General features: G+C 38.4%; 14 protein-coding genes and 1 non-coding gene across 34 annotated transcripts; 8 read left to right on the forward strand and 7 right to left on the reverse strand.

Annotated features, from left to right (window-relative positions):
* Positions 1-4,118: 4,118 nt before the first annotated feature.
* On the forward strand, positions 4,119-6,042 carry LOC116252888 (geranylgeranyl pyrophosphate synthase 7, chloroplastic-like). 3 transcript variants are annotated; one of them, XM_031627496.2, is made up of 2 exons: positions 4,119-4,302; positions 4,439-6,042. In XM_031627496.2, exons 1-2 carry the CDS (start codon positions 4,231-4,233, stop codon positions 5,645-5,647), a joined length of 1,281 nt encoding a protein of 426 aa, XP_031483356.1. In that variant the 5' UTR covers positions 4,119-4,230; the 3' UTR covers positions 5,648-6,042. The 3 variants fall into 3 exon arrangements, with proteins under 3 accessions (XP_031483356.1, XP_031483357.1, XP_031483359.1); XM_031627497.2 differs by having other exon boundaries at positions 4,121-4,302; positions 4,442-6,042; XM_031627499.2 differs by having other exon boundaries at positions 4,152-4,302; positions 4,391-6,042.
* A 249-nt stretch (positions 6,043-6,291) lies between these two features.
* Positions 6,292-8,593, reverse strand: LOC116252887 (pentatricopeptide repeat-containing protein At1g08070, chloroplastic-like). The gene has a single exon (XM_031627495.2). The coding sequence runs from the start codon at positions 8,442-8,444 to the stop codon at positions 6,669-6,671; it is 1,776 nt and encodes a 591-aa protein (XP_031483355.1). The 5' UTR covers positions 8,445-8,593; the 3' UTR covers positions 6,292-6,668.
* Positions 8,594-8,622: 29 nt separating this feature from the next.
* Positions 8,623-8,694, reverse strand: TRNAD-GUC (transfer RNA aspartic acid (anticodon GUC)). Its single transcript has one exon. It is a non-coding gene; the product is annotated as a tRNA-Asp (tRNA).
* Positions 8,695-11,931: 3,237 nt separating this feature from the next.
* LOC116252173 (uncharacterized) lies at positions 11,932-15,834 on the forward strand. Its single transcript, XM_031626277.2, has 6 exons — positions 11,932-12,476; positions 14,180-14,306; positions 14,919-15,058; positions 15,137-15,199; positions 15,319-15,387; positions 15,543-15,834. Exons 1-6 carry the CDS (start codon positions 12,198-12,200, stop codon positions 15,612-15,614), a joined length of 750 nt encoding a protein of 249 aa, XP_031482137.1. The 5' UTR covers positions 11,932-12,197; the 3' UTR covers positions 15,615-15,834.
* Positions 15,835-37,976: 22,142 nt separating this feature from the next.
* LOC116252190 (calcium uniporter protein 2, mitochondrial-like) lies at positions 37,977-40,087 on the forward strand. Its single transcript, XM_031626301.2, has 2 exons — positions 37,977-38,578; positions 39,268-40,087. Exons 1-2 carry the CDS (start codon positions 38,045-38,047, stop codon positions 39,754-39,756), a joined length of 1,023 nt encoding a protein of 340 aa, XP_031482161.1. The 5' UTR covers positions 37,977-38,044; the 3' UTR covers positions 39,757-40,087.
* Positions 40,088-44,209: 4,122 nt separating this feature from the next.
* Positions 44,210-51,749, forward strand: LOC116253375 (protein TRAUCO). 2 transcript variants are annotated; one of them, XM_031628166.2, is made up of 3 exons: positions 44,210-45,442; positions 50,958-51,256; positions 51,372-51,749. In XM_031628166.2, the coding sequence occupies exons 1-2, from the start codon at positions 44,329-44,331 to the stop codon at positions 51,242-51,244; spliced, it is 1,401 nt and encodes a 466-aa protein (XP_031484026.1). In that variant the 5' UTR covers positions 44,210-44,328; the 3' UTR covers positions 51,245-51,256; positions 51,372-51,749. The 2 variants fall into 2 exon arrangements, with proteins under 2 accessions (XP_031484026.1, XP_031484025.1); XM_031628165.2 differs by having other exon boundaries at positions 50,958-51,749.
* A 454-nt stretch (positions 51,750-52,203) lies between these two features.
* On the reverse strand, positions 52,204-53,417 carry LOC116253628 (pathogenesis-related thaumatin-like protein 3.5). Its single transcript, XM_031628555.2, has 2 exons — positions 53,292-53,417; positions 52,204-53,148 (listed from the first exon to the last, which is right to left on the reverse strand). Exons 1-2 carry the CDS (start codon positions 53,338-53,340, stop codon positions 52,484-52,486), a joined length of 714 nt encoding a protein of 237 aa, XP_031484415.1. The 5' UTR covers positions 53,341-53,417; the 3' UTR covers positions 52,204-52,483.
* A 5,134-nt stretch (positions 53,418-58,551) lies between these two features.
* Positions 58,552-62,535, reverse strand: LOC116253627 (probable 1-acyl-sn-glycerol-3-phosphate acyltransferase 5). Its single transcript, XM_031628554.2, has 4 exons — positions 62,381-62,535; positions 60,252-61,252; positions 59,535-59,665; positions 58,552-59,060 (listed from the first exon to the last, which is right to left on the reverse strand). Exons 2-4 carry the CDS (start codon positions 60,986-60,988, stop codon positions 58,633-58,635), a joined length of 1,296 nt encoding a protein of 431 aa, XP_031484414.1. The 5' UTR covers positions 60,989-61,252; positions 62,381-62,535; the 3' UTR covers positions 58,552-58,632.
* A 943-nt stretch (positions 62,536-63,478) lies between these two features.
* Positions 63,479-88,748, forward strand: LOC116252608 (uncharacterized). 2 transcript variants are annotated; one of them, XM_031626986.2, is made up of 23 exons: positions 63,479-63,678; positions 66,296-66,621; positions 67,996-68,099; positions 69,367-69,435; positions 70,954-71,014; positions 71,584-71,723; positions 72,567-72,756; positions 76,776-76,837; positions 78,627-78,715; positions 79,067-79,139; positions 79,224-79,283; positions 79,903-80,049; positions 80,161-80,199; positions 80,899-80,936; positions 83,431-83,517; positions 84,627-84,792; positions 85,396-85,473; positions 85,744-85,880; positions 86,819-86,895; positions 87,191-87,260; positions 87,503-87,565; positions 88,313-88,457; positions 88,579-88,748. In XM_031626986.2, exons 1-22 carry the CDS (start codon positions 63,619-63,621, stop codon positions 88,445-88,447), a joined length of 2,271 nt encoding a protein of 756 aa, XP_031482846.1. In that variant the 5' UTR covers positions 63,479-63,618; the 3' UTR covers positions 88,448-88,457; positions 88,579-88,748. The 2 variants fall into 2 exon arrangements, with proteins under 2 accessions (XP_031482846.1, XP_031482845.1); XM_031626985.2 differs by having other exon boundaries at positions 88,313-88,748.
* A 275-nt stretch (positions 88,749-89,023) lies between these two features.
* On the reverse strand, positions 89,024-91,485 carry LOC116252610 (elongation of fatty acids protein 3-like). Its single transcript, XM_031626987.2, has one exon. It carries the CDS (start codon positions 89,955-89,957, stop codon positions 89,046-89,048), a length of 912 nt encoding a protein of 303 aa, XP_031482847.1. The 5' UTR covers positions 89,958-91,485; the 3' UTR covers positions 89,024-89,045.
* A 3,243-nt stretch (positions 91,486-94,728) lies between these two features.
* Positions 94,729-97,662, forward strand: LOC116252211 (dihydroneopterin aldolase 1-like). Of its 3 annotated transcripts, none has more exons than XM_031626333.2 (3): positions 94,729-95,081; positions 95,745-95,969; positions 97,219-97,662. In XM_031626333.2, exons 2-3 carry the CDS (start codon positions 95,776-95,778, stop codon positions 97,415-97,417), a joined length of 393 nt encoding a protein of 130 aa, XP_031482193.1. In that variant the 5' UTR covers positions 94,729-95,081; positions 95,745-95,775; the 3' UTR covers positions 97,418-97,662. The 3 variants fall into 3 exon arrangements, with proteins under 3 accessions (XP_031482193.1, XP_031482192.1, XP_049933625.1); XM_031626332.2 differs by having other exon boundaries at positions 94,731-95,088; XM_050077668.1 differs by lacking the exon at positions 94,729-95,081 and adding an exon at positions 95,095-95,300.
* Positions 97,663-103,669: 6,007 nt separating this feature from the next.
* On the forward strand, positions 103,670-105,114 carry LOC116252927 (probable galacturonosyltransferase-like 1). Its single transcript, XM_031627552.2, has one exon. It carries the CDS (start codon positions 103,822-103,824, stop codon positions 104,878-104,880), a length of 1,059 nt encoding a protein of 352 aa, XP_031483412.1. The 5' UTR covers positions 103,670-103,821; the 3' UTR covers positions 104,881-105,114.
* Positions 105,115-109,496: 4,382 nt separating this feature from the next.
* LOC116253574 (4-hydroxy-3-methylbut-2-enyl diphosphate reductase, chloroplastic-like) lies at positions 109,497-118,611 on the reverse strand. The gene is made up of 10 exons (XM_031628459.2): positions 118,220-118,611; positions 117,256-117,452; positions 116,281-116,460; positions 116,063-116,194; positions 115,552-115,626; positions 115,371-115,476; positions 115,147-115,241; positions 112,970-113,155; positions 112,779-112,865; positions 109,497-110,060 (listed from the first exon to the last, which is right to left on the reverse strand). Exons 1-10 carry the CDS (start codon positions 118,461-118,463, stop codon positions 109,998-110,000), a joined length of 1,365 nt encoding a protein of 454 aa, XP_031484319.1. The 5' UTR covers positions 118,464-118,611; the 3' UTR covers positions 109,497-109,997.
* Positions 118,612-123,505: 4,894 nt separating this feature from the next.
* LOC116253187 (lysM domain receptor-like kinase 4) lies at positions 123,506-125,368 on the forward strand. Its single transcript, XM_031627957.1, has one exon. It carries the CDS (start codon positions 123,506-123,508, stop codon positions 125,366-125,368), a length of 1,863 nt encoding a protein of 620 aa, XP_031483817.1.
* A 1,108-nt stretch (positions 125,369-126,476) lies between these two features.
* On the reverse strand, positions 126,477-135,780 carry LOC116253572 (protein DA1-like). 14 transcript variants are annotated; one of them, XM_031628448.2, is made up of 14 exons: positions 135,541-135,776; positions 135,306-135,379; positions 134,450-134,516; positions 133,237-133,388; positions 133,015-133,105; positions 132,187-132,310; positions 131,066-131,186; positions 130,817-130,900; positions 130,017-130,136; positions 129,511-129,723; positions 129,348-129,407; positions 129,141-129,259; positions 127,981-128,039; positions 126,477-127,257 (listed from the first exon to the last, which is right to left on the reverse strand). In XM_031628448.2, the coding sequence occupies exons 2-14, from the start codon at positions 135,336-135,338 to the stop codon at positions 126,941-126,943; spliced, it is 1,560 nt and encodes a 519-aa protein (XP_031484308.1). In that variant the 5' UTR covers positions 135,339-135,379; positions 135,541-135,776; the 3' UTR covers positions 126,477-126,940. The 14 variants fall into 14 exon arrangements, with proteins under 14 accessions (XP_031484308.1, XP_031484305.1, XP_031484304.1 ...); XM_031628445.2 differs by having other exon boundaries at positions 133,015-133,096; positions 135,306-135,780; XM_031628444.2 differs by having other exon boundaries at positions 135,306-135,777.
* Positions 135,781-141,105: the final 5,325 nt, after the last annotated feature.

A 141,105-nucleotide genomic window follows, 5' to 3' on the forward strand; every position in this document is an offset into this window, starting at 1 on the left:
TTTTTTTTCAAAAAAACATGAAAAAACGTGATAAAAATAGCTGTTTAAAACTTTCAAAAAACACTATGTAAAAAAACGTTAACATGAAAAGAATGAGAAAGAAATGCATTTTTTCGTGTTTTACCCTTTTCCATTTTATTCATCTTTCATGTTTTTTAATATCAAATCGGTTTTTTATTTTATTTTCTAGTTTTTATTTGTTGCTAATTGACTTTTCTTTTGTGTTATCAGTTTCTCATTTATTTTATTTTTTTCTCATTTTTAATTTTTTTTTTTATTTTTGAAAATTTACCATATTTTTTTGTTTTTTTTAAGCTTGCTATATTATACCCAATAAAAACCTTGCCGTTTGAAACATGAGTAAGTTTATGTACAAATCATCAAGGCACCTGCTTTAAACCATAGAAACTTGTGAATCAAGATGGTTTTGGAAACATTACATGGATCCAAAGAAACCCTTGAAGATTGAAAATGCAAATCCCTTCAATCAGATATGTTGAATGTCTCAAAGTAGTGATGCTTCCTAGTTTTAAAGGCTACCATTTGCCTTTTTATTAATCTTATAAACCTAGTTAGAGCAAAAAAATAGGAGAGGATGGTGTAAACCTCTTGCAAAGGAGAGCATTGAGCTTGCCTTCTATAACTGTATGCCAATAATTGTCCCGAGGTGCGTCTCTAGTTTGAAACCCATGGAAGGCTACGCTCCTGTATTGTAAGGAGGATGGATCCTACGTACAAATTGAAGCATACAGAGACCGCAACACCTAAGCGGATCACCCAAAACTTTATGCAAATAATTAAGGAGTATTTTTTGGCTTGGCGAAAACAAGAATGCTCTACATATGAGGCAATTAAGTTTTGTATGCAATATAGGTCTTAGAGATTGGGAATGGGAATAAGAATGGATCTATCAACAGTAAGGTAGTATATATTGAATATGTTAAATGACCCATAAGAAGGGATAAATATTAGAGATGTCAATATATCCGATTTGGATCAAATATACATTATTCTAAAAAAATCATATATGCAAAAAAAATAAAGAATTAATATCCGATTAATAAATCATTTCAGATTTAAATTTAAGAAATGACATTCGATTGGATTCAAGTTCAGATTAAGATATACATGAATATCCAATCGGATTCATATCAGATTTAGTTTTAAATAAATATAACATATCCACTGCTCTTAAAGTTTGAAAATCAAACCAAATTCGGTTCAAAATTCAGATTCAGATATCAATGTAAAAAACAGATTCAAACTGTAAAATCAGATTTTGAATTTAGAATTAGATATGATTTTTTATTTGTTTCAAATCTGAATATATGAATATCCGAAAAACGAATAGGGTATATCCATTCCAATACGATAAATCCTATATAGGGAAAAAGTGGGTTGGTGGAAAGGGACAAAAATAGAAAAAAATGAAAGAGGAAATGAAAAGTACGACGGTAGAAAGGGAATAAAGTGGAAAGATATTGGCTTTCATAATAAATGGTTTCAAAAACGGAAGAAGCTCGACCAGTACTTGACAAAAATATTTGCAATGAGATCAGTTGGACATCACCATACTTAGCTTTCTTGCTTGCAATTCCTCTTTGGCATATTTGGGTTTGTTTTTATTCTAGTTTGTCACATTCACATTGATGTCGGTGATTTTTACAAAGTTATTTACAAACCATGTCCGAATATTTCTCATAAATAAATTTCATACGCAAAAAACATTTGAAATTACGTATATACATTTACTTCATGGGAACCGATTAGGCGGTGCTTGTGGCTAGTTTTGCTCTGGTGTTGGCCAGAAATTCATTAGTTGCATTTCGTGGGAAACAATTTGCCCTTACATGGGAGGATAGTAGATGCAAGAAAAGGAAAACTTACTTGTATCTAATATTTATACTGAAAGAAAACAAAAAAATGGCGAATTTATAATATTATTCGCAGCTTCTTCTTATGAAAAAAGTCTTCGATTATGTTAAACAATGGATGTTCTTAACTTTTTGAAAACTAATTATTTGCTTTGCATGCAACATTTGGAAATAAATATCAACTCAAATTACTCGAGTTTGAGCTCGAGTCGAGCTCCATAGAACAGGCTCGAGCTTAACTCTAGTATACAGTGCCGGGCTCGAGCTCGACTAGCTTAACTCATTTATGTTAATCTGTTTCGTTTCTTTTGATTCATTTAACTGGTCGACTCGTTTAGCTTGTTAACTCGTTTAACTAATTCAACTACGATGAATCGTTTTACGTAATCGAGATTCATTTAACTGGTCGACTCGTTTAGCTTGTTAACTCGTTTAACTAATTCGAATCGTTTTAAGTAATCCAGCCAAGCTGAGTTTAAACGAGTCCAGCAACCTTTATATATATATATATATATAATGAGTGCGAGTCTAATGTACTTATGTGAGCAGGGGGCAAGGGTGCCTTTTGCCGACAAAAGTTGATCAGTCATCTCAATAATCAGTGCCATCACAGTGACCATTGCCATCATTCTTTTATATATATTGCTGGGAGCCTAAAGCTAGTAGCACATTGGATGATGGGGTTAGGTATGAGCTGAGCTCATTGGATGCACCAATTATTGGAACACACTTCATTGTGTCCCCATCAAATTTTGCAACATGAGAAGAACCCTTTTAGGGAATCCTCTCAAATCTGTAATTCTTATTACACGTCTCATATTATGCAGTAGTTTGTCTTACCTGTGCCCCCAATTGCTAGACAATTGCAGTTTTCTCTGAGACTGATGCAGAAAGATTACTAAATACTGTAGTCTTTAGTTTATATTTTTCTTTACGACCACGTTGTTTGTAGTTCCACTTAAGAGCAGAACGCAGGTTTAGTGGAAGCCGCAAATTTTTCATGTCTCTGCATGGAGAACAGGCAGTTTTCTACTCTGTGTGCCTCCATGTATAGTGACCGCTTTTGAAACCATTTCTTAGCTCGGTTTGTGGTTTTGTAGAATGGAGAAGTGTATGTGGAAAGAGCCAAAGAAGCAGAGGGGTGGGCTCAGGCTTTCCTTTGCTTCATATTTACAGGAGGAGAGCTGCTTTGTATAGCTATTGCTCCTCTGTGGACGCTGCATCTCTCTGTTAGCTTAAGTGCCTCCTAATTCAGATATGTTCCTTAGGAACATTGTTGTAAGAATGTCTTCTGTGGATTGAATTGATTCAGTTGAATTTATTCATTGTGAATCAGCTAAAAATATTTAAAATGTTTTATAAAAAACGAATGAAAATGCCTAGAAATAATTGAAAATAAAATGTTTTAAAGAGTAACTAAAGTCGACTTGACTTAGCCGCAAAACCAAATAAGCTTGCCAACTATTCTGTTCGGATCGGCCTGCTCAGGCAGAGTCGGATAATATTTGAGTCTTTGGACAGACCTTTGTCGAGAATTAGGAAAGCTGTTCAGTGTTCAGTTTCCTAGATTCTCATTGTTTTACTGCAAGCACATTGCCCCTCTTTGTTCTACCTGAAGGATTTAAAAATTATGCTCTAACTCGTTTACGCCTGGGTATTATATATAAAACAAGAAGATACTAGACTTTATTAGAATTGTCTATGATATTGATTTTAAGAAGATCATACAATGAAGATTAACCAAAAAAGTAGAAATCTAATTGTATTTTCAAAAAGATTGAAATACCTCTCAAATAAGGTGAGAAATCTCAATTAAGGAAACCCATTTAGGACATTTGAGTCTCTTGAAAATATAACTGGATTTTTTCAAATTTTTGCAACTTAATTTCTATAGTTAGATTTCCTTAAAATCAATGACACAGACACTTCTTATCAAATCTGGCATACGAGGATTGTGTACCTGCCTGTTTTACTTTGCATATATAAGTGAATCGCATCTTCCACTTTATGACACTTTATTCATATGAAAATGATATGGAATTGTAATATTCACTTTCTCTGCTCATAAAACAAATCATTTCCATCACATTTTCTTTTCCAATAAACATGACACACCAAGTTCGGAATCTTTAAGATGCAGTGATCGATTGGTCATCACGTCCTGTACGTGAATCAAATAGGAGTCAATGACCTAACTTTCAGGCATCTTTAGGTGAACGAAATTAATTAGAGATGAAACGAACAGGAGAAATGATTTGTGCCAGAAAGGCGATAGGGGGACTAATCCAAATGGTGAGAGTGCTCGTGCCCGTCTCTCCTCCTGTCCTCGGAGCCACTATAAAAAAGGCGCATCTGGATGCCCTGTAATCCTGGCCATGGTGGTGGCGGGGACGCAGATTGCCCAAGTTGTTTCCAAGGCAGCCTCAAGGTAAAGTAGAAACACCAAAGAAGCGCTACCCACATCATTTTCTGCTTCAATCTCACCAAAATTTCTGTGTTTGTTTCAAAATGCGTAGGTGCCTCACATTTCTTGATAGAGTTCATCTTATATCTGAATCTTAAAGCAGGAAACGAGAGAAGCGGAGAGAGCTAGAGGTGCAGAGATGAGTTTTTCATGGAGTATCGGCGTTTTGGGAGCGCCGCCAGCTATGTCTTCCTCTTACCCTTCTCATCCAACTTCGTTATTTGGAAGTAATTTTTCTTTAAAACCAGAGTTGCGTCTCGGCCACAACCTTGAGAAGCAGTCCATCCCCATTTCTTCTTTACCTGTAAAGACCACGCTCATCACTTCTTCTCAGTTCCCATGGCCTATACCCAAGGCCTCTCTCTCAACCACTCACCTTACGGATGAGGTTGAGTCCAAAGACAAAGGCGTCGAGATCCCACAATTCGACTTCGGTAAGTATACGATGGCGAAGGCAAGCTCCGTTAACGAAGCGCTGGATAAGGCTGTCCCCATGAGGGAGCCGCAGAAAATCCACGAAGCCATGAGGTACTCGCTGCTGGCTGGCGGGAAGCGCGTCCGGCCCATGCTTTGTATCGCCGCCTGTGAGCTTGTTGGTGGGAAGGAAGAGACGGCAATGCCGGCCGCATGCGCCGTGGAGATGATACACACCATGTCTCTCATCCATGACGATCTTCCTTGCATGGATAATGATGACCTTCGAAGGGGAATACCCACAAACCACAAGGTTTACGGCGAAGATGTAGCTGTCCTGGCTGGGGATGCCCTCCTTTCGTTTGCCTTCGAGCACGTCGCCTCTGCAACCCGCGATGTTTCCCCTGATAGGCTTGTCAGAGTGGTCGTTGAGCTAGCAAAGGCAATTGGGTCGGAAGGGCTCGTCGCCGGCCAGGTTGTCGATCTGCATTCGGCCGGATTAACAGATGTCGGCATGAAACACCTGGAATACATACATGTTCACAAGACGGCCGTTCTGTTGGAGGCAGCAGTTGTCATGGGAGCAATTGTAGGCGGAGGAACAGACGAAGAAATTGAGAAGTTGCGAAAATTTGCCCGGTGTATCGGCCTTCTGTTTCAAGTGGTAGATGATATCCTGGATGTAACAAAATCTTCAGAGGAGCTGGGAAAGACTGCTGGAAAAGATCTGCTTGCTGATAAGATTACTTATCCAAAACTGCTGGGACTTGAGAAGTCCAGGGAGTTTGCGGCACAGTTGAACATGGAAGCCCAGGAGCAGCTTTCAGGATTTGACATCAACAAGGCAATGCCCTTGATCAGTTTGGCAAACTATATTGCCTATCGCCAGAACTAGATTCTACAGTGCTTTAGTTTTTTTCTACATTTCGGAAAGACCAGTTTGTGTCCCCCTTTTTTTCCTTTCTTAGTTCTCAGCTGCCGAGTATGGTCGATTTTACGGCTTGCCTAGTTGGAAGAGCAGTACTGATATGCCTGCTGCCTTGATGACTTCCTCAAGTGAAGAGACATGCAAGTACCTTCATCCATGTAACGTAATAGAAAGACATGATAGCTGATGTAAGAATAATTTAGGAACAGGGGTAACAATTGCGGAGAAGAGCGATGGTGCAGGCAAATATTTTATTGGTTTTGCTATGTTGTATATGAATGTAATTTTACATCTATGAATATGCATAGAAGAATCCTGTCAGCACCTCTGAATTCGATTGAAATTTTACTGCTGTTTGCTCATGCGTCTTTCTCAGGCAAAAGGTAATCTTGTGAAATTTTCGAACATTCGGATATAAATGAAGTAGATATTGCAGAAGCCGTTTTGGAATACCAGTGAGCTGATGTAAACTCAGTGGCCTGTTATTAATTGAGATGTTTACAAAATCTGCCCATTTATGTTGCAGTGCTGCAATATAACCCCATATAACTTGATCCCAGAGCATTAAAAAATTGAGCAAGCGCCTCAATCAAAGGTGGGTATTCACAAAATTGAGCACAGTTGAATGATATGCATATATTTCATCAATAGTATCTAAGCCATACGGTTTCTATAAATATGTACATTGGCGATCTGTCCTTTGTGAAATATTTTGTCTTTGGTTGGATCTACATCATTAATCGCGTCTCCGTGAATATGTGCCATGGAGGCCCTTCTTTTTTCAAAGATTTTGCGTTCGTTTAACACTACAGTCTTGATCATATTTCCCAAGATATTGAGTGCCGTAGCTACTGCAGCGTATTGGCTTCCACCCGCTTATAGAATCCTCGGCCGACTTTGGAGGAGAATCTTCACTTTACCCACTCAAGGCCTGTCATGGTCCACTAAGCTGCCTTTCATATTAACTAACTTCTTGCAAAAGATTGCTTTAGTTTGACATGTAGACCGTCAACTTTTGTTGCCGAGCTACTAGGTCCAACATTTCATATATTTCCTTCGACTGAGGATGTGAGAAATCTCCAGCTACAAACTCATAAACGCCACTGCTAGTCTCTATAGAACTGCAACCAGGGTCTCTTTTAATTCCCTTTTCTTTCATCAACTTTCTCACAGCCGCAACAGCATGCCATCTACCGGATGTTGCATATATGTTGGACAAAAGAATATAATTCCCTCCATTTTGAGGCTCCATCTTCAGTAGACGATCCAGCACACGAGTTCCCAGCTCTGAATTGCCATGCATTCTACACGCAAAAAACAGGGAACCTAGCATCACTGCATCAGGCTCGTACGGCATGCTAAACACGAGCATCTCAGCTTCACCAAGAAGGCCAGCTCGTCCAAGAAGATCAACCATGCAACTATAATGCTCAATTTTGGGTGTGATTCCGTATTCATTTCTCATAGAGGTGAAATACTGCTGGCCCTGCGTAACAAGTCCTGCGTGAGAACATGCATTTAGGACTCCTAGAAAGGTAACTGCGTCTGGCTTGAGTTTTTCATTCAGCATACGGTCGAAGAACTCCAATGCATCTTGGCTTCGACCATTCAGTGCAAAGCCGACTATCATTGCTGTCCATGCCACAACATCCTTGTTTTTAATCAAATGGAAAACAGAAAGCCCCATATCTACGCTTCCACACTTGGCATACATGTCTATTAGTGCAGTACCTACATTGTTATTAATGGCAAGCTTCTGCTTCTCTATGTAATCATGAACCCATCTTCCAACATCAAGTGCACCGAGATTAGCACAAGCAGATAGCGCGCCGACTACTGCCACTTCACTTGGCATAACATCAGCAAGCTGCATTCTGCGGAAGAGAATCAAAGCATCATTGAACCTGCCAACCTGAGTATAGCCATTGATCAGACTACTCCATGTCACCGTATCTCTTTCAGGCATAGTATCAAACAATCTACGAGCCCCTTCCACATCGCCAAGATGACAATACGCACCAATCATCGAATTCCAGGACACCACATCTCTCATAGGCATTGTTTCAAACAACTGCTCCGCCTTCTCAATCTCCCCCAGATTAGCATACCCGGAAACCATGGAGTTCCAAGACACCGAGCTTCTCTCTCCCATACGATCAAAACAATTTTGAGCTGAAATTATATCCCCATGCCTGAGGTACCCCGCAATCATACTGTTCCAAGACACAACATCTCTCTGAGGCATTTCGTCAAACACTTTCACCGCGTTTCCAATCTGCCCGCACCTGCTGTACATGTTCAACAAAGTGGTCATCACGGACAAGATCGACTGAAACCCACATCGTAAAATCACTCCGTGGACCTCCTCCCCTTGCTTGATCGCCGATACGTGTTCGCAGGCATTAAGAACAAATGGAAAGGTGAAATTGTTCGGCACCATGCCTTCGTCTCTCATGGCCCTGTACATACGGATGGCTTCATGGTGACAACCAGACGTCACCGCTCCCCTGATCATTGTATTGTAAATGAAGAGGTTAGGGTGTGTGATTCGACCGAATAGTTGGCAGGCATACTGGAAAAAGCAGCCTGAGGGGGAGAGAGCGAAGAACTCCACTAGTTCGCTCACTGCCCGTGGGTGTTGATCCATGGCGACTTTGAGCAAGTGGGCGTGCAGCTTCTGGGCTTCCTTCAGGGAAAGCGACGGCGCCATTGACAAGGAATGGCGTCTCCGTGACACTGGGATCAAAGCAGACATTGCGTGCATGCATCTTATCAGTTTGAGAAAACATGTGTTCGTGAACGAAGATCAAAAAGGTCTACACACCCGGCAGGGTTGCAGCCGAACGAAAATCAAGAGGGAGGAACCATGGGGAGAGAAAGGCGACGCCGTCCCATGAGAGTGAGAGAGGGAACAGAAAGCCTGCAAAAAATTATTTAAAAAGCGCCGTTGCCGGGGATCGAACCCGGGTCACCCGCGTGACAGGCGGGAATACTCACCACTATACTACAACGACCTGGTTGTTAGACCAACAACTAACAAAATAATCGTTCATTTTAGATAATAAAATAGTGGCCAAAGCGACAACTAAAGATGTTCATAAGAGCATGAAACGTATATAATAAAATCAGTTAGACGATACGCATTCAATCAAAGGCTATTTCATCAGATTGCTTCATGAAATAGTAGTACATTAGTTGAGTGTACTCTCATGCACAGTTTTTAATATGTGATAATATACTAAAAGAAGGGGCAAAAGATTGGAGCGTTAGAATAAACAGATTATAATTTGTGTTTAAATAGTGATTGGTAAATTCACATGTACACTATAATCTAAAGATATTACAAGAAAACGAGATGAGTTAGATCATTTGTTTTATCCCAAGAAATGGCATGACGAATTTGAGAATCCAAGAGATGAAGTGCATTTTAGAAACTTCATTTTCATTTTTCCAAAAACTCAATTAGAAAACCAAGTTTCGTTGTAACTCTGTTTAGTAAAAATCTAGTTTTAAGATGTTCCTAAAACTTTGAAAAAATGTCTTGGATGCATGCATACATTGTATCTCATTACTTTAATTAGTTGATACATGATATTTCAGCCCGTGTCAAAAGTTATAAACATTAATTCGGCTCCCCTCATGAAAAATTTCTGGTTCTGCCCCTAGCTTGAGGAGCTCAAAAAAATCGTCGAGTTGCGACGAAGTTCTGCAGCTTGAACTCGGCTCGACCAAGCTGAACTACGCAGGAGCCATGCGATCCAGCTCAGCTAAGTCATTAGGTGTGGGGACTTGAACATGCAAAGTCATTGATTCCGATCTGATCATCTTTGATTCATTGGTTGGATTCCTTTGCAGCTCCATACCTATCTAACGTGTTACATTTAAGACCTGTGGTTGAAAAAGTAAAAGAATTCAACACTTTAGATGTGTTATCGGCATCATCTGGTAGGTCCCCTTAACCCTCTGGTTCCCTATTTAAAAGGAAAAAAGAGGGTTGAAATGCACATGGGAACATGGTTTTGTTTGTCTGTCTGTTTAATAATATAGCTACAATGACGTATTCTATATATGTGTGTGTGTGTGTGAGAGAGAGGGAGAAGGTTCTTGTGTTCTTGTTTTTTGATCTATTTTATTTTTAGTGCCTAAATTGTTAACATCCACATTTGGTAGTGCAACATTTTATTAACATTTGAGACTTTGTTTTGTCCACCAAAATTCTCTTTCCTTTGTCTTGTGAAACTCCATTTTCATAAAACATTTGTGCAAATCAGTTAGATAGCATGATGCACAACCTTACTCGAGTTGAACTCATATATAGCTGTAAAAAGTCATTTGCTGACAATATATTGGATTTGAATCAAATATCCTCCTTAAATACTTTACCAAAAGTTGGTTATGAAAAAAAAAGTGGTAAAAACAAAATCAGATTCTGACATAATAAATGACATTCGATTGGATTTGGATTATGAAATTCAGACCCGAATTCGAATTTACTTTCAAATAAATATCTTATAGCTAATATATCCATACATTTGAAATATCATGCTGTGGCCCAAATACTACTGCATGAACATAACATATGATAAACTGCATATCTAATTCAAATCCAATCCCTTGACCACTCTAATGACCAATTATTCGGCTGAATGTCAAAATGAGGAAACAATTCTTGCTTGCGCTCAATCACCATTGTAAAGTTGAGGCAACAACTGATAAGTTTGCTTGTTTTGGTGGTCTTGTCAACTAAAAGAGAAGATTGGGAGGCCATTAATTCCCTCCTCACAAGTCTTGTTGCCACCTTATTTAGTTGATCTACCGGCAACTCCAAATCAAACCCAAAATTCAAGTTTGAGAAAGATCTAATCCTACAAAAACACTTCGTAACAACATCTTTGCTATTTCGGATGCCTAAAAATTCAATTTCTATCTGACTATTCACATATTTAGCTTTCCCCCGTCTCAATCTTCTACCACAACATATGTTTGTTTTGTGCACGCATCATGTAAAAAACAAAGGCTTTTTTTCACTACCCACAAATTCTTAAAATTTGAGATTTTTTACTTTCTCTCTTTTTTTTGTTCATGATATTTAAAACGACTTAAATTTTCAAAGTTTACGTCAATTTTGCATTGATATATGTTTTCGGGTTAGATTTGGTTTCAAAAGTTCTTATACAAATGGCAGAAACAATATCTCATGTTACTATATTCCCATCATATTAAAACTTATATATTCATGACTTTTTTTTTTTCAACAAACAAGATTGATGTCTTAAGGCAGATATCTCGATATCCAGAATTTACAAGTCCCAGGATAAACCAAGATCTTCGGCGCTCCGGGCGTAGCAGTTACACTTGTCCGGTGACCGGCGTCTACTCCGGTCAAAGCCAACGGCGAAGAACGAAGAGCGTGGGCCCGCGAAGCGGGGCCCCACGTGGAAGGCGTGAGCCGATCACGCCAACGACGTGAGGACTACGTGGGGCCCACCCAAAGCCTGGACGGTCTAAGTCCGTCGGCCCGACGGAGCGGCGAGCGTCGATCTCGAGGAATCGACGGTTGGAACAAAGTAACGCTCGGTATGGACGGTGGAGATCTATCAAGTGTTTGACCAAAAACCACTAGAGGAAGATTCACTGTTTAATTATCATTTTGCCCTTTTCTTTTTCTTTTTTTTTCTTACGAGGGCAAAAGGGTGGGCCCGTGCCGCATAAGACCTGACCCGATCAGGGGAGCAGCCGTCTCGGTGGGTCCGTATCGGAGATTTGGATAGCAACGGATCAGATTCATCGTTTTTTCTTGGCCTGCCTAACTCTGGCGGAGAAAAAGAGGGAGAGACTCATTTACCACCATCGCCTTGAACTCTTAGAAAATCCCCAAAATGCCCTTGCTATCTTTTCAAGACCAAAACAGCGACTCGGGTCCATTTAGGACCTTAAATTAGATTGGATTCGGAGTGATCTCCACTTCAACTACAGGACCTGAATGTCCATGGGAGCCGAACCGTTTCCAGATGAAACGATCCGAGACACGGGACGCGGAAACCGAGTCCATTTCGAGGAAGGAGGAAACCGTAATTACGAGACAAAAGAGGAGTGAAGAGTGGGCTGATCGGGCATTACGGCGAAGAAGGAGGGCCAAGGTCGTCTTTATGGACACCGGCCGGGGCTCGGAGCGCAGCGGGAGGGAACCGTCCGTGCCGACGTGTAAGAAGGCGATTGGTCCAAATCCGGTCGTCGGGATTCAGAGCAGCAAAAAGAGAGAGAAAAAACACAGTCCCTCCCACTACTCTCACTCCCGCCCTCCCCACTCTCTCTGTGTTTTCTGGCTGCCTCATTAGAGAGATGATGACGATGATGATGGTGGCGATGATGCTGATGATGATGATCATGACCATGATGATGATGATGATGTTGATGGTGAGGAAGGATTTCAGTTGCGAAGCCGATTAATCGGCGAGTCGAATCGAGCGTGTTCTCCGTTTGGATCGCGTGTGGCGATTGAGCGTCCGGGGGGGAAATGCAGGAGGAGAGGGAGAGAGAGAAGGAGGGAGGGCCTACTGCTTCTGCTCCTACTGCTGCATTGAGTGGCGGAGGAGGGGGCGGGGCGGCTGCCGCGTCGTCGCCGCCGGTGCAGCAGGGCAGCTGCTGCGGCGAGGAGGGGAGCGAGGAGGAGCTGTCCGTGCTGCCGAGGCATACCAAGGTGGTGGTTACTGGAAACAACCGCACCAAGTCGGTGCTTGTCGGCCTCCAGGGAGTCGTGAAGAAGGCCGTCGGCCTCGGCGGCTGGCATTGGCTCGTGCGGACCTGATTCCCTCTCTTTTTTTCTTGTTTCCGACTCTTCATGCATGCTTGCGTGCATGCTTGCGCTGTTCCCTTTTCTTCCTTTTTTTTTCTGCCTTCTCAATTTTTGGGTTTGGGAATTGCTTTTGTTGGAAATTATGTGGTTGTCAATTTCATTTCGTTGTTGGTGTTGTTACGAGTGGTAAGGGAGACATTGTATCCAATTGGGTTCAGATTCCATTTTTCTCAATTTTGCTTATTTCTTTTTTGTTCCTTGAATTTCTGACCGCAATTTTCAGTCATCACCTAATTCAGTAGATTGAGTTCTGTTTTTGTCTTTTCTCTTGTTATTTTACGGACTTTAGTTTGTCTTCGTTTTTGTTCCCTGTAGCAAAATAGCGAAATTTTGACAGTGTTGGCATTTTTTGTACTTTAATTCTTTTGATATGGTGGTTTGATTATCTTTTAATTGGGGAAAATGCAGTATGTTCGATTTGATCTTGTTTGGGACTTTGTTTCCTTTGTTTGGTGTTTACTTGCCGAAGCTGGTAACAGCCCAACTTATCGTTTTTATTTATCTTTAATTCGATGCTGGAATATTCTTTCTTTTTTGATATTCCTTAAATTAAGGAAAAACAAAATGCAATGGCGTAATTTAAATCCAAAATTTCAATGTAAAATGTCCCATAAAATATATTTTCCTTGGTCATTTCCGTTTTCTGGATCTATACTTTAAATGCCATCTTCATTTCAAATACTTGTATTTTGGATAAAGCTCATTCTGTCAATTTTTTTTGGGCAGCGAAAATTTTAACTTTTTTCTTTCCTCATTTCCTTGTTATTATTTGAACTGGATCTAGCACGGATCCTGAACAGCATTTTTTTCTAAAAAGACGAAATGTCATTTGGGTTTAGTTATGCACGGACTTAGCTTTCTGTTGGTTGTGTTTTAGTTCGTGATGGTTCTTTGTGCGAATCTATTTTGCCCTTAGGAGTGCTTGTTTTACCTCGGATTTTGTCACGATTTTGGTCTCTTGATGCCCGATTTTGTGGTTAAATACATGTGTTGGCTTTCCCTGCAGCATTAGTTTTGCCGGTATTATTTTCATTGGTGGCATTGTTGTTTTGCGATGGAATTTGGGCAGTTTTGTACTGAAGATGTAGGGATGACCGACTCTCGGTCCACCACGTTGGAAGGTTTTTAGGGGTTTTCACTTTTTTTTGTGTGTTTTTGATACTTCTTTTGAAATCTTCTTTTTTGCGTGATTTATGCGATAACATTGTTGTGGTTGGTTCTGTTGAACAACTTACTGAAATTTGTTGTGGTATTGTCTTTTGGTGGTCCTGACTGAAGGCAGCTTCTCATTCTCCAATCCTGGTTGGAAGTGCGATGTGTCTTGTAGAAAAAGTGTAAATTTTGGAGATTTGTTATGTTAGCTTTTACATTTCAGTCTCCCGCTGCTCAAGAATTGTGTATATTTGTCTCTCTGAAACTGATTTTTTTATATGTTGAAGTTTCTTTCTTTTGTTTCTTTCCCATGATGAATCTGATGGTAGTAGGTGTTAATTCTTCTCTCCTTTCCTCTTTTTTAATTTCTTATGTTTAACTTGTGCTGATTTTGTCTGAATTTAGTAGGTTCCTTTTCTTTTATGTCAGAACTGCAATGTGGATAACAGTATTTGACTCACTTCTGGGCTAATTTCGTTTTGTTCTTGCAGGTTCTTACGAATGGGATAGAGGTGAAACTGCAGAGAAATGCTCTTAGCGTGATTGAAGCCCCCACAGGTCATGAAGATGATGATGACATTGAGTGCGATAATGGTCAATGGCATTGCTCTGATATAGGTGCAGTTTCGTTCTTCATTATTCAGGGAAACTATTTCCTAGCTTTCTATGATCTTCTTGATACGTAATCTCATATTAATTGAGATGCTTTTATGTATAAGCTGCCTCCGGTGTCCAGTTATCATGTTTCTCTTTTCTGCTCTCCTACCGATGGTTGTTCCATGAATGGCTCCAAATACCGTGTAAGCAGCGTTAGGTATAGGGGCTGCTATACAGGTGTTCCTTTTCCTGTGTTTGGTAATGACCTCTAGCTAGTTTTGTTTTTTTGTACACTGTCGATCCATCTCCCGTCACTGTTTATAGAACTCTGGTTTAGTGCCTTAACAAAGGGCCAATCTTTTTTGGAGGTACAAGAAAAATTAGGCAATGATATCACTTTTAAAACTGTGTAAGGGTATGGATAAAAAGAAATGTACTCGAGGTATCTGTCTTCCAATGTCAGTTGTGTTTTTTCCCATCCATATATCTTGCAGTAATGTTCTGTATGTTGGCAGATTCTGACTTGCTTGTACTTATTCTACTGGATTTGAACATTTTGCTCGAAACATGGCTAACTAGCTTTGTTTTTCTAAATAATAATTGCTCTTTGTTGATACAATTCAACTCTTACAGCATCTGATGACAATCAAAAGTCTCATAGGCCGAAGCAGAGACACCACAAGTCTGTAGGATCTGCACATAAGACTATTATCAAATCCAATTCCCTTGATTCTCATTCAAAGGTTTCTGTTTCGCCCTCACGAGGAGGAACGGTAAATCTTCTCGCACTGTCCTCACAAAAAATAATAGTTGCATTTCACATATTTCTGATTTGTCTGAAAAAACTGCAGAATGTTGACCTAAGCAAGCTAGAAACAACCGCTCTGTGGAGATATTGGAGGCATTTCAATCTCGTGAGTCCCCCGTCCTTTCTTTACCGTGCATCTTCGTACCTGATGCGTAAATTTTTTCCGCTTCACGTGTTTTCACGTGATGTGAAGTTGAACTCTGTCCATTGCTGCTTTGACACCAGGTGGATTCAATACCTAATCCCTCGAAGGAACAGCTGATCGATGCTGTACAGAGGCATTTTATGTCTCAGGTACGTGTTTTCTCTGCTGATGGAATCTGATTCTTGCTTCTTTATCATTCTTCTTCAGAACTGAAGTTTTCACCTTTGTATGAGTAATAGCGAGCAGTAAAACCGCCCTCATTAACTTTCTTCTTGGAACCAATTGCTTGTCTCCATCCTAAAAGCAATTGGACGAGTTGCAGGTCATTGTTGGGTTCGCGCAGGCGGCGAAGAGGTTGAAGACTGTCTGCAATTAATCGCTCATTCTAGTAGAGGGCTTCAGTTTTTTCATCAAGTAACGCAAGACTACCGTTCTTTAATTGGGTATGTGTGGGTTACCTTTGTATCATATAAAAATGTATCTCCCTTTCCCTTCCTTGGTGCCTCTCTTTCCGCTCAGGTGTTTGCAGATGTGGTGGTAGTGTTGTCCATGCCTGTAATATATCTTATTATATATAAGATCGATATGTTCTCGTAGACTTTCAACTTCAATGATGGTGGTGTTTGAAGATTGAATCAAACCGATTCCTCGGCCATTCAATCCTGTGACCGCAATCTGTTCTGAATTTGACGTCACCATCTGAATTGTTCAAATGTGTATACGTTGTTGCAGTGCAAGAGCTGAACACCAGAGGAGATGGCCGTTTCTACTTTCTACTCTCCTTTGTCTTTTTCACCTTTTCGACGAAAGGGAAAGGGAGATTTATTTACCTTCGTCTCAGTACTTTTCATTTTTCACCTGTGAAGGCTCTCTTCTTTCGACCTTTTGTTGCTATCTTAAAGGTGGCACGTGAAAGAATGTGGTAATTCATAAATGCATGACCGTGCATAGACACGTCTCCATGCTGACACAGACCCCTCTCCCATTAAATAAATAGAATGTGGCCATTGAATCCTGCGTGGTTGCTTTCAATGTGAAACAGAAAATTATGGTGACAGTGCCGCAACCGCAGCAGCTTCTGTCTTTAATTAATTCGCTTGCTGCTGTTGCTGCACCTCTTCTTCTGAATTTTTGATTCTTGCGTACATGGATGTCCATGGGATTTGCTTCACTTTCAGTTTTACGTCTAAGTGGGAGGAAGAAAAAACAAGGAAAAAGTTGCTTCCCCTTTGTCTGATGCCAGTGCACTTTTTTGGGACCTGAATTATCGAGATGCCTTTGTTTTGCTTTCTTCCCCCAATATTCTTCTTGTACCTTGTGCACCATTCACAGGTTCTTCGCTGTTTCTATTCAAATCGCTTCTAGTCAGTCCTGCTAATTTTGTCGTTGAAAATGGCAACAGTTCAAATCCTTGTGCTAATTTTGTCATTCAATATGGTTATAGTTCAAAGAATATAAATATAGAACTCAAAGGCATATTGTGGCTGGTTTAGAGTGGTGTTTTAGAAGGTGCTTGGTTGATTTGATTCCTATATATGCTATTCTGCTGAACTGTAAACGATGAAATTACAAAGGGTGTTTTACACTTCACCCAGGTACCGATGCAGCTAATTGGCATCTAATATGAAAAAATGAGGGACCTTCTTGCGTTTTTTTTTTGTTTTTGAGCGGTGGGTGGGACTGAAAGTATCTAAAAAGAAAGAGGTAAATAGTTTTCGCTGATGATAAGTATCCTTTCACAAGCAGACAACATGGCTATTAAGCTAGCCATGACTTATCAATGCCATAAAATTAGAACAGATCAGTAAAAAAAAGAAAATAATGAACAACGTGTGAAAGCATGGCGTCGTGAACCAAATCGATGAATGTATTTGTCTTAAAAAAGTACAAAATATCAGGGTACAGCTAGTCAAGATTGTTGGATTTGTGGACCACAACTAAGCAGAGGCTAGTTTATCATTTATCTACAGAGGGTGAGATAAGTTCTGGAGAGGAAGAGGACCTCTTTTTCTTACTTCCCTTTTTGATAAGAAACAAACTGTGGTTGGTATACTCTGTGTCTGCTATCAGTTTGACAATCTTGGTTGAGACCATCTTGAAGGGACTCCCCAACAAATGTAAAGGCGCAATAAATTGGGTCAGTTCCCGACCAGACCACTTTCATGATGTTGAAACCAGTTGAACAATAAGTGGTTGGCTGTCACCGAAAAAAAAAGGGAAAATTCAAGCGATTCGAAAAAGTTCAAATTGTTGAAAAATTCTATGTCTATGGCAATTGCAACAAAATCCAATAAATTTCTTGGGATTTTCTTTTCTTTCTATGTCTATTCTGGGATTTCTCAGTAAAAATGTTCCAATGCCCTTTGCTTTTGGTTCACATGGATTGGTAGGAGGTTTTATGGCACTGGTGACCCGATTCCCAGCGACAAGATATGGAGAGAAAAGGACATCGGGATGTTTGTCCTTACCATAAGGCTGAAGTTGTGGGGTGACTTTTGTCCTGTGAGAGTGGGACGATATCCAAGACAATTTAGTAGGAAAATAACTTTATTATAAGACATCGGGATGTCTTTTTTTAGAAAAATATGTGATTTCCTGTCACCAAAGAAAAAAAAAATCAATATCTACCACAAGGAGTTGAGTGGGAGCTTCGGTTGACGGGCAATGACTGAAGTCTGATGTGAAGGCCTTGCATGTCTTAGAAGATTGGGAGAAAACCTAAGAGTGGGTTTGATTCCCTTCAAGATGAGCATGAGAATTATCCCACGCTTGACGTAGAGCCTGAGCTCTCTCTTCCTTTTGTCCCACGATCCAAAGTTGTATTAGTGTTTGGCATGGTCTCAATATATGCTCTCATCCTATATGATACTGAGGTATAGCGCCCACGAGAATTAAACTGATGATGTTTGCTATCCACATTATCTATGTCTTGCCCATCAGGCAGGGTAGGCATTTTAGTACCCTGGATATGAAATTCCAAGGTCGGATCTGGCGTGAGTTTACGCTAAATGCATTGATCTCCTAAACTCTACATTTCAAAGATAATTGCCGAAATCTATCTGACAGGATCTCAAATCCCCTGTAATCGGAGGTTAAAACTGTTACCAGAACCAGGGATCTAAGTCAGGAGAGCACTCAAGCTACAGTAGGTCGAGTCTAAGAAGACGCCCATTACTTGGATTTGGCCCTTTAATATATTTTGAAGGGAAAAATGGAAAGCATGGCCTTTAATTGAAAGCACCACAAAAGCCGATCCATTTCATAGAATTGCAAGTAAAAATTAGATCGAAGAAAGAGAATTTTCCCTTGTTGGAAAGGGAATTTCGATTGAAATGCGCATCCCATTTGGATTTGGGTGTTATCTATAAAGTGCCCCTTGAACTTCATACACTGTTAAATAATGGCAAGTCCTTGTGCATAGCAGTGACCAGAAACAAAGTTGAACGGAACTTGGATTTGAAATTAAAACTGCTTAGTTGGTTTCGTCTTTCCAAATCCTCTAATGGTATCAGGCAGAATAAGATTTGTGAAATTTCAAACAATATGACTTTGCGTCTTTCTGTCTTAGATAAATTTGACAAGATAGAAAAACAGGCAAATGTCTCAGCATTAGAAGATATGATCTCGAAGGGGTTGGTCTCAACAAAATTTATCGTTGAAGAAGATGATGATAAGTTCAATGTTTTTGAATGATTTATGTTTCTTACCATGGATCAATTATGGTGCTGTTAAAAATCAAGTTTTGCATCGAATCTGTGAGGAGAAAGGTTGCGGAAATTTGCTGAATCGATGGGAATCATTCGTGGAAGGGATTGAGATGAACATTTATACTTTGAAGTAGAGAAAGAATATCCAGAAATATAAAACCATAAAATTGTCTTTGTCATTTTCGGAAGATGATTCTTCCATAAAACTGGAAAGTTCAAAGGTTAAAGCACAGTGTCAGAGTTGGGACTTGATCTACACCCTTTACAGTTCCGCTCTTATCAGACTGCTACAATGATGACTAATGACGTCCGTCATGCAGGCAAATGGCGATGTTGTTCATTATCTCGATTCATGCTTCTTGCAAGACTGACTAAAAGAGATCAGTTTCGAACTGTATTTTGTTAAATCACCTTAAGTAGTGCGTTTTTGGAGTTGGTACAAGTTGAGAATGAAGATTGTGGAAAAAGACACTTTCGCTAAGCATAAGAAATTGTTTACTGTATTTATTTAACTTTCCTGTTGTTGGTATGTTTTCATTTTTCTAGAGAAATAGTTGTAAAGGGGATGATATTGGTGACGCAGACTGGTGAAAATAATTGAGGAGAAGACCAGTAACTTCCAAGAGATAACCTGCTTGATGACACCTTGTTGTAGGTCATGACAGGGATGATGACAAACAATGTGAATAGGACATCTTCGTTGTATAGGTGTAGGAAAGAAGAATAAAGGACAAGAAAACATGGTCAGAAAATGGTGGGTCGTCAGAAGAAATGGGGTCGATCAGAAGATATTATCAGTACTATTGGAGGTCACATGGAAACTTTGATTGATTCAGACTTCAGAGATTAAAAAAAACAGGAAAAGAAAGAAAAAAGAGGAAGAAAGAAAAGAAAATAGTTGCTTAAATAAAATGGAGTTCAAGTTTACTTTCAAGACCTCAGGGGAAAAAAGTCGCAGTTTTCCCCATATATAACCCCTTTGCATGCACCTTGTTACTGGAAAAATTTTGAGGATTTATTATGCAATTGCATGATTTGTAAATAAAGAGCTTTCTTTTTCCTATAATTTTGTGATGCAATAGCATGATTTCCTAATAACAAATCCAATCACAATCTCGTTCAACTACCTGGGAGACTGCAACCAATCTAAGCCAATATGGACATCAATTTGGATCACGAATAGCATATGCAATCCAACCATGTAATCCATTTAAATATTTATAAGAGCACAATCAAGTTTGATTGAATAATTCTTTGTTCTTTCTTATTGAATGGTAGGAGGCCTCAACTCGCAGCACCGCTCCATTGGAAGTTTGGATTGAACGATAGAAACACTTGAGTTTCTCTCTTTCTTTTAACCCATTTGTTTTATATGTAATTTAGGTGATTAAATGAAAGAAATCAAAACTTAAGCATGTTTTTATTACTCTTTTTGAAACTTGAGCATGTTTTTGTAAAATTTTTTAATTGGTTTCTTAGAACTAATTCTATTCTGAACACAACTTTACACCTTCGGGAATGATCCCCATGTCCTAACCAATTTCGAATTCAGGTTGTTCCCCTATTCTAAATTTTTGCTCATTCTTTTTGTGAGCAGATCTAAGATCGAGTCCAAGTAGTTACAACTAATGCTTCAAATTTACCTTGTAAATGCAATTGCATCTATCAGGTAAACCTCTCACTGTCCAATCATTCCTTTTACTAGAGTCAAGTAGATTGCTAAAGGTGTTTTTTTGTAGTTCTGATTTCATATGGAGTTACTCAATTAGTAAGTTTGAATGGGAAAGAAAGCAGCCAAGAATGTGTAAAGTAAATTTCGGTTCAATATGTCATCATAAGGGGCTGCTTAGCATTAGAACAACATGTGGGTGTTCCATGAATCTGCCCTCAACCCTTCTCTAGTGACATGAAATAAGTTTCCTATATGCGATTCTACGTCTAAATATTGGCACTGCCATATGAACATTGCTGGAAGGAGAGAGGGCTATCTGTAAAATCGCTAAATTGTTTTCTGCTACTTTTAATTGGAGGAAAGATCAAAACTTTGATGGTTTCATCATACATGATTGAGTTGCAAAAACTTCTAGATAGTATCCTCCACCGGAACAGAATCCTTTCTGGTTAAAGAATCTCTTTCTAGTTGCTCTGAAACAATTAGGAGACTCTATGAAAGAAATATGAGTTCTACTTCTAGTGGCAACATGGTATTGAGTGGTGGTCCCACTTATGGGGGTCAAATCAATACGTTCTAAGAAGAAAGTGGCTGGTGTATTAGGCAGCTCTCTATTCAGTGCTATGCAAGGTTCCTTGGTAACCTCTAGTTTGATCAGAGAAACTAAGAGATTTAGGGTTTTAGTTCCCTCATTTTATCTAAGGATTGAAGTCTTTAGTGGTCAGATTGTCTTCTAATTTGATCTTTATAGTTTTCATTTTCTTAAGCATTTTTTAGCCCAAACTCTTAACTTTTCTGTAAATAAAATTATGGGAAACAAGCATGTCCTAATAAAATTATGGGAAACAAGCATGTCCTTGGGTTGTGCATACGCACTATCGAAATTCTTCCTTTGGTGTATCTTTACTGCCTCAGAGACTGGATTATTAATTTATGATCAGCTTCTACTTCAAGACATGGTTTTTGTCTTTGAATTTTCGCAGTTTATGCATGGCATGCTCATCGGTAAGAATCTAAGCCTGCGTTTACACTGGAATGTGTGATGCTCTGTTTAATTAAACTGTTCAATTCCAATCCCAATATTTGACTTGACTTACCCACTGCTCAGATCGACAATTGGTTAGTGCAACTGTTGCGCAAACTTTTTAAATGCTTAGTTGGAAGTGAGTGTCCATTAATGTTTTCAACAGGCTCATTTTGACAGCAATGAAATAAATATATTCATTGTTGCAGGATTTTGTACCAAGATAAGCACCTAGGAGCAATAAATATTTGTTGTTTCTTCACTTTTTCCATCCATACACATTGTAAATTCCGTTAGAGATGCACAACCTGTCTCTTCATCAGACTTAAATGTTTTATTCTTGAGAAAAGTGGCCATTATTCTCGCCTTTGATAACAAAAGTAGTTTACTGTACCAAGTAGGCGCTTGCTTCATGTTGTAAATATTCCCACCCAATATTCTCTTTCAACATGAACTTGATCTTATCAATGTTTCTCTGGCATATATATCCACAAAAAAGAGTCAAAAAGTTTAGCCATCTAAGAGAGTTAAAAACTTTTTAAAAGTTAAAACAACACATTTATGACATGGTACATATATGGAATAATTGTTCTTGTTTTGTTTTTCTTTGACGGTTGATCTCCAAACACCAAGTCTGACAAGGATAACACCACGAGAAAGCTCAGGAAACACAATGGCGGGTATAAGATTTGATCCAAAGTTGACATCCATTACATTCCCCTCGTATTACCTGCCCTACCGACACAGCTCTGGATCCTTGAGGCAAGACGAAAGGCGGTGCTTCGGACGGTGGGACAACCCTCTTGTTTACCCGAAAGTAGAATGTTTGCTTTCATAACGAAGATAAATAAGAGATGAAAGCATCTCAAGCCCATGCAAACAAAAGCAGATGTCTAACAAAACTTTATAGTCTAACCAACCAAAAAACTTTAGCATATACGTCGCTTCAGTTAGAGCACAAATTTAGTAAAGATTGGGTTGAAATGTCATTCATTTGACAAAATCCTATTCTTCCACTGGCATTGATGGTAAAAATAATCTTCTAGCATCAGATATTATTCCTTGAGGAATATGATTTTCGTTTGTGGAGCGTGGATGGTTATATTTCTTTTATCTTCTTGAGATTGAAGCTTCATGGTCGTTCTACTTTAGCTTTATACCTTTTCCCTCCTCTGAATTTCTCATCTCGAGCAATGGTTTTTTTCTTTTTTTGGTTATGATTATCTGGTTTGGGCAATGGTGGGGCTACAGGAATATGGCAACCAAGGATTTCTCTCGCTTTCATGGTGCCCATTCCATGGCCAACATCATTGGAATCTTAGTGGCGTTCTTGCATCTGATGATGCAAGCAACTTTCTCGTCTTTCAACCGACTGTGTCATTGAACTGATGTGACTGCCCACCATCCAAAGATTAAAGATTTGGATGGTGAATCTGCAACCAATAATAACGATCCGTCACTACTCACTAGCCAATAATTGTCCATTGTTAATGGCATAGTTTTTGCCATGACGCATGGTGGAGGCCCCAGCCATAGAGAATTTCTTCTCTGTTGGTGGTGGCTTTGTTTGGGAGCTTGGGACTGTGCTCTTGGTCATAAGAAGGCCCTATCAGGTCTTGCCGGTCGCGAAAAAAGTCTCGATCTAATTGCTAATCATGCTCGTAATTAGATTCGGCATGAGATGTATTTTATCCTACCTACCTTTTAAAGAAGAGCCGAAGTTTCGATCTAACCCTTTGCGAGGGTACATGGCTTACTTGTGGTATTTTGGGGTGCGGCTCTCACCATGCATCAACTTGCACATTAGTAGCTCTTCTTTTACAATACAAAAAGTAAACTTTTCGGGGATTTGAAACGGTAATTGGCCGCCTACTAACTCCTACCCCAAGTGTTGCACCAATTCCCTTAGGATTCACCAGAATTAGTTAGATTCAGCGAACTAGCATCATAATTGATGTAAGTCTAATGGGTATTTGAATCTGATTACTTTGATCACGGGCTGAGTTCAAGTCAAGTTTAGAAATTGACTGGAGTCTCAAACCTGACACTTGTTAACCACCAGGAAGCCTAATCCTTTTTTTCTATCTTTGTGTTAATATTGTGAAACAGTGGCAGAGCCACACATAGGCTGGTGTGGGCAGTTGCCCACACCAGCTTCTCAATTTTTTTTTTTTTTTACATTAAGATTGTCTAACGTTTACTTTGTTATACATATAAGTGCCTCTTCAAGTATGAAAACTTGTGAATCAGTGTTCCTCCAGAAATTTTTTTTAGCTTCGCCACTGTTTGAGTCTTCACTTGTTGTGAGCTTAGAGCCTAATGAGACATGCATAGCTTGAGTTGCACTCGTTTGCTTGAGCTATATGTTGATTTAAACTTGACTAGCTTATTAAACAAGTTGAACTCAAGTTACATTGAACAGCCCTAATTACATCACAGATGTTTGGGTTTGATTTTTTTTTCATTTTTCCCAGTCTAAACCAAATCCAACTCATGCATCATTAGCCGCTACTTCCATAATAGTCCAATCTGGTAATGTTCCATGACCAAAATCACAATCTTATCCAAGCTCGGCATTCCTGGTTGGGATCACTTCAATAGTTCACATATCATTTGACACCCCGTTTGAATTTAAATCTCATTGCTTGGAATCCAATAAACAATCGAATCCAATACAGCATCTTTATTAGACCAACATCCAATCTGGACAGCACTCCAGCTAGACTATTGTTGCATCTAAAAATTCAAATAGATCCATTTTACTTCATACATTTCAATTCAAATTCAATTGTGAACCTAATTAGGAAATGTATGATGGGTCGGATTCAGTATTTAATGTAACGACTCGACTCACTATCATACCGAACTCGGATCCCTGGTCCAATGGATCCTAACTCACTCTTTTAACTGTTTTGGTTTGAACAAAAAAAGGACTAAGAACTAGGACAACCAACTGTTTAACAACGTCTTTACAAGTCTTTCAAGATTCCTCACAATTTTAGATACAGGACCAAACTTTTAAGGTGTTATAATCTACCCTCCTTAAGGCATATAGGCTATTGCATGTGAAACCCTAAATCTGAGTAGTGAACTGGTTTTGATACCATTGTAACGACCCGACTCACTTCCATATTGGGTTCGAACCTCTTATTTGACAGATCTCAACCCACTACCTAACAGTTTGGTTTTTAGTTCAAAAAAAAGTTAACAACTAAGACCACCAACTATTTAACAACCTCTTTTTATAAATCCAGCAAGATTTCTCACAATCTTAGATATAAGAATCTTTTGAGGTATTACATTTAACATCCGTTTGAAATCTGATTCACTTATGTTCCCCACCAAAAGGGCCCCTACTAGTTTGGAGGGTTCTGAATGGATTTTCCATTAGCAAATACGTGTTGTACACAAAGCAATAAGCCCCATTCTTCTTGGTTTTTTATGTTGCTTGCTCCTTTACGTAAAGGAAAAGCATAGTGGTTGTGATATGAACCAAATAATTGGTACTTTACTACAAAATGTGCATTTGATGCTAAACGTCAAAGCTGATGGACGGTGCTGAATGGACTAAATTGGTTTATTTGGAAAGATTGGTTTCGTGTTCAATGTGCGAGTCTCAATCAGTAGCTTTCGTCTTCGTCACTTCCTCCTTAAAATAAGTACATTTGGGTGCAGGAACTAAACAACAATCTGCTTCAAAAGCAGAAGGTTTGAACTGCATTTTTTTGTGATATTATATGTTTAGACCAGCTTAGGCTAATGCCATTAAATACGCATGGAAACATGTACATGATATCCCATAAATGTGATTTCTAGGGTTCATTCAGAAGGAACTCAGACTTTTATTTCCCTAAATTATAACAATGTGTTTCGTATTAAAAGGAAAAACTTTCACAAAGCAGCCCCTGGACCCTAGGAGATGAGAGAAATGGAGGTACGGTGCTTCGCCATTCACTTGGGCAGTGGAATTAATCTCACCTAGAAAAAAAAAATGAATGACGTAAAATGAATTGCACCAACAGCACTCCTGAGATTGAACTGATTAGTAATGAACAACCAAAAAACTCGAATTTCACAGCTTCTTAATTTTAAAATAAAAAATTTATGTGATTCCTAACAGGAAATAAGGTATTTATGATGTGCTATATGAGGGGGCTAGTAGTGATAGTTAGTTCAACTTATACATCTTATTGCTAGTGAATGATAGGCTCCACACTGACTTTTATTTCCATTTGGAAACTCTAATTTAAAAGTTTGTGGGAAAGTCGTTTTGGGTGCTTGTCATTTTCTCTCTTTGCTTTTTATGTGCTTAGGTTGTCCTTAATTCGTTACTTATAAAAGAAGGATTAGTAAAATATCCAAGATTAACGGGAATCCAATAAGATGTATGTGTGAACACTTGAGAGAGAGAGAGAGACGCACACCATGTCCCTTAAACCGCATTAACAACCTGTTTGATTGGAGGGAGAGAGAGAGGGAGAGGGAGAGGGAGAGGGAGAGAAATAAATTGAAACAAAGGTCTTTCTTGTGTTTGGATGACTAATTAATAAGAAGGAAAAAGAAAGGAGAGTTAATAACTGTGCTTGATGGAAACAAGCATTTTGACAAGAAAAAAACATGAAAGGATGCTTAAAATGAAAAAAAAGGAAAAATTGCATTTTAAATACATTTTTTAATTTGGTGTTGAAAAAAAAATGACATTTGTTACTGTTTTATTCTGCTGACTTATTTTTCACATTATATATTTTTTTTAAAAAAAAAAACCACGTGTTTGCGACTATGGTACTCAAGATACAACTTTTTCCTCTTAGACAAAATTCAAGAAAGGCAGGGAGTGACCAGTGCCGTGGTGTGATGCAACAAGCAAGGTTGCAGTTGGATACCATTCAAAGGATCGAGGAGATCGGTGGAAAAGGAGGAAGATGGAGTGATCGGAGAAAACTTTCCAACAATGGTGGCGACTGAATCCGAACGCTCATATTCCGGTATATGGAAAGCTTGTGGACATTCCACTAACCCTCTGGAATCTTTTTTCCAACGAAAGAATGTTGGAAGAAGGAACAAATATGTACAGGAAAAAAAAAAAAAAACAATGTACAGTATTCGCGCCTAATTGCTTGCTTGGCTCTTTTTATGATTCCATTCATTCCAATCAGGATCCTTGCATGCCCGCATATTGGTGTTTGTTTTTAGGGACGTTTTCCTAAGATTCCTTTTCCCCTGTGATTCCGTAAGAAAGATTCAGTGAACCTCATGGTGGTCATGGGTGAGAAATGGACGTGACCTTGAACATGGTTGACACGCAACTGGGTGACGTTTGTGTTTGTGGGAATCTCGAACTCTCGGAAGTCCAAGGGGATGATGACATGAGGGACACTGATTGGGTGGGAATCTGAATCTTGTTGAAAGTCCACAACAAGTATGGCGTAAGAACAAATGCTTCCATTCTACTGCTTAAGAACAAATGCTTCCTCGCCTTTCCAAATTACAGTTTTCTCTGAGGTCCCGCGCTTTCGTTTCAGTCTAGTTCTGCTTACTGAAATCCCTTTCTTGCCCTCCCCTCTTTCCTAAGAGAATCTACAAATGAGGGGTAATTTGGTCATTTTCACAAAGAAATTGAGACTCAAATAATTGTTAAGATTTTTTTTTTTTTGTTGGGCAGTGGGGGAATCCTTTTTATTTGTTCCATACAAGGCATTTAGCTTCAAATTCAATTGCATCAAATTGTGAAAGCATAATTTCAAATTTTGAGGGTGAGTGACTATTTTTTTGCGACCTTGAAGAGAGGCAGTAGCCCTTTGTATTCCTTACCTTTTGGGATTCACAAAACATTGTGTACTGAGTCGTGATAGTGATAATGGGTTTCGACTCTTTGTAAAGTAGACCGCCTTGCAGGTCAATGCACTACCCCTCACATGACTCAATTAATAAAATAAAATTTGAATTTTTTTTTCTTTTTTCTTTTTTCTTTTTTTTAAAACCCAAATGATGGGGGTGGACAGAATCATTTTGCGAGAATGGCGTTGTAAATGGGGAGGGGCTTTTTGGTAATTGGGGTGGATGATGGTTGACGTGATCATTTTAGGTGTCTTTGGAATGTCGACGTTGATTCCAACAAATTAAGTAAATTTTCTTCACAAGCACGCTAGTTTAGACTTTAGAGAACAAAGGCGATCTACCTCAATTTCCACTGTTCCAAAGATCCACAAGTGGCGGCTACTGTATCTGCGAGCCAAATTGCATGAAGCATTTGTTCTTTTGCGTTACACAAGTCTAATTCAGCCAACTATTGATTCAGATACGTTTTCTAATGGTGGAGCTAAAAAATTTTCATACAGAGGGTCAAATTAAAGTTTTATAAATTTTAACTAAAGCTGAAATATCATTTTTCAAAATTTTTATATAGAACAAGTAAATTTTTTTAAAATTTACATGTACATTTAAAAGAAAATCGATGTGAGCACAGGGCCCATGCTGGCCCTACCTTGACTCCTGTACATGGCACTTAGTTGAGGTTTATTTCGCTCTCTAATGGGTCTGAATAGCCCTTGATCACAGGAACAAAAGGAAAAAGAAAGGGACTTCAGCTTCAATAAATGAACTTCGAAGTCTAATTTGCCCACTTAAAAGATCCATGGATTTCCCTTCAACTTGGTTGCACTTGCAAGTATTTGAATTAGTTTATTTCATCCTTTAAATTTGGTGATCAATAACTGACAAAAAAAATTTGTTTGATTACCATTTTACCAACCAACAATTTTTTTGGGAGGGAAGGATTAATGATCGTTGCATCTTTGTCTCTTAGTTGCTTTTTAAATTGCTGAGATTATTAAAAGTTTCTTCATGAAAATGATTTCTTAGACATCTCTTGCTTTTACACGCCAGCTCTATTTGTATATATATTTGGGGGAGGACTTTTGCCATAGCTTCATACATTCGAAATACATAGACCCTCTTGGATTTATGAGTTTTATGCAAAACATATACACAAGTTTACACAAGTTACTATATATATATATATATATAGCCTACCTGGCTAGGTTTCGATCCTGTTCGGAGGCTAGTTTCTCCATTTTGGGAAAGAAAATATACATATATACACACACATATATATAACTGCTACCTGGCTAGGTTTCGATCTCGTTTGGAGGCTAGTTTCTCCATTTTGAAAAAGAAAATATACATATATATATATACACACACACACACACACACACACATATATATATATATATATAGCCACTACACACACACACACATATATATATATATACAGTGGCGGAGCCAGAAATTTTTGGCTATGGGGCACTAGTACATAGTTTGTGAAAAAAATTTCTGTTATTTTAAAAATAAAGCAAATATTGGCGTGGGCAACACAGGGGTGAAGCTGGGTTGAGACTCCATTTCATATGGAGTTTTCTTGAGCTGGCGTGGGCAGGCGCCCACACCTGCCCCACGCTGGCTCCGCCACTGTATATATATATATAGCCACTACCTGGCTAGGTTTCGATCCCGTGCGGATGCTAGTTTCTCCATTTTGGAAAAGCAAATATACATATATACACACACACATAGATATATAGCCACTACCTGGCTAGGTTTCGATCCCGTTCGGACGCTAGTTTATCCATTTTGGAAAAGAAAATATGCATATGAAAACTTTTTCATTATATGGTCCGCGAAGGAAAGACCATCTGACTCATAAAACAATGTTGTGTTGAAGAAAACATGAGCTCCACTTTCTTTGTTTCCTTCAACTCAACTCAACTCCACTCTTAATTTGTTTCCTTGTCCACAGACTTTTTGGCGACTGTAGAACTACCCAGACAGTGAAAGATGAAAGAGAAATATCAACATCCTTTTGTGAATCCGCATTAAAAATGATAAATTAGTAATGCCGTAGTTGATGTCATGAGTTCAGTTGTCCAGAGAGCCAAAGTTGACAGTTCCAGTATAGTTTCCCACTGTAAGATGGGCCCACTAAGTGTTCAATCTTGATGAGTTCATTCCAGATGACAAAAGGAAAAAGAATAGCTGCATTTACTTGGAATTGGGATTTGAGAAATGCTTGATTTATTTAAACATGAACAATTAGCTCTAATGGTTTGCATTGGAACAGAACTGTATATGTCTGTGATCGTGCCACGATGTACGTAGATATGTTCATACTCTTTCGCTACAGAAAAATATGTTTCAGTCGGAATTGAAGTCAAAGCACGTAGCATTGCATGTGCCTCTATCACCAGCATCGCACGTGCCCTCGACGTTTTTCGGCCAATGAAAGACCCACCGGAAAAGTCTTTTCTTCCGGCGTGGCAAAGCTGGTTATATGTCTGGAGAAGAAACACATGATTGTTGTAAATGGTAGTAAGCACGACATTCTAGTTGGTGGGTGTACTTTAAGAAAATCTAAACCTAAAAGCCAATAGGAAAGAAGGGTTTCGGCTTTTTTTTCAGGAAGATCATGATCCTTATCTGAAGAAGCATGCTTTCGTGTAAATGAAAATAAGATCACTACCTAACATAATAGAAGTTTGCATCATCCAAATTGCTCCTTCTAACTGTGGGCTCACAACTTGGCAGATCTGAAATCCGTGAGCCAGTGGGAATCTTCACTTACACTGTAAAGGACCAGTGCATCTTGGATAACATAATATGCACATCAAGTGAAACGTGTGGTTGTTCACATGGCCCCTCTTACTTTCAACTATCATTGAGGGAATCTGGATTCCTAAAGCCGCATATTTTGGATCTAATATTCAAACTTCACAAACTGCCGACAGATTCGAGTTCTCAATTATTTGCACTAGATGCACCTTTCTGGGAAGACATATTCCTCCCCTAGTGACTCTGCCAAAGATGCCTAGCTAGCTATGTTTAGGGATGGAAATAATTCTGATTCGGATCGCTAGATCTATAAGAAATCGATTAGATTCTCATCAAACTTGGTACATCTAGAGAAAAAGCCAAAGCTCAAAACCATATGCACGTCATTTAGTGCCCTAGCTATGCTTTCTTTGCCCTGAGGGGTGTAGCTTTTGGTTAGCCAGTGAAGTTCTGATCCTCAGTTTGATTCCTGTGGGCGCCTTAAAACCATATGCAGACCATTTAGCTATGTTTTCTTTGCCCTAAGGGGTGTAGCATAGTTGGTTAGACTAACGAGTCAGTGAAAATTTGATCATCAGTTCGATTACTATGGACACTACTACTCTACTAGACTGTAAACAGCGGATGCACAATATAGTTGACAGGTGTACCACTCCCTACCCATTTCTTGAAGTTGCCATGGATACTAAGGGCAAGGAAAAAGAGAGAGAGAGAGGCCGCCCTCTTGAGGGTATCTTTCCCCTTGCTATGCTTCCCTTGGGAAAGAGAAACTGTGTGCATGAGCTTGTTTTTTCCTCAATGGCCTGTAGGACAATTGTTTTATCATTATAATATGAAGTACCACACAAGAACTCGAGTGCAAATTTTGGCATCATTGGGCCACTAGCTAGAGAAGCTTTTGATATATATAACTGCACACGGTCTTTTGTTTAATTATCTTCTTTTGCTTGCAAATTGATGACCATAACTTGATATTAAAGAGAGAAGGCATTAATCCCATTTGCTGTTTCATGATTTTTCTTTGGAGCCGAAAAGAGGTTTCTCCACTTGGTCTAGTGGTTGGCTTTAGGACCATTAATTAAATTGAGGAAGTTCCGAACTTTAGTGGGCAATGCCCACCTGACCTAGACGTGTGCCCACCCTTGACCCTGTGGCTCGCTTTGTAGTAGAAAGAGAGAGAGAGAGAGCTGATAAAATAGGGATGCATAACAAAATTTGAGGACAAAAAGTCTCTTAAATACAAAAACAAACTGCAAAAACAAAATGAAAATAACGAATTATACAAGACTGCAACACAATAAAACAAAATAAGAGGGGTGGGAAGAAAGAGAGAGAGAGATATGATCTCTTATCACTTTTTTTCTTACAATTGTTGGTGTGTTCCCTCGTTTACACTTCTGGCTTCCTCACTGCAACTGGTGTTTTTATTGACATAGACTGGTAAAATTTTAGCTTGCTTAAATATTTCCTTTCATTCTTTCTATATTTATATTACTCTGTATGCTATATCGATGCACTCTACCAACCTTCTGGCTATGAATAAATGCATCCCCTGTATTTATTTCAGAAAAAAAAAAATTGGTTCCCAATTTTGATCCGGATGAGATAAATGCAACTTGGATTACTCTGATTTTCTTCTTTGAGCACCAATTAAGTTTCAAAAATCCGAACACTAAATAATCAATAAAGATCTACAATTTCAAAGTGAGTAAGTGAAGTATTTCATCTTTATACTTAATAAAAGAGTCAAAACCGCCAATTTTCCCTCATTCTTAAAGGATATCAAGTATACTTTTAGTATCTTGATGCACTTCGACTGACATATCAGTAGCCCCTCTTTTGACAACATAAGAGCTTGATACTTGAAGAACTGGGTATTGCCACACATCAAGCCGTGGCCCATTATCAATAGGGTTTGATTTGTTGATAGAAACCATTATCTTGTAAAACAGTGCAAATAGTTTTAAAATAAGAAAAGCGGAAGAAGTTAAATTAAATCTGATGCCTTTTTCAAGTAAGCTGTTATCCATGGTTAAAGTAAGAGAGGGAGATTACGATTGACGGCCTAAGAACATGTTGAAAATATAATGTATAAAGTTTTCGGATGATGAATAAAGTTTGGCTATTACACTAGTTCTATACTAGATTCAAAAATTTAAAAGATATAATTTCATCCCAAAAGCATAGGATATTTCTTATTGACATGAAGTAAATTGCAGATGTCTAGTGAATGTGTCTATGGTTTTAGATAGAGCTAAAAGGAAATGACCTTATGGTACATTGAAGCACATTCAACGTGGCGCCAAGACCAGCTGGGGAGGACCGATGTACAAACACCATCAAAGATCACGAACTGCTAGTCTCCTTTTTCTTTTTCTGTTTTTGCCCAACACAAAATATGTCCTTCATGGCATTCACCTCCATGAAGTTGGAGGCCTCTATAACTTTATAGGTATGTGTATTTATTATTTAATGGTATTAAGATAATAATGGTATTAAGTAATAATGGTATTAAGTATTTGAGTGAAGAAGAAAAATATTTCATCTTTTACTTAATGTAGGAGACAAAGTCTCCCAAGGTTGCCTGTTTAGTGTTTACCCTGCACTTCAACTTGTGATGTGTCTGATAGGTCGGCCCGGCGGCGGCCCGGCCCGATAGGTCGGCTCGGCGGTGGCCCGGCCCGGCCCGTTTACATTAAAATTTTATTTTTTTTGTTTTAAAATATATATTTAGTATTATTAAATATAGTTTATATTTTAAAAATTATTTTATAATTAAAAAAATTAATTTTTAATTTCAAATGGGCCAGGCCGATACCCGGGCTATCGGGCCGGGCTAGGGCCGAGACCCGAGCTATCAGCCCGGGTATCGGCCTGGCCCATTTGAAAAAAATTGGTATTTTCAAATATATATATATATATGGTAGTCATTTAAATGCTAGATTGATAAAAAAAAAGCAATCTCAACTCTTGATATTTTTCTATGAACAGTTGAGAGATAAATTAAAAGAACAAAGTAACAAGCTAGTATTGGTGTTTATTTTCTTATTTTTATTTTTTTTTCAACGGTTGATCTGAAAAAATCGATCAATGCCGTCTAGTATCTACATTTCTCAAATATAGTTGGAAAAAAACCTGAACACCAAAAAAGGGCGACGCGTCAAGAATGATGAAATGCCGTCACTGTTTTGATGGTTGAAAATTTCGGCTGGATGCATGCTGACGCAGATTGGGTGGGAAGCGTGTGTGCTCGCCATGAAAGCGACAAAAAATATACTGAAAATCGTCAGGAATGGCACATGCCCTCTCGTTAATGTAAGTTTAATAATGCTGAAGAAAAAAAAGTAGATGATATGATAAAGCAGATTGAGCCTACTCTAATTAATAGCAACCAATTTGGTTTCTAAATTTTTGGTAGTTTGATATTGATTATACTTGAATTCATTATTTAATTTGTTTTGTATTTGATGTGTTGATGTCTTCTTGAGAAAAAAAAAATAATGCAGGAGTTGTCCCTCTTCAAAGTAGGGATTTCATTGGATTCAATTTGGATCTGGCATCCAATGGAAATGCTTAAAAAAAGTCAGACATGAAAAAAAAAAAATTGACATCTGATCTAGAAATCAAATAAGATTCTATTATAAGAAACGACATCTGACCTGATTTTTACTATATAATTTATGGCATTTTCAGATTTAGTTTCAAATAAATGTCTTATATCCAATATCAATTCATTATGAGAGCCGTTTCTTGCAACCATGGGCATATTCCTTTCAGAATTCAGAAGCATCCTTCATCTTTCAATTCTTTGTGTTGAAATAGTGTTTATTTTAAACGTGTTTACAAATGGTTTATAGTTTTATTCAACCACACGACATAAACAATGTGTTCTTATTTATTGATGGAGAAATAACTTGTGACTCGTACTCGTATTACAATTAGAGAAAGTGGATCATGACAGTTCTTGATGGGATTGATGCAACAATTTACGGTGGGGGCTGGTAGGCAGTGAATATTAAAGGCATCAACCTTATGTGCTGCAAAAGTAGGTCACCAATGTACAAGTTGAAACATAGTAGGGGTAGAACTCGAAGGCACCAAAAACAGACCTTCTATCTTATGATGACAAGAGGTTGGGTGAGAGCTTCGGCACTCAACCAGGCAATGGGTCTGCACCGGTCACCTGAAACACAGATCATGACACCTACTTGTTTACATTCCATTATAACTCACTCTTTCTTTCTTCCTCTACTCCTTTTGATGAAGATAATACTAAGCAACTAGAGGTAGGAAACTTGTCAAGATCAACTTTCGTGATGGTGTCTACCTTTAGATCGTTCCGTCAAATGCTAAGTTTTCCAATCATGAATTTATGCTCCCTATTATCCCTCAAATCGAGGGATTTATGGTCAAGGACATGTCAGTTTACTTTTTGATCTGTTGATTAAGGATGCACTCATTACAATTCATGCATCATTTAAATGAAATCATTTTTTTATCCCTGCATAAAACTATGAATATGAGATGTGGAACCTTCAATGCTTTAAATAAGCACTCATGCTTAGATTTAGAGGCAGTCAAACAACCCCATGGAGTTTGAAATGAGACTATATAAGTTCCCAGCGACAGAGCTAGAAATTTTTTATGAGGGGAGCCGATTTAAAGTTTCTAAATTTTGATAAGAGCTGAAATATCATTTTTCAAAATTTTTATATAAGACAAGTAAAATTTTCTAAAATGTACATGTAATTTTTTTTATAAAAAAAAATGGGGGAGGACCACGGCCCCTGCGGGCCCCTGCAGCCCCCCTAGGCTCCGCCCCTATGAGTTCCCACGTACTTATTAATATGAATCATGATGCTTTTAGAGAGGAAATTTTACATACATCCAAAACCAGTTATTAAGATTAGCTTGTAAGATTTGATAGTAAGTAATTGTTTCCATTTAAATGCTAAAACATCTCTCCATCAGATTAGTTTTGTATTGACTACAACAATCCAATAAACCCAAGTTTAAATCATTGATATCCCCGAAAGTTTTGCTATTCAATGTGGAGTATGGATTGTTGCTCCAAATCATAGTAAAAATTTTGTGATTATCGCTTGATTTATGCCACATTATCGAATCTCTGATGCCGTCACAGGTTACACATATTAATAAAAATGTCAATATATCATATTCAAATCAGATATCCAACTGAATTGTTCCTAACTCTTCTATTTTCTCCGATACCAAATTGTTACCTTCTGCTCCAAAGGTTTGGAATGAGCAAAATCTGTAACTTGCTTATAGATTTCAACATGTAACGGTCACTAAAATAAAATTTCAATTTAAAGTTGAAGCATGGTCTTATAACTTAAAACATAATGCCTACTTTTTCATTTCCAAATCAAAATACATGTATTTTGTTCTCTACATGAAAGTACATCCGTGCTCTTTCTACATGCCATGCAAATAGATAACTACGCAAAAGACAAATCTACACACTTTAATTGACCTCTTGCTTAACCTTGATTTGTTTATTTATATGCTATGCATATTCGACTTCAGATTCTTATAGCAAATCGAAGTTGTTAAATAATCTTTTATGACTACTTTATTACATGATTATTGATTGAGTTGCTTGAAGAAAGGATCAAATTAAGAATACAAGCTAGGGTGGGTGGAGACATAAATAAAAACGACAGTTTATGTTATAATGCAGAGGGACAGTTTATGGACAAGCAAGAAATTGTAATGAAGGATTCAAATTTAACAAATATTCATTCGAATTTGCATCTAAATTCACCTTGAAATGATTATCCTATATCCAATATATCCAATATCAATGCATTTTGAAAGCCATGTCTTAATATATCATAATGTAGTTCAAATTCCTATTGTATATTTAAATGTCATATTTGTATGAGAAAATAAAAGTCAAATTTGAATTGTGAATTTAAATATCCAATTCGGATGTGACATAAACTCTTCTTTGTTTCTATTCGAGTTCGAGTATGCGAACATAGCCTCAAGGGGCATAGCGTAGTGGTTGGGTTAGGGGTTTGTATAAGGCACTTATCTAGTTTAATTCCTGTGGGTGCTATACTTTGTACCTTAAGGTGGTACGGCGCGACATCCAAGTTGAAATGTGCACCATTCTATCACTGACATCGACGCAGCTTAGGACCCCGAAGGCAAGGGGAATTAGGGGCCTTCGGACCTCGCTTCGAGCGGTGAGTACGCAAACATATAATAAATATTTAGGACATGATATCCTCAACAATGGATTTGTGGGCTTTTCTGTTCAGATTTGGATGGAGAAACCCTCTTACCTCTCGTAACATATCACCCAATACATTGCATCGAACAGCCGTAATTAGATCACTGAAAGACTTCACCTCCTCCCTCTCTAAGAACCATAAGCTTTTGACGTCGTTTGGTGAGGTACGGTCCCTGTGTTTGAGTGAGTGGTCATGATGTACATTTAAGACAGAACATGTTGTCTCATATGTTATGCGCATCGTCATACCCAAATGAGACGATAGAAATCACATGTGCCATATGTCTAGAGCTTTCCGGTCTCTTTTAGAAAAATTTTTCAGTGCACCTGATTCTCCAAACCAAGAACAAGGAAACCTTGCCCTTAAAAAGGAACATTTTACATCAACTTTTTCATTAGTTGGGAAGAAATATAGAATAAAATCAAAATCCCAAAAAATGAGATTGGATTTGATTTTTTAAAGCCTCTTGTATGGCATAGAGAGAGAAAATAGAAAAATATGCAAGGGAGTTAGAAAGAAAAATGAAGTTAGCAAAACGCAGTACAAAAATGAGATTGATTTAACTCATTAGATATATATATATAATGGTGACTATGGTTTTTAGATTCACCCAACTATATCTTGTCTGAACAATTCAATTCAACATTATGGATGGTATTTTTGTCATCAAACATTCCTTTTTTTCTTTGTTTTTCTTTCAACCATCCATACGACCTCAGACACAAAGAGAACAGGAAGATCTTCGAATCTTCTTCAAATGGTCGATTCCTAAAGATTAACATATATTATCAAGAAAATTAAGCTAATATTTAACATTATAATGACAAGGTGGTGTATAGCGTGTAAAACGGGTATAGAATTGGAGTTCCTATTCCTTATATCGAATTCATATGAGATTCGACATCTGATTTTTATATGTTTCCCTTATTCATTTACACCTACGGTTATTATGAATTATTTCCTCGTTGCAAGTGGCGTCTAAATTTGACAAAATTATATTTTAAATTTCATTAAATACATTGGAAAAAGCGTACACCGACCAACTTTAGTTTCCATTGTTTTTTATATAATTTTGGAAATAAAACGGTGAGAGACGATTCTTGCTCCACCAACGTGAAGGGATCAGCAACTTGCTTTTCCTAACCCTGGAGTTAACGACGTTAATTTTTCGTCCGTCAATATGAAAAGAAACAGGGGTTATATCGTCATTTTGCATGATGAACGAATATGAAGATGACGGAGTTGGACGGAAAACCGGAAATGTGACCTGTTTTCTTCCGCAACGGACAAGAGTATTCCCTTTCACGCGATACGCCGTTATGGAGTGAGAAATATTTGCTGACCCTTCTTCCGTTTCCTGCCTGAGAATTCCCGTCAAGGAGAGAGAAAACTTCCGCCTCCTTGCTTTTTCTCGTGTGCATGGAAAGCTATAAAAGGGAGAAGGAAACACATTTCTTCTGCAATTCAAATCGAATTCGCCCTCCACCTCAGGAGCATTTCCAAAAACCCTCTCTCTCTCTTTCTCTCTTCAGGATGGCGACTGCTCGGAGAGTGCTCCGCCACCTTCTGGACGGAGCCAACCGAGCAGCGGCCCCCCGCCTCCATCCCCGTTTCGGCATTCCGGCGACGTGCTCGTCTGACATCGCCGGCGGTTGTTCTGGGAATAGGTCGGCAGGCTCGACGAATTCCGCCGGTAAAATCAATTGCCGGCGGTTTTGCCAGTCTGCCACCTTGCCGGAAACTTTCCTCTTCGGCGACCGGTTGATCCCTAATTTCGGGGTTCTCTCGATCAAGAACCGGCTCCATTTCGAGGGCCTGGCACCGCCATTGCCGCGTGTCACCGTCGAGGACGCAAGGAAGCTGCTGCAGGTGGCGCAGATGGAAGCCCTGAAGTCGAGGGTGAGGAGCATGCCGGAGGACCGGATCTCGTACGACGAGTTCCTTCGCCTGTGCGAGGAATGCGTCGGGGGATCGAATCTGGAGCGCGCCAGGGACCTCGCCAAGGCCATGGATAACTCAGGGTCCGTCATCGTTCTGGGCGAAACCGTGTTTCTTCGCCCGGATCAGGTATCCATAGTCTCTGTTTTCTCCTTTTCGTTTTCCCATACCTAACTCAACGAATTTTCCGACGTTGATTCGTTTTCTAATACTACAAAATTTTAAATATAATTATTTTTCTCAAGTTTGTGTGTGGATGAATTCGTCGTTTGCAGTTATTATAAAAAATTTTCCAGGGATTTTTACTACGAAACTTGATTTTAGAGAGATTTTCTCCTGTTTTTTTATTTTCCTCCACTGTTTGGGAGGAAGCGAGGTTTGTCTCACGCAACAGACTTCATTTTTGAATTCACGGCGCCTCTCAATTTGAGACTTACAAGTCAACATTCCACTGTGCAGTCACATGTTCTAAAAATCCCAATTTGGCATCAAAATTTAGTTTCAAAATTTTTATGCTAAAAGTCGAGTTTCTAACTTTTTCTTTGTTAATGATGCTAAGAATTATGTCAAAAACACGATTTCAAATCAAGGTCAGTTTCATTATTTTTATGCCGAACATGATTTTACTGTCGATGAACCATTTCCAAACCTGTTTTTTTGTAGCAAAATTAGTTTCTGCTTTTTAAATCAAATTTCTGACGTACTTTTAAATATCTTAAACGAGCTTTTAGCCCAAGGTGGCAGAGCATGTTTTGATAGTTGTAGTGCGCTCTGTTTCTGACTCCGGAATCCTTCTGTTCTTTGGGTGGTGTTGGCAGGTGGCAAGGGTGCTGGAAGAGGCGGTGATGGCCGGAGAGCCGTACAGAGCGGAGGACCCACGGCGGAAGGAGCTGGAGGAACTGGAGAGGGAGAAGGCGGAGATCGACGAGAGGGCGGTGGCGGGTGTGAGGCGGGAACTGTGGTGCGGGCTGGCATACCTGGCGGTGCAGACGGCCGCCTTCGTGAGGCTGACCTTCTGGGAGCTCTCCTGGGACGTCATGGAGCCCATCTGTTTCTACGTCACCTCCTTCTACTTCATGGCGGGCTATACCTTCTTCCTCCGCACCTCTAGGGACCCGTCCTTCGAGGGCTTCTTCGCCAGCAGGTTCGAGGCCAAGCAGCGCCGCCTCATGCGGCGGCGAAACTTCGACGTCGCCCGCTTCCACCACCTCCGCCGCGCCCTCCGCTCCCCAACCTCTTCCCACCATGCGCCCCACTTCCACGACTCCCAACCCCATTCCCTCCTTGACGGCCCCATCCGCCATTGATTTAAATATGGGGAAGCCTTCCATTTCTTCGTCGTGCCTGTGTAGCTATATATCCTGGCTTCTAAGGCTTCTTTTTGTCTCAAGAGGGGAGGTGATTTTTGTCAGTGTGGAGGATGGAGAAGACTCTGTTTTGCTATGGCGGTGGCGTGATCTTTATTAAGTAAACGGTTTAAATAGTAGATGGTTGTGTATAATCGAATGAGAAATGATGGAGAACCTCACCAATATCTTCATCTCGTCTATTGCCTGTAATTAAGTTGCTTCTGTGAAGACCTGAGGTTTTTTACTGCAAGTTCTGGAGTTGGAAATTGTTTAAACAGTTTAATTAGTAGATGTTTGTGTACAATCGGATGACAAATGATGGAGAACCTCACCAATGTCTTAATATCGTCTATTGCCTGTAATTAAGTAGCTTCTGTGAAACCTGAGTTTTTTTTTTACTGCAAATTCTAGAGATGAAAATTGTTGGCAGCAATTCCCTTTGTTGATCATCCTTCACAATTTAAAGTTCACCAGGCAAGATGGTGGGTCTTGTCTATGGTAAGAGTTTGTTTCGGCTTTTACACGACAAACTGTCATGGAGTTCTTTCTACAGGGAGGAGGAGCTCGAAAGTTGGTAATGATGTCCTCGTTGATTCCCACTAACCCCACAAATCTAATACAAAGAAGTGTTTTTTCTTAAATATTATTTTCTTATCTTATATGCGTTTTGAATATTCTTTCTGACCTTGCATGCGCTTTTATGTGTTGGTCCTTATCTTACTGCTATTCACAAATTTATCCATACTTTCTACTGAGCACTTAAGCTTAGTGCGTGAGGTTAATCAATCAAAATTGATTTTCTCTAGTTGAACAAATGATTGTTCAACCTTTTAAAGTTAACAAATACGCAGTTAACTTTCGATAAATTTGTCAAAAAACTGTCGATTGACAGAAAACATTAATTTGTTTATGCGAAAAACAAAAATACTCCTCTTGAAGACAAAATATATCTGGGCGGATCCACATATTATTAAAAAAATAAGTAAAATGATAAGTAATCTTAAAATTATGCTATTATTTAATCCATGAACCACATCTAAGTTACATGAATGGAGTGATGGAGTTCCATGAACTGACGTCTACATGAACAGAAGCATTGGATTCCCATGAAAAGAAAAAGGAAATGTATCTATATAGATTTTCATGCCAAGGAAAACATACATAAATTTGGAACCACTCTTCAGCTTTTTGTTGAAGCATGCGTGTCCCTAGGGCCCGGTGTGAACTGAGGGCATGGGTCAGGGGCTCCATCAGCCCACTCACACCACTAAATCCAAGCCAAGCAGTTGGAATATTTTAATTCTAAAGGCTAAGACGTAAGCTTCCAAGGAATCACATCAACAGTAATTAATGCCCAACATGATAAGGAAAGCACGCATATAGTTAAACAATCTACAAAAATAACAAATGTTGTGCTAGAAAAATAGTTTATTAATGGTTTATTAAGAAACGGCCAAAGTAATGAGACCCCTTGAAACCAAGGGCCAATCTCCTTTACTCTGGTGTCAGGCTTCAATATCGCCCGCAGGGAGAAAAAGTTTTGTCATCTTATAACTCAAGCCAGAAGATAGTGTGGCCGATCTCTGCGCCAAAATTCTGGTTAAGGAGCACTAGTTATGGAATTTTAGATTTTTAAGAGGCACCAACATACAAATGAAGAAAAATTTCCCGATGAAAATATGAAAATTTTTATGGGTTTGTGTGGGCAATTGCCCACATAGTGGCCACACCTGTGTTTGTGTTCCAGGGTAAGCGAAAGCAGCTATAAACCCTGAGAGGTATCTTGTCTAGGAGTTTTAGACTGCTGGACATGAGGGTGCAGTTTCTGCAAGTCATAACAAAAACACACACACACACACATCATCTAATTCCACCCAGTTGAGCAAACACAAGTTGGCAACTCCACCATCTTATTACAAGGAAGCTTCAAAAGATTCCATAATGGCCGCCATTACATATGCCACGAACAGCAAAAATATTCTATATGCTCCATAACAGAGAACAAGTGGATGGTGGAGGAAACCAAGTGCCCTTGAAATCCATGCAATTCGAGTGTAATGGTGTCACTGGTGATATGGGCCTTCAAGCTAAAGGTGTTCTAAAGATCATTAGTACGTGAGGTGAGCATCCTGTGCCTCAATGCATTATGAGAATAAGTGGGCTTCAGTCTATGTCCTAAAAGAATAGACAATCAAACTTTCTTAGAGTGGGGGATGCTAGTTGTAGGCTAGTGTGGGCGGTTGCCTGCACGGACCCATGCACTTTCTTTTATTCACATGTTGCCTTGGTTCCTCCACATAATTTAGTGTGCCTTTCAAATCTAAACTTTTTTTATATATATATTAGTTCCCCCTTCACAAATTTCTTGCGCCCTCTTATATAATATGACACATAATCACAGAAAACGTGTTTTTTTTAGACGTGAAAAAACATAATAAATTAACTGGCCTTTTAAAACTAAAAAAAACACGTTTTTTTGAAAAAAAATTTAAAAAAAAAATGTGTTTTTAACGCATTTTTTCTTGTTTTTTTCAAATTTTTAAATGTCAAACACTTTTTTTATTTGTTGCAAATCTACTTATCTTTTGATGTTTGTGTTATTAGTTTCTCATTTATTTTATTTGTTTTATTTAGTCTTTTAAAATTTTAAAAAATTTACCTTTTTTTTTTTTTTTTTTGTTTTGTTCAAGCTCGTTGTACTATACTCGAAAAAACATCGCCGTTTAAAACTCTGAAACGTTATTTGTGACTATTAACATAAGAATAAAATCATCACAAAGGAAACAAACACAACAGCAATGAAGACCTAGTTTTTGAGATTTGGAAGAGAGAGAGAGTTTGTGTTAATAGTTGTGGTAATAGTAAAACTAAGTTTAGTAAGAGATATACTACCTGTACGTGCACACGGCTTCTCAATTTTCTTTCATTTTTACATTAACATTGTTTGATATTTACTTTTAAGTGCTCCTTGAACCAGTGCCCCTCTAGAATTTTTTTATGGCTCCGGCATGAATGTAGATAATACTGCTTAATTATTTTTGAAATCTCTCACTCTCTTTCCTTTTCCCCATACTGATGATGTTCATAGTGCTCCTCCATGATCAAGAAATATCAAAGAATAATAATAATAATAATAATAATGCAATGTGGCACAAGAAAAAGTAAATTGCAAGCCTACTCAACATGCTTGATATTTTCCAAGGGTTGGTGAAATATTTAAGAGTTGTTTCAAGGGGAATAGCATAACTGGTTGTACAAAATATATGGTTAGTTTGATTTTTATGGGTGTTACTCCATTCAGTTACAAATAGTAACCTTCTAATCTTCCAATTTTTGAAGCATTATCGAGAATCAAATGTTTTTTCACTGGAAAAAAAGAAAGTTAAGGGCGGTGGTTTAATTTATGTTGCGTGATCGTTGAGAAAAACTTCCAACAACCAAGTTGATGGATCAAGAAGTCCGGGTTTTTCACTGGTTGATGTTACGATTCCATCTCTATAAAAGAAAAAAGAAAGACTGTTTAAGTTTTTTAAATTATCGCCTAGTTTGTTTCTTGTGCTAGTTAACTTTATAGAAGATAACCTTAAAAGTGATTTCGTCCTAAGCATATATTGAGTCAATTATTTTTTGGGGTTTTGTGTGTATTTCTATCATAAAATAGTTGAACTTCTATTAAGACATATTTTGATCTACTAAATTAATAATCATGTATAAATAAGTTAGCGTATGATTTTTCATTTAAAAAGATTTTTTGTAAGAGGAAGAAGGTCAAGTTTTTGTTCAGTGGTTTGAAACATAGTTGGCAAACTCGTAACTCAGACTCGAATCAACTGATGAGTTAGTTTTAAAATATCCTGAATCAGACGAGTTAGGGGTGAGTCGGGCTGAGAGTTGACTCGGCGATTCCCAAACCAACTCAACCAGTCAGCCAACTGTGGTCTGAAATAGCTCTTCATAGGTACATCATCAAAACGCATCCAACCAGTCTGACTAAACTAGTTTCATACAAGTATTTTAATAATTAATCACCTTGAAATAGTTAGATTTTGTTTGATCCGATTTAGAAAAATAAGATCCAGAAAATGAACCTGCATGAGTACCCTGCGCATCTCAATGTTTGAAGTTCTTTTAATCATTATATTTTTAATTTAACAAGAATTAAAGCTTAAAAAGCTAAGTTTGTGTTTCAATGTCACTGTTTAAAAGCTAGTTTTGTGAATACCTGTTCCGGTGACCCATCAATTCAGTCACCTAAAGCATGAAGTTGTGAGTTATAATAAATTCAGTCACCTAAAGCATGAAGTTGTGAGTTCTAGATTTTCTAAAATCAGGAATATCCTGAAAAGTTGACATTCAAAGGGAACGGGTTTAACCAAAAAGGCGCGCCATGTCCGTCCATCGTTCTTCGTTTAAAATTACGAGGAATGCGAAATTGTGGGAAGTCTCTTCCTGTCTCTCCTTCCTTCTCTCTCGGTGCGACCGTCAGAGCCAAGCGACGTAAATCGCCGGATCAAGCGTCTTGTGTTCCACATGGCCGAGATTGACGACAATGGCGGCAAGACTGATCAACCCAACCGCGAGAATCATGAAGCAAACGAGACTGGACAAGGGGGTGAAAACCCTGCAGAAACCCTCGAGCCACCGAACCCCACTGATGATTCCCACCATCCTAATCCCAACGAGGAATTCGTCCCACAAGACCCCCCAGCGCCTCCGGAGATCAAGACCCAGAGGCCTTCCTACTCTGAAGATGACGAAGAAGAGGAGGAATCCGTAAATGATGACGATGGAGAAGACAAGGAAGAGGATATCGCGACGAATTCCCCTGCAATAGAGAGCGAGGAGAAAAACCCACCTCAGATTTCGCAGAATAATGACGAAGAAGCCATGGTGGTGACTCAGGAGCCGGTGGAACAAGAGACCCCCAAGCCGGAGGAGGAAGAAGACGAGGAGGAGGAAGAGGGAGGAAACAAGGAAAAGAAAAACGCCCAGAAGAGGAAATCCTTGTCCTCCTTCGGCACCAGCGGCACCGAATCTTCGGCACCCAAGAAGACTAAGAAGAAATACAACAATGTGTGGACGAAATCGGGGTCGAGGAGGTGGTGCAGGAGGCACAAGTCCAACGGGAACCCGTCGGAGGAGATGGTGTCGATCGCGCCGGTCCAGCGTTTTCCGGACGACGCCCGCAACATGAAGATCTGCCTCTCGAAGGTCGACAAGGCGGAAAAGGTCGAGCTGAGTGAGGATAGATTGAGTGCAGGGAGTTGCAAGGGTTACAGGATGGTGAGGGCAACGAGGGGAGTGGTGGAGGGAGCTTGGTACTTCGAAATCAAAGTGGTTAATCTGGGGCCTACTGGGCACACAAGGCTCGGGTGGGCAACCGAGAAGGGAGACCTGCAGGCCCCCGTTGGCTATGATGGTAATAGCTATGGATACAGAGACATTGATGGCACCAAGATTCACAAGGCTGTGAGGGAGAAGTATGGCGATGAGGGTTATGTGGAGGGTGATGTTATTGGTTGCTACATCAATCTGCCTGAAGGCTCACTCTACGCGCCGAAGCCGCCACTGTTCTTTTGGAATAAATGCCAGACGTACGTCCGTGCCTCGGATAAGAGTGAGGATCCGCCACAGGTTATACCTGGTAATGTTTCTTTGGGTGCGTCATCTTGGTGTTTTTCTTCTTAATTTTCTTCAGTGGTTCTTCATTGCTGCTGTGTTCGGACGTTTGCATGCTGTTATATGATTCGGTGAGTTTGGAACGTACTATTTACAGTAATTCTGCAGCATGTCTGCATGAATAAGGTGGTTTCGTGAGCCCTGCTTTATTGCCATTATGTAGAGCGGCTGACTGGGAAACTTAAATTTTGTTAGCTGAGGAATATAGTATGATCATGGATATCTCTTTGGCCCGAAGCATTACTAAGCAAATTTTTTATTTATGTATCGGCGAGCGACCTTCATACCATGCTGGAGAAAAGAATTACCAACATAATTTATATGCTTGCAATATGTTGGGTTCCTTGAACTTTTATCATGTCTATGTGATAGTTTATAATAGCTGGTAATGATGGCCCTTGCACAATATTTGTCTTGTATTCACGAGTTATGTTATTCAATTACAAAAAATCCTTATCAGTATTCATGGCTTTTGTATGGTATCAGTGCTGCTAAATGCTTTCTCTTTCTCATCCTATAAATAATTGTACATGATCAGCATATAAGTTTACTGTCTATAAATTGGATGCCACCTAGCAGCAGCTTGCCAGACAGAGCAGGCATGCCGTATCTTACAACGTCAAAACTCAAAAGTACCCACATGTGCCAAAGTGACTGATGTCCAACTTCCATGTAATGCTTTCTCTGCTCATCCATGATCTCCAGATCTCCTGAGCAAGCTACCTGGAAGGATAATGCTCTTTGTCTATATGTCGTTGTTCTGTTTATTATGGTCTTCATTTTTGCAAAGCAGTTTGTGCTCCCTGATTTGGGGTTGTGAAATTATTAGAAATGGTAAGAGAGAAGGTAAGAAAAATACCACACACAAATTTTTAGAGAGGTTTGGTGATATGACCTACATCCTCTTGTGTTGGTCTGTTCTCACCTACGTTGTGAGACAGAGAGTTTCCTTTATAATAATCTTCAATTACAGCATTGAATGAGAGAAATTCAAATCTTGAGTACACATTTAGAAGGAGGCAAGACATTAAGGCCATGCACTGTTTCCTTCAGTTTAGTATTGTCACGAGCTGGTATTTGATAGGTGCCTTTCTCAGCACCATTCTCTCTTTTATCAACCGTCACAGCTATATTTGATTGGATGATGCCATGCTCTAAATCTGATCTGCCATGCTATGAATCTGATCCAGTTAATTTCTGCTCGTCAGCCTTGATATTATCTTCCACAGAAATTACTATTATATTAGATTGGTAGATAAATAACTTAGTTGATTAGTTCTAATAGTGGGATCAGTTTGGCAGATTTGAATCATTTCTGTTAATTTGCTAATGCTTTCATGGATTTTTGAAATAGTCCACATCAAGAGGAATCTATGTGAATGGAAGGATAACATACATTCTGTATTTTGGAGCATGAAGTGACCATCCTTGAAGCATATATCTGAGAAATTTGGGATTCATTATACAATAATGTTGTTGATGAGTTTAACTTGATTCTACTATAGGTGGGGTTAAGCAGCTATTACCTGTTAGAAAAACAAAAAACTGCTCTCTGAAGGGAACTGGTCATATTGCTTATTCTCACACACCAAATCTCAGTACAAGTTTTTTGTATCTTTGCTGAGAATATATGCGTGCAACTACAGCTCTTGCAATCTATATGTGCTTGAACGTCTCAAATTCAAAAGGATAGTTGGAGAATATGCTTGTCAAGATATCTTTTTTCTTTTGTCTCCAAGGCATGACCAAATAGCCTGCACTTCGTTATTTTTAGGTGACACCATCACAATCTTACACAACTGCTTCTCGTTGCTCGTAATGCTCTAAGTAGGCAACCTGTTAATAGGCGCTGTCCAGGATGATTACTCCATAATTGCCACACTCTGGAATAGTTATTCTACTCCTGGAAGATGGTTGTTGGCTAGTCAACCAATTTTGGTTGGAATAAGCGCAATTCTGTCTGAAAGGATGTAAAGTACCAATTCGAGTGCGCATCAAGTGCTCTCAATTTCTAATTTCACACAGATATGTTCCTTGAACAACGTTATTAGTTGCCAAATAGTCTTCCAGTTATCTCTAATTCTTCTTTACACTATAACACTCCATAAAAGGTTGCCTGGATGAGACTTCTATCCGATCACAAATGTTTCCATCATGAGGAGCTTATCAGCCATGACATTATGGCTCTCGAATTTGCAAAATGGAGTTGCCTGGATGACTCTTCTGCCCAATCGCAAATGCTTCCATCATGAGAGGCTTATCAGTCAATGATGTTATGGTTCTCCAATTTGCAAACCTTTAGGCCGCACTAGCCTACAAAGACCACTATAATCTCCTTTCTCCCATTTGCATGCCAGGTTCATGTTAAAATGGATTACATTATGTTGCTAATGCATAGCCACCATGTTCTCTTACAGAATACACTTGTCAAATGAGCTACTTATTATTCCTCTTCACATGGCTTGTTTCTATTCTGAATATTTTTTCTAGTTTAATTAATACAATCTCTAAATACATTTCAAAGTATTAGATGCCTGCTTTGATGAGAAAGTAGCACAAAGATAACAGAGCCAAATTGGTCTTTTGCAATTTCCTGCATTTTTTTTTCTGATTGTTCTTACAACCATCATTTGGCTTTCCTACTAAATTCTTCTTTAATTTATCATTATACATTTTTATGTTTGTGCACTCCTCAGGTGGTGTTTTTTTCTATCAAGACCTTCAATTGCAAATTATTAACATGTTTGTGCACTCTCCACTGAAACAGTTACAATTTACATTGCTGATGAGTTTGTTTGCTGGTTTTGTATGCACTGAAGACTTGCTATTACCAATGTTATAAAAGGCGTAGCGTATCGCGTATCGGTCGGGCTGACCTATACGCTGTATCGTAACGTATCGTAAACGTAGCGTAGTGTATCGTAAAATTAATTTTTTAATTTTAAAAAATATTTAAAAATCTGAAAAAATAGAGAAAAATTATTAAAAATCTGAAAAAATAAACAAAAAATCAGAAATCAAGAAAAATATATTCAAATATAAAAAAGATCATCATACATAAGGAACATTCATGTGTGTCAACAACGCATTCAAAAATTAGAAATTAGATATTCAAAATAACATAATAAGCATCCATCACAATTTTAAACTTGAAAATTTTATAGAATCTTAAGACTTAGAGTCTTAGGACTTTGAGTTTTAGGACTTATATTACATCACAATTTTATAAGTTCAAAACATATAGTTATCAACTTATCATCTTTCATGATTTAACGATAATATTTTCCAAATCGATGAATCCTTGGTTATTTTTGATGAAAATGTGCAAAATCTCTCCCTCCTACGTCTCTTGGAGTCTTTAAATACAAGAAGAGAGAGAGGGAGGAGTGTTTAAACTTTAAAAAATAAAAAAAATTGTGTTTTAACCCGTATCGTACGATACGGGGATGTATCGCCCGTATCGTACGATACGGCCCCCGTATCGCATGTATCGTGCGATACGTGTACGATACAGACTCGTATCGTCTTTAAACAGCGTATCGTACGATACGCGTCCGTATCGTACGATACGCGTCCGTATCGTACGATACGGATAACATTGGCTATTAGTAATTAAAGTATTTTCTGCCTTCATTATAGTGGTCATCTTCATTCATCCATCACCTATATTTTCTTTGACTTTTTAGTCATCTACTGTTTTTGTAAAGTTTATTATGTAAGGTTATTTTATTCCTCCATCTATTTAGACTTTTTACTCCTTTTTAACGAGCGGAAAAAGGCCAAGGTGGACAATAGCCCTTTCAAAAGGCCGAGAGGGGATGTTGACCTCATTCCTTGTTGCTTATTAAGCCTGAAGGAGAGAGAATGCAAGTGACGGGGCCATGACACTATCGTAAGAATGAGAGAACGATCTCAGGTGCAAGCCAGCCGGATAAATCTGCACATTGCTAGTCGCATGGAGTGCTGCACGGTGCCATTCACATGGTGAGAGTAAGGGTGATCGCCAGAGTCCCTACCAGTAGCTGGTCAACTGCTGCTGGAGAGAGATTCAATGGGAAATGGGTTGAGACTTGAGAGAGGCAGAACAAAGAGGAAGCATAGGATTGATCAAATAGTTCAAAGTTCAAACCCTAACCCCCTTTCTATTTTTTTTAAATTTTTAACCAAAAAATTATGACTTTAACCCTTGACTGACTGCTCCCTATGTGCTGTTGATGCAAGCTGGGTGTGCATCACGTGGGGTGCCTATCTAGGCATGTCTATGTGACATAGGTCAAATCATATTATTTTTCATTTGAGTCTTGACTCTCATTGTATGAAATAATATTTATTACCTTTGATTGTACGTTTGTATTTTAGTTGAAAAACCAAAATCGAGAATCATGACCACCAGTTTTATCTCTCTCTTGAATGTAAGTTGCATGTAAATATATGATTTTAAGGAAAGAACAAAACACTCTTCCTGTTTGAACAAGTCACTCTTCTATCTCCCACAAGCTTTCTTTAACGTGAGGAATTTATTGATGGTACTCCTAAGAATGAGTAGAAAGTGAACCGAAGGCGACTTGTACATGTGTCCCTTGAAAGAAACTAAAAGGGAAATGTCTTGGAACTTTAAATGCACATTCACTGTATTTGTATTTTGTAAGATGCCCAGATATCACACTCAGTCCGTCCTCTCTTTGAGTGCCATTTGTCTGGAGATCAGGTTTTACCGTTTTAGGCATATTCATATCTATCTTCTTAACAGCTAATATGTGTATCTATATGTGTTCTCCATTATGCTGTTGTAGTACATGAGCTTCTGTCTGTTCACACACATGTTCATTATAAACAGGGTGTTCTAGTGCTATTTGTGAGTATGCTGTATATAATATGTCACATGAGTGGTGCAAGTAGGATGCCGAGTCAGAGTCGGGTGAATTGCAAATGCAGCTGTTAAAAATTGATGGTTATTATATGCTTTACACACACACACACACACACACAAGACATACACACCTTGGGCAAACCTGCACCCTCAAGCTTTTTTAGAAAAATGAATTAGATGCGCCTTTACTCACGTGACAGTATTTAGGCCTGTTTTACTCTGAATCAAATGGAAGTGCTGCATGTGGTATCCCGAGGCAAATGTTTTCTTTACTCATCTAGGTCGATGTTGACCTGTCTGCAAGGTTGGACATTGATTTGTTAAGGATTACCAAGCCTTTGACCATATAAAACTTAACCTGGGGCTTGGCCAGGTGTATCCAAGCCTTTTTAAGCCTTAGGTATGTTCTCGTTTTCATGGTAAGTAATAGTTTCCTACCCTCTTTGTTCTGTAACAACCTCTTGGACCCTTGGTGTTGATAGAGTAAGATGGAAGGAAGCATTTCTGTTCATCCTTCGTAACAAACACCAATTCCTTTTAGATGTAAGTTGGCAATTCTAATTTGTCTAAATGAATGGTTTCGATTTTCATCTTTAATGCTGGTGTGCAGGTAGCCAGATATCTTTCTTCCGCAATGGAGTATGTCAAGGTGTTGCATTCACTGATTTGAATGGTGGAAGGTATTACCCTGCAGCATCAATGTACACTCTTCCAAACCAACCAAACTGTGTAGTACGCTTCAATTTTGGTCCAGATTTTGATTGTTTCCCTCAAGACTTCGGTGGGTGTCCAGTGCCATCGCCCATGATTGATGCTCCATACCATGGGTTTGATGGTGAAGCAACGGAAAATGGAGAAAACGCTGCTGAAAATGGTCAGTCTGAGAACAAAACCTGAAACGTAACCAAGGTGCCCTAGATGCAAAAGCTTAATTGACAATCAAAGTACATGCTTTGAAGCATTTTTTGTTAGTGAACGGCCTAATTTATGCGGGAACTTGTGTTGCTTTGTGAATGGGTCACAGGCACATCCACCTTTATTCAAGGCAACCTTTTGTGAACTGAGTATGTGACAGAGATGATTGGTCCGAACAGAACTGGAAAATAAGATCAAAGATGGATGATGCAGCAGCAGGACGATATGCCAGGCTTGTATCTTGGCTGGACATTGAGTACTAGGACCGAAGCTTTGGTGTGGTAGCTGAAGAAAGATTCCCTTTCTTCTGTGGGCTTTATGTATACTTAGATGTGCTAAGATGGTCAAGTAAGGCATAGCTTTGAATCTGCCAAAAAGTCCCTATGTTGATCAATCTGCTTTGAATTGGAGCCCGCAAGTCATGGCAAGCTTACTTTTGAACGATCATGGAAAACTTGTTACTTAATGTAGATCAGTGTTTGTTCTATCTCTCTCTCTCTCTCTCGTTCTCTTTTTTCCTGTGACAGCACTCCTACCGTATAATTAGAATCGTGTTTGCTTTTTATGCTTGTTTGGATGGCCTCTCCGTAAATTTGGTTCTTGTGGAAGATTCCTGCTGTTGATGTGTAATTTAAGTAGTTGCCTAAATTCGCCTTATCTCATGGTGGTTGGAAAAAAGTCTATGGCTGGCCCTGAACAACTTAGTTGTAGTCTGTTTACCCTTTTTTATCTCATGAATATGCTTGTAATTAACTTGATACGTTCTTGTGAGATGTCCTGAGATCTACGAAAGTTCTAGATCTCCTTGCACACAAGGCCGTCCAATCACTTGACTCTGGCTCAAGCGGTTGCGGTTCCGGTTCCGCAACTTGGCCTAATCTGCTACTTTAGTTAGTTCTTCCATTAAGCTAAATGCAACTGAAATTACTGAAGCAAATACATTCTACAACTACATATTTCTTTTATGTCTCAGTTACAGTAGATAAGCAAGAAAACTCAAACCGCATGGTACCTACTCTCCAACTAATCCACGCCAGAAAGCTTTCACTACACGAAAGCGAATCAAAAGAACAATAATCAAACATGACAGAGAGAGAGATAGCTCAAGACCAACAAGCTTTCACCAACTAATCTCTACGAATAGAAACAATCACAAATAATTCGAACAATGATGATCAATATTCAGCACTATCGAAACAAAATCGGCCGGAGCTAAACACCTTAGGGGCAAAATGTGATCATGTAGTCCGATCCGCTGCATGTGCATGTACTTGATGCATCATCATAGGCATAACTGTAAGCCTTAGGGCATGCAGTCTTGAACATGACGGAGTACTGCGTCGGCGAACATGTCGTCGGAGATGCATGATCTCCAGTGCAACAATACTCCGGCAAGTTGAATGCGGCACACGCACTCTTACATGCCACGACCTGTCCTGCCTCCCTGACCTGCAGGTCTGCCGGACAAGTATCCCGCAGGTCCGCCACGCACCCAGCATACTGGCAGTCACCAGTGCCGCCAACAGCTCGGATGCCGACACCGACGTTGTACCCATCCACCAGACTCACATCATAAAAGTCCTTGGCGCCACCAATTGTGAATTCAGCCAACGTCACCGGCGGAGCACCTCCATTATTATCACAAGCTAGGCGACCACAGTCTCCGGTGGTGCAATTCCCGTTTCCAGAAGCATCAAAGCTGCAGCCGGTCCGAGCCCAGAACCGGCCAGACCAGCCAGAGGGTGCACTGAGCGCAATGGACTGGCCGCTTGCCAGCATGAATCCACCATTGCCAAGAGGCGTGCCATTCCCCGTTAAACTTCCTGGCCAGATGGTGTACGTGCATCTGTTTAACATTGTAAACACTGTTGCAGATACCATATTTCCTGCAAAAAAAAAAAATGTCGCACAGAGGAAAGGATGAACCGAGCATATTTAAGCAGCGATACTACGAGAAAATTCATCAACCTATTGAATAATTGATACGAGAAAATTCATCAACCTATTGAATAAGTGATACCAATGATACCTGAGGAGATTGAGAGCAGAAACACCAAGAGGATTGTGAGACACGCCATTGAATCTCTCTCTCTCTCCCTTGCAGAAAGGAAAGAGAGATGAAGGTTGAGTGGTGAATTTATGGAGGAACAGTTTAGTCAGAAACTTATTTAGTTTATTTTGGGAAGTTTTATCATGTTCCCTTTGTTCTTATATGTTTTGAAGTATTATTTTTCATTGCATAATTTATTCAGAAACATGTCTTGCATTTCTTTGTTTTTTAACCTTTATTTTATTTATTTTCTTGGCGCGGCAGCTTGCGAGGGTGGTTGGTTGGACGTGGTCGGTTCGTGCAGTACCATGACGGCTTCAGTTTGGATCTGGGCCGTCAACCAGTCAGGAACCGACGGCCAGGATCGAAGCAAAACTGCCGGAGGTTGCTGCGATGTCGCCGCTAGGAAAAAGTGGGCCCACTAACGCCTGAAGGTGTTTGGTGGCATTGGCCTGACCAGCAACGTCGTCATGCTTTCCGTTTGGATTGGGTTGGATTTGCACTGGATCTGAATCCTGGATCTCATATTATTATTTATACATGCGTTTGCTTGCGAGCAAGAGGATTAATCCCACCACCCGAGTGAGCTCTTACCTTAAAGTCCATAGCTGTGTCGGTACCAACTTGTAAGATCTCCGCATAACTTGCATGTATGACTCACCCCTCCCTTTTATGGTATGGAAACATACCCTTGAGTGGGTCCACCTATTTGAGCTATGCCCATGAGGGCACTGCCGCACTCTTCATGTTGAAAGAGTACTTGAACCCTATAAGATCCATACAATTTGATCCATGCTCTTTTATAATTATAGATTTTCTTTTTGGCGTGCATATCGTGACTCATTAGTTCGATTCTCATAAGCATTATTCTTCCGGAGCTACGACATAACACCCCACATAGTTCTGAACTTTGGAGGCAAGAGGAAGAGGGATTGAGCATAGACCTCCTTTGTTATAAGTCAGCTAAACCCTAGTTCGCGAGTTGGGGAGCAACAATTCATGGTGACTATGGAGAAATACTTTGTGAAATCGTTACATTAATTGCATTTATATATGAAAACCCTACTTCACCCTAAATTAGAGACTGTAAATTGACAAATCTCGTGCTTAAGCCCCTTTCAATCTAGAGCATATATTCAGCTGTGACCTTGCACTAGTCCAGTAGCGAAGCTACCTTGCGGCTGGCGTGGGCAACTGCCCACCCCAGCCTGAGTACACCCTTACAAAAGTTTTACTATGATAATGCTGGACTCAGGCGTAGCCATATGCGGTACCCACACCTGACTTAGGCCACTGCTCTGTAGCCCAACATGCACCCAACCATTGCAATAATAAAATAGTTCAGTGCTCATTAGCTAAAAATTTCTGTCTCCACCACTGTACTAGTCGTGTAGTCGGTAAAGTTTGTGAAAAAGTTTGAAACTCTAGGTGGTACGTTCTTTTTTGTGATAGTCGGTAAGTAAAACTGCTTAGTTCAAGGAGTTGGTCACTAACTTTGCCAGAGTTAAACTTCACCTTTTGACTATAGTTTCATGGACCATTGGGGTAAAGAAGTCCATGGATTTGGATTTAAGATTTGATATCGATATCTTAAACATTATACTAACTGGGGTTTTGATTGGAGCTGGTTTGTTGTATCCACTATAGTTGGGATTAAAAGAGACTTGTATGAATCTGGATCAAGAGATTACACAAGAATTGGGTTCGTGGAAAGCAAGTTGAATCTTGTTTGAATTTTACCATTTAATCCAAACCTGATATTGTTTCATGAGTAATATTTGTTGTTTTTCCAATGGAAGATGGTTGTTTTGAGGCGCAGGTCAAACCAGCATGGTTAGGTCTCCCACCCCAAGAGTGATATCCTTCTTAATAAAGAAAAGAAGGATATTGAACTCTTGATCTTCTTTTAACTTGAAAGTTTTGAAGCTGGTAGATGGAGCTAGATCTTGAAAACAGGGAACTGTAGTAAAATGAAAATTAACTCCTTATTTTACCAAACCTTGAAGGAATGGAGCACACGCATAACTGAAATTGTGAAATTTGGAAGAAGTTCAATATGAATCTTAAAGTTCTGCTAGATGGATCACACTTGATTAGCAGTTGATTATAGGGATGTTAACATATTTAATTTAGATAGGATATCCGACTGAATCGTTTCGGAAAAGTGGGATATGAAAAAAAAATAATATCCAATTAAAAAATTGAATTGAGTTTAGATTTAAGGAATGACATCCGATTGGATTCAGATATACTTAAGTATTCAGTTGAATTCAGATTTGGGTCTGACTTATTAAACAAATATCTTAATATCCAATACCCTCATATTTTGAAAATTGGCCAGAGTCAGTTCAAAGTTCGGATTCATATATGAATGCAACTATCAGATTTGGATTATGAATTCAGATCTCAAATTTATATTTGGATACGACATTTATTTGTTCGTATTTGAATTCAAATTCAAATATAAACTTGTGAATATCTGAAAAAGGAGATATGGTTAAAAATATATATGATTGGAATGCGATCAATTGACATCCTCAATTAATCAAGCCAATTATATATTTCAAAATCTGTTTTCATGTTCATTAGTTATAGAACATATACTTATTGTCAGAAAAGAGTAAATGAGCAAACAGCAGCAAGTTATTTTTCTGGAAATTGAACTTTATTTATCTCATGGTACTTTATTTTATTTTTATTTTTTTTATCCACCAGAAAACTATGATATCATTTTAACTCAAACATGTATACGTGATTGAAGTTTCTCAGCTTTTACATAAAAGCAAACGCTTTTTCCTTTTTCCTTTGTGTGTGTGTGTGTGGCAGGGGGAAGTTTTCCATGAATGCGTCTACGTTTCTCCCTTCATTAGGAAATAGGGCGTCAGCCCATGCTCTTCACAAAGACACAAAAGACAAAGGGTTGGTTGTACAGTGGTTAAACCATAAAGACGGTGACAAGATTTATGTTGAATTGGAAATCCGTTGTTAAATCATGCGATTTTAGTGATCTTGTGACCCTAAAGTTTTGGTGCAATGAGTTATACTACGGCAGACAAATATGAAAAGAACCAACTCCAAGGGCATAGCGTAGCTGTTCAGAGTTCGATTCTCATGGGTCGTACTCTTCTTCTTTTAGACTACAAACAGTGGATGTACTTCACTATAATTGACGGGTGCAGGGGCGAAGGGGGGGGGGGGGGGGGGCGTGGCCATGGCCCCACCCAAGCTAATTGAGAAAAAAAAAAATACATTAAGAAAATTGAAAATTTTTAGTTGCGTAGTGTATTTTTTGGATTCGGTTTTAGTCATGCCCTAGCCAAATAAGTTCATTGGATCGTTTGACCCACCCCTGAAAAAAATCCTTGCTCTTCCCCCGACGGGTGTCTCGCTTTCTACCCAAAGTCATGAAATAGCCTTGGACCCCGGGGTGAGGGGCGAAATGGTGGTTTCAATCTCTCATTAAATTGCCAAACATTAAAGAACCAATGAAAAACATGAGATTATGAGCAGTTAGGCAATGAATCACCCAAAAAAAACCACTTTCTTTACCAATTGCTATCTCTTCAAACTGTACCCACTTAGAAGGTGATGTCAGAAGGAGCTAAGCTCCTCCTCCTTCCCTTTGTCCCCAGGGTCTAAGGTTGCAATGGATTGACACTTATGCCAATCTAACCAGCAAGCTTGACCAGGCGCTAAGCCCAAGGTGGTGAACCAAGCTAGAGAGCAATCAACTGAATTATCTCAACACCGTTAAATGTAGAGTATGTTTATGTTATGCACTTGAAAAGGCATATGAACACATTTGTAGGGTTTAAACTGAAGTATCTCCCAACAGCCACCATTCCAAAGGAACAAACAGTTGCTGTTCAAGTCCTATTGAGGGAATTTAGTGTGAGGAACAGAACAACACATTCACAAAACACAGCATTCTGAATTCAATGCAGGAAATGCATTTTTTTCATGTGTTCTGAATGGGTCGCAACGCGCGACAAACGCCCCCTTCAAAGTCGTTCATGAGAAGTTGCATGTCTTACAATACACAAACACATTATTTCAAGAATACATCTTAATCTTTTGGATAGATTCATAAAACACTAATATAATATTTCTGTTGCTAAACAACCTTTAAAAGCTGTTTCACAACAATAACACATTGTTACTGTCCCATAAATGTGTCCTAAAAAATGAATCAGATTCATGAAACACTTTAACAAATGTTGAGTGTTTTATGAATCCGCCCTTCTTTTTTGGATGCATTTATAAGATAATACCACTGTGTTACTGTTATTAAACAACTCCTAAGGTTCCACTATGGTAATTAATGAGACTATTAGAATTTGGGCCGAGATCAAATATAGCATGTAAGTATTGTTAGTGAAACTTTAATTTTATTCAACTGAGTATTCAACTGAGTGCAAAGTCTGAAAACTCGACATCCATGCATGTCTTAGGAACACGATCCAAATCTCCGCATGACTGAATCCACTCAAAAAGGTTTAGTTAGATGTATTTATTCCATGCACGGAAGCAAACAAGCGCGCTTTGTATTATCCTAAGCCCAAGCCAGACCTGGTTTCCGAAACACATTACGGATTTCTGCTTCATTTGAACTGGACAGATCATAAACAAATCCAGATTGAAATAATCCCATTCAGAACTGCGTCACATGTCCCATCATTTGCATCCCCACCACATGCAACATTGCAAATGCTAAAATGAACCGACCTTGTGGGTAAGATCACAGCCTCACAGGTCGGATCGACGGGGTTGGGTTTTAACAGTTTGATTTGTCCATTTTACTTGTTTTGACTAAACCTAGTCATCGGACCCAAATACCAGACGGTACCCGACCCGATTGAGCCCAGCCCCAAAAAAACCGACCCAATGAGGCCTGATTCAAACCCGATTAATTTTAAAAAAATATTTTTTTATTTTAACCAAGCCGGGCCGATCCTGAGCACGGGCCAGACCCGAGCTCGGGCTTCGAGCATCGGACTGGCCCGATGCCCAAGCCTAGTTTTGATGAGCGGTTCTTGTCGGTTACTAATAAATTCCGAACCCAAACAGACATGGATGAAGACTGAGAAGAAACCATGGCTGGGAACTGGACCAAGTGGGGACCGACTTGAATCAGTTTGAGTGTAACAATCAGTTTGAGAGAGAGAGAGAGACTGCACATTCAACAATTACTAGGCATGACAGAAGGTTTTTTTTTTTTTTTGAGATAAGAAGCGAGAGAGAAAGTAAGGCCAGGAAAAGCATGGCCCAACAACATTTCATATACAGTTCTACAAAGACTAGATGGCGGCATTAGAAACAATTACAACGAGAGAATGGGCTTCATGCTACGAAATAAGGGTGGTGGTCGCATGTTGAAATATGTTGCAGAAGAAAGGTAAACACAGCTTAAGGTAACATGTAACTTAAACCAGGGGGACGAGTAGGTCAAAAATGCACATATACCAGATAGTGTAACCACAAAAACAAAATTTGTGACACACCTAAGCATCGAGAGATTGTCTTCCGTGGTCTCAAGTGCAAAATGACCCTTACCATGAAAATCTGAAAGAAGCTTGTCCTTCTGCTGGAACGTGTTAATCAGCCAAGTAGCAGCTTCAGACTCCAACAGCGGGATTTCATGCGGTGGAATGCGGCGAACATGAATATGAACTTCAGAAGGATCAATACCGAAGACATTGTCCATGAAAGTTGGGCACCTAGGCTTGTAACCAATAGTTACATCATAAACTGCAGGCATTCAGTTCCAAAAGGTCAGAGACTCAGAAGCAAACCTACAAGATCAGAATAGTCAATTACAATGCTCATGTTATGTCGAATGGAAGTGGTTGAATGGTTTATATCATTATTTCTTAAGTTGAGAACTAGATGCCATGATCTGCCAACGTCAATGATGAACAACAAACTCTTGCAATGGATCAATATGACCACCCAAAACATACTTCAATCAAGACCACTGCCAGATAACATGTTAGATGCTTGTTTTTGATAGATACTTGATTTTCTTTCTATCAGTGCAGGAAGATTGCTCAATTGAATGAATCACAAGACATTTTAACAGATAAAACAACAGAATATCAAGTGCACGATCATAGCTATTTTTATCAGATAACTCCTCATCCAAGATGCATACCGGTTCAACTCAAAATGCAAATGATCATATGAATCGACATCAAGAATGAAACTGAGACTCAAAGAAAGAACCTGCGTCCAAGGAGTTCCTAAGCACCTCCAAGCAGACAGCGAACCCCTTTGTTTTTGGAAGAAGTACATGCTTCAGTATGGGCAAGCCATTCTCCTTTGCAAACCTTTGGCTCCTCAAGCACTTTTGCTCACTACCAATTAAATTGAGAGGAAAACATCAAGATAGGTGATAGAGAAGCTGACACTATAAATACCTATTTTGAATATTTTGACTACAATTAGACGTATTCTGTGGAATAAGACATGGAACGTTTCACTAATCAATATCGAGGAAAGAGAAGCTAAAAAAATAAATATGATGATTAAAAGAAAGAGGACAAAAATTTGACACAAATTTTCAGACCCACAAATATGAGGACTGCAAAAAGGTCTCAAGACAGGACTAATTAAACAACAGAAGTTCAAATCTGCATTTCAAAATCAGATTGAAATGGAGAGACCAAGAACTTCATAATAGTCATATATAGTTAGATCCACTACAGATGAATATCTGAGCATGGTCAATGATAACATGATCATTCCATCAAAATTATGACAGAAGCAACTTACTGGAAATATAGATACATAAAATTGCCAAATGAAAAAGTAAAAGGCTTTAGAAGTGGACAGGTAAGCAAACCTACAACATCTGCTCCTTCTATCATTCAGCAGGTCAAACAAAATGCAGTAACCAACACAGAAAAATCAGAAAAGGGTGATCGTTGATGAAGTAATTACGTGTAATCAGTTCCTTCAGGGAAAACAACAAGCCAAAGAGGATCTTGCGGATCAACGAAAGCTGAAAGCATCTGTCGTATCAGCTGCTCATCATTTTCCCATTTCCTTTCAACTGGGATAAAGTCAAGAATGTGGAAACCCCAGCCAAATATTGGTAATTTCATTAGACTACTCTTCAGTATATACTTTATGTATCCCAAACGGCTTTTCCTTATTGCAAAATCCCACAGGTACATCCAATCAACCTCAGTTTTATGGTTACAAAGCAACATGACCCGTTCCCCTGGAGGAACCATGTCTCCTGACCAAACAACTTTTGTCTTGTTTATTTTTTCAAATAGAAAGGGCCATAGAGCTAACCACTTCCCAAAAAAGTAGGATGTCAACTTCCTGCTATAGTGCACACTGAACAGCCTCAATACCACAGCAGTAAACATGCCCACGTAAATCAACATCATGAAAGCCGTCAAAAGTAGAACCACTAGGCACACAATGCCCCTCAAAATCCTAAAAACAGATAGTGGTCTCTTCTTGGGACAATGTCCAAGCATTGGGTCGCACTGCCTCTTCTTCAACATGACAGAAGTCCTATCTTCACTTCCATTTAAATTATTTGTCTCACTGAAGCAATTTCCACAACCGCTTACATCATTCACAGCGAGAGAAGCAAGTTGGGGATGGCTGCTTATTTCACCTGCATTCCCATTGGGAAGATCTTCTGATAGATTCCCAGCCATTGATATATCTCGGTACCTCAAGAGTAGAGCTAATTAGCTAAACAAAGAGAAGTACTTGAATGCAGTTGTTGCTGATCATATTGAAACATCTAGTTGGCAATGCATAGCTGTTAGATTCTAAATGAGATTCTGCTGCTTTACCAATCAGACAATCAAGATCACACACTAAATTAGCAGACCAACAATTCCTTTGTCATATCCATGCAGGTCGCCTCAGGCATTGTGAATGAAACTTGCAGAAGATGGTCATATAAGACGAAATATCTGCCAAAAAACAAATCAACAATTTAGATGAGAAATATGGGTACCTGGAATAACGCATCTTTCAAAATTCCCCCATAATATAAAACATAGCAGAATGTAGATATGTGATGCATGTAGTGTAAGATCGATTAAATTCATATCTTCAGTTTCAGTATCAAAGATCCAAATTTTTCTCAACAGGGGCATTTACTGAACTAAAAGCTAATTAGGCCAGAACTACGTTAGATTTGCAAGAAAAGCTACTTAAAATTTAGCAGGATTAGAAATTTCTATTCTACATGTTAATGGAGAGAAAAAGAGGGTGAGAGATTTTTTAGCTTCGTCATGTACTCTTGTTTTCTCTGTTGCACATAGATGTGGGACCACATCTACATAAAAAAATTTTACAAACTTCTGTTGATGAGGTTGTATTTCAGCATCAGAACTGCAAGTTCTGGAGATGGCATTTGTATATAACAGGCACTGTAACAAAATGAAAATAATGATGGTGCTAGCAAAAATGGGGCAGTCTGGTCAGACAGAAGTTTGAAAGGGTTGCAATAGAGATTAAAGCCTGTGAGAAATCACAAACAGGCACAACTTCTTTTGATATTGATGAACCTGAAGCAAGGATAGGCAACAGAGATCACAGCAAATGCTTTTATCATGAGGCCAGGATGAGCGGTGCGTAAAACTAAATCCTGCAAAATCCCAAATGTGTCTCCATGTGAGTGCATGTATATGTCTGTGAGAGTGTGTGTGTGCGTGTGTGTGTGTGTGTGAGAGGGAGAGAGAGGTATGTGTGCATCGAAGTCGCAGGAGAGAGGAAAAGACAGGTCCAAACAAGGCAGCGTCTCCTGACTCAAAGAGAAATAGCAAGAATTTCCTCTATCGTCAGTTTATAATGGTAACTCATACGCAGTATCTCTAGTCCGAGAACAACGGCAATCATCGAAGCGACAGTTTTCTGTATGTAAGCGAGTAGGTTTTCCCCTTCTCCGACAGCCAGAGGCCCAGAAGGCCCGAAGCGTGGGTGCAGAGAAAAGGAAAAAAAGGCGGTGACGAAGAAAAAACACATTTTCTCTTTACAGCAAGAGGAGGAAGACATGAAAGTCGAGAACCTCAAACGGGAACCGGGAACCAACTCACCGGAGCACCCGACGGCAACAGAAACTAATTCACCGGAATTCCTCTTTCGAGGCTTCCATCTCTCGCCATCACCCCATCTCGCTCGCAACACATATAAAGATGGAAACTAGCGAGGTTCCTCGGATCTAGAGGCAGCATCTCGTGCGGCCTTGGATCCGAATTTATACGCTAGATCTGATCCTTTATGCGGCGCATTGAAAAAGCAAGTCCACGACGAGTGATCCTATTCGAACTGGTCCGGCCTCAGCCGTCTAAGATCAGCTCCAGCGCGAGCTCACCTTTCAATTGAGGCTTGAGCCAAGCATAAGCGTGATAAAGCTTGAATATATTAATTCAAAAACTTGCTAATACACATGTTCATAATGTAAGTATTCGAGAAAATGAAATTTGCTGGCTGTCGAATGAATTAAATTTGTCGTTGAAAATCCTAAAAGCCGTCATTAATGCACCTATTGCAATGGTTTTTAGCGATGTATTTTTCAAAAAAAGCTCATCTAACAGCAGCATCAGGCAGCTGACATATTTCAATTCCATGTGAATATATTATTAGTTGTTTATCACATTTTAAAAAATGTAAATGTTAATGAAGTGGACTGGTTTTCCGCCCGTGCAGTTTTCCTCTGTATTTATTTTAATCACTCTTATCTCTTGAGTGAGACTGAACCGGCTAGACTTAGCTCAACTCATGCTTAGCTCGCCTTAAGTTGACGTCGAGTTCAACCATTTATGTGAGTGAGCTCAGCTAACTTTCCCACTTCACACCACCTAACCGGCTCCCTCAACTTTGTTGGTCCAACCTTTTCCAAGGATTTGCTTATTTGCTTTCCCTTATTATTTCCCGCGTTTGATCACATTCTTATTTCTATTTTAACTTCATGTTCTTGCAAACTGCTGATTTGAAAATTAAAAAATTTATTTTTTTATTACAACTTAAATATATGAATCTTTAGTTTAAAGTGATAAGCGAAAGGTTTGATTTCAAATGAGGAATCTTAAGACACAATAATTATAAAATTTATAGTATACATTTTTTAATTTGTTTAGATTTTAAATCCACGAATTTAATGTCACCGGGATGTTAGATCCGGGACAGTCAAGTGACGGCTCGGTGGTCATTGGGAAGAAGGAGCTGTGTGGAGGCAACCGCGGATTCTCTCTGCTTCCTTCCCTCCGGAAGTTTTGAAAAGCACAGAGTCGTTCCCGCAATCCGTGTCCCACAGAATTCTAGCCCTAAGAAAATGGACGCTGGATCCGGGGAGTACCGTCTGAGTTGCGAGCTCAGAGGCCACGAAGCCGACGTACGTCCTCCTTACCTCCTCTTCATTCCTTCCCTCTCTGTCTCCTCCTCACCGCTGGTTATCTGCTCTGCGCCTCTTCATTTCTTAGATCTCGTGGATCAGTTTTTTGTCATTTCCTCGTCTGTCTTCGAGATGCTATAGACGCCGCACAAGTTGCTGCTTTTTCCTTTACAAGATTTGTTCTCATATGCATCCATTCTGGTGTTCTTGCTTGTTTTATCATCGGTTGAGGCGGTTCGTCTGTGATTAGTTGCATCTTGGGTGGCCAAGCTACAATTCGGATTGGTTGTTTCTTTCTTTTTGTGCGTGTTATTTTCAGCGTGTTCGATTTTGGAAAATTTGGACGGATGCCGGAATTCGTAGCGCCTGTAGTGTAAAAGTCAGGGGCGCATGGTTCTTTGATCCTTGTAGGAGGTTGTTTGCCTAAAACGTTGATTGCGTGCCCGTCTCTTTTTCCTTCTTACTCATACACTCTGCAATTTATTTTGTCTTGTATTTTTCAGACGCTGATAATATTAGCATTCATGACGCGCAGCATTGCAAATGCAATATGTACAACTGGTGCCTATGAATTCTGATGGAAACAATGTTTTGGAAATTTCTTGATAGCTTCTATCCATGCTGGAAAACACACACACACACACACACACACATAACAGAGAGAGAGAGAGAGAGAGAGAGAGAGAGAGAGAGAGAGAGAGAGAGATGACTAGGGCTAGTCAATTGGTCTGTCAGTCACATATTTTTACACTTATGTTGGAAAAATAATCACGTGGATGTGTTCTTCATGTCCCAGACCATGAAAATCAACATGCAAATCATACTTTTAAACACGTAGAATGAGTTTTATAAGCTAAAAAGATTATGTCAATTGATTATTAAAATTCTATGAGATATCTGCTGTACACTAAAATTGTCATTTTTATATGGATTTGTGATGTTTTCATTATGTAGACCACATCAACATGGCAGGTTTTATAAAAAACGAGTTAAAAATTTCACGTGTGTGTACATGTGCACGCACGTGCATGCAATTGTTGCCAATGTGTTCAACAGTAAAGATCTTCACACACATGAGTGCGTGTCTGTACATGTGCATACGTTCGTTGTCAATGTGTCCAATAGTAAAGTTGTCATCTCATGTTTGTGTGTGTGTGTTTCTGAGTAAAAGAACATCCACATAAAAATTGCAGATGAAAAATAAAAAGAAAATTATATTTTTTGCCTCATATGAATAAAAAAGAAGAGGAAGACAAAGAAAAAGGAAAAACTGTAAACATCCAAGTGGCAAGTAATGGGAGAAAAAGGCTAGGCTGCTGAATGACTAGGTGACTTAAGTGTCTCAGACTCTCAAGCATTGACCTAGGCATTTTAGAATGGCAGGTCACCTGGGAACAGGCACCCAAGGGGTCCAGGCCCGAGGCAAGCATAGGCACATTATGTTTTTGACAGCATCATTTTGCAGTCCATGCATCCTACAATGGCAGTATGACCTAGGCTAGTCTTCTACAGTCTCAAAATTTTCATGTACTTCATCGTGAAGATTCACTTGAAGTTCAAGTGTATGGTATGGTTGTTTGAGCTTTCTGTCCTAGTATGCTGTGATGTGACATGTAAAACAATTGATTCTAGTGCAAAAAACATTGGATCACGAAAGTCAGATACTCAGATGCTTGATTGATTCATAAATTCAACACATAGTTGCATGTTGGGTCATTTTGCTAATTGACTGCTAAATGCAAGTAAAAGCCCAAACTGAAAGAAAGAAGATGATTTTTTTGCCTCAAAGTTGTAAACAACTTTTGAGTCAATGGGCATGGATGTCCTTCTCATCAAGCTTCCTCTCTTTTCTTGGAAAGGGCTAAGGCGCTTCAAATTTCTATCAGATCTCATACCCAAATTCTTCAAATATGTTATGCTGTAGAAGTTGTCCTATAACAAAATGTTCAACCTGGAGCAATTAAACCTTAAAGGGGCATTGGTATACACTAAAAAGGCAACACAGACATTGCATGTACTACTGTTACATTTTGATGTCCAGACTCATCCAACATGAGGAAGAAGGGGACAGAGAGAGGGGAGTTCCTTCATCAGTTATCACAGCAGCCTCAGTCTCTTAGGCATGCCCTAATTCCATGAAATATAACAATCCAAGTTGCGTGGAATTAAAGAGTACACAAATCACAAAATGGCAGGATTTCCTTTGTAGTTTTTACACATGCAGGGTCCTAAAAGGCTAAAGCACTTCAAAAGTTCAAATAACAACACAACGTGGATCAGGCCTGATTTGATCAGATCCAGATCCCAAAAGTGCACGCCTTTTCTGATACATCATGCAGTGGTGCATTATGTCTTGCAAATCCTAGTCACTGATATTGCTGGTATTTTTAGAATACCACGGAGAAATATCTTGAACACAGACACATACTTCCCCATATACATATGCATATGCATATATCATTTATTGTATTTATGTGCTTATGCATGTGTGGAAGGATGATTTTTGCTCATTATTAGAAGCTATTATCTGCATAGTGCATACTTATACTTGCTGGATTTCTGAATTTTGATTGTGGCATGGCAAGTGGTTTTGATATTACAAGCAATGTTTTCTCAGGTTCGTGGAGTGTGTGTGTGTGGAGATACTGGGATAGCAACTGCTTCAAGGGATAAAACTGTCAAATTTTGGGTTCATAATTCTGACCATGGATATAGATTATCGAAGACATTGGCAGAACATACTAGTTTTGTTGGACCACTTGGTTGGATTGCTCCATGTAATGATTTTCCTGAAGGTGGTATTGTCTCTGGTGGTATGGACACAATGATCTTGCTTTGGGACTTGAACTCTGCAAAAACAGTGCACAGAATGAGAGGTCATCAGCTCCAGGTTACAGGTCTTGCAATAGATGGTTGTGACATTGTTTCTTCATCTATTGACTGGTACATCATCAATTCTCTTATATCAAGCTTATAGCAATTGTGAAACCCATGTTTTTCTGTTATGATGTCTCTAATATGTCTGAACTCATCCTAATTGTGCTATTCTCAATTGCCACCCATCAATTATTTTTTTTAAAAAAAATGGAAGCTGTATATAATGGTTTTTTAGATTTGCCTGTGGCCCCTCCAGTTGCTTCCTGATATGCTATTTTCATTTTCTGAATTTGAATTGAGGATCTCTAAAGAACTGGTTAAGTCAGTTTTCCTAATCTGCCGAAGGTTTGTATTATTCTTTCTTTCTGAAAGTGCACTCTATGAAACTTCAGAGGCTTAGACTACATGATCTCTTCCTTTAGTAGAATTTCTGTGCCCCCACTAATTATCAGCAGCTCTGCAGAAGCTTTGCTGATCTTCTGCTTGAATTTTCGACCTTGTCTGAAGCTTGAGCTGTGCATGCATGTTTTTATAAGGAGTTAAGCAGCCCAGGCTTAGGCTTGCTTGAGCCCCTATACGTAAATGTCATTATTAGTTGAATCAAGTATGCTTGGCGTTGTCTTCCTCTCAACAATATATAAAATGTGTTTGCAGTTATTTACCTAAAAGGTCCTCTCATGTTCATTGTCACCTTGAACTGAAAGTATAGTCGTGTTCCTGCTAGGGTACTATTTTACATTGTAACACCCCTCTAGTTTTACAGTAATATTTTTTAAGCAAAGAAGCAGTCATGATCAATGATTTTAGTTTTAATGTTTGACCTGGAAAATTCATTTTTTGACATGGTTTATTTTTCTTTTAGAGCTTTATTCTCTTTTAGTTGTTCTTTTGTTTAGCAGGGTACTTTTCACATGGTTTATTTTCCTTGTAGAGCTTTATTCTCTTTTAGATGTTCTTTGTTTAGCAGGGTACTTTTTACATGGTTTATTTTTCTTATAAAGCTTTATTCTCTTTGAGATGTTCTTTTGTTTAATAGGGTACTTAAAATAGTTGACTTTAATCAATGAAAGGGCGGACCCTCTACGGACAAAGTCTTGCTGCTAGTTTGTGAACGTTGCAATTTGCAAATCATGATATTTTGATGTAAAAACTGTATTAGCGGTAGGATGTCGGCAGTCATGATGAAAAATGTGATTGGTTGGCAGTTTGCTACCCTGACTTAGTGGTGTTCTCTGTGGTTTTACCATTATTACATGTTTCATACACCATGGATGTCTTTTTTTAGGCCATACATAAATGTTTAGGCACAGGGCTAAAGAATGCCAATTTATTGTTAAGTTTTTTTAGTAAAGCTAGAAAATTTTCATCTTCCTTCCTTCTTATCTTGACCTTTTATTCCCCTGCCATTGTAGTTTACATTTCCGAACCTCTTTGTTGCAGTACCATTAAAAGGTGGAGGAAAGGACAGCTGGTTGCTTCTTGGGAGGCTCATAAAGCTCCTGTTCAAGCTGTTATAAAACTTCCATCTGGGGAGCTTGTTACAGGTTTTCTTTTCTTTATTTTTGTTTTCCCTTCCCCCCTTTAATGATGTTGCCTTTTTAAAATAAAGCTTGAAAAAAGTAACGTTTTCTTGAAGCTTTCATTTTTTATGCAAATAGCTTGCTTGCGTTTCTTTTGGAATATAGGTTGTTTTTTAGTGTAGTCCTGTATTATGTGTGACTAGTTCATTATTAGCAGTGTCGCTATCATGGAGTGAAAGAAAGTAGCTGGACCAGTTAAGGCTACTGTCTTTAATGTGGGACCTTGGGTTTTGAATTTCATTGAGAGCATCCTCCAGCTTACCATGGTCTGTTTGTGCATTGCATCAATCTTGTCATCATGATTGTGTGTGGGTTTGACAAAAGAAAAATCTCTTGACTGATGAGGATTCGTATAATAGGATAATGTAAGGGATGCTTTTCTCTTTTATCAGGTTTTGTGTACTGTACATGTTAGGGTTTGAAAATCTCCATGTATTTTAGCTTTTTTTTATTATTGTCTATCAGCAAATGGTATTAGGAAAAGGGCCTCTTCAGTTAAGGGGGGTAGCAATGAAGAAGGGGCATCAGCTGGGGTAAAAGTAGGCCTTTGATTCAACCAAGGTGTACCTGTACTGTTGGATGAAAATAGGATTTTATGTCTTTTAGGACTTGTTTTTTGCCTTGATGACCTCTATTACATCTGAATCAGGTGCAGATTATATTTGAATTTATGTACGATGGCTGGATTGGAGTCTCAAAGACGCTGACAATCAGCCAATTGGACCAGGTTGTGCTGCCTTGCCAAAGCCTGATACTAGACTTCTCTTGGTGGAAGTGGAATAGGATCTAGCCTCTGATCCAGATTTCCTTAGACACTAATAAATAATAATGCATTAGTGAGATTCATGCCATCTCCTAGTGATAAATTCCCAAAGTTCATGATGCACTGTAGGTCATATACACTTTTATGCTTTGCCATTTTCATAATTGTGGAACTTAGACTGGTTCAGGGATTTTATCCTATGCTTTGAGAACTCAAAATGGCAACCAGTGGCCTCTATTTGAAGGGTTGTCTATCTTTAGGTGGTCTGTATATTGATGTTGCTTATAGCCTTATATTAAGTGTGCATTAATGAGAAAAGTAAATAAAGCAAGGCCAAAGGAATTTTGTATTGCACATCTACTTTTTGCAGTTCTACTGTTCTTGTTTCTTTTCTATTTGGCATTTAAGTTTCAGATGACTGGAAAAGAACCATATTAAACTGCTATGATTTTTTTCATTTCCTTTAAGGTTCAAGTGATGCAAGTTTGAAGCTTTGGAGAGATAAAACATGTACAGGCACATTCACTGGGCACACAGGTTAGTGGTTTTATACTTGTATTGGTTATTGATTGAAGTTGCCATGTTTTACATCTCTTCATGACAAGTGAAAAGTGCTTTCAGGTACTATATCTAGTTAAGCCTGTTTGCATTTCCTTTCTTGTATTCCTTATGGGCTAATGAAGGATATCTCCCTGATCTTCAAGTCAAGATCCTAGGTTATGGTAATGCAAACCTGTCATTCATCCTATTCAAATATTTCACCTTCGAGTTGTCTAGACTTGAAGCGGATGGTTGCTGTTGAATCCTTGAAGATTGGAGAGTGGAACATGCTCTAAATTGTTTTTATTTTCTTTGATCTTGCACTTTGTAGCTATTTGAGCTTAGTTAAATGAGTTTCCTTAAATTTCAGAGAACATCATAAAAGAAGACTTTTAGAATTTACCTGGCTGATATCATGTCCTAATCTTTGCTAATTAGTTTGCAGGGTTTCTGTCATATTCTTTTTCCTGTTCACCCTTTGATTGCCATCAAGTAGATGGTTGGCCTTTAAATTGTGAGTGGCAGAATTCCTTTCAACCTTAAAGCTAGTTAGATACTACTAGGTAGCAAAAGCTTTTGAGATCCCTAAATCTACACGATGATATCAGGGAAACACCCTTCTAATACAGAATTTGTAAAACAACTTAGTGGAACAGTAATATAAGCTACTCCCTCTCATCCTTTTGATGGACTATAATAGGAACAGAATTAAGCAGAATCGTATGGAGTTGCTTGTTTTTCTAGTATTGTGACTGCTTTTCACTGTGGATTTCTAGCATGTTTTGTTACTATGTTATTGCATGTCGAGAAGTTACTGCCACTCAACAAGATTGAGAAAGAATCTGGCTAAATGTGTTATTACTCAAATGGGTGTCTGTTTGTTATTACTTTGATATCTGGTTGATTAATATGTAAACAAGGCAGCTTTAATTATCATTTTGTGACCATGTGTTCGCTTGAAGATAGAAAATAGTGGACATGTTTTCTGCATTGTCACAAGTATCGTTCTTGAGTTATTAATGGCCAGACTTTTTTGGGTATTTTTCAACAAAATTGTTTTTCTCGGGAAAATCTTGGAAAAACTTGGAAAACTTTAAAAATGAAAAAATTTTAAAAAATTGATAAAATAAAATAATAAGAAACTAATAAGAAAACATAAAGAAAACTAGATTAAAGTGACAAAAGAATGTTTTAACAATGACAAAAATGATGAGCAATAATTTATTTTAAGTTCAATTTTTAATACATGATGTTATTGACATTAAAAAAGAGAAAATGGAAAAATCGATAAAATAACACAAAAAACGCAAAAAAACACAATAAATGTATTTTCATCTTTTTTTTTTCAAAATATCATATTGTTTCATTTTTCTTGTTTTTCTCATTAATATTGTGGTGTTCTAAAAAATATCACATTATCTGTGACACTGGCTTTCTATTAATGCCTGTATTCTTACATGAGCATTTACTCTCTACCTCTTCCCCAGCTTTTGATGTGATGTTGGGTTTATGCAGATACTGTTCGAAGTTTAGCTGCAATTTCTGATGTTGGGATTCTTTCTGCATCACATGATGGGTGAGACACCTTAGCTATCTGTTTATAATTACTTAAACAACTGATATGTTTATTTGTCAGTCTGTTCTCTATTGACTATGGATAGCTGGGCAGTGCTGGAAAACATTGATAATCCGAATACCTTTTCTCAATTTTCTAAATTATGTCAGAAGTAGAAAGGAAATTCAAACTCTCAAATTGTGATTCTTTAGGTTGACCTCAAGACTTTGCACTAAATTTTTGGTAGGTTTTCTTTGAATTGATTTGACGACTGAAGTGTATGTGTTGATCCTAGTCAGCCTATTCACCTATTGTGTTATATTCTTCTTTCTCAAAAGAATCCATTTTGTCACTTCCCTCCTTATTTTGGTATGTCTAAACTTTAAGCTGGGTCCATCTAGTAACCAGAACTATCTATCAGTATTTCAAATGTTGTGCTGGGTATGTGGCCTCTAGTTTCTGGTCATTGAACCGTGAACTGATTTGGGAGTTCTTTAACTTTGCAACCAAATTTCTTTTTGCTGTTGAATCTAGGTGTTAGAATATTATTACACATTTTAGTGATGATGTTTAATATTTTGTAATGGTAGGTCAATCAAGTTATGGTCATTTGCAGGAGAAATTTTGTTGGAAATGGTTGGACATACATCTCTTGTGTATTCTGTGGATTCTCATGTTTCTGGACTCATTGCAAGTGGCAGTGAAGATTGTTCTGCCAAAATTTGGAAAGGTCATAAACGCTCTTTGTATATATAATAATCCTGTATACTTGAGTGTTTCCTGCACTCCAATTGATTGGGGAGGTCATAGTTTCTCTTTGTGTATATGACAACCCTGTATACTTGAGTGCTTCCTGCATTACTATTGAAACATGTACAGTGATTTTATTATTTAAGCTTCAAAGTAAACTAACTGCACAAATGCCTTCTCCTTTGAAGACCTAGGGATTCACTCAGTTCATGGTCAAACCACAAACCAAAGCTTATTGAACTTTGTCCTTCAAATTCTTGTTAAATTATATCTGGTCAATTAAAAACTATGACCTTTAGTTGAGTCACATCTTTCTGGACCTGGGGATGAGGTACCTATGACTAGTTTCTCAAAAAACATGCTTGTCAGGAGTCCTGGCTAATGTGCATAAGTTTGACTATAGAGGATAATCTCTATATATAATTCTTATCATCCTCATCCTCATTACCAATGATATTCTTTCTAACTACTACCAGTACGAGTATTTCTTTTGTCGGTTGCACTGCTAATTTGCTTCTGTTGCATAAGTGGTATTATGATAACTATGTAAAATTGGTAAAGCACATATATTTTTTTCCTTTATAATCTGTTGATTTATGTGAACTATGAACTATGATGGCTAATGACAGAGAGATTTTCTTATCACTATTTGTGCAAGATTGTGCAATTAATAATGTATCATTACTTTATCTTAGAGTTAGAATTTGTTTTTTTCCTGTGAAATTGAATCCATCCTCATCATAATTGTAAGTTATAATCCATGTCGACTTTTTTTGAGTTTCAATATATTTGAGTAAGTTGTTTTGTGATGTTGCCTATACAGATGGGACTTGCATACAAACAATAGAGCATCCTGGCTGTGTCTGGGATGTTAAATTCCTGAGTAACGGTGATATTATAACAGCCTGCTCTGATGGTGTTGCAAGGATATGGACCACTAATGAGGATAGGATGTCTGGGGCACTGGACATTGAAGCATATGCAGCTCAACTTTCAGAATATAAGTGCAACAGGTGTGGTTTTAGCTTTTTCTACCCTATGTTGTTACGAACATGCCTAGGCTTAAGTCTGCGCTCACCTAGGCCCTAGGCTTGGTTGGTAGCTTTGGCTGTCTGTTACTAGGTGACTTGCCATTTGACAACTTCTATGCCATCACCTGGGCACTGAGGATTATCCAGGCACTTGAGAGCTTGGTATTTTTCTTCAGCAACCTTGACCATTTTACCCTCTCTTTTTCTTCTATTGTTTGAGGCACATCTTTTTCTTTCTTCTTTTTCTTTTTCGATCTAATTTTTTCCTCTGCTTTATGCAGTATTTTTCTTCTCTTCTTTATGTTGCATATGATTTTGCACTAGAAGTGTGTTTTATGTGTCTCTCTCTCTCTCTCTCTCTCTCTATATATATATATATATATATATATATATATATATATATATATATATATATATATATATATATATATATATATATATATATATAAAACTTTTTTGTGTTTCTTTTTTGGTTTATTACAATGATATAGAGGAAAGTTTTACGACAAACAATTTCTTAGTTGTCAAATTTCAACTAGGTGGTCGACTTGTCCAACTAGTCGTTCGAGTCGATTATTAATCTGTATTTGTAGCCAGTGACTAGTTAGACAGACTAGTCAATTAGTCTTCTTTGTTGTTGGTCAGCCAACTATGTCCTAGCCTACAGGTATATTTGTGGATTCTTTGTATCCAAATTCCAATTTTGATGACTTAGACAATGTTATCATCACTGCCATGATTGAGGATTTACTTTCCCTCTTTGTAAAAATATATTAGATGAGTAGGTTAGGATTTAGTTTAGGCTTTTACTTTTCAGAAATTAGAAATTGGGCTGTTGGTATTTAGGAAATTAGATTATTTTGCATCCTCTATAGCATTGCATACCAGTGATCATAAATTGTAAGCTTGTTCTCTTTATGCAATAGAAGATTTAAACTTTAATTATTCAGCTTAGTGAAACTTACTCTTTCAAATTTCTAATGATGTCTAGGGTTAATAAATTGCTTTCTGGACTGCTTGGTGCACCTGGTCCCACCCAGTCCCTCATAGGATGTTGGCACATAGGATGTTGGGCCATTGGCTTAATTCACAGTTTACACCAGCGTACAGTTTTTTGTTGTTGAGGTCGAAATATATTTCGGATTTTGCTTAAATGAGTATTCCCATGTTAAGATAAGTTGACCTCAATTAGGAATTTAGGACCTTTTATCAGTCATCTGGTAGTTCGTGATCTATGATGACTGTCTAGTTCTGAAAATGTAAAGGTACCATGAATCTGCCATTTGGAATTTTGTCCTCTATTTACTGTGACAGCTGTGTCCTCGTGTGAAGATGGTGAAACATGCACCTCCATCTTTTTTTGCTTTTGTGGACCTTTGTCCTTAGAGATGGCTTAAATTTTGTCAGGCAGCTTCTGTAGGTGCTTAAGATATTGTTTACTACTAATTAGTCTGTTTTTCCGTTACTTTAATTTGGTAGATTTGTATTCTAATGACATGTGGCAGACCAGTATAACCACGAAGGTTGGCACTTGCACATGCTGCAACATAAAAGCTTCAAGATAAGCAAAGAAGGCATGCAAGTGTATACCTCCTTATACAGACATATGCATGCACATACACACTCTGCGTTAGTCACATGTATGGACATTTCTTTTCAGGTTTCAAAAAGTTTCTATCAAAGAATATTAAGATCCAAAATATGGTTTATTCAGTATGTGTTTAAAATTTTTCAGCAATATAGGTAAAACAACCAAAAAAATATTAAAAACAATTTAGATACCTTGCACAACCAACAGACAATATATATGGAGGCATAACTGAACTCAGGGCAGCAATTTCTTAAGGAAATGGACATATGATCAAACCATATATGCACACAGTAGACATAGGTTTACCGATTTCAATATTTCAGGACATTTGTTATATTTAAACTATCCAACAATGTGGAGGATATGGAGAGTAGCAGCTGAAGCGTCCAGCACCATATGCACAATTACATAGACACATATGTATATGCTTGTTAATCTTACAGTATGATGATAACAGGTAGGAGAGGGAAGAGGGGAAAGAAGATGACAAAAAGAAAGAAAAAAAACAGAAGGAGAAGTGGAGTAAAAGGAAGAAGAATAAGAAGAGTAAGATTGAAAAGAGGAGATAGAAGAACAAGATTTAGAAAAGGCAGAGAGGTTGGTTGCAAAGAAGGGAAGGAAGAGGAAGAGGAGAAAGAGAAATGAGAGACATGAGTGAAAAGCATGAAGAAGCTACTCTTCCTCCCCACTAGGTAAAATGGTGCGGTGATCGCTAGGTCACCTAGGTGGATGCTTATACATATTTTTTACTGGAAAATAAAATATCCACAACAAAGATAAATTTGAAATTATTATATGATTTACAAGAACAACCAAGAATCATCTAGGTGGAGAATGCACTTATTTCTTTTCCATGTCAGCTGCCTTTGTGAATATGACATTTTAGTCCTTTAGTCCTTTGCCAAGTGTTACACTTTGTTTTGATGGAAAATAACAAATTGTTACGCTGTTTTACTTCCATTTCCATGAATAAGTGCCCAGGATCGAGCTGAGTACTACAAGATTATAATCTGACATTCACTTGACCGAAGGAGAAATCCACACTAAAAAACAAACTTTTGTTCATTGTCACACATGTCATTCTCAGATTCCTCTAGGTGATTTTGGGAAAATTTATTTTTGAAGATCTTCAAAATTGGAATAAATTAAAGTTTATATAAAAAATAATAAAAATTTATGAAATTATGAGTGTTCTATTGTTCTACTCATTTTCTTAAAATGTTGAAGAAGTTATAAGTTATATTTTAAGAGAAATAAGAAGTGGAAAACATGCACTTAATATAAAACGCTTTTTTTTAAGGGAAAATATCACACTATTTTCACAAGATTTTATTTTTTGGTGAGATTTTCAAAATGTCATGATACTTTCCTGGGGTAAAAGAGTATCACTCTATTTTCATGATATTTTTAGAATAGGACAGATATTTGTGACAATGCTTGTGATAATTTCTGTTATAGTTTGCTCTGTTTTGTCAGTTAATGACAACAGACACAATAGTGAAAAATTTCTATATCTCGACAATGTTCTTAATGAAGAAAAGAAGTATAAAAGGCTAGAAAAGATACAAAGTATTCTCATATATAAATAGTAATAAATAATAACCTTGTCTTGAGCATGACATCGAGCACATGCTAATAAGGCATTTTTTTTCTCCTAACTAAAGCCTCAAAGGGTGCACTAGAATGATTAGGAAGCTTCCACAAAGGTCCAATATATTGATACAACAGAAGTATTAGCAAGCATGGTCAATGTCTATCCCTGCTCCCCTGCTCGTTTTGCTGCATGCATTTTAAAATTATGTTAGCAAGTGTCTGCTATCTTATGGATTGGAAAATACAGAGTCGACTTTCACCTTCTAGATCTGCATTCAACAACACATCTATATCTCATTGGTTGAATGTTTCATGTTTATATGGTTAATGTTTCATGCTTGTATGGTTCTGAGTTATGTGGTACATTATTAGGACTCCAAATATGTTTTTGTTAACAGAGGGCCAAAAAACTCCAAGGGGCATTTGTTTTGCCATGTCTCCTAATTTTCCTCCCAAACTATTTTCTTAAAATATATGTGATTTATCATGTGCTTCGTCATTAAGGATGTGGTTTTTTCTTATTAGCATATTTTCAACTTTTTCTCTTATTCATTTCTTGTAATAAAAAAGCCGACATTGCAACTCTTCTTCACTGTAGAGTTCCTCATAATTAGAACAAGGTGTTGATTAATGACACTCTTGGTGGGCATTCTCTTTATTAGTAAGATAAATGGGGAGAATTGGACTTTCTTTCTGCTGGCCATGTTGCTGAAGCAAACTCAGCCTCTTTGATTAGAGTACTGATGTTGAAGTTCATTGAATGCAACTTTAACAACAATCTTCGTGTTTGATGTTTTTTCCTGTTATTTACTGATAGGAAGAGGGTTGGAGGGCTGAAGTTGGCTGATTTACCTGGGCTTGAGGCATTGCAGATACCAGGTTTGAGATGCAAATATTGTTTCTTCTATGCTACTGCTTAGCTGTCTGCAGTTGTTTACACAATTTCTTTTTCAAAATTTGCAGTAGGCCTGTGTACTTTTGGCTGAGGAATGGACCAGGCTAGGCCTGCCCAACCTGACCCCGGGGGGGGGGGGGGGGAGCGGGGCTTGGGCAGGTTGTTTACAGGCCATGCCCATCAAGTTAGGGCCAGACCTGGTCTTAACTGACCTGTCTATTTAAAGTGGGTCAAAATTATGTGTCCGACTTTGTGCCTACTGCTTTTGTTCAAGAGAGGGAGAGAGAGTGTTTTTGATCTCTACAAAAGGGAATGTGGTGAGTTTTAGGACATGGTTCTACATGGTGGTTGCTATTTGCGTGGCTCTAGACAACGGATGTTTTATCTAAATATAGACATGTATTTAGTGTGTTTTACTTTGATGTTTGAAAATTTAGCAATCTTCAATGTATCATAAGAATCAAATTTTTATATAATAATAAAACAGTGGCTAGCAATTCATGAATAAATGGGTTCTTGAAGGTGGTCTATGTAGAAAACTTGAAGTGGACTTCAATGCATGAAGGTATTACTAAATCCTATGAAGTATGGTCGAGGTACAGTGGCTGTACCTTTAAATGTTTGATTTATGTAAATCAGACACGGTCTTATACACTTATACTAGTCATACTCACTCTGGATCACAATAAGACATTTTTAATCATGTGAAACCTTAAATGATATGATTCACCTTGTTATCTGAAAGAGAAATTTCTTCATTGCAAGGCTTTCATTTTCTTTAGAAAAAAAGGAGTACCTTACAACTTGCAGGCAGAAAGTGGGAAGTCATATGAACTTTTTTTTTTGCCGTTTTCACAATGGTAGGTCTAGATACGAAGGAATTAGGGAAACACAGAATGTAGATACAAAGGAAGTAGGGAAACACAGAATGTAGATACGAAGGAATTAGGGAAACACAGAATGTAGATATGAAGGAATTAGGGAAACAGAGAATGTAGATGTGAAGGAATTAGGGAAACACAGCATGCAATTCTGAATTGATACAGTAGACGAGAGGCTTGATGATGATGATGGGATGAAGTTATTCAGTCATGCTGGTAATCTTTTCTCCACCAAAGACGAAGGCTCAACCTCCTAAGGAGCAATTAATTTGAATAAAGGGATTGATCAATTCAAGCTGCACATAGTTGGTCTTTGTCCAATCCATGCATGATTGAGATTTTTCTGGTAGTAACCTAATCCCTGATTCTTTGTAAACCAGTCAAGATGTTGATTGCTGATAGATTTCTTGTCATAATCTACGGTTTGGCAGTTTTTGTTATGCAATTTTTGGACTCGAGATGATTGAGCAATGTTTTCCATTTCTTCAGTTGAATAGCGAAAAATGAAAGCAGAATGACTTAAATTTTGTCTGTTCTTCATTTACTCAATGTTAGTAGGTGTACGTACTTTTTCTCCTAACCTTTAAGGCAATTTATTTTGGGGGAAAAATTGGTATTTTCGCCCTTGAATGTGCAGATGTATGGGTAATTTCCAAAACCTACATGATACTGTGCTTGATTTTTTACTAAATTCTTTCTTTGGATTGTAATTGCGGACAATTTAATTTGGAATGATGTGCAATGCAGAAGCATATTGTTGTTCTTCATTTGCTATTTTGTTGTTTCTGCCTATCATAGTATGGGAAATTCACCATCTTTTCTGAGCTGTAAATTAGCAGATAAAAGTTCTTGTTTTACTAGGAATGTGATGTTACCTCCCTTCCTTTTCTAGGTTCACATGATGGACAAACGAAAGTTGTTAGAGAAGGAGATAATGGTGTTGCATACTCATGGAACTTAAAGGAACAAAAGTGGGAGAAAGTATTCACTTGTTCCCGACCATGTTGAAGTTTTGTCTCTTCTATTTTAGTGTTTAACCAAAGTGAATCTGTCATGCCCTTAAGGGAACAAATATGAGAAGGCTCATATGCGGTCCTTAATGAAACTCTTAGTCTGTATGCATTTAAATTTTAGCTGACACATGCTTTCATTTTCTGCACTCTCTTGGATATTGATAATGTTTTTCTTTTGACTGAAAAACTTACATGTTTTTTACGATTTCATATTTCTGTTATCCGGCATATTGATGTTTCAGGAACTATTCAGTTACTGATCTGAATCTTTTGTAGATTTAACAGTTCAACTAAGTTGATCAAGGTTTCCTGATTTCAGATTGGTGAAGTAGTTGATGGGCCGGATGACAATGCAAGCAGTAGATTTCTTAATGGTGTTAAATATGACTATGGTAGGTCTTATATTGATGGAAGAGAACTGAATTTTTCATACCATAACATCTTTTCCATCTTGACTGACAGTTTCCTGTTTCCAGTGTTTGATGTGGATATTGGAGATGGTGAACCCATCCGCAAATTGCCATACAATAAGTCAGGTCAGTTGTCTTTTGTTTGGTGGTTTTGATGTGGAAATCATGTTTTACTGCTTTTCTATGCTGGGGAATTTGCTCCTTAATTTTTCTTGTACCCATTCTTTGCTATAACAAATAACCTTACTTTGACAAATTGATATTTTCATCCAGAACTAATTATTTGTGGTAAATAATCATGTATAAACAAGATTAATATACCTAAATATATTCCAAAAAAAAAATCATTAATGAATAGAGATGAATGATCTAAAAATTGGCATTTTTGGCCTGTTGCTTGAACCATGTCATGTATACACTTACATGTACGCAATTTGAAACTGCAAAGTTGCCTATCCATATCGAAGACACTTATATTTAAATGGTCATATATGATGGTCCTTCTGTGGCTGATGTGATTCTGGTGAAGTTCATGAAGTGAGCTTTTGGCAAGGCTGCCTCTGGTTAATCTAGCAGAAGCTGGCCTTTGGCTCTAGTAGAACCTTTTTGAAGCTCACTTTGTTCAGCTTCACTTACTCCAACTTGTGGAGAACAAGGTCCTCTGAGACTTGTATTTCCGAAGGTAGTAGATGTGTATTGTGTCTCATATTGGATGACGTGTTTCTTAAAGAGAATTTGTCAACAGATAATCCATATATGGTTGCGGACAGATGGCTTTTGGAAGAGAACCTTCCGCTTTCATACCGCCAACAAGTTGTGGAGTTTATATTGCAGAACACTGGACAAAGGGATGCCCCAATTGATACATCATTTCATGATCCATACACTGGAGGTGCACACAAATATAACAGAATATTTTCAAGATAGAATATTAATTGTTTTCATCCAAGATCTGTCCTGGCGATCTGGTACTGTTGGCTTATTTGTTTGTTTCATGTTTCAGCAAATGCTTATGTTCCAGGTGAATCTTCTCGTAGTCAAGGTATTCTTAATTCATTTGTAGGATTACTTTTGAATGCATTTTTCTGTGTAATCTGAATTTTTAGAATGTGCAGGCTTATTTCACTGCAATTTCTGAGATTGTTCCCAAATTTATTTCTCATAGACCTAGTTTGCTTTTTTGTCTACGGACCACTGCCGTTTTAAAAGATATCCCAACTTCCATTGCTTGATGAAGTCTTTCTATTTTATGTTATTTATTGTTCCTCTATAGAAGAGAAATATCAGAATACATCGACAGCATGGTACGACAACATAATGCATTATTATGACATAAATTACTAATGGAATATCGTTGCAACTTTGTTATGCTAAATTCAGTTGTGGACGTTTCCATAATTTGAAACTCTAGTAGCATAAGAATGCTGGTGTCAAGAGTGGATTGGGTTCTGCAAATTTTCTAGTTTAACAGTGTCCAGGGCTTGGATTTATATCCTAGTACTATGTGTGTTTAACTTCATTGCACATTGACTTCTCGCCCGGTCATTATTATATCTTTTGTGTGTTCATTTCCTACTTTGGACTATTATGAACACTTAAATTGGCCGTCAACTTCTATGACTATGTGAAATTAGTGTTAGTTTTCTCTTGATTTTTATGGGTATTTTGCATATGTCTGTGTGTGGATGTTCCTTTAGCTGTATTATGTTGCTTCTCATATTTTTCCTTGTGTCACTTGCAGTTGCTCAAAAGGTAGTTACTGTCAAGCACCTTCCGAAGGTAAAATTCTCTATGCACCGAACACTGGGTGATATTAGTCGAATGCTTTCTTTTAATTTAGTGGTTTTGTATGTTTGGTCAAAGTTGCTAAGCAAATTTAAGTTGAAGTTTTCTCTTTTCTACCACAGAGTGTGTAGGGATATGAATGGATCAGATTTGAATCGAAGACACTGTTAACCAAATTGGCTTTTTCGGATGCTTACATATTTGAATTCAAATGTGAATGGAGAAAAATCATTTCTGAATCCAAACCTGAAATCCAATTTCACGATCCGAATCCGAACCAAATTGTAAACCGAATCCAGCTGGCTTTCAAAATGTAAGGACTTTGGATATACAATATCTATTTAAAACTATATCCTATGCGAACCCAAATCTGATTGTATGTTTATGTATATCCGAATCTGAATCCGATCAGACGTCTCTTCTTAAATCTGAATTTGATCTGATTTCTTAATGGGATATTAATTTTTTGAAATGGTTCATTTGGATATCCAATCCAAATTGGATATAAATTATAATGACTTTGGTCACGTATAATTCCTTTTGGTGAATATTTTGGTTTTAGCAGTTTGATATTAATGCTGTACCCCTATTATCACAATGGGGGATAATAAGTAAGAATTGCTCAGTAGAAGTTTCTTTTGGTTGTAGGAACTCTGCATGTGCCCACGATAGGAAAATTTGGAATGTCTTATTTCGTTTGGAACTTGCAATTTTGTAGGCACCAAAAGGTCAGCTTAAAGATATACCTGTAAGCATTTGTAAGCTGAACGTGCAGAATTTGTGCTTAGCTCTAGAAAGGAGAAAGAATGGATGAGGTCTTCATATTTTATGAGTCATTATCAATTTGATCACCATTTTTGAGCTACTGGTCTACTAGTAGACTTTCAGATGCCAAACACAGATCTGTTGCCAATGTCCGTACTGTGGTCAATAGTAGAGCTGTTAGACTTCCTGATAGATTTCATGGGGGTTCCGATTTTGGGTTGATCTTGAACAATTTGAAGTTTGGACTTGGATTTGATTTTCTCCTTGTCTTTCAGCAGTCCAACTTAGTGGGGTTTGGTGTGGCTTATTTGCATATATTCTGGAATCTTATTTTTAGATTTATAAATGGTCAATATTTTATTATTGTTGTCCTGTTTATACTTAGACTTCTTAAGCGGCAGAGAAGGATAACATGTACTTATGAGATCTTCTTTTCTTCTTTTGCCATATTTGATAGTTTCTCTTATCAGTGCTCATTTATTGGCATGGGGGCTTTGTCTCCCATCCATGTGGTGTAGCTCCCTCTCTCCTTAGGAGGCCTTAAAGTTTGGCCGCGTGCCTTAGACAAACCAGTTAAGCCGAGGAACACAAGCAAGTCGCAATCTTTTAACGGCACTCACTTCCTTGTATTCATTAAAGTAAAATACAATATACACTTAATTTTTTCCCAAAAACAGCACACTGACCCTCTGCTTTTCCTGCCAGTGTCTAGTTTTCACTTTGTTTCCTCTAAAGGACTGTGCTGGTGGCTGTTATATATGCTGTGTGGGTCCACAATGGGCAAAATTTCTACCAAAAGCATGCTAAGGATGAGTTATGCAAATAAGTATCCCGACAGTTTTAGTTTACCGTGTGGCTGGCCAAGTGTAGCAGCCACATGAAGGTGATGCCTGACTTTCTTGGTTGTGTATCACAAGGCTACGAACTTGAGCTGTTGTCTTGGCTTTCTGGACCTCTTTTGGCAATGCTTCACTGCTCCTTTGTCCACCTTGAAACTCCACCTCTGCAAGGCTTGTAACTACCTCTACCTGCCTGCTTCAGGTCATGTGTTTTGACACACCATGATCACTTTCTAGTTTTCTCAGCATGTTGCTATTCAGCGTTGGTCCACCTTCCTCAGCCTAGCCTATTTTTGAGCAACGATTTGGCTATTCCCTTGCTTGGCAAGCATTCGCCTGTCTTGTTCTTGTGGCTTGGCCACACTACTTTAGCAACCATTCGGCAACTGTCTATGTCTGCTGGCCAGGTTGTCCATGTCTTGGACACCCTCTTGGCCTTTTCTGGTTGCTCACCTGGTTGGGCTGCATGGCTTGCCAACTCGCATGGCCGGTCAGTAGCCTTTGTCCAATTTGGGCCAACTCCACAAGGCCTGCAACAATTTTCATTCCCAAATGCATTTTGATTGAGGGGCACGGCCATTTTTCTGGCTGTCCAAAGGCATCCTTGCCTTGGCCTGCACAAGGCCTCTTGCTGCACAGCTTTGTTGAGACTTACCCATTTCGGGGGCTAACATTCATTCAGTACCTTCGAAGTGTAAATTGCCATGTGAAGACCATTAGTAAAGCTTCACTTTTTTGCCTTGGGTGTTCATGCATATGATGCAGTGGTACTGGGGTTGAACTAGTGGAGGCCCCACTATATGTGCATCCCCTAGGCTCTCAAATGATAATTTCTATCAGATGAGGGTTCTGACATGCTTGTGGATGGTGATTTATGTTTTCAGAAAGGAATGCTGCTATTTGATGCTGCTCAGTTTGATGGTATTCTAAGGAAGTTTTTGGAGTTCAATGACACTCTATCGAGTGATGTGGTAAGTATTGAAACTTGTGTGTCTTGAAATGCATATGAAAGTAATATGCTTGATGGTTCTGATGCCTTCTGATGAAATGTGTCGAAAGTTTTCATTGAATTCTCCTTGGTATGCAACTACAGCAACATTCAAGACATTGGTCAATGCATTTGTTGTTGCTCCATATGTGCAAAACTTCCTGTTCAGTGATTTGGCAGGAAGTTGAATTTGATGTTTTAGTTGCTTTGCAGTAAGTATATCAAGATAATTTGTATGTCTCATTTGCTATACAAACATAGAGTACAAGGCAATTGTCATTGCCATTTTTTATTTGTTTCTGAACTAATTTATCATTATGGACTAAAATTACTCAATAATTTTTTTTATCCTTTTTATAATAAAAATTTTGATGTGATATCGTTTTGATCAAATTTGTTAACAATTAATCTTGAAGTTTCAATTCTATACTGTTGGTTCTTTTAGAAAAAGATCAAAGGAATAACCTATTGTGTCCAGCGTGACCATTTGATGGGTTTAGCCTTCTTCATGCCATTGGTTTGAAATTTCACTTTTTTTGTTCTCATTTTAGTGACAGCATTCTCTATGACAACTTAAATAATACTTGATATTTTGGTAATCCTGTGGAATGATCCTTAAGTTTTCAGAAAATGACTTCCATAACACATTATTTTTAAGAAAATATCAATTAGCTATATCATCAAGTCCTAGGGGATTTATTTCGTGTACAGGAAACTGAATGAAGGGAATCTTGTGCTTATCATTTCTGAGACATTTTTAGCAAGTAGTTCAGAAACTAGTTAGTGGTTTACATTATTTTAAGAGCATCAATATTATTGCTATGTTGAAAAGAAATTGTGTGCCACACTCATACAGTGACCATTCCATCCCGTTTAGCAAAAACAGAGGGAAAGAACCCCATTGTTGTTTTGTGAGTATGAGAATATCAGAATTGCAAACTTTTTATCTGACCTTATGAAGCATGCTGTGTTGAGTTGGCAACTCTCCATACCACGTAATGCTTTGTTTTGTTGTAGCTTAATTATTTCAAAAATATAATGTTCATGCATATGCATTGTTACTGAGATGATGAAGGCCATATAATTTTATAGGAGCAATCACATTTATCAATAAAGGAGATGGAGTTGTCCAGGTTAAATGCCATCATAACTGTGTTAAAAGACACATCACATTATCATAGCAGTACTTTTTCTGACATGGACATTGGCTTGTTAGAAAAGTTATTGGATTCATGGCCCACCACCATGCTGTTCCCAGGTAAGCCTTTGTGGATTTTTTAAATATCTCTGTTGCATTTGACAGTTGTTGTTTGGAGTTAGTTTGTACGAAGATGTGGACTCTTTATCTTGGCCTCCTTTATCTTCTGCCACAATGCTCTCTCTTCCTATTAATGTTGTCTTTTTTGCTGCGTTCTGGCATTTGCTTTTCCACTCAATACTCTCTCTCTCTCTCTCTTTTATCATTGTTGTTTCTAAAGGGATTTCATGTGGCTAGCTCCCATCCTGCATGAGGAATTCACCTATATATGCATTCATGTTCTTCTGTTTTTCCATTGGCATATCTGTATTTGTATCTTTTGGGTTTATTTTTGGTTGGGAGGTGCAAAAAAATGAACTTGAAGGCACTTGTGAACCCTACTTAGACCAAGGAAGTGTATGTTTGTTCGCATGGTGCTTCTTCAGAGAGTTGTCACATTCATCCTCTCTATGTAAACCTGGTAGTTGTATTTTCACGTAACTTTTGTTTAATGCAAACCCATACACCATTATTAAATTATCATGGATGCTGGTACGACAGCAATTCTTGTTAAGCAATCTGTTTGTAACAATTTCTCATTTGATTCTGGTCCTTTTTGAACAGTAATTGATATTATGAGAATGATCGTATTGCATCCTGATGGAGCCAGATTACTTCACAAGCACGTTGAAGAAGGACATGGTATCTGAGACGCTACTTTGGCAATTTCATAGTCCCAATTTTTCTTATCATCTCCATTGTGTACCTTTTGATATTTGTCAAAGTTCAATTGTCTGGTGAATGGCGTCCATGTCAGTTGAGTATGATGTTGTGCCAAAATTCCTCCGGTGATGCAGCTCCTGAAATCAATTTAATGTTACCGTTGTTTTTCCATATATGAATTATCATTTGGCTTCATCTTCCTAGCCCCAGCTTTATACCTTTGCCCTTTGGCATGCTTTCCTCTGGCAGATATGCTTATTCAGATCGTACAGATGGCCACATCCAACCCGCCCCTTACAGCAAACCTCCTAACTGGTGCCCGTGCTGTTGTAAATCTTTTTAAGCATTCATATTTCCACAAGTGGTTGCATCTTCATTATAGTGAGGTGAGTCTTTTCTTGTCTAATGTTTTAATTTATATATCATGTTGAATTCAACCACTTGCATGGTATTTGTTTCACAATCCTGTAAGGCTGTGGTGTTTGTTTCACAATCCTGTAAAGCCAATCTGTGCTGATGAAACAAACCATTCATTATACAATTGGCTTAGAGAGCCTCTACTTATGGTAGTGAATTTACAAAAGGGTTGTGTACATGTGAATGCATGTTTAGTTAAAAAGTACCGTTGACATCCGCCGCGGCCTAGGTGCAAGCTTGATTCCTACATTTTCTATTTCATTTACTCCTGTTATAAAAAAAATTTAAAATATTCACGTTTTCAACTATTGCCCAGTTATCTAGGTCTTCTGAATTGTTGCTTGTCTTCCTAATGGATTTTTCTGATCTTTTATGAGCTTGGCCTTTAGGGACTTTGTCTAGGCATCTAATACTCTAATAGTGCTTTGATTACGAATCTGGTGGCTTTTGCTGCTTTTGCGGTTTGCAGTTATTATTGTTGTTACTATTATTCTTATTCTTATTGTTTTTGTTGTTATTATTGTTGTTGTTGTTGTTGTTGTTGTTGTTGTTATTATTATTATATTTTTAAAATTCTTAATGTTATTGTGTTTCTAGTACTTGTAACTTGTATCTGCTTCTTAGGCTCAGTTTCTCTCAATTGCCTAATCCCTTTCTTTTTTGGGTTCCTCTCTTTGATAATTACCCTCCTACTTTTTGGTCCTTCTAAGATAGTCTATTATATGAGATCATACTTCGTTTCTTGCACACAACGTTGCCTTTTATGCCCTTGTTCTAACCCTTTTCCTGAAAATATGCAACTCGTGCTATGGGTGGAGTGGTGGACCCAAGTGACTGTTTATTCATCTGGTTAACAAATACAATGAATATCTTTTCAGCTTTTCTTTTTTGGTGGTTTTCGCTGCAGATTCTCGATAAATTTTCAGGCTGCTGCAATTCCACCAACAAAAATGTGCAGCTGGCCTATTCCACATTGTTGCTCAAGTAAGTCAATGTTCACGTTGTATCTTAGTTTCCTCCTCCAGTTTTGAAATATCTCAGAAAGTACACGTTCCATAAGCATTTTATTTCTTTTGATACCGAATAATTATTTCCAAATTTGGTCTTTATTATACTACTTGAAGGGTGAGAATCAAGTTAACTCATTTGTCAACTTTGATTCCGTACCTCCATGATGGCTTTGTGGCTATTATGTCACTAATTATAGTAGTTTATGCTGGCTTCATGTGTATCTACGTTGTATTAAAAGTTGTGTAAGTTTGTTTTGGTTTCCGCGCAGCTTTACGGTGCTTTTAATTCAAGAGAAGGATCAAGAGGGCCAAGCTCAAGTTCTATCAGCTGCTTTAGAGGTTGGTTTCTTTGTAAGCTTGTTTTATTCAAGGAAACTACGCTATACAAGGTCAAATCAGACTAGACATCACTGTGTCTGCTTCCTGCTAGAATGGAGCATGGCCTGATGATGAGCTGTTGATGGTCATCCCGTTTATCTGACAAATTTTCAGACTGCTTTTTTACAACCATGGCCACTTGTGCAGTTTAATGTTAATTCTTCGATTGATTCCTTAAGTATTCTGATGATTCTGGTTGGCAGATTGCAGAAGAGAATCAAGATCCGGATGCCAAATATCGAGCTCTGGTTGCAATCGGTTCGCTTGTATCCTTCGATATATGCTGTTCGTGCATTTTAATGGTTTATACTTTTTAGAACCCAACACTCATCCTTTAATGTTACCGGTCCTTTTTCTAATAATTTGTGTCGAAAGGCCATAATGTATTGGCTATTGTGCTGCGGTCATTATTTTTAGACCGTCGTCTTGCTTGTGGCACCAGCAGAACCGTAGTGTCCACATGTTAACCTGTACATGATTTTGCCCTTCGTCACTTTTCACATTATCCTTCATAATGTGAGGCGTGGCTGGTCCCAGGACTCCGGATCTGCTTGCTTTTGGTTCCTCTTCGAGTGATCTTTTCATGTATTTATCAACCAGTTTCCTTTTTATGCACTTTTTGCTCATAAATATGTTAATTCTTCCATCCGTTATCTTTCTTGTTTTTCACGTTCTTTTTTCGTCTTCAGTTGTACATCTGCCTTTCCCTTCTCACCAATGAAAAATCCCCGTCTCTAAGTGTTTGTCCTATAAATGCCAATCCATATTCTTGGTTTATGTCCGTCTTCTGATGTGGATTTTCTTCTCGTGGAATCTGTCTTGTATGGCGCTGGTTCTTATGTTACTGCACAATGTTCGGTGCTTTTTAGTATATCGCTTTTCCAGTTGTTCATTTGTTGCTTAAAGGTCCTCCTTGGCCTCAAAAGCTTCTACTGAAAATGGAAACGTACAGAAATACCATTTGATGCTTGTAATCCCCCTATCCAGTTTGCCTTAACCTATTGAAAATGCAGATGCTGGAAGGTCTCGTGAAACAGGTCGCTCTCGATTTTGATGTCCAGAATCTCGCAAAGGCTGCAATGAATTCAAAAGAAGCAAAGATTGCAGAAGTTGGAGCTGATATTGAGTACCTGACGAGAACACCGTAATCATTTACGTGTGAGCAGTCTCACCACTGTTTGTCTTTCTTGTTTGACAGCAAGGGTTAAGGCTCACTACTAGGGTTTCCTACGAGTTTATGTGCCACAGCCTTCTTGATGGACGCTCTCTGCATTTACAGGACGTACCGTTGAATATGTATCTGGTAAACAGCCATTCCAGAGGGAAGAAAGTAACCGGAATCCACCTGATACTGTCATTATTTACGACACCTGCAAAGTTTTAGCCTGTGAAATATTCTCTGAAACCTTCCTCTTCATCTTTACTGCAATTGATTCATGTTTCTGGGTTTGTGCTTTGCACATTATTTGAAACAAGAGAAAACTGATCATTCATGTGTGACAACAATTAATGGGAAAATGGAAGGGGGAAACGAATTCAAAGTAGAATTCAATGTTACGCGTGAGGCTTTAAATTTCTACCAGAGTTTGCAGTTACGATGGTTATTATTGCAAGTTTTCACAACGGAAAAACTGAGAAGTTGGATACTACAAAAAGTTAAGTTCTGGACACTCTTCAAGGATTTAGGTTATCGTCTCAGAAAACTGTGTATGCATGCCAGAGGGGGATCGCTGGGTTTCTCCTCTTCTAGGCGTCTTTCTTCAGCTCTAACTCAGACAACTCTCTTCCACTCTCAGCCACAGCTGCTCTGTGGTGGACATCCACAACCCTTCTACATCTCTGAAGATGTTTTCGGACGTAGAAATTGAGAAAGAGCAGAAGGAGAGCTCCGTTTAGGAATGAATTGAAGATCCAGGCCCCGATGCCATTGCAACCTTCTTTCCTGAAGTGCAAGAGAAGGACGCCGACATGGGCGGCGAGGTAGCATCCTAGCAGAAGCATCTGGCAATTGCCGACGACCGGGAAGCACGACGCCCGCCATCCGACGCCCGTCCAGAATCTGTACCCGTACATGACGGAGTATATAAGCGTGCTCGCTAGTATGGCGACGACCTGAAATGACTGGGAGAACTCCAGCCACAGGAAGGACATGAAAATGAGGATGGAGTGGTTGAAGAGGCGGAAGAAGGTGAGCGGCCGTCGCTGGAAGATGAAGAAGACGGTGCGCAGTAGGAGGAGGAAGCGAGAGATGTAGAACGCATAGGACCAGAAGAAGACGCGGCCGGAGGGGCGGGTGCCGAGTGGGAAGCAGAGGAGCCACTGGATCGGGGTCTTGCTGCGGCGCCAGAGCCAGCGGGTATCGCGAATCTCTGCGGCCGTGGACACGCTCAGCCCCACGAAGATCGTCAGGGAGACGAGAGCCACGGCGAGGCTGTGCAGCGCCGGGAGGGGGCCGAGCGGGACGGGGCGCCTGCGCTTGATGAGGAGGAGGTTGAGGAACAGAGCAATGGCAAGGTAGGCTGCTATGGAGGAGAATAGGAACGACCAAGTTGATCCCCATGAATGGGCACCGCTCCATCTGAAGCTGACGATAACGGGGTGCTCTGCTAGGTAGAACTGCACCCTCTGGGCTCCCATCCTCACCATCCGCATCGCCATGGTTCTCCTCCTTACTGACTCTTCCTGTTACGGGAGGAGAATCTCTCTCTCTCTCTCTCTCTCTCTCTCTCTCTTTCTCAACCCCCTTGTTCGTCAGCGGATCTTCTCTCTTTTGTTGGCTTGTCGGTTGTCACCTTGCTTCTGCCTTCGATGTGTACCCGTGGTTGGTCTTGAAGTATATAGCTCGGCCAATTTTTCTCTTTCCACTGCTGCGGGTCTTGTTTGCTCCCGTCTGTAGGCAGCGTTAGACCCTGGTGGTCGGAGCACCTTTTTAATATCCCAGTTTGATGGGGCTTCCTGTCAGCTTTAGTAAATGAAGCCGAACCCATCTCCATTCTTGGTTAGTCGTCAGGTGGCCTTAGCTGGGCCGTTGATCGTCAAAGACCAGAGATGTGCGGTGCCTGAATAAACCACGCTCCCTGTCAGCTTTAGTAAATGAAGCTGAACCCACCTCCATTCTTGGTTAGCCGTCAGGTGGCCTCGGCTGGGCCGTTGATCGTCAAAGACCAGAGATGTGCGGTGTCTGAATAAACCATCCTCCCCCCAAAACCAAAATCAGGCTTGGACGGCCTTCGTGTCACGTTGTCCTTCTGCCCTTTTTTGTCAGAGACAGCCAAAAGGTCTCGGAAAAGGCGCTGGGATGTTACGGCTCTTTGGGATCTAGGAAGATGGGTGTGATCATGTTCCCCGTCTGAAACCCACGAGGTTCCGGCTCTGGAAGCGATGGAATTGTCTCCGCGTCGAAGCCCCTTCTTCGTCCTCGGGCTAAAATTCGATTCGATGCTTAGGGTGATCTTCGTGGTTATTGGATTCTGTGAAGTGTTAATTGTGGTTGAGGCGGTGCCCACAGGCCTGATTCTTTCGGGAGGGAAGAAGCGGTGTGCTGGATGAGGCCCCGTTTTTCTTCGGTTGAGTGGCGTGTCCTCATCGTTGTCCGATGGGGCGATGTTCTCTCTTGTATGTTGGGAACGAGTCTGTGGTTAAGGTAGCGGCCGCGTATTTGTTGATCTAGAAAAAAGAAGAAATTGTTGGCTGCGTTGAGTCCCTCTTTTGTTTTGGAGTGAAAAGGTTTGCCTTGTTCCGTTTACGAACGTCTTTCTTTGACCTCGATTTTTGAAACAGTTTTGTGACTTTTGTCTCGAAGACCGAACTGCTATCGGATGGCCATGGGAAAACGCTTGCATGGGCAGAGGGACCGATTCAGGTAACGAGTAGGTGGAGGTGATGGTTAGAGATGCTAGTCGATATCAGGTAGCCCCCCCTTTCTGTACTGTTTTCTGACGGTCTGACGTTAATTCATGCCATGCGGTGTATATATAATAACACTTTTTTTTGGCATCAAGGATCATTGGACTATAGAGTGGTGTTGGAGTCCCATAGTCCTATTTCTGTGGGCGCTGCCACAATAGGCAGCGGCTGGCGAGTTGTATTATTAATGCCTCTGATCTATATAGCCCATGAGCATTGTACTAAGTCCTACGGTACATTCAACTTGTAGGGATCTATAAGGTGGAGACAAAAAATAATTTTGGAGCCAGGAGGATATATATTTTATTTCTTATAGATTTCGCGGGCGGCCGTTTTTATAATTTTTTGGAGAGATACGAAGGTTTTTTCTTAAAAAGCAAATGTATGTTACTTCTGAGAATCTGCAGGGCCTCATTTGGCTACGCCCCTGGTCGGACTCGTTATATAAGATAGGCCATTGCTTAATTTTACATAGAATAAGTTTTATGTGACAATTAAGTGTATTTTTTTTATATATTTTATGCTTAAGAAGGATAGTGAAAAAGAAAAATGACCACCAAAAGAGGTATGAAAGGGTATCAAATTGCAGAATCTTGATTGAGTCTCAACCATAGCTACAGAAAATGTCTTTTTATAAAAGAACACGCTAAAAGGTTAAAACTGGTCTGCTGAAAAAGATGAGATTTTTTTACATTTGTCAGAAAAACGAAAAAAATAAATGTCACGCAAACAAACAAGAGATATCATTTTGATTAATCTTGGTAGATGCCATGTACTGCGGAAGGTCTCTTGAAAGACTGCGCACAGCCAGAAAAAGATGAAGGACATCCTCCTCCTCTTGTGCACATAGCGGGCACGTGCTTGCAAGTTCAAAGCCTATTCGCTTTAGGTTCGATTCCACGTGAACTCTTTCATGCAAGATCAGCCAAGCTGGAAACTTGGAGCGAGGAGTAGAGCCCGACCCCTATATTGTACGGCTTGGGAAGAAAATTCATACCAGTTTTTGTGTGTGTGTGTGTGTGTGTGTGAGAGAGAGAGAGAGAGAGAGAGAGAGAGAGAGAGAGAGAGAGACTGTCGACTTAATTCCCAATTTTCTTCAACTCAGGGGTCTACCCTCTAGGGAGATTGCTTCATGGTTTTGCATTCCAGTTCAGTAAGAAGCTTAGTAAAAGCCATGTAGATCTCCCTAGACAAACTCGTTGAACACCTTAAAGTTGAAAAGAGTTCAAGAATTCAATAGTCATTTTCCACTCTCCGGGTACAATTCAACTATAGTTCCGTCCTCCGTTTAGATTCAGATTTTCACTCAACGGTAATCTAGCATTTCAGATTCAGCTCTGTGCGGAGTTCGATCTGCTTTGGAACACTACTTTAGAATAAAGTTGGGCATTGGGCCTGGCCACGCCAGCCCAAGGCTTGGCAAAGTCAGGTTTGGGCAGGCTTGAATCTCTTGCCTACACCTAGGTTTTGGCAGGCTTGAATCTCTTACCTACACCTCAAACCTGGTCTGCTTAGTTATTGGGCTGGAGCCGACCGTCAACTTTATACCCGTCTAGATGTCTACCCATATTTGTAACCATTAATGTTTTATATTTTAATATCTAAGAAACCTTTAACGATGTGCCAATAGTTTCTAAGGGTGCTATCAGCGACACATAAAGAGTTTCTATGGAGGTCATTGGTGATGCACGAAAAGTTTCTAAGCAAGCCGATTACAAGTATGATATGTCGTGCGTGTGTGTTATATATATATGGCAGAGTCATACCCGAATTGAGGCCAGCCTGGCTCAGCAAATTTTTTCAATCGGGCCAGCCCAAGTGCCAAAGAACCAGCCCAAGCCCAGCCCCAGCCCCTTGAGATTGAATATCTAACTACTCATCAGGTACCCAGCCCATTGCCCACCCTTAATTTAGACTAGGATGACTATGCCTATGACACAATATCATGTTTGAAATGGTATTCATAATGAGTATTCACCTTGTGTGATATATACAAACCTACTCCATCCCATTATTTCTGTATCCTTGGGAGCTTTTCCGATTTCGGATCGCCATTCACAACTTGCAAAACTGATAATTCTGAGCATACATGTGCACAATAATTGGTTGGTATTCTCCAATTAGTTGGTCAGGTTGGTGGATTGGTGAAAGTTCGACTATCAGTTTGATTTTCTTAGGTGCTATTTCTCTATATTGCAAACAGTAGCTGACTTTACTGTGGAATTGAAAGAAGTAGTTGTAAGTTCACCCATGACTTAAACGTCAGAAATGCGAGGGACTTTGGCATTTGTCCAGACATCCTTCTCCCTGAAATTATTTTAAAGAGATCCCATAGACCTAGGTTTTAGAGGGTGTTTGTAATTGGAATCATATACTCCAAAGAATACAACAATCCTGTTACCAAATGCCCTCTTAAGGGCAATAGTAAAGCACATTCTGGTGGCTGTATTCTACACTTTAACTTGAAAAAAAAGTGCCCGTTACTGAAAAATTCTTTCGTTGTCCGGCTAAATTAGATGCATACAGGTAAGCAAATTGAAAAGAATCCAAACTTAATTGTACAACTAAAAGTTATGCATGTTTTCTGTAAAAAGTTCAATACCCTGTGAAGACCGAGCAGCCGCTGCCCACATGACGTAGTGTCCGCCAATATGCCATTCCTTTCACTTGTAATATTGTCAGACTTTTTGTTGATAATACTCCACAAACTGCAGATCACATTCGGATTTAAGAAATGACATCTGATTGGATACAGATTTGGATTAGAACATAGATAAATATGTGATTGAATTTGGATTTGGATTTGGATTTGATTTAAGTTTTACATAAATATTCTATATCCAATACACTTACAGTTTAAAAATCGAACACATTTGGTTTAAATTTGGATTTATATTTGAATATGAATGTGAAAAATCAGATTTCAAATAAGTTTGAATGCTTGCTCGGGTTAGCAGGAGACCTGTTGGGCAGACATTATAGAACAACACCTTCTGATGAGAGATACGAGCAAGAGGCTTCGATTTTGGATTCAAATTCATATAAGTCTTTTCTTTATCTATATTCCAATCTGAATTTGAATAGGAGTATATGAATATGAAACATATATGGTTGAAAGTATGTTTGATTTGAATCTGATCTCTTAACATTCTTGTTGCAAGAGTTCAAGCTCTCCCTTTCAAACGAAATTGTTGAGCGACTGGCCTTCCGATTATATGGGACTAGGTTTACTCTGTATGGAATAGATTACTAAGCTGTATCATGGCTATGCAAAAATGATATTAAAATCGTAATGCTTGAAGTTGTTGGTGCAAATTTTTCCATATGCATGCAATTTATATTGCTTATTGGACAATAATTTTATCACTGGAACTTTGTGGATTCCTATCCGCAGCTTTTTTTAATGGAAGTCCGCATCCCAATCTTTTCCCATTTTTATGTTTGTAATGTAAATGGAACAACTCTTTCCTTTTCTTTTCTGAACAAAATCTTTCTGAGTTTCTTTTAGTTAGCTTCGAATCAGAGATGGAAAGTATTTTGCTCCAAGTGAAAATATTTGATGTATATATTTTTACGTTTCTGACATGGAAAACCCGGGCAAATCAAGGATGAAAGAGAAATCTTGGACAATATCAACAACACAATCAAACAACGAATGATTCATCTCTGAACGTCCAACACCCTAAATCCATTATTCAGCTTCTTCTGTCAATGATAATGGATTCAAGCTAATCCTTTTAACCTCTTCTTACTTCTCTTCGATAGACGTCCCAAAAATCCATTTTTTGCTCGCGCGGACCGTTAACCTCAGTTGGTCCTCCGCGATGGAATCGGCTCTTTCGATGTGCATCAGACGATAGAAGCTCCCAGCAGCAGGTTTAAGGTCGAACCCCTCCCATCAATGGCATGCATTGGGCCTTTCTGCTAGCGCAACTCCCACTCCGTCCTTTTCTGGAACGAGATGAGGGTTTCCCTCTCCTTTTCTCATTTTGGTTTTCTTTCGGAGGCTTCAGTGGCGGACTGGCCGTTCCTGTGCTTCCTGATTGTTTGCGGAGTTTGAACGTAGAAGATGAATTTCATGGGCTGTTGAACTCCGTAGGGTTTTGCTGTTACGGATGCCTTTTAGTGTTTGTTTTTGGGCATTCTTCTTCTCATTGGCGTTACGCGTTGCATAGCTGTGTTCAATTTGGTCGAATTTCTGTTTGGGGATGAAATTGAGCAAACTTGAGTGAATATCTAGATGTATGGATTATCGAGGGGACCATGCATGTTTTACCTTTGATTTGTGCTGTTTTTCTGCGTTTTTTGTTTGGATTTTACTGCTGCTGTTTTTTTCCCTACTTTCGTTGTATGTCTACCATTTTTCATGTTAAGATTCTAATTTAATGCTAATAGACTCCAAAATGTAGTCATGTTTCATGTTCTTTAGTCACATAATTTATAAAGGACATTGCTTATCTCTACCTAGTGTATTTTAAAATTGAGTCCAGGCGAAGCTACCGTGAGATTCAAGTGCATTTATTTTCTTAACTGTGCCAGGATAAACATTGATTGTAGAAGAAAGCTGCCAATGGACACTGAGTTCCTAATGAGAGATAAGCTTGTTCTCCGAGGTTTGATGTTCCATGGTTTTCATGGTGTTCTCGAGGAGGAGAAGAAATTGGGTCAGAAATTCTTGGTTGACATAGATGCATATTTGGAACTTCAAAAAGCTGGTGACACTGATAACTTGGATGACAGTGTGAGCTATGCAGATATTTACAAGTAATGCTGATTCACAAATGCTATATAGTTCTCTTAAGTTTGATTTGAAGTTTAACTGTGACTAACAACTGATAAAGTTATGGATTTCACACATTAACTTGTTTGAAGCTATCTGACCGTTTTCTTGTAGGGTTTGATAAAAAAAATCCGGGTTGACCTAACTCGAGGTTCCATGATGCAGATTGTGAATTTGATCCAATTCATACCAGTGTAGTTGCAGATCTGTCTTTTTTCCGTACATTCATAATGGCTTGAAATTGTGAGTCATGTACTCTAGTCATTCTGTCGTTCTGTGCTAATAGATGAGTTTGTTGGGGTTCTCAGCGTGATGCTCTCTACCGTTTCTTCTGTTTGATTTTGCTAACCAATTCTAAAGTCTCAGATTTCCCCTTTTTAAACACATGGATCAATTTTACAGTATAGATTCTCATTACCTCCCCTAACTTCTGGATTTGTATTTGATTTGTTTGTATAGGATTCTCTGTTTTCAACAGTTTTGAGTTCGCCCAAGGCCTGCTGAAGGTGTTGAATCAATAAACTTTGCAAGAACCTCACTAGGTGTATGGTATAAAGTTGTCAGGAATTTACTGGCGCTGTTTGTGTAACAACTATTTTGCAATGATTAAGAGGAGAAATAATCTTATCTACTCCTTCCCCCGCAACCCACCCACACCCCCACCACTATCCCCTCCCCATCTTCTCCCACCCTCTCCTTCCCCCGTTTGAGAATCCCGGTTCAAGTGCAGCATTTTAGTCTTTCAAAAAATTGCAGCAAATTGTTTGCCTATCTAGTGGTTGTGTTTATGACTAGAAAATAAAGTGATATTGGAAAAGTTTGGCTCTAAACTACATCGAATCTCCATCTGGTAGAATTGTGGCCTTGTATGTCGTCGGCCTGCTCTGCTTGTCATGCAAAGGAACCTTAGTCTGAACTCCTATTGATTGCTGCAGCGAAACAGGCATTAATGGCTTCCAAATTATCATCATCATCAGTTTTTCAGTTGAAGATCTTTACGAATGGGTGTTTGCATGGAATTCTTTTCCTTTTTCTTTTGTTGAAACAAACACTGAAACACATCCCCTCATATAGTGGAACCACTATTACTGGATATGCTTTAAGAGTCCATATTCTAAATCTTGTTAGCCTTAGTTTGTTGACCATCTTGAATTTGGTTTTCTATCAATGTTTGAGCTTGTGTTTGCTTAGTTCCTTCAGCAAACTGATTTATGGTCTTTTGGCTCTTGGCAGCCTGGCTAGAGAGGTTGTTGAAGGACCATCGTTCAATCTTTTGGAGTCTGTTGCTACCAAGATTGTCAAAGATATTTTTGCATCCTATCGGCAAATTTCTGCAGTTCGTGTGAGAGTTGGAAAGCCTCATGTGGCTGTAAAAGGCCCTGTTGAATATTTAGGTGTTGAGATTTATCGGAGCCGGACAAATATGAAGTGATTGATTCCTTCTCTTTCCAGAGGATGCTTTTATTTTTAGTGATCTTTGCACAGGAAGACGAGATCAATCCTCTTTTTTTAATGTCTTCTCTTTCCCCAGAACGCTTTTATCTCTGTGGTTCTTTGCGTTTCAGGAACAGTACAAGATTGGCTCCTCTTTTGTTATTTGTCAATGTAACTAAGATCCATCTAGCTCACAATGTTCAGAAATTGGGTTCTCCATTCTTCAAATGTTTGCTTTATTCCCTCCTGTGCGCTTGATAAATTGTGTTTCAGGAAAATAAGTTTTGCTGGAGTGCTCATACAATGCCATGAAAGCCGTTTGTTTAATAAGGACCAATCCGAAAGGTTTGGTTTTCTGATACGACAACATGATTTTGAGTTGTAAAATGTGATTGAAAGAACTCATACATTGCGTTCGCATGATTGACTGTTCATTTTTTATTTTTCACTTGAGAAATCATGTCTCCACTCTTAAAGTTTGACCTATCTCAATGTCACCCTATAGCACCAGACCATTTCTTTCGAATGAGACTGATGGGGCTTTCATATATATATATAAGACTGATGGGGCTTTCATATATATATATATATATATATATATATATATATATATATATATATATCAGCTTGAGGGGGTCTCTGTTTAATCTCAAATCTCTCCTCATTCTTACTCCAATTGATCAACTTCCAGACGTTCTCCACCCTGTTCAATGGACTTGTCTTATGTGGACTCCATAACTTCCGTATTGCAGTGTGCAGTGCCTGTCTTCAGCAATCAATCGTCCATTTCTCTTGAACCGTACCCCATCCCTGATGCAGTGCTTTTCTAACTCCATGAAGCATTTAGAGAAATATCTTTCCGTCAAAACCTTGTGCAGGTACTTGGGGAATGTAGATGGTCTTGATTCGGGTGGGATCAACCCTTTATCAAATTCAACTAATCAGATTCTAAGTAGATCACATTTAGAATTGGACTTCGATTTGAGCGCTCTTCTTTGGACTGGATTTGGATCCGACTAACAAAGATCAAACATTTATATGCAAACGGGCCCAATCGTTATTGGATCTCAGTTGGAAGTATCCAGATTTTGTTATGGAATTGCATAATGAATTTGAATCCAATTAGTAGTCGAATCCACAGGTTGGTATATATTTACCCATCTGCATTTCTAAGAGGGCATTTGATGAAAAGACATTCTGTTCTTAGATGTGATGGCAAAACTATGTTTTTTCGAATGGGGCTTTCTTGTTGACAAAACATAGTGTCATTGTGGATGTGTTGTTATAACCAGCAACAAAAAATTAACTTAATCACACTCTGTTTCTTAAAACAAAAGCATGGCATTCTTCAAGTATGTTTCAAGAACATACGTCCCATGAACACACTGTTTTCTTTTTTACCAATTAAACACTATGTAACAAGAGTGCTGATCATATATTGTAAGTATTAAGAGTGCTTGCGGACAAACTTGTAGATAAAGTTTTTATTATTACTATCAATAATTCTGAAAGCTTCGCATAAATTTATAATGGAATGTCTTGCTAAGAAATGAACCAATGATGTTAATCCACCCAAATAAGGCATGCAGTTTAATCTGCACAGATCAGGAAAATGGAGAATTTGTTGATGCCATCACCAGATCCTGACCCCCAAAAAATTCCTTCGTTTCAAATTTTCCGACCACCTTCAAAATGATGGCATCAATACAGCAGGTGATCAAATTTAACTTTGCAAAATTAAAGCCTGTGTTTGATGCCATAGGTGTTATGCTTTTGTGTCTTAAACGGTGGGGTGCGATAAGTTGTACCATCATTGATGCCGTTGCAACCCAAGGGCCAGAGGGAAGAGGTACTTCAGGTCTCTTTTCCGGGCAGTGAACTGTTAACCTCCTGTTCATGCTATTCACCGGGCATGAAGAGTCAAGTAGAATGACAAGGATCTTCAACTAAATGCCCTTCTCTCATCCGTTGCTTCATCATCAATGGTGGTTGATGCTCGCAGAAGATTTTGACAACTCTCACTAAAGACGTTCTTAATGTTGACATCAGACGCGAATATCTGTATGTATCTAAATCTACCAAGAATCAGACCTATATGGATCTGTTTGGAGTTTGCTCGTATCAGCAGCAACTTTCAGACACTTCTGCTCAAACAAATACAGAAATATTTGTTTGTTATTATTTTATGGAACAAAAGGAAGAGTGTAAGCCTATTTCAAAAACTAAAAAGGACTCCAAAAAAGAGATCTTTGGTTCTCAGTTAGACATCGTATTGAAAGCAAACACTTGGTCAAAATAAATGGCTATAACATCTCCCATGGATGCCAATTTTCCGTCGCTATCCAGTTCCCGTTTCCTCCTTGCTTAACCTAAAAACCTGTAATAATAGTCAAAGAATGCTTAGTTCAAAGCAAATAATGTAGAGTTATCTAAGCCACAATTAGCACACGACAAATTTAGTACTTGAAGCCATGAGAATCCAAAGCGTTTACTTAAAGCTCAGTCTGCCATGGATGTTCATGATTCATCTTACGTGGGGGCTTTTGATAACTTCGGATTTTAGATTAATTTGTATAACGAACTTGCCAAATGCAATAGCCACTTCGCACTAAAATCCATGGTTTACCAAACTAAAGAATATTGCAAGTCAGACTTGGGCCTACATTAAGATCCACATTCTTAAATTTCTATGTTAATCTTCAACTAAGTTAACTGAGATTTCAAATATAAAGATTGTGGTACTACATTAAGCACACTAGAAGAGCGCCACATACAAGCTTACAATTATTTTGATTCCAAAGGGGATTGGGATAATGGATGCAGCAGGGGTTGGTAGGCGGTCGGTTTTCATTTCAAATATCTAGGGTGTCAACTTTTTGTGCTGCAAAAGAGGATGGAGGGGGGCCATTGATGCTCAAGTTGGAGCTCATAGGGAGTCTTGAGGCACCAGAAACAGACCTTGTACCCTAAAGAAATGAGATGTTGAAAGGGAGATTCGGTCTTCTGCCGGACAATGAAAAACCCTGCTCGGTGAGAGAATTTGAGTGCCAACGATGATCGGAAAGTTTCGAAGCACAAAAAAGAATCAGTGGAAATTAAACAAGAGAAAATGATTTGTTATTCTCTAACCAATTAAGTTTATGGGATGATCTTGGGAAAATGACGGCCGTGTGGAATTTGAACAGATCTCTGCTGACTTCTCTGGCTCGGAACATGTCAAGTCTGTCTCTTTCACTTTCTAACAGGATCATACAAGTTCTCAGTGGTCCTTAGTGCATTGTTGACAATAATTGTTTGATCCAGTCACTGTCCAAGTTAATGTTATTGTTAATATAATATTTATTCAGATTAGGCAAATTAATCATCAACTCCCCACAAGGGATTGAATATCATCCCACTCTGCACTTTTTGCGTTAAAGCCAAACAAAAATTTTTTTTAAAAAAAAGGTAATATGTGAAACCCCAACCAGACCATATGAAATGACATGATACTGTGCGCAAAACAACTAATTGCTATATTTAAATGTACATTTTCTTTGTTCTTTATATGGTAACACAAACATTACTTCCCAATTTTATCTAGATATAATAAAAAGAAAAAACAAAATGATAAGAAATGAATTGAAAATTTTGGAGGACGAGAAAGCACTTTCTATCATATGGTTGTGATGACACAATTGAATTAGTAGCTAAAATTCTTTGATCCATATTCAAGGTAAGCTTATCATTTTTTTAAAATATTTTCCAACTTATTAGACTAATTCCTTACCATGTTTTAAAAGTATTCCTTTAATTACGTAAATATTAAGATCATCTATGAGTCGATGATGGCTCTGACCATGTCCTCGCATGGGTGTTTATACCAACCCTTACATGTTTTAGAAAATGTCATAGCTAACAACCAGACTTGATACAAAATTTTTTGAAGTACTATAAAATGAATTTGATGATGACATTTATCTTTTTTTAAATTTATTGAAGGTACAAATGGCCATATTTAATGTGTCTTCATTTATTTCATGAATGTGAAAAAAATAAATATCACCCTCTATTTTATTAGCAATATATTATTTTACAAAAGAATTTTATCTTGCTACCGAAAAGTTCAAAACATTTTTCAATTGTTAACTCCATGTCGAGTACGTTAACGTCATATGCTATAAGTCAATGAACCGAATGCCAGACCAATTGAAATAACACATATGAACACACACACGTGCGCGCACATATGTACAAAGACTAGATTTTTTTATTTTTTTTTGTGTTGTTGAAAATTGTCGAGCGAGGTGTCTTGAAAAAAATAATAGACATTTTTCATCATCTAAGTATTAGTTAGTTGATACTTTTTTCCCTTTTCATTTTATTTGGAGACCTATATATATATATATATATATATATATATCTAGCTATAAAGAGTCACTTAGTTATCTAACTAGTTCATATGATACAAATGGTAACTAGTTCATATGATACAAATGGATAGTTGGGAGAAGAATATTTTTTTGAAAAAAAGGAGGATATGCCCATGGCTTTTTTTTTTTTTTTTAACCGTATATAATGATGGATGAAACGGCCCTAGTTAGATGGCTCAGTGATTTTAAAAAACTAGAGTTACCATTTAATATATATATATATATATATATAAAGAGATTTTGATTTCTTAAAATTCAAGTGCCTTATCTTACCTTTTCCTATATTTTTTTAGATTTGTGTTAGTAGCACATGTATTGTTTATCGATGTGAAGGTGCGAATCTTATTAATATAAAGGAGGAAGTAGGTCTCCTCGGAATGAGGTGACTGATTCAAGCTCTCAAATTAAAAGCATGCTTTAGAGATAGAGGGCAGTGACGAGGGCATCCCTCTATTGAAGAAGTCAGCGAATAACGGTGGACGCCGGCTTCTCTCACCGCGTTTTCATCTTCTCTTCTTTCCGCGCAAGTTTTGTTCCGGTCAAAATTTTGTCCAATTCTAGAAACAGGTTTTCCTAAATTGTCCTTCTGCTTTCGTATTTCCTAAATCAGTCTTCTACTTTAGCTTTTACAGGATCCAACCACTTTGAGAAACATCCGTATCTTACTTTTAAGATTGTACAAGTAACTCGATAGCTTAAATTTTGAAATAAAAATGACAAAATGTTTGAACTGATGGAAATGAAATACAATATTACTCAAGTTATGTTTCTTGTTTCTTCACTCGCATAAAAGATTTATCCTTTCAACGGAGAAGAAAGAAGTGTTAGAGCTGCAATTACTACAGTTCGATAAAGCTGTCCGTTTAAGGGATGAGCCAAGGTAGGGTTTGTTTGAGTCCTGGCTTCAACTCATTTTTTTTTTAAATATATATATAAATTTTAAAAGTTTCACTTATTCTATATAAAAATTTTGAAAAATAATATTTCGATTTTAATCAAAATTTAAAAACTTTAATTTGACCAGCTTCATGAAAATTTTTTGGCTTTACCCCTACGTCCGACTATGTTGTTTCTACATTGATGTGCTAACGAGATGAACTATGTGGTTAAAGGGAATGAAGAATTGGAGAAATTGTTAAAAGAATGAGTAGTTCTAGAAATATTCTTATATAATAGGGACTGCTAACGAAATATTTTATTTATTTATTTATTTAATAATATGATATCCATACTTACCTCTTTTGGCAGTTGCCGAGTTCATATCCTCACGGATATGCTTATAAATAACAATATTTCCAAAATGGTCCCTATATTATAAAGCTATTTTTCTGAAATCATCTTTTCCTTTGAAGTTTTCCAGATCAACCTTCAAGTTTTCTTAACTCGAACAATTTCATCCACTTGGGCCGTTAGGTTGAACTAAGTTATACAAATAAGACTCTCCAAAAACTTAGAAGATCAGCTTTGCAAGGTTTAGGATTATAAAATGCAAACCTAATTTTAAATTTACTTTTATATTGTTTCCTAACAAAGTCGCGTGTCCAAACGACTATCTGACCAGTCTAAAACATTGAAAATACCTAGCATGTATTTGAAAAATATGCAATAACGCGGGACTGTTGTGGAAAAATTTCTGTAAAAGAAGAACTATCATGGAAGGAACCTCAGTTCTGAACACAACCTCTAGAGCCACGCTTTTTCTTGTCCTGTAGTCGGTCTTTTCGTCGATGATGTATTGAGATAAAAAAAGAAAGAGAAATTGTCAAAGGCATGGTAAAATTCAGCCAACTCGTATACGATGTTCGGCAGACAATTTTGGCGTCAATATAAACGATGCAAGAACAAGAAGGAGAGGAAGAAAAATGGTGGCAGGCGAACGCCCCTCCTGTTTCTTCTTCTCTCAATATATATAGCCAATCCAACTCTATCCTTCCTAGGAAGAAGAAGAGAGTATTTTCCACTGATAACGAGCAAGGCAAGTGGGTAATCGATGGTAACGACGACCCGAATCGCGTTTATTGTCACGATCGCAACGTTGGCACCATTCTTTTTGATCGCCGGCGTCAATGCCTCCACCAAATTCCGGGAAGCCCCGAGGTTCGACAACTCACCAACCTGCCCGACGATCGGCGGTGCGACCGGCTCCGCGGCCAGCAGCGACGCGCTCTGCGTCAGTGGTCTAACGCACGTCGCCATGACGCTCGACGCCCAGTATCTCCGCGGCTCCATGGCAGCAGTTCTGTCTGTGGTGCAGCACTCCGTCTGCCCGGAGAACCTCGCCTTCCACTTCGTGGCGTCCGGCACAGGCGAAGAAGAGGCCAACCTAAGGGACACGATTGCCGCCACGTTCCCTTACCTTCGGTTCCACGTCTACCACTTTGACGCCGCGGCGGTGGCGGGGCTGATCTCGGCTTCCATTCGGCCTGCGCTGGACCGGCCGCTCAATTATGCGCGGACCTACCTGGCGGCGCTCCTGCCGGAGTGCGTCTCCCGCGTCGTCTACCTCGACTCGGATGTTGTGCTGGTGGACGATATCGCCAAGCTGTGGGGGACGCAGCTGCGGCCTCGGTCAGTGGTAGCGGCGCCGGAGTACTGCAAAGCGAACTTCACTTACTACTTCACCAGCGCATTCTGGTCGAGCCACGCGCTGTCGCTGACGTTCGCGGGGCGGCGGCCGTGCTACTTCAACACGGGGGTGATGGTGATGGACCTGCGGCGGTGGCGGGAGGGAGGGTACACGGCAAGGATCGAGGCGTGGATGGAGCTGCAGAAGCAGGTGCGGATCTATGAGCTGGGGTCGCTGCCGCCGTTTCTGCTGGTGTTCGCCGGAGATATAACGCCGGTGGACCACCGGTGGAACCAGCACGGGCTGGGAGGGGACAACTACAAGGGGAAGTGCAGGGGGCTGCACCCGGGCAGGGTGAGCCTCATGCACTGGAGCGGCAAGGGCAAGCCTTGGGTCCGGCTCGACGAAGGCCGGCCGTGCCCTGTCGACGCGCTCTGGGCCCCCTACGACCTCGCCCAGCCCCCATTTGTCTTGGACTCGTAGCCGCATCTCCCTCTCTCTCTCTCTCTCTAAATTGGTTATTGTTTCATACGAGTCACATTTTAAGGGCTTGTATTGTCCTTGTTGGAAGGAGCGAATTGAATGTGGGGGGACACGAAACACTACTTCAAGATGTAAAAAGATGTTGAGTTCTTTAACATTTTGTGATATATTTTTTTGGCAATTTCATAAGCACAAGTTGAATGTGTACTTTTTTTTCTTTGTTTGATAACTTAAATACACGTCGTCTATGAAATTGGAAATGAGTTGGGGACCTTCCAGATCTTGGTATTCATTTCCTCCTAGAGACGGACTTGAACATTTGATCGTCCATTTTTCTTTTTCTTTTGCGCTTTATCATACGTTCTTAAATCAAATCTTAAGGCATTTGATACCAAACGGATCCATCTATCTAATCGTTTCTGATCGAAATATATGTTTATTTCGAAGAGAGATGAACAATGTTATCGACATTGCGTGGTCTAAGAAAGTACCCCTTCACGGTTGATACATTATATATATATATATATATATATATATATATATATATATATATATATATATATATATATATATATATATATATATGTATGTATGTATGAAAGGGGTCGAATTAATGTCCAGGTAAAACTTACAAAAGTGTGATTTTACGTGATCATTTGACATTAAGAAAGTGTATGATTGTTTCATGAATATGCCTCAAAATCAAGAAAGATTTATAGAACTTTTGCACAAATGTTTCATGAATCTGCTCCTACTTTAAGACATGAAATGCTCACGCTATGTTCTTAACGCCAAACCCCAAAGAAAACTCTAAGGTTTAGTAAGGATCAGCAAAAGTTCATATGCAAAAAAGACAGAAATATGAAATTTTGGTAGGCATGGCTAGTAGTACTTACTATCCAGTTTTAGCATGGGTCCGACCCGTTGACACTCCCGAGTCTACTCCGGCCCGCCCACTCGTCAAAACTTAGCCATGCAACTTGGCTTGTTCATTGTTTCTTCCTTTTTTTTTAAATTATAAACCGAAGTTCCCACTGAACTCTTCACCTTGTTCCATGCAGCTCTAGTCAAGCCCAATTTGTCAAAGTAGGCAGGTGGCACCGCAAGCAGACACGACGAGGCTCAGCCCGCCCCTCCCACGGTTTATTTATTTATTTATAACACAAAGACCCGGATCGGCCTAACTTTGACTCTCTAAATTTGACTTTCAATCAGTTCGGGACGTAGATACAGACCGGAAATTGAATTGCATGCTGGTCGAAAACTATGATACGTTTTAGAACCGATCTTCTGCATTCAGTCTTGCATGCACATCCACTCCAATTTATAACTTCTGTCGGTCGATATCCATCGGGACTGCGCCACCAATCAACATAAACCACCGGAATTCCCAGCCGTTCTTTTGAGCGGCATCGGCATTGATCGGCCTGAGTTGGTATATATATATATATATATTGCATCGGATCATTTGCAAAAAGATGTCAGAGGATTTCTCTATTCACGTTATACATGTGGAGACGCAGACATACATACACATATATTCACACACACACACACACAGAGCCAAACTTGCTTGCAAAACTGGCAATACTCTTCTGCTATGTTTGTAAGTAGCGGAGCTCGAGAACCGCTTCCAAATCAGCTGCTATTGGTTTGCTGTGATGCCTTCTGTTGAACGTATCTCAATAAAGTGTGGAAGGGCATGACGAAAATCGAGGCTGTAACCTACTTATGCTGCTGCGTCTAATCTTTGTTCAGACATGTTAGACGTAAAGCTGCATCAATATTGTTTATTCTATTCTTGATTGTAAAGGGAAAAACTAAGGTTTCTCAAATTTCTTCTTGATTCTTCTAACTGTTTTTACAGCATTTTATAAAGTGAACGAGACTCTTTCAGCATGCATCGTCTTCTTTGTTTTCCTATCTTCCTCTGGGTTCCCATCGCAAGCTCTGTTTCAGTCAGAGTGTTCTGTTCCTTACATGGCATCAGAACATTAGGTGCTCTTTGGTCTCTCGTTCCTTTACTATGCCAGTCGTGGTTGAAAACAAAACCCAGCCTAAATCATCACTGATCTAGCCAAAACTCAAATTTTCAATTATCAGATTGAAAATGCAAATCCACTTCTATTCTAGTTAAGCAGAAAATGTCTGTTGATCAAACCGAAACCAACATTGATCAGACATCAATTCAGCACACTGACGAACAGCCACCTCAAGTCTGATGCTCACAAAGAGTAAGGAAACTGTCCACTCTATTAAAAGATTTATATTGTAATATGGCTGCTCTAGAATCACCAAGTGCACCTTCATTAAAAGCCAAGCGCATCATTACCCTATTTCCAGGTATATATCATTCAAAAAATTGTCACCTCCCTATAAATCTTTTTGCATTGTCCATCTCTCACGAGTCTGAACCTAAATTCTATACAACATGAATGCTAGCATCAAGCAATGGTAGCTGAAGCAAAGGCCTTGACAAACAGTGGAACATAGACTCGAGTTGAATATCCTCAAGGAGTATGGCCAATTGGGTGTAAATGGATGTACAGGATTATCTGATGGTACTGTTGAAAGGCTCAAAGCGCGGCTTATTGCCAAGAGCTATCTCAGGTGGAAGGGTTAGACTATACTGAAAACCTATGCCCAAGTTGCCAATACAGTGAGGTGCCTACTTGCCATTGCAGCAAAATGCAACTACAAGCTACACTAAATAGATGTATACAATGCTTTCTTGCATGGAGATCTGCACGAAACCATATACATGGAATTGCCTCAGTGATATGGAAGAAAGGGGGAGAGGCGAGTCTGCAAATTAAACAAATCACTCTATGTTTTGAAGCAGTCACCTAGGAATTGGTTTATCAAATTCCCCTATGCATATATGGCCTATGGTTGTGTTCAATCGAGGTTAGATCATTCTTTGATTATGTTGGCCAAAGTTAATTTATTCATTGCAGTCCTTGTATATGTAGATGACCTTAACATTGCAGGAAATCAAGATGAGCAAGTAAACATATTCAAGGAATATTTACATTAGGTCTTCCACATGAAAGATCTTGGCAGGCTTAAAGTCTTTCTTGGCATTGAATTAGCTAGAGAATGGAGGAATATCTATATCACAAAGAAAACATACGATGGACATTATAGACGAGGTCGGTCTCATCAATGCAAAACCATCAGATGCTCAACATCGTACTTGGTCTAAAGCTTATGGAGAGCCTCTTGAAGATGCAACTAACTATAGAAGACTGGTAGGTAAATTGATGTACCTAACCATTACGCGTTTGGATATCCTTTATGTTGTTCATGTACTTAGTGGATTATGCATAAGCATTGTAAGGCACACTCGATGCAGCTTTGAAAGGAGTTAGATATCTCAAAGGCACTGCTGGTCAAGGAAATCTATTTTTTCAACCGAAATTGAGCTGAAAATGACAGTCTACTGTGATGCAGAGTGGGCAGCCTGCAAGAGAGCTCAGGAAGCTCAAAAATCCATTTCATTATGTAATATTCTTGGGTAACTGTCCCATTTCATGGGAAAAAGAACAAAAAAGAAAAGACAGTCTCAAGATCACTAGCTGATGCGGAATACCGTTCAATGGCAAATGGTGCGTGGGAAGTAGTGTGGCTGAAATCCCTCGTGTGATTTGAAGGTGGATCACCCAACACTAGTCAAGATGTTTTGTATAATCAGGCTGCTATGCATATTTCTGCTCATCAAGTATTCCATGAATGCACAAAACATATAGAAATTGATTGTTATATCGTGCCTAATCTTATAAAAAAAAGGAGTTCTTGAGGCCTCATTCATTTACTCAAATCATCAACTAGCTGATTGTTTACCAAAGCTCTTGACAAGATTCAATTTCTGAACTTAAGAAGCAAACTGGATGTACATAACCTGTACACATACCAGTTTGAGGGGAGCTCGAGAACCGCTTTCAAATCAGCTGCTATCAGTTTGTTATGATTCTTGCTGCTGAGCATTACTGAACACGTGTGAAAGGGCATTCGGAAAATTGAGGCTGTAACCGACTTATGCTGCTGCATCTAATCTTTGTTCAGACATACTAGAAGCAAAGCTGCATCAATATTTTTTATTGCAAAAGGGCAAAAATAAAATTTCTCAAATTTCTTCTTGATTCTTCTAGCTATTTCTATAACATTGCATAAAGTGCGCATCTTCTATGTAATAGAGTGAATGAGTCTTTCAGCCTGCGTCTTCTTTTTTGTTTTCCCATCGGAATCTCTGTTTTAGTCCAATGTTCTGTTCTTTACATCTTCCAAAGGCAAAGAAAGGGAGGGAATAAAAGGCAACAAAATAGACTTTTTGGTACTATGTTGTTCTTAGGAAGTTGATGATAGTTTTACTAGGAAAGCTTAGGAAAAACAATTTGAAAGCTTCTTTTTTTTTTTTAAGGAAAGGCCATATTTGAAATGTAAGAAAAATAGAACACTGTACAGTACACTTTGGGTCAAAACACAGGTTACAAAAATTTTGTTTGAAGGCTACCTAGATTTGCTCGCTCTAGAATGAAGTACCTGAAAACATAATCTACAAATTAAAAACAAAATGCATTTGGATCAGCCAATCTCAGTTTTAGACTCCAAGGAGGTAACTGATCAATGATTCGATGTCTACAAATATCTTATTAGAATATCAATATATAAAAGGATCGTCGTGTAATACATTTTAATCATGTCCACACAAACGTTCCCGGATCCCCTTTCCACCACGCTGTACAATACCCATTTAAACACACTGAATCCTGAAGCCATTTTTCATGTTGAACATACTCTTGGTACGGCTTTTCTGGATTTTCGGATGGACCTGGAGGGTTCCAACTGAAAATCCTGAACTACTTTTCCAGCATTAATGCACCTGGAAAATATTTTCCAGGCAATAAGCACGCCCATAGGAAGCAAGGAAGGAAAACTGTTTGAGGCAGACTACCTTGCTATGAACCAAGTTCACTCTCCTTTTTCTGTTATTCATTCCCATCTGCAATACTCTTGACTAATACATGAGAAGTCCCATTACATCTCGTCACCTATGATACATGATAGCACTTTTACAGACGAGAACTTTGGAAAGCAACCGCTCGAGGCCAGGATCGTCAAGCATGCAAGGATTCTTTGCTCTTAATCTCAAATACCTTGTTTAGGACGTCCTCCATTGCCTGCACCACAATAACAATAGACTATGAACAAAAATGTAGACTAGAAGAAATATTGACACCCATCACGGAAGATGACGACTTAAACGTTGTGAATGGTAAAAACTACATATTCTAATGATAAATATATGTTGGTACGTGCACGATATCAAATAAAGCAACCTAGAACATGCATACAAGAACATGCCAAACACGTGCAAACAGTTTTCTTTTATCCACGAATAGCACTTAAGAAACTACAGCTGCTACTAGCGCTGAGCATCCTTTGTTTTCCTTCTTTTGTCACTGAAGGTCCACAAGGTACCACGCCTTGCTAAATTATTGAATTGGTTCAAGTTCAAAGTGGAAATCAGGAGAATGAAGCGTGCAATAGATCTGATGGTTATGATCTTTCTTTGCCTCGACCATATGGAGTTCTACAAGTTAAAGTCAGAATCACATCAATTTCCTTCACATACAACTGATCATTCTCTATATCTAAATGAGCTATATATGGTTGTCGAATCTCAAGGCATGTCATTTTTTAAGTATTTCATTGATAATATTCTCGAGGTACCTAATCCATACTGAGGCTACTAGAACAGCAGCATGGAGGTTCCACAGTCTTCATCCTGTTGCGTTCAGATGGATAACTTGAAGTGAACATGGATAACTTGAAGTGAACAGGTAGGAACTTATTGTTAGTCATTAGTTGCACATCCCCAGACTTGAGAGAACACCCAAAAAATCATGTTTTTATGAAAATACGAGGACACATTTGTATTTATTTAAATTTGAATAAAGCAACGACAGATTTATGCTCAACCGAGCGAACTTTAACATATTTTCACCTACTCTTAGTCATGAGCTAATACATAATTGATTCTTTTATCATAGTTCAAAGAGTTGACATTCTGAAAAACATTGCAATATTTTCACCATTTTGAAACCAGCTGATCTTATTGGCAGAATATCGTGTTATTCTTGACTCTTGAAACACTGCTACAAAATATACACTGCAATGATTAAACAATATTTAAATATTTCCCCCTTTTACTTGATATGTTTTTTTTTTCTTTGTTCCATTTACAGTTTAAGAAGAAAAACTTTTACGAATGTTTGTCAATGCTTTGGAGAAATAGCAGGCAAAACATATTTTCATAATTTTTAATACCATCCCCTATATATTTTATTCATGGAATTCCAAATATTTTTCTCATACTCTCCCTACAGGAACAAAATTTTAGAAAACTTTCTGATGAAAAACCTCCAATGGAAAACCACCAGAGCACTCATTCAACTCCATCAATCTGAAAATTCCGGTGCACAGGCAGAGCAAAACTGAAAAGCAAACAGTCAATAATCTAGGGAAACAGCTAGCTCTTTTCACAATATATAACATCTGTTGCTTGTCGCTGTTACATGTGTTGAATGATCTTGAAAGTGTCACTTGATCTCCTTCATCTTCCAGCAGCAAGAGATTTAAGAGCCCAACAGAATCAGCATACCACAAAAGATCTTTGGCACCATTATGATTTTATAATGCGTTTGTTCAAACTTCTTTACATTAATATCAACCTTTAAAAATAAAAAAGAAAAAAGAAAACGACTGGGCTATAATCCTTCAATGTGTGTTGAGACAGCATTTATAGCAACACTTTGTTTAGTTGTTGATAAAGCTTAGCTTTTCTAGCTGGGCATGTATATAACTTTCAACTTTTCACCCTCATGATGCTTTTTACTTTTTAATATAACTCCACTCACTCAGATCGAGCTACAGCAAGCCTTCACGAAGTGGTAGTCACAATGCAGATAAAGAGAAGACGAGATGAAAAAGTGAGAAGACTTGCAATCCCATCTTTTTTGCCCTTTTCAACTAATATTGAAATTTTGAAAATGGCCCATTCCATGCTTGTCTGATGTCTGTACTACAAACTACCCACACAGCTAAAGCAATAAATGTGGACTGAACACATTAACCACTCATTAGAACATCCTCACATTCTTGCTTTTCATTTATGGCTCGACATAAATCTGAATGTCCGTATCAGCTATGGGGCAACAAGCCCCCACCAAGTAACGTATATTATGGTGCTTGGTTTCTTAATCACTCCAAAAAATTAGCGTTATCCCCATGAAGTTTCCCTTTATAATGCGTGTCAACCTATACCATGCAGTTGTTGAAAAGAATGAGCTAATTGCTATGGGGTTTACCCTAAACCCCAAACAACAAACTGATGCATCATCAGAAACATGAGAGAGACAGTAATGCAGATGTGATTCAATTGGTTATTTTTCAAGCCATAGATGACATTCTTCAATATGGTGACAAATTCTAAAGATATAAGAAAACATAAACATCGATTCCTAGAGAACAAAAATTTTTGTGACTAAGCATTTTAAACGTCTATTCTGTAGTCTGCAGATAATACAAGCTATGCAGCAATTTTTGCAACTTGAGCATGAAAAATACTGTTGTACCATATAATGTAGTATGAACCCTGAAATCAAACTCGCAGTTCTCAAGGAGAATTTCTGAATGACTTGACCATTTCATTTTAATAAGAAGCACATGAAGAGTGAAAATGCCCAGATCCTAAAGTGTTAATGTCTTAAAGAACAGAACGAGACAAGAATAACAAAAAAAAAAAAGCATTGGCTTGACATACGATTTGGATTGAATGATTTACAGCACATGTTAGAGTCTCCAAATTCATAGACAAATTAATAAAAAAAACTTGCCTTATCAGGAGTAGAAGCTCCTGAGGTGACACCGATCTTGATAGGACCATCAGGTAGCCAGTTTTCTTTCTCAACCAGTTCCCCGTGCTTCAACAGTGACCAAGATATTAGGAGAAACTTGTTAAGAATTAAGACAGCAAATAATAATGTACAATCGAAATCAGAAATTGATAAAGATGTAGCATACTTACATTTAACTTATAAAGTATTTTGTTTCCTGGTCCTATTCTCTGCTCATTATCAATCCAATAAGATGGAATTCCCTTAAGCTCTGCAATTTCTTGAAGATGTGAGGTATTGCTAGAGTTCCATCCACCAATCACCAACATGAGATCAAGCTTCTCTTTCACAAGACCATACATTGCGTCTTGTCTCTCCTGGACATGGAACATGTAAGTTTGATATGCATATTAACTTGTTAATTTATCTTCTTGTCGCCTTTGCAATGTGTTACTAATAGGGGAAGAAAATGTGTAAACAGGATAACAGAAATAGATAAGTATTCGTGATGGAAGACATCTTCCTTGCCTTCCTAAAACAGTCCATCTGGACATACCTAGATGGAATCAGAAGTCGTGAGATGGATCCCGAAAACCAAATATCAAAAAAAAAAAAAAAAAAACCCGAATAAATCCAAGGAAATATCCAGTGAAGAAAAACTGATCAAATTTCCAAAATTAGCAACCCATCATTCTGTCACTGTCAGATGCTCGGGCAATTCTTTGATTGCTGATGTCATCTGATTTGTGAAACTTCATACTCTTAAGTTAGTGGCACTCTATTAACTTTCCTTAACAGTTAACATGTCTTACTAAGCATGTGCATCCTTTCTACTTAGGGTCTGTGACTAAAAAAGGAAAAAAAAAAACCTTCCAAGGTGATCTGCTGCAATTGAAACAACTATCACCTGATGTGTTAAGTTGCTTACTACCAGGCTGACAGCTCTGAGAATCAAGTGATTATGAGAAAATTGTATAGTCAGGGTTCCAGACGATTGTTTCATATCAAAAGTCATGTCACTCATATGTGACAGACAGCTACATTATGATTAGATCAATTTATCAATCTAGACGTACATGAAAAATCAGGACATCTGTAATGATAAACAGAAAGAAAGACACTGACATGAGGACCAGGGAATGAGGATAAAAAGAACTAGCGGAAAAGATAAAATAGAAATTATTACTCAACGCTTATGTTTCTTTATCAAAAACTAAACCTGACTGGTCTCACAGCAATCATGAAAGAGTCTATATAGGTTCAAAACTAATGGGCCTATAAGTGCAAGGGTTTGAGATTGTCACAAAAAAACGTGTACGGGTATTATACAGCGAGGAAAAAGACAGGTATAATACGGCAAAGTTGTATATCTCGGATTCTCGGGAATAAAATGGAAAAATCTCGGCAAATTTTTTAAAAATTTAAAACATTTAATAAATCCTAAAAATTATTTAAAAAATCATAAAAATACAAAAAAAAAAGCAAAAAACGGGTATAATACGCGTATAATATGTGTTTTTTTGACGTTTTTTAAAAAAGGCATGTTTTGTATGGGTATTATACGGCTGACTATGTTTTACTGTATTATACGTGTCTTTTTCCAATAAGACACGTTTTTTGTGACAGTAATTTGAGGAAATGAAAGATGAAGATTGTCTAACCAATTTCTCCCTTAGAGAGCACTCTGTAACCCTGAAAAAAATTGTAAGGTATACCCACCCATTGACACTCACAGAACAAGAATCAGATGCAGATGAACACAACATACTTCCCATGTTATGCCTTCATGAAGTGCAGTTTCAGGAGAAAAAAAAAGGGGGCAGCCCAAAAGGGGGTCTGACAATTTTTCTGAAATGATCCCCGGCCATGGAAAAGGGAGAAAGTATACCCTGAAATTTATTTCAGGGTATCACACGCCTCACGAGGGACTAGCTGTTGAACTGGACTCGTCATGAGGATAACAAAATCTCAATGAAGTTAAAGCAATCAATTTGGAATGGCTGTTGGAATGTGTTACGTGGAGTCTTCATTTTCACCTACAATCAGTAATTTTATCTGACGACAAAAAGTGATGTGATAATGTACACTTTTAACAGTCACAGCAGTTTTTTGTGTCAAGGAACCATTACAACCTATTCTTTCCACCAAAAGAAGGTATGGTGTTCTGCCTAGCCAGCTCAGCTTTCATTGCAAACAGAAGAATTCCTTTAAGCACATTATTCTGCAAGGAACGTGCCTAAAGCCCAAAAGAACAATGACAATGGATGCTACCAACTAGGAAATATGAATGAAGAAAATATTCTTATTCGCCAACAAGCCAACAAAAGTGGGATACATGTGGATTTTCATAGAAATAATATGAAAATACCTGAGTAGCATCACAAGTAGTATTGAAGCTCATAAAATGATCATGGACAGTTTCAACTCCATACTTGCGCATCATGACCCTCTCAAGAAGCTTTCCTGGATTAAGGAATGCCAACAAAAATAATATTAACAAAAGAATTCACTGTAACCATTTGGATATATCTGAACAGTCTAAGATTGGAAAAGGAGATGATGCACAATATCCATACTGCAGGATTAACTCACCAATCTCTTCAGTTTCTCCCTTAAGCATAGTTGTTTGATTAGCAATGCCTACTCTATATAAGTCTCTATCTGGGTCAAATCCAGTGGATACTGCACTTTTGAATTTCTGCACATAACTAATCATTATTATCCAACAAGTAAATATCTTTGTCTGCTACTTGAAGGAATTGACAACTATTACCTCCATAAACTCTTCTTTTGTTCCACTTGAACCATCAAGTTTTCCGTGAAGGATATAATCAGCAACATACATTGCCTGGGTTGGATAAGATGCATAGACTCAGTATCAGCAATTTAAAAATATGACAATAATACCGCCAAAAATAAGCTAATAGGAATTTATCATGATATTCTGAAAATATCACCAACACAAAAAAAAGTGCAAAAATATTGTGAGTTATTAAAAAAAAAATTAAATATATTAAAACTTTTTCCCTTTAAATTTCATGAATATTTAAATATTTATCAATATTTTGTGGAAAATTAGTTGCAACTTCATAATTCATTATTTTTTCTATTCACAAGTATTTTATATTTTTCAATTCCTGAGAATTTTCCAAGAAAACCATTGTGAATAAAAACCTGAGTTGATATTTGTGAAAATGCCCCTAAGTAAAGATCCCCCATATTAAACTAAAGGTACACAACATTTTGGAGAAATGCAACATTAGAAGTCAAGTATCAAGAGTTACCTCTTTCATATTCTTCACAATGATGAAAGTACCTGCATTGGATGCAGTTGCAATAGTTTCTTCATGAGTGTATTTACCATGAATTACTGAGGTATACTCTGCCTTTCTGTGCTTATCAACTGTGTTCCACACCTAACCACATAATTACATGGACCATTATTGTCAACTATTGGCAAAAGAAGCTGAACTTATGATACTGACATATTGATAATTATTACCTTTGTTACCCACGGGCAGGTTGAATCAACTATTTGAACATTTTTCTCACTAAGTGCCAACAATTCCTGAATAGAAGCTCCAAATGCAGGTAAAACTACCACATCTCCCATCTCAACAACATCGAGATTCTTTTTTCCATTCTCAACAGGAATAATCTGAAGTTTCATCTCTGCTAACCTCTACAGGATAACATGCAACATTATATTCATGAGGCATCTAGCAAAGCGAACCAATTAGTTCAAAATCTACAGGACATTTCATATCAAAAGGAGGAGAAATTACTTGGTATGAACCAGTTACAGATCCTTTATTTATGGATTACAATTTACATGATTGACTCTAGGTTGAAAGTGATGTCTGTTGGCATACTCACAAGGAAATAAATATAGATATTTGTGGTGTATAATGCAGCACTAGATGGAGGATTACAACATTTCAGCCAGGGTGGAGCCAAAAGGGGGGTGGGCAGCAGGGACCATGGTCCCCTTGAGGTCTTGAAAAATAAAATTTTACATTTTAAAATTTTCAAAAGTCTTTGTTTGGTCCCTCTAAAACTCTTGGAAAATACTGTTGACCCTGGAGAAATATTTTGAGAAATTCTATTTAGTGGGGTAGCTATATTATTCAGCCCCCTGAAAATAATATCCTGTCTCTTTCTTACCGAGATTCTCATGAATTGAGAAGATGAAAAAGAAATAACAGAATCTAGTTCTGTTTAGTATGATTCTTGTTTATCATTTATTTTCCTGTACAACACCGTAAAAAGCATAATCCATGGCACGGATTAGGGACTCTTTAGGCACATAAATGAGGATTTGTTAATGGCATCTAGCACCAAGAACATGCTAAGGCACAAGAAGCATAAGCACCCAGAATTCTCTAAAACATGGCTTTCCTGCAAAACAAACAACCTGGAAATGAAAAAAGACTCAAAGATTTCAATGCTTACTACAAGCATAGGCACATGAAAATACCTCGTTCACCGTAGGGTTGTGAATAATTTCATTGGTGATCCAAATTTTCTTCATAGGAAACTGCCTCCTCGCTTCATATGCAATCCGAATTGCCAGCTCAACTCCCCAGCAAAATCCATAGGCCTCAGCCAGCTTGACAGTTACATTCCCCCAAGTATATTCATAGTTATTCTTCTTGAGTGTCTCTATGATATTGCCTACCATTATCCCATGAAATTCAAAAATGTCACAGTATCAATTTTTTTTGCGATCCGGAAACCACAGCCCATCAAATTGAGAACGTGTGTGACACCACAACTTTTCTCAAGGAAAAAGCAAAAAAATCAGGCACGCAGATAAGAAGACATCCAATCAACTCCATGGTGTATCACCATAACACAGAAGAACGCAAAAGAAGCCCATCAAACTGCCCAAGTAAGTGTTCAGATTGTAACATTTAAAACTGTTTCGCTCGAGTCGAAATAAGCATCAAAACCAACATTAACAACACTCATGAACCTTAATCCAAATAGTACCAAAAAGGTTCATAAATTTTCAAGTAAATGCAAGGGTCACAAGACTCGAACTACATTCAAGAGGCTGACGAAGAATTCACGCTTTAGTCAGAGCACAAGCAAGAGTTTGCTGCCTGACGAGTAAAAACGAAATAAGTTCGAGAACGAATACGACAAACAACCCCTAAACTATCCAAGTAAATAAAGCAAAAGTAACTAGAATATATTTCCCAAAAGCAAAAAATGTTCCGACATATTTGAAGAAAACATTTTCTATAAAATTATCAATATTCACCATTCCAAGTATACGTGAAATGACTGAAGCCACAGCCCTGAGAGTCCATGAAATTCACGGCACAAAAACACATTTGACGACTTTAATAAAATCTAGGAGCCCAATCAAAACCCGCATTCCTTCTACGAAATACAGAGAACGACAGGGTAGAAGGAAAAGAAAAAAGGAGACCCACTCTTGTACTCCCTGTTGATCAACTGCATGGTCTCCTCCTTGAACCCGAACCCTTTTCGATTGTAGTTCTTGCTCCTCGTCAGGTTCTTCCTGAACACCTTCGGATCAAAGCCCGGCTCCGCGGTGCATCGGACCGAAAATACCTGCTTCTCGTTGCCGGAATTCAACCGTGATCCGGCAACTCCAAGCGACAGCAAGGGGTCTGGGAGGAGCAAGGCGCCCTTGGCGGTTACGCAGAAGGCCATAGCAGCTCGTTCCTCCTCTCCTCCCTCCTAACGCCTCTGCGACCTTCCTCCTCCTTCGTCCCCCCTCGCTTTACTGAGTGTAGTATTTAAACTATTTCTTTTCCCAGAATTCCAAACGCCGGGAAACAACTGGCAAGCGCGCCGTGCTGCCTGTTCATCAGCTGATGATGCCCGGAACCGATGAGAGTCGACCCGAACGCCCAATCTTTGTACGATACAACTTTTTGGTTCGGGTCAACTCCAAAAACCCGGATTCTTATTAGCAAGGGATCCCCCTTCTGAGCAAATAAGGAAATAAGGACACCTTTTTATTTATAAAAGTTGACAAAGACAACCTTTTTTGCTGACCTTTTGATCTCACTTTCTAACTCTTACTCATAATTTAAGATATCTAATTCATTCAACTGGGTCTCTTTTAGACTCAACCTTCAATCTCAAAACTAGATTAAGTTTCAATTTGATTGGATCCAAAGTTTTAAGAAGAATCTGGACCTTAATGCATGTAAATTATATTTGGATATTAAGATGGGTGTGTTTGGATTTCATTTTGGTCTTATTGGTCCTGCAAAGTCAAGGAGCAAGTTCAAAGAAAGCTAGCTATTGATGTTGCAACCCTCCCTCTCCTGGGTCAAAGTTTTAGTCTTAAGATCGAAATGGACTGCACTGGGTCCAGCTTAAAGAAAAATGAAGGATGGGCTTCATTAGTCATAATTGGCGTGTTCGTGTTCCTGACAACTTGTCTCTGTCCATGCTGATGCAAGGAGCAGTTGGGTTGACCCAGTTTTTGTGGATCAAGAAGTAAATCCCATGCTCAAGCCCCCATATCCAGTTAAAACAAGATAACGTTCATAAGTGGCAAATATTGGCTCTCACATGAGCAGTCAAAAAGGTTACATATGATCTCAAAATTAGGGTGAGCGCCGTAAGATGTATCATGTCATTTATCTATCTTTCTAGGGTATAGTACATGTTTTCAGAACCTTATGGTGCTTTCGCTATACTTCAACTTACATATCGGTGACCCTTTTTTTTTTTTACAGTACATGAAATTGACGCTTTGAATATTCGAAACAAAAACTATTTACCTACCAACTCTCATCCTATCAATTGCACCAATCCTCTTAAAGGCACACATGATTCCAAATTTCTTTATGATCTTTTCATATTGAACCGGTAATATGTCACCACCTACCGTCAAAGAAACAGGCTTTGTTCCGTAGAGAACCAAGGGCGTAGATAAGTGAGCGTTTCGTGGCTCTAAAAGCTCAAATGAGTTGTTGAATTTGGGTGAATCTGTATCCAGTAGTTATATTATTGGACAATCCTCACAGCTCTATAACCAACTGAAAAAATTTGTTAACTATATGCTTAGTGTGCACCATGAATTGTTTTTTTTTTTAGCTCTGTCCCTGCATGCATAGAACATGTAAGAGAGAACCACTGATACCAAATCAACAAAATCGCCGTCAAAGCATCTTCAGGCCATTTCTGCTCTGCAGGACTCGAGGAGGCTTGCCAAGCATTTTGTTCCAATGCAGCGGCAGTTTTATATTCATTTCTGTGGATGGCTGCCTTCTGAAACATTTGTTGCTGTCAGGTGACGATTGACATGCTAAAAGGCCAGCAACTTTAAAAGTTCTGTCCAAAGTTTGAATCTGTCACGTACCAATCTTCCACGGCATCTTGATTTGCCGAATAAACTGATCGGGAACGATTAAAGGTTACTCCCAACTAGACGTTCAAAAAAGCAGATGTTGAACAGACTTTGCTGCATTTTACACGAGGAACATCATGAAACTGGAGAAGTCCCAAATCCTGGGAAGACCATTATCAGTCAAAAGTCATCCATGGCGGGCTGTGTAAGAGGTTCCAAGAAGACCCTGAATAACTTTTTGAATTCCAATTTGCAGCAAGCACTTTGAAACCGACATTTAAGCCAAAAAAAATCTTTTCTGCATCTAACTTGTTTGCTACTTCAGAACATTTTTACAATAGAAAACAATGGGATCTAGAAATATCTGTCCAAAAAGGATCTTGAAATATATAAACCAGAATTGCCACTAGATTTTTAAGCCACAAAGATTGCTTTTGAACTGGTATATAATACACACTGATGTGCTTTAGGACATGGAAAAGTCAGATTGACAGTGTTCACGCAACAGGAATTTGACTGACTGACAAGAATTCTAGCTGAACGCAAATACCAGGCGGACATTTTAAGAAAGTCAAAAGAAATTATAAAAACAGTTTTCTCAACAGATCCAGATCCAGATCCACAACCAACCATATCTACCTGAAAGGACTACAATCTAAAGGATCCAATCTAGTGAGAGGGGAGATAAGAAATGAGAATAATCTCAACTTTCTTATATAGGGTTGTCAAAGCCACTTACAAGATTATTACCGACTACCCAAAACAAGGAATTTCATTACATATACTTGGAACCGGATTGAAGGGTGCTCCTTAGCACGCGAACACTCAAGCATAAACCAAAAATTCAACATAAACAAATGAAGTACATAACAAAACAAAAGACTATATAGAATCTAAACACAAGAAAACATATTTCTCATAAAAAGTTAAAATTTATTATTAGTGCTCCTTAAACATAAATTTCTAGCTTCTTCCTAACTTGACTGGCAGCAGTGATTCAACTTACATTAGTATAAAAAAGCACTTGACAAAAAAAAAAAAAGAATATTGTGTTACCATTTGGCAGATTTTTTTTTTTTCCTAAGAAGGGCCAAAATATATTTGTCAAAACTTTTACGGGGCATAAATATCACTTTTAGAATTTTAAAGGGACTAAATTAAAGTTGTTCAAATTTATTAATCTATTTTTCTTTTTTGAAAACTCAATTGCGGCCATGGCCGCTGCTTTCCCCCTTTAGCTCGGCCCCTGGTTACCATGTTATTTTAGAGAATATGACGTAATTATGTTTAATATTTGATTATTAGATCTACGAACAACATCCATGTTTGTGTTCTATTTTTCAGAACAAAAACATAATGTTCTTAGAATATGTTTTCTACAAAAACAGGGTTCTTCTTATCAAACTCCTTTATATACAGAATATGTTTGAGTTCATAAGCATTTGAAGAACAAGCCGAACAGGGCGTCCTGTTTTGCCTCTTCCTCAAACAGGTGGACTTGTTTCGGCCCAAACAACTATTCATTTGTCAATTGTTTGTGCAGGACACATTGTGACACTATGTCAATTGTTTCATTTTATGTTCTGAACAAGTATGCAACCATTGTCCATCGTTTGATTCCCAATTCCTGAACAAGTATATGGATACAATATATTTCATATATGTAAGTAAAAACCTGTAACATATGTCTCCTCGGAGACATATAGTACAATTGGAAAAACCTGCTAACACATATTCCAGGAACCATATTCCACCTACAAACCACATCTTTCACATTCCTCAAATCTGTTCATAAACATTTCATAGTCGACATTCAACGAATTCGTTAATATGCATTCCATATTATAAGATATACGTTCAACAAACCATATTATCATGTGCTATAAACCAGATTTTCTGTTCTATTGTCAACACCTAGAAAAACAAAAAAAATGACTGCTACTAAAAGAAGTTTTAGTAAGCCTTACCAACCATAGATTAAAGAGAGATGCCTTTAACTTCTGCATTATTAAGTGACCAAGTCTCTCGCTCATAGTGGTTTCTTCATAAAATAATGTTCATGTGTCTAAGGTTGAAACAAAGCAGTGGCATATGGTTTGCCCCTTGAATTGCTAAAATTTTAAAATGTACATATTATAAAAAAACCAAAGTGTACAAATTATAAGTGACATTTTTACCTTCATCAACTAGAATGTTATGTATGCATGCCCTGTTACTTGAATTGCCGCCATCCACTAAATTACCCAAGATTCATAATACATGAAAATTTTGTATTTAGAGATCGCCAGGTTCATTGTGTTCATGACAATCTTATGCTTTTAGGGGTATTCAACTAGTCAAGCCAACTCAAGCTGGACTCGAACTCGCTTAGTTAAATTGAATTTGGACACAAATTAAAATTTGAGTTTGTAGAGGAGTTGAGTTTGAGTAGCATGAACTCAGCTCGATTAAACTCGAGGAAGCTCGTCGTGTACAGCTAGGGGTGCCCAAACAAGTCAAGTCCACTTAAATCATAGGGCTGAATCCAGGTCTGTTTGGGCTTTGTAGAGCGGGAATCAAGTCCAACGGATTCAACTGTTAGCTTATTATCGAGTTCGAGTCTGGCTAGAGATCATTTAGCTAAGTCAGATTCTAATTCGTGAGGTTAAACGAGCCGAGCTCGTGCTGACCTTGTAAAACTTGACTCAAATTCAAACTGAGTAGTACACGCGCCCCACGGGGCCATGGCTTACACGCCTTTTTCTTTTATACCATTTCAAGGTACCTGCTCATCTTAGTTTTTTTATGCAATTTAGTTAATCTTAGTGTTTTTTTTTTTTTCAATGTAATTTAGTTCATTCAAAGAAAGCAAAAACTTTGCATATTTTGTTATTAAATCAAAGTTTAAGTGTGTTTTCTGTAAAAAAATTCGTTACCTCTTTAAAAACAGGAAAAAATTTGCATGAAGAAGACAGAAATATTATCTTTTGTCAGATCACCTGACCCAAATTCCCTCCGTTGAATCTTTCGCGGGCTAAGGTACCCTTGGGAAGACTGGTCTATGGCTGCTTGATCTTACTGGCAAACCCGCTTCTCTTCCAGCGTGCGACTGCGGCTATAGAGGCTGTAGTTGCAGGTGTCTCAGTGAGGAGGAAAGGTAAGTTAACCCTCGGCAATGTTGTCCTCTAATTCGGTTCAGAACCGATTGGCAAACCATTCAGTTGAACGGGTGAATTGTCCTTTAATTCGGTTCAGAATCTGAGTTTACCCTCGAACCTTCAATTTTGATCCTATCCCTGTTCTAGAGAGGGCCAACTGCCTCCATTGAGGCATTCAACTCTTCGATCACTCTCTCTGCAAACAAATTCAATCGGATCTCAAAATCTCATGAATTTCGGCTCTCTCTCAAATGGGCACCTCTTTCGCACCCTTGATTCTCCTTGCCACTGTTTCCTTCTTCCTCTTTTCCAAGGTTTTACCTCAGCAACCATACGTAGGGTCGCTTACCACGGCCTGCGAAAACACAAACGTCTCCAATTCTCTATTTGGTTATAGCTGCAACGGAAGAGATAGAAGCTGTCCAACTTTTCTGATCTTCAGAGCAACGTCTCCTTACAAGTCGGTGTCATCAGTTGCAACACTTCTGTCTTCTAATCCATCGAAGCTTGCCCAGGTCAATGGTGTCTCCCTCTCTTCAATCTTTGACGATAAGAGGCAGGTGATTATCCCTGTAAACTGTTCTTGCACAGGTATCTATTACCAGCATAATTCAACTTATACCATTCAAGGAGGTGACACGTACTTCTCTGTAGCAAACAACACATATCAAGGTCTATCGACATGTCAAGCATCACAGAGCCAGAACAGTTATCCTGCAACTAAATTGCCGGTAGGTTCAGAGATTATTGTTCCGTTGAGATGTGCGTGCCCTACAAAGCAGCAAATCAGTGCCGGTGTGAAGTATCTTCTGAGCTATTTGATTGTTAGCGGTGACATTGTTGACAGTATCAGTAGAAGGTTTGGCGTCAATACAGATAGTACCCTTAATGCTAATGGACTTGAAGAGGACTCTACCATCTTCCCATTTACTACACTTCTGGTTCCTCTGCAAAATGAACCTTTGGTGTCTCAAACCATCACTCCACCACCTCCACCACCATCTTCAACTCCTCCACCTAATCCTGAAAAGAAAAAGTCCAAAACTGGCCTTTCTGTAGGTATTGGAGTACCAGTCACTGTGATCTTGATCCTCGGTTTGTTTCTTTTCTTTTTTAATAAGAAGAAAAAGGGGCCCAGTGAAGATGTGATCAAGGAAGAGTCTGAGGAAAGGTATCTCAAAAGAGAGGTGAAGACGGATTCCATTTTGGCTGATGAGCTTCTTACCGGTGTATCTGATCTACGCCATTCCTTAAAGGTGTATAAATTTGAAGAATTGCAGGCGGCTACTAACAATTTTGGCGAAGTATGTAGGATTCAAGGCGCTGTCTTTCGTGGGGTATTCGAGGGGGATATAGCAGCTATTAAGAGAATTGATGGAGATGCTTCCACGGAAATAGAAATTGTGAAGAAGTGGAATCACTTCAATTTGATCAGGCTCTCTGGTGTTTGTTTCCATCAAGGCTACTCCTTTCTTGTTCATGAGTACGCTCAAAATGGATCGCTTAAGGACTGGATCTATGGCAGGGATGGCTTGTATTTGAATTGGATTCAGAGGGTACAGATTGCTCTCGATGTGGCTAGTGGACTTCAGTACCTTCATTATTATGCTAATCCTCCTTTTCTGCACAAGGACATAAAGACGAGCAATATTCTCCTCGATGGTGTCTTTCGGGCAAAGATTTCTAATTTCAGGCTCGCAAGATCGGTGAGGGGCAAGGAAGAAGAAGACTTTGTTCTGACAAGGCATGTGGCAGGAACAAGAGGCTATTTGGCACCTGAATATCTGGAAAACGGATTGATATCTCCTAAGCTTGACGTATATGCTTATGGAGTGGTGATTTTGGAGCTCATGGCAGGAAAAGAAGCTACAGAGTCTATGGAACAAGCATTAACAGCAAAAGTCGAGCACAAGTCACAGGAGATTGCTGGTTTCATGGATCCTCACCTTCAAAGCAACTACCCGACGGAGTTAGCCAGTCTCATCATGAAAATGGTAGAAGGCTGCTTGATGAAGGATCCATCAGGCCGGCCTTCCATGGATGAGATTGTCAGTTCATTGACAAGAATGCTAGCGGTTTCACTAGCATGGAAATCCTCCAATACCATATCCTAGTTCTGAGCTCCAAAGCAAAAGCTTTTCAACCAGATTAAACAAATCAACCATGGCTTCTGCATGGGGTGTAGCGGGAGTTACAGGTGTGACCTTCCGTCAAATCATGTAGACAAACTTATCATGAACTTCGATGAGTTGTTCAGACCCTTCAGTCCCTGTGAACATCAACAGTTGTTTTCTGATTAATTATTTTAGCAGAAGTAATAGTTCCTCTGAGCGCCAATCTTGGTGCATATACCCAGTTAATTTGTCACAAACTATTGTAGGTTTTTATGGACGACTACCGCTCGTGATAATATTTTGCTTCTTGCGATGCTGTAACTGATTAACGCGATGCTGTAACTGATTAACGTGCGTGTGATCCTGGAATTTGACAGTAGTTTTTGGCTTGTCTTCCACGGAACTGCCATTCTGGATAGTGTGAAACAAAATTTACCTTATTCTGTTGGGGAGATATTGCTTTCACGTCACTCAGAAGGATCACAGTTCACATATGCCAATAAATCTTTTTATGTTGTTTTTTTCCCTCGAACTTTTTTCTACTCCGAAAATTCTGACTGTCATTTCAAGGTTATTCGTATATTCCATATTTATCCATTCCAGCAAAGTAAGCAGTAGTCCACCAAATTGAACATGTGGAAATTCAAGCCCCAACCCTGCTTTTCTTTCTATTCTCGTTTTATGGTATAAAGTTGCAGTACGAAGTAATGACAGGCTTTATAAGGCCATGTGAAACAGCCTGATGGCTGCAGTATATAATTTTAAAGACCTTCAGGTTGACCCCAGATTAGCGCCACACAAAAAGAGAAGCTGATGAATTCAAAGGTGGATATGTACATCGAAAATATTTTTAGATGTTGAAAATAGATTTCACTATGCTACTTCATGCACAATTTGAACGATGAAGAGCACCGCAGCGTCCAAATTCATTGCTGCATGAACTTGATGTCGAAGATCACGTGTTGCTACTTGCTAGCATGCGCACTGCCAATGAAAATAACTGGAGAATACAACGTCACCTTGGTTGCAACCCTTCAACAAAAATTTAGTTGCTTGACTGAACATAATCGCTGATGTGAATTCAGAGCTGATAAAAAAATGTCATCGGTAACAGAAAGGAATCCCTTAAATAATAAACTGCGTGTTGCAAGGAAAATACAGAACAGATTCCCCAGTTTGAATTTCTACCATATTGCCGAGGAGCTGATCATCTTAGGCAGTATACCCACTTTCCTTCCCCTTTATACGACAAATACAACCGACTGACTTCTGAACAAAACCAAGTTTCCTACAAATAAATAAAAGGGTATGTGTGTACCAGCGCGCGCGAGAGAGAGGCAGAATAATAAAAGAACCTTTCGTATCCTGCATACTTTTTAATACGTCTGACACTGTACTCTCTCCACCAAGTATATGGGGTTCTAGGTTCTAGCATATGCATATCTCAGTTTGTCAATATACACAGACACAAAGTACTTGAATCCGATGATCTTCTGACAGTAATGATCAGATTTTGACAATGTCTTTCTTATAATGATGCTTCACAGTAAAGCTGTATGTTGAAAACTTATATCATGGGAACATGCCCGTCAACCGAATGTGGTCCAATGTCCTTTTGAGACCATACTGAAGAACAGCTCGATTTCCAGCTCTGAAACCCCCTCCATATGTTGGCGAAGGATCTGACTCGATCTGGTGAATGAAGAATTCCCCAAGTTTCCTTTCAAAAGGGGTCCTAGTGCCCTTCTTTGATGTTGCAGAAGATGATGATGCCGATGAAGTTGATCCAGAACTATTTCCAGAGCCTGACATGATCTCCGACTCTAACCACATGTGTGCTAGAACTTGGCAGATCCCCTCTTCCACGTCTTGTCTCAGAGATCGGTATCCTGTTTGGCAAAATGTTGGATTTTGTATCAAGAACTTTCTGACAAGTATGAGGGCTGTTCCTTCAGCACTACAAGTTTGATATGTGGAAATACTTTTACTGTAATCAATTTTCACAGACACCAACAAACATGACTCATGCTCAGCAGCCTTTGTTTTTCCAATGCTTCCATTGGTCAAACAGATATCAGACCAAAATCCATTGGACCGTTGTTTTCAGATCTCTGAACCTGTGTTCATCTTTAAATAATATCAGAATTTATCATGTTTGCAGAAACAGTTTTTATACACATTCACTAAGGGGACGTTTGATTACTCAGGATTTGAAATACATGGATCTGATGTGGCAAAAGATCCATGGTAAAATCTATAGTGTATCAAACTAAACTAAGGATACTACGTCAGACCTAAGATCCTCACTTAAGATCCTTATTTTACTTCTTTGCATTGAGAAAAAGCATCGGACTTAAGATCAGAGGGGGAAGGATCCAAACTTAAATCTACAGCTTTCAAATCCTGAGGATCTCAAATCCGAGACTATCAAAACCCTATGACAACTTTTTATGCTTCTATAATTTTATTGGTCAGTTTTAAATGACACTGATTTTTTGTCAAAAATAAGCTTTGCTTAACGGGCTTTTACATTGCAGATAGGAACTAAAAAAATGAGATCTGTAGCATTGTTTCCGCATAAAGGTAAACTACAGAGACATATAATTCAGTACCATTAAGCCGTAGCCAAGCATGCATCATTTCATGGGCCAAGATTGAGCCTGTCAACAATCTGCAAGCAGGAAAAATCAAGTCAGGTTACAGTTTCCAGCAGCTACAGCATAATAATTGATGAATATACAACGGAAATAACCATATCTTCATCTAAAATTCTGGTTTTGCATCACATGGAACAGAAAGGTGTGAAATATCAGCAAAGATGCATTTATTTATGAGATTAAAATGGCTAAAGAAGAAAAAGGAGAAAAAGGATAAGACATAGTGTTCTGGTTGCTAAAACTTAAAAACACAACTATGTTTTGGATGTGAGAAAAATTCCTCCACTTTTTTGTGTTGGTTGACTACACAATTCATACTTCAATCAAAGTTGCTGATAGATGTGATGCAATTACCATTTTTTCCACTCAATTTTTTTTCCAATAGCATTCAATTTTTTAGTGAATGTTAAGATAATTACTTAGTGATGATGAAAGATCACATCCAAGCTTTTACAAATTACCAAAAATATTGCAAAACTCCTTCACAGTTCATTGAAACACCAAAATATGTGAAAGGATTATTTTCCACTTAAAAGTATCTCAGAAAAAGAACCTAGCACTTGGTGTTCATAAAAAATCACACCCAAGCTTTCACATTTCAAGAAAAGAACAATCACAAATGAATGTTCTAATTTTGAGATAAATTAAGTTTTTAGAGTCGAGAAGAGGTTAGAGTCGAGAAGGGGTTAGTTAAATGACAAATTGATCGTCAAGTTGGCTTAGTTACAATAAGAGTGAACAAATGCATGCGAATCTGAACGAAACTGTCATTCTCTAGATAAGTCAAATATAGGTGTATTATGAAGTATGAGTAATATCCTCATGTTAGTTGTCCTTTTGGGGATTTATTAAATCCTCAACTACACTTTTGATTACTATCAATTTTTCTCTATTGCTATTGTGGTCAAAGTCAACTGTAATTCCAAAATGGGTCTTCAGTTGCCTAAAGGGGTGGTGTCCAAACATTTCGGTGGTCTACAGGTGAGACTCGTGAGTCACCATGGTTAGTAAAAGGCAAAGAGGCAATATTAGTGGCAATTCAAACAGTAGACTGTAGAAGAGGAAAAACATTGAGCTGCGGTCTTCATGCTATAAATGAAGATACAAAATGGTACCTTGGAAGTCCGTACAAGATAAGGATTGCAGTTACTTCACAATGGCGAGACAATCTATATGGTTCAGTGATCATATTAATAATGGAATTTCCTCTTCCAATTTTAGGTCCTCTCCGGATCTGATGAAATTCAGAACAAATGCTTGAAATGAAATTTCTAGGTAGTTATGACTTTAAGGAGATTCTGATAGAATGAAAGCAAACTCACAGTGCTAACTGTCTGCTCCTCAGAAAGACAAAGCCCTCTGGTTTCAGGCAGATGGTGTCCCTGCACACATAAGATTGATCATGGAAGAGCACTTGAGTAATAAAATAGTTCAAGTTCTTAAACTACAACTGACAGGACTTCCACTTCAATTTAGATGCCTTACTTGTTTTTCTCCTTCCATGGCCTCATTCAATGCCTGCCTCTCAACTAATAACAATGGAATTTGCTGCCCCACTTTCATGTTTAAGCCTTCATAAAACTCTCTTATATCAAGGAATAATGGTTGGCACTCACTTGTATCCATGATTGAAAAGTGCAAACATTCCAAACAGAGCTTCCGTCCATCACCCAAGGAAACGTACTGTACATTGCGAGGCTAAAATTCAAAACAGAAAAGATCTCTTGAGTATACCACATGAGCAGTAGAGTTGAGGAGACTCATAGCAGAAACTTATAATGCTAAAAACTTTAAAAATTCTTTTATTAATACAGTGCATATCAGACAATTCTTAATGTGGCAATACATTGTGGGAATCATAGCAACCTATTGCACCTTTGACAAACTATCGTGCAAATCATAACTATAATGTGCAGCATTGGCATATAAAAGAGCTCTAACGATTAGCAGCAGCAACTTTCTCCTCTAGGGAAAGGGATCAACTGTTCTACCTCCATGTGTTCACAACTACAGCACCTTGGGGTATTGTCAAACTCATGCGATGGACAATATTTCTGTCCCCAGAAAGGATGCGCTCTAAACTCGACCATACCAACTCCGTTTACTGGAATCTGCAATAAAATGATCACAGAAGAAATTAAAGGATGTTTTAGACATTTAGTTAAGTTCTGGACAGCATTGAAAATAAGCAAGAGCACGTGCCCGTATTACAGGTGAGAAAACGGCGAACTCTTTAACATCTACTAAATGAATAAGTTGTTAGCACCAAGTTCTAAGCCTGTGCATCAGGCCGGGTACCCGACAGGTACCCGATACCTGGCCCGACTCGGGCCTAAGAAATAGGCACTGGGCCAGCCTGATACCAAGTGGGCTTGATAAGTTATCGGGCCGGCCCGACTAAGCCCGATAAGACATTTTTAATATTTATTTTTATTGATCTCTATATATATATAATTATAATATCTTATTACAATTAATTATATTTATATATTATTTTCTATTAACAATATATATTTTTAAATTTTAACCGGCTGGGGCCGGGCTTGGGTTTGGGTACTGGGCCAGGCCCGGGCCACCGATGCCCAGGCCTACCAAGTTCCTACATTTCCATGCCAATGTGCAAAACTGGAAGAGAATATTATGAATGAACTGTAATAAAGTTAAAAAAAGAAAAAGATCATGAAGCTTGAGCAGGCCATATATAAAGAGAAAAAAATGATTTGATGCAAATAATTAAGTTTCGATAGAAAGATGTATTGGCACCAAAGTATCCATGAAAAAAGCTACTTACAAATTGCTTGCAGACATCACATTTGGGATGATGACACTCTTGATAGCAGGACTTGTGGTATGGGTAGTTCCCAGACATAGAAAACTATCCAACAAGAAAAATTAAAATAATATTAATACGTACAATGTGAGCTGACCATTGAAATATAAAGAGAGAGATAGTATAGAACATGTGCAGCATTAGAGTGCTGCATACATAAAATAGCCACAAATTCAATAAATGACAGTCATCTATCCCAAAGTTTTATACCTCCATTTCATATATAGGCTGATTGCAATAATAACAGCGAAAACATTCTGGATGCCAAAGTGCACCCATGCAATTCAGGAAGCGGTGATGACCAATTTCATTGTTGCAACCAGCACATAACCTGTATAGATAGAGAGAGATGTCTAAAATGTGGCATTGTCGGAATACAGCTTCCACATCTATGATGAGTACATATGCATATGATTGATTGGAGCAAATGGATACAGGAGATGGATACAGCAGCACTGAATGTTAACATTGCAATGCTATTCTAGGAATCAAGATAAAACAAGTCTGCTGCAGAAACAGAGAATAGATATATAACTAATAACTACAGGAAGCTAACTACGAACATAGATACCACAATGATAATGTCGAAAGGCCCAAGCTACAAGATTCCTCTACTACATTCCAAGTAAGCGATGTTATTCACAGATCAGATCAAGAGTGAAAACCAAGATATTGGGTCTAGTAGACCAAAATAGCATCCAATCAACCTCTCATTCCAAAGCTTAGCATCCAATCAACCTCTAATTCCTCACTGAAACAACGCAGGCTAATTAAAATCATGATTTACATTTTTTTTATTTGTCACTTTCATATAAACAATAAAAAACAGTCTAATTGATTTCATAGATCAGTACAAGCCAATTCTCGGTTCTTTTTGCAAAATAATTCAATCACAGCATCAATTACTAACAACATTGGCTTGATCTTACCAACGCTGCTACAATCAAGGAGATAAGAACAATTAATGGGATTCCAAGCCAAAAGGCCATTTTCCACACCGGAGGATTGACAGAGATAATCATTTCTGGCCTTGACATCTCCACTGATTATAAAAGGAAAACCTATTCCCTGATGCATGCAGAACCATTGGTTCAATGAGATTCCAACCAAAACAGCCATCAGTGTATATACAACCCACGGTTTTGCAATTAACTGAATGTGAAAATGATATGCTGTTAATGCATGGAAAGGCCTTGTGGACACAAAGGCCACTGCAGAACACCAAACTCTAATATGTACTATGTAAAATATTATGGTCTACTCCAAACCACTGGAGAAATAAATTGAAAAAAAAAAAGAACTTCCTGCCAGACTGAGAAAGCCAGAAGCACCTTAATCCAGTCAGAAAGGGAAATGGAGGAGGCTGATGAGTATTATCATTTGCCCAAAGGGAATCCAAGTTCATACTTGCTTGAAGAGCTCTTGCAAGTTCCTCGTCTTCCTTTAGGTTGGGACCTATTTTGACAAGAACACAACATAAAGTATAAGACAAACTTCAGAACTCCTTTTTCCATGATTATGATAATAGCAGGGAAAAAAAAATATATGAATGCAAGAAAGAGGAAAATCCACCAAGCAACTCACTGAGTAAGAATTAGAAATGGGTCAAATGGAACAGCAGATTTAAAAAGCATAATGGCCCTAAAGAAACCACTGGACACACACATATGCCATTGCATACAGATATAGGTAGATATGATCTAAGACACCTAAACCTTAAAATTAACCTTGAGCAAATTCATTTATTCAGAACTTTCAGTTCATCCAAAAGAGGTTACATTTTGACATGGTGAGTTTATGTGGCAACCATGTGATTGGAACAGAAACATAGATAAAATACCTCAAGAAGCAGCTCTTCTGGCCATTAGAAGGAACAAAATGTCTTTAAAAAACTGATCAGCCTCATGATGTTGGAAGTTTTCATGAAAATAAAATGGTAAAGTTGATCGGTGTAATACTTAGTCATAATATAAATAAATAAACGAACAAATATTATATACATACATACATATATAGAAATATACAGATTGGCACTTACAAATTATATGAAATGAATATTATAATAATCAGTAAAAAGAATTGCTTTCTAAAAACAGGACTAAAATGCAGAAATCACTTAAAACAATAGAGATATATAAATCCAAAACTCATCTACTTACCAGTTGCGTTCCATTTCCTTTGCTCCTGTTCCGCAATGGATAGTGCAGTTGCACGGTCTAACTCTTCATCATTATAATGAAACTGAGTATCCTACGTTTATATGCCCAATGGAGACAACATAGAAATGAAAACTTGGAGGCAGCAAGCGAAATGCAACTAGTGAAGTTCAGAAAGAGAGCTATGTTTGTAAACTAGACCGGCAGAAATGGAAAAGATCATACCATGGAAGTTGTAGATGGATCGAAAACCCTGTCCTCTCCAAGAGTTGCATGATATTGACCTGCTGATACTATAAGATTTGAACTTTCAGATGTCGTACTTAGCCACCGCATGATAAAAGATGCTCCACAAATGCGATCCTTCACCATCTTTACTGCATAAAAGTGCACAATGTTAAGAAAGAAATAGCTTTTCAATATGCAATTTCTTCATGAGGTGCATATTTTGAAAAAATACATTTAGCAATGGAATTTCCACATTACTGTAGTTCAGATTTAAATAACAACAATAACCAACAAAATTTTACATAGACAGAATGCATTTGATTAAATCCTCAACTTTTCCTCAGATCAAAATAATCAGCACAATCAGCAAAATTCAACAAATCTGTGGACTGGATAAGCAGAAAAGAACAATTACAACTCTCTGGATCAATAATATCCATAAGTAACTGCCAAGCCTTTCGCTGTAACTCCAGAATTTAGGAGTCAGCTTGAAATTTTCCTTCATATGCCAAACTGATATCATGTCAAGCAAAATACAAGTTCGAAAGCAGCAGAGTATGAGCAATTTCAACAGAATGGTAGCTCATTATACTAATTGATACCCTCAGAGGAAAGTCTCATTTCTGTCTTAAGGATCCAGGACTCCAGGTTACTGAATCTTTGCAGTAGCACATCCAGTTAAGTCTCCAAAAATAGCAAATAAATTCGTATGACAAATATGTTTGTAGAATCTCACTCCACCTTAGCAGTAAGCACTATACATGCTTTAAAGTGTCACAGCATCGATTCAGTGTGCAAGAAGGATAACTTGAGGACCTAAATGGTCACAACATGTACATATACATGCTTTTCTCAGTTTTATTTGCAACACTCTGCACTGTTTGACAGAGCAAATGAAACTACAAGCAGGACACCGAGTTTCAAGTAAAAATATCAATAGAAGTGAAAACAGTAGCATAAAAAATTAAAACAATTATAAAATATGAAAATGAGTAAAATGTAAGATAAATATATGAAAAATTATATGCATACTTGTAATAATATGATGTCATACATATCACTGTTGAGAAGATATTTATAGTTAACTTCTTCGTACACAGATTCCACGAATAAGTATTCCGCAAGAAGGTCAAAAGACAGATATCATAGAATCAACAGACGAATTAAAATATCGAACCAAGCATATGGAAACAGAAAAACAAATACCCACCATTCTTAATCAATCCGCACCATTTCAGAATCGACCAAAGACAGGCACCAACCGCTGTAAAAGGAACCTACAGGCTACCACAACGTATATAGCAGTCAATCCAGAAGAACCATACTACGGAAAACCACCCTCAGGATATCATCTTAATTGTCACAACTCCCCATTTCAAAAATGGAAAAGAAGAAAAAGAAAAATCTCCTCTTCAACATAAAAATGTGCATAGTGATAGAAGGGGGGAAAAAACAACCTAAAGAATGTATCGGCTAGACAGGAAGGTAAAAGAAAATTAAAAGTAAAGAAATAAGAGAAAGCGTTTATAAGAACAAGGAAGGCGTTCGAGAAAGAACCCACCTCAGCCTCAAGGTGCACAGCACAATAGGCGACCAGATAGGAACTGCTAACTCAAAACCCTGAAATAAGGTGCCGGGTTCGTATTCACGCTCATCCAGAACAAAAGAAGTCTTCCCTAGTTCGATCAACAGATGGAGGGTGGCTCAGAAGCAAAGAGGATCATGGGATTTCTCTACTTCCTCAAGTGGTGTATGCATCGTCACCATCATCATCGCAGCAGTAAGCTCACGTTTTATAAGGCTTCGCAAAAGAATCTCTCTCGCCCGGAGTATAAGTTTCTACGTTACTACGTCACGTATGCTGGTCGTTTCTAACGTGAAAACTAACGCATCCACCAATTTAACATAAAGTACTACTATTAAAAGAGAGATAATGGTCGCCAGGAATGATGAAGAAAATGACAGAGACCCTTCGAATGCTCTCACAAGACAGTAAAAGTAGGGGAAGACAATCCATCTTCATAAAAAGGTAAAAGGAAAAGAGTGTGGTAGCGCAACCACCATACCGCAAAGAACCCGAAAGACGTTCCCTGGAGCATCTCGTAGTTGAAGTTGACGCAGGAAACACTGCAGCTTTCATCTGCAATGGCAAAAAGAAAGACTTTCGGTTCCACCATGACGGCAACTATAATAAGTGAAAGAGATCAAATAAACTTTTTTGAAATCCGATTCATCGGTTTCTGTCTCTTTTTTCTGTATCTTCCCTTCCAAATTCCACTTTTTCGGGGGACTTTTGTGCACCTGCGAATAGGATGCAATGCACGCGGGACACAAGAAACAAAATTCCCAACTTGTGCACCACAACTAGATGTTGACCATAGCGCAAAGGAGTCTCAAACCAGTAGCCAAAGATCTGTGCAGAAAATTGACAAGAAGCACCCTTGCCGAGCTCTATCTAAAAAATTATAAACCGAATTCCAATGAAAATGATTCTAAACACCAGAAAAAAGAAAACGCATGGTCGATCGGCTGGAATGCTGCCACCTAAAGGAATATTGTTTCTATAAAAGCATTAATCTTTGGTCTAAATTTTCATAAAATACTTTTTAACATAGCTTAACAAATGATCATACAGCTTGAGTTCTAAATGGCAATTGTATCAACCCAATTGGTAAAATAGATTTTGTCACATGAAAAGGAAAAAAACAACTCCATTGCCAGAGATAGTCCTATCAACCCACGTGGTAAAATAAACTTTATCACATAAAAAGAAAAAAAAAAAAAACTCCATTGAAAGAAATAGCAATGGGACAGAGCCATTGGTAGCAGAAACACTTCGTTCCTTCGCCAACTTGCCTCAATATAGGTCCGGCACTGCTTCACATGGTTATTAAGTTTAGGTCATGGCCCATGTGGGAGTTTGATCACTGTGTTTAGCTTGTTGGCTCTTGACTTGGAACAGCATGTAATTTATGTGCTCGTCCGGACACCCCACAATTACGAGACAGAAATGTAATAAACACCAAAAGTGTTTTCCTTGGGATAAATATGCACTGATATAAAGTGTTCTACTGCCGAAAAGAAGGGTCGGCTGCTGCCCACATAAAAGGGTTCAAGCAACTGAACATCTTTTGTCATAAGTGACAAAAAGAAAAAGAAAAACATGCAAAAGCAGAAAGTACTGCACACTGTTTCCTCCGTCCATGATATTCTTGGACAAAATTCTCAAAAGGAACATTTAGATTCTCTGATTTCTTATTCCACAAGTTTAATGGACCCTCTTAAGAATGGCAGTAAGATTTCTCGAAAGCGCGAGAAGCGATGCCACGAGTCAAAATCTGATGTGAAATGAAGGTGGCTGTCTTACGTAGAAAGTGTTATCGTTCAGTATGAACATCTCCAGAAATGCTCGTCTTCTTCCAGATTGTGCTGTAAAGGAAGACTCAGCGATCTGGGAACTCAGTTTTTGCCGTTCCTTCATTTCATATATATATATATAAAAAATAAGCAACAGAATAATCAAAAGGTTGGTGCCTCTGCTCGCTTCCTTTTTTGTTGCTTTAGTTATTCCTTTGCCCCCACCGATGCATATCCCACGAACGAAAATTAGCTAGAAAAGTAGGTGGGCGAAAAAATTTAGATGCTAAAAGACAAAGCACAGCATCAAGGTCTTAAAGGGATAATCTGATTGTCACATGGAATTTGTAATGATGCCGATGGATTCATGTAATAGACTGCACGCTCGTTTCATGTCACGAATTTGTCACAAGATATATGTCCAATTGATGTGGTTTGCGTCATGCCATTTGTCAATTTCTGAAGATAAGATGATCAGATCTACGATGGTATTGATCAGATTTTATGAGGATTTTATAATGAAAACAGTTAGTTTTGTTGACGCATAATGTATGTGATTTATTTTTTTCACTTTCACATTTTAAAAAACAAGATTACATGTGACGCATATTTGACAAGGCACAACTGAAGGATTATTATTATTATTACTACTATTATATATATAAACTATCATCATATGTAGTCTAATGGTATATGTAGATAGATCTACTAAATGGCCGTTTTTCGTCTTTGAAGTTTTATTTTGGATCATTTGTTTGAAAATAAAATCATGATGTTTTAACTCCATATATTTTGATGCACTATGAGTCATCAATCTAGCCAAAGCGTATGTGCAGCCCAACGCACACCAAAATTATGCTCGCATCGCATGAACCTACAAGCAAGCAAGACGCCAAAAATACCGATGCAGCAACACGCAACACTATTGAAAGAGGACGTGTGGCTTTTGAATCCTTGGAGAGCGCCTAATCACAAAAGGTTGCCGACCCCTCATCGTCGGTGAAGAACAGCCATGTAGGCGCGTCCTCGATCCAACACTAGTCTCACCACACTCCAAAAGGCGATTGTAGAGGCGAAGGAGACCCACACAGCACCTAAGCCCTGCACGAGACTGCGGAGGATGAGCAAAGCAACCAAGAAGCATGCCGCCGCCGGCATTAAAGTCACGATGGCAGGAAGCAGCACCGCCGGAAAGAGGAAAGGTTGCCGGAAACAATGGTGGGATGGAGCCTATCTGTGCATCAATTGGCACATTTTCGATGAAGATCTCTCTTCCACTGGAATCCTGAGAATGGTTAAAAGATTACTTACATTGGATGAATTCAAATAACATGACGTTTGCTTTTTGAGGTGTTGAGATTTTTTAGAGGCATAAATTGCCTGTGAGACAGAAATTCCTCTGATTGTACAAAAAGATATTAGCTCCTCAGTAGAGCTTGCTTGTTTTTGCAGTTTGAGGTAGTAGGATTCGTTAAAGATGTAAAATAATTCCTGCATTCATATATCAGACAAATTTAGATAACTAAAGAAGCAATTTACAGTTTTTTTTTTTTTACCTAACTTGGATAGAATGTGTGTATCTCCTTGCTTATTTGTTACAAACATCAACTTTGGTTGCACATATCCTTGAAAACTTTGTCTCTCTGCCTGTGCTCTTCTGTCATAGATATCTTTGAAGGCCTGGTAGTGATATCAATGATTGCTAAGTGGATTCATTGTGCATAAGAGGTTGTTCTTTCAGGCCTTTGCAGAATGTGTCTCTTGTTGTGATTAACCTTGCACTTTTGGGACCAGTTTGAGCAATCTTAATTTTGCTTTCAAGATATTTTAAATAATAATATGGATTCATTTCCATTTTCACAATAGATGTTTCCCACATTTGGACAATGCAGAAAGGAAATTTGAATATATGGCCTCATCAAAGTGGTACAGGAAAGAGAGAGAAATCACTCATTTCTTCGCAATGAAGTCAAGGTCAAGGCAACATTTTCTTTATATAGTAGCAACTTCCATTTTACACTAATAGTAAGATATAATATCATGATACATACATCTCTTATACCTATCGAAATGTTTTTGGCCTTTAATTATTTTTGTATTGACGGTTGGAAGAAATAGAACAAAAAACTAAAGTTGTGAATTAACATTAAATTAGTAAAATGTCATATCTTCTTTTCCCCCATCTTTCTCCCAACCATAATAAATTTTCTGTTAGCTATGGTTTATAGTGTGTGATAGTTTATAACGACTTTAATGATGATTTAATAAATTTTAAATTTTAGTCATCCAACAACTATCCAGCACATAGCAGATATATATATATATATATATATAAAATTGATTTTTGACTCATCCTTGTTTGACAGATTTTGAGCTGTCGACTTAGAGCACACCATTCCATGATTCTTTAGAATGGATCTCCTGTAAAGTAGTTTAGGTTAATCAAGTTCTATTAGATATTTCTTAGACTAAATTTTCATGCCATACCTTTTGGTATTTTAGTATCTTTTTTGCTTTGAAAAGAAAGTACTAAAATGCATGCTCATATAACCAGATTGAACTTTTAATTACCAGCCCATTGATTTCCTTATGCATAAATATTTAATAACTAACATTAGTAAATATTTATGGGAGTTACTAAAATGCACTTTTGAGACATTTCATATACTTTTTCAAAATGCATACCGATTATCCTTACTGCAAAATATATACCTTAAAATTTAAAAACCGGACTACTTAAAATAGATAACCATAGTGTTCTTTGTGCAAGTTAATTTACAAATATGATTTTTCGAGAAATCGATAGGAAACATATATTAAGTCAATCACTTTTTGAGTCAGAATGCATATGTTTACCTACAAAAAAACTAATGATTCGTATAGCATCAAAACTTTGATAGTAGATGAAAACAACTCGAACTAAAACTAAAGTATACTTTACTTTAATACTAATTAGTATTTATAAACATGTTAGTATATCCATATTTTGTTTAAAATACTTTTTTTAACTAGAATTTATACAGTTCATTCGTTTCTAATCTAATTTCCAGGTACCATGATGATCGAGATCAAACTTAAATAGTTAAGTTAAGAATGTAAGGCATGGCTCTTGGGACGAAAAAGTATAAATAACGCAACCTCTTGAAACAACAAGAACATCTTCTCGTTATGCTGCTTTAATAAAAGAACAGCTAGGAAAAAGCAATGCAATTACTTTTGTTTTAATAAATAACGCAACCTCTATCCGTTCTCGCAAAAGCAATTAATGATCACGATTTCCTGATTATATGAAAAATAATCTGCCAGATTCCTGGACTGCTTTCCCGATTCAGAGTACATGCCATAAGTGCTGTTAAACTTAGGAAACAATCAATTTGAGGTTAAATTTTTCTAAGGTTGCAATCTCCTCTTTTCATGGCATACAAAATAAAAGGTGCACGGGTTTAAGTTGAACCATCTCCTAGTTTCATGCAGTGGCGGAGCCACGTTGTGATTGGTGTGGGCAGTTGCCCACACCAGTCTCTTAAAATTTATTTATTTTCAAATGGGCATCTTTAAATATTTGTCCTCTGTCCCACCAAATATAAGTATTTTTAAAGGAGCGTCCCCCCATCTAATTTTTTTTTGCTCCGCCACTGGTTTCATGCACTGTCTTTCTGAGTTTCAAGCAAACATGCTTGCTGTGCTACTCCCCAAGTTCACTGGACGGCATTTAGCAAGAGGGGCCGGGGCGCCACCGGGTGATGTCGGCCTGAGCATTTTCCGGTCAAACAATGACCACAGAGGATTTGCACAAAGCCTCTTCTCTCTGTTTACACTTGCACTGCTACCGGGAAAAAGGCCGAGAAAGTCACTCATGTTCAGGCAACTCCAGTTGACCCATTTCTCCATCAGTGGGGAAGTTAATCTTCATTACTTGCCAATTCAAATGTTGGCCTACGGGTTCCTCTTATTCTGAATCGAGCAATAATATCATAGATGAACCAATCTGAGGAAAAAGATTCCAAGAATTACACATGGTAGTTGATATGATAGAAAAGCAGATACTCCTTCGGCCTAGGCATGGCCGATGCTTGCAAAGTAATATAGAAGATCTTATTGCAATAGAGGAAAGTTATGATTACCAAAGAACCATAAAATCAAGATGACGGGCGTTCATAGTTCTACTATGAATGACCAAGGTCTATCACAACTTCTTTGATTCTCATAATCGGGATTTTTTCTCTATATAGTCCTTGTTTTTCTTTAAGAGAAGAGTTTAATCGAACAAGTGTATGGGAAAAAGCACGCACCCCTTTATCTCATGGGTTGTACCCTTTCGTGCAACAGTTACGAAAATGCAGTAAACTTATGTTAAATTATGAAACGTGCATTAATCTCATGGAAATCATTGAATGCAATATTGCAGATTTGGGCCAAAAATAAAACGAGAAATTAATGAATTTTCTCGATAATGCAAGAGCAGGTATCCTCGAAGGCTGAGCACTTACTCGTGAAAAAATGGCCTGC

Source organism: Nymphaea colorata, chromosome 4 (genome assembly GCF_008831285.2).
Source record: "Nymphaea colorata isolate Beijing-Zhang1983 chromosome 4, ASM883128v2, whole genome shotgun sequence".
In the NCBI taxonomy this organism is placed as follows: Eukaryota; Viridiplantae; Streptophyta; class Magnoliopsida; order Nymphaeales; family Nymphaeaceae; genus Nymphaea; species Nymphaea colorata.

What these genes read in the sequence shown, in the direction of transcription:
- LOC116252888 (XM_031627496.2), top strand. Translation starts at nt 4,231, where the DNA reads ATGCCCTGTAATCCTGGCCATGGTGGTGGCGGGGACGCAGATTGCCCA. An exon ending in GTTTCCAAGGCAGCCTCAAG is followed by an intron (nt 4,303 to 4,438) that starts GTAAAGTAGAAA and finishes TGAATCTTAAAG; the next exon opens with CAGGAAACGAGAGAAGCGGA.
- LOC116252887 (XM_031627495.2), bottom strand. Translation starts at nt 8,444, where the DNA reads ATGCACGCAATGTCTGCTTTGATCCCAGTGTCACGGAGACGCCATTCC.
- LOC116252173 (XM_031626277.2), top strand. Translation starts at nt 12,198, where the DNA reads ATGCAGGAGGAGAGGGAGAGAGAGAAGGAGGGAGGGCCTACTGCTTCT. An exon ending in TCGGCGGCTGGCATTGGCTC is followed by an intron (nt 12,477 to 14,179) that starts GTGCGGACCTGA and finishes TTGTTCTTGCAG; the next exon opens with GTTCTTACGAATGGGATAGA. An exon ending in ATGGCATTGCTCTGATATAG is followed by an intron (nt 14,307 to 14,918) that starts GTGCAGTTTCGT and finishes CAACTCTTACAG; the next exon opens with CATCTGATGACAATCAAAAG.
- LOC116252190 (XM_031626301.2), top strand. Translation starts at nt 38,045, where the DNA reads ATGGCGACTGCTCGGAGAGTGCTCCGCCACCTTCTGGACGGAGCCAAC. An exon ending in TGTTTCTTCGCCCGGATCAG is followed by an intron (nt 38,579 to 39,267) that starts GTATCCATAGTC and finishes TGGTGTTGGCAG; the next exon opens with GTGGCAAGGGTGCTGGAAGA.
- LOC116253375 (XM_031628165.2), top strand. Translation starts at nt 44,329, where the DNA reads ATGGCCGAGATTGACGACAATGGCGGCAAGACTGATCAACCCAACCGC. An exon ending in TCCGCCACAGGTTATACCTG is followed by an intron (nt 45,443 to 50,957) that starts GTAATGTTTCTT and finishes GCTGGTGTGCAG; the next exon opens with GTAGCCAGATATCTTTCTTC.
- LOC116253628 (XM_031628555.2), bottom strand. Translation starts at nt 53,340, where the DNA reads ATGGCGTGTCTCACAATCCTCTTGGTGTTTCTGCTCTCAATCTCCTCA. An exon ending in TCTGCTCTCAATCTCCTCAG is followed by an intron (nt 53,149 to 53,291) that starts GTATCATTGGTA and finishes TTTTTTTTGCAG; the next exon opens with GAAATATGGTATCTGCAACA.
- LOC116253627 (XM_031628554.2), bottom strand. Translation starts at nt 60,988, where the DNA reads ATGGCTGGGAATCTATCAGAAGATCTTCCCAATGGGAATGCAGGTGAA. An exon ending in CCTGAAGGAACTGATTACAC is followed by an intron (nt 59,666 to 60,251) that starts GTAATTACTTCA and finishes TTTAATTGGTAG; the next exon opens with TGAGCAAAAGTGCTTGAGGA. An exon ending in TAGGAACTCCTTGGACGCAG is followed by an intron (nt 59,061 to 59,534) that starts GTTCTTTCTTTG and finishes GAATGCCTGCAG; the next exon opens with TTTATGATGTAACTATTGGT.
- LOC116252608 (XM_031626985.2), top strand. Translation starts at nt 63,619, where the DNA reads ATGGACGCTGGATCCGGGGAGTACCGTCTGAGTTGCGAGCTCAGAGGC. An exon ending in TTCTGCCAAAATTTGGAAAG is followed by an intron (nt 71,724 to 72,566) that starts GTCATAAACGCT and finishes TTGCCTATACAG; the next exon opens with ATGGGACTTGCATACAAACA. An exon ending in AGGAACAAAAGTGGGAGAAA is followed by an intron (nt 78,716 to 79,066) that starts GTATTCACTTGT and finishes TCCTGATTTCAG; the next exon opens with ATTGGTGAAGTAGTTGATGG.
- LOC116252610 (XM_031626987.2), bottom strand. Translation starts at nt 89,957, where the DNA reads ATGGCGATGCGGATGGTGAGGATGGGAGCCCAGAGGGTGCAGTTCTAC.
- LOC116252211 (XM_031626333.2), top strand. Translation starts at nt 95,776, where the DNA reads ATGGACACTGAGTTCCTAATGAGAGATAAGCTTGTTCTCCGAGGTTTG. An exon ending in AGCTATGCAGATATTTACAA is followed by an intron (nt 95,970 to 97,218) that starts GTAATGCTGATT and finishes GGCTCTTGGCAG; the next exon opens with CCTGGCTAGAGAGGTTGTTG.
- LOC116252927 (XM_031627552.2), top strand. Translation starts at nt 103,822, where the DNA reads ATGGTAACGACGACCCGAATCGCGTTTATTGTCACGATCGCAACGTTG.
- LOC116253574 (XM_031628459.2), bottom strand. Translation starts at nt 118,463, where the DNA reads ATGGCCTTCTGCGTAACCGCCAAGGGCGCCTTGCTCCTCCCAGACCCC. An exon ending in GATCAACAGGGAGTACAAGA is followed by an intron (nt 117,453 to 118,219) that starts GTGGGTCTCCTT and finishes GGATAATGGTAG; the next exon opens with GCAATATCATAGAGACACTC. An exon ending in GGGAGAAACTGAAGAGATTG is followed by an intron (nt 115,242 to 115,370) that starts GTGAGTTAATCC and finishes TCCTTAATCCAG; the next exon opens with GAAAGCTTCTTGAGAGGGTC.
- LOC116253187 (XM_031627957.1), top strand. Translation starts at nt 123,506, where the DNA reads ATGGGCACCTCTTTCGCACCCTTGATTCTCCTTGCCACTGTTTCCTTC.
- LOC116253572 (XM_031628444.2), bottom strand. Translation starts at nt 135,416, where the DNA reads ATGGTGGAACCGAAAGTCTTTCTTTTTGCCATTGCAGATGAAAGCTGC. An exon ending in AGCCTATATATGAAATGGAG is followed by an intron (nt 130,901 to 131,065) that starts GTATAAAACTTT and finishes CTTGTTGGATAG; the next exon opens with TTTTCTATGTCTGGGAACTA. An exon ending in CCATGGAAGGAGAAAAACAA is followed by an intron (nt 129,408 to 129,510) that starts GTAAGGCATCTA and finishes TTATGTGTGCAG; the next exon opens with GGACACCATCTGCCTGAAAC.